The following is a 113,156-nucleotide window of genomic DNA, read 5'->3' as shown; positions in this document are numbered from 1 at the left end:
TTGGGGCAGGGCCTGATGAGGGTGTGGTGTGTTAGGTTCCAATCTGGGGCTCAGTCCCAGCTGTCTGAGCTCCCTGCCCTCCCCAAGACCAGGTTCCTAGGAGTTGAAGTAACACAGGCCTCCTCCCTAGTGTTCCAGGGTAGGGTGGGTTCTGTTTACTCAGAACCTCCTGCCCCTCCCACGGCCACATCCCAGCGTCATTCATGAGCCTGCAAGGCCCTCTGCCGGCTATTCGGCGTCTTTGAGAGTGAGCTGCCGGGTCAAGAGCCACTATAGGGCCCCAGAGCCCGCCCTAGCTCCTCCCACCTGTCCTCTGAGTAGGTGCTCCGAAAGTGGGGCCAGGCCGTTCTCTCCGTCTGGAGCTGGTCTAAGTACACGCAGTCCAACCAAAAGAGCTGCCGAGGAGGGGGAGCCAGCCCTCCATGCTCAGAAGTCTTCCGTGCCTTTGGGGCCCATCTACGTCGCCACCCCTCGCTCTCCAAATGGGGCGGTCCGTCCCTGGCCAAGCCCTTCATGGCCACGTGTGCCACTGTGGCTAATCAGAGCACGCCATTCCAAAGCCACCTTGCTTGGCGGGCAGCTTACCCAAATCACCCAATTGGAGTCTCCCCAGAGCCCCTGCAGTGCCCCAGCGACCAAGGAGCTGGGTAGGAGGTACTGCGGCTCCATGGCCCCACCTCCCAGATCTCCACCCGCGCCCCGCCCCTAGAGCCAGGCCCCTCCTCCGGGGCGGGTCGCCCCCAGCTCCACGCCTAAGCCCCTCTTGCAAGAGACCCATCTCCCAGATTTCAAGACTCTGTCCAAGCCCCTCCTCCGAGAGACCCGCCCCCAGGGCCCAGGTCCAGAGCCTCCGTGTTTCAGGCCCGCGGCTCTCGGTGGCCTCTCTTCCTGGTTACTTTGCTTTGTGGCTGTGCCCGCGCCTCCTCGTTTGCTGGCCCCATTCATCATTCAGTCATTCTCCCTCGCCCAGACCCTCCCTCTCTCTGCCTTTCCCGCGTACCCCGTTGCGGCGTCTCCTGTCCAGCTTTCCTGCCACCACCCAGACCTTCCGACTTGTCCACTCTTGGGCAAGGGACCTTCCTGGAGTTTCAATCGCACCCTGTTACTCTTTTCTTAAACCCCGGGGGCAGCCCAGACCTAGCCGAGCCCCGAGCCCCAGGCGGACGGGGGCCTTGCTTCTTAGGATCCCAGCTCCGCCTTCGCCGCTCTTCCCAGAGCCTGGGCCGCGCGGTCAGGGTGGGCCTGGGGGTGCCGGGGCGGAGGGGGATCCTTCCACGGCACTTGGTTGTGGAGACATCCGTCGGGGCCCGGACAAACTGGCCCTCTGCTTGTACAATACATGCCTCCCTTCCCATCTCTAGAACGGAACGAGTTCGGCGACCTGTCCGCGTTCCGAGGTAGGAGGAGGTAGAGCCATGACTGGAGCGGCGAGGGGGCGGGTCGGAAGAAGCCGGAAGCCAGAGTCTAGGAGGTGCTACCCTGTCGACCCCTGATTCGCTTCGACCCCTGGTTCGCTCCGACCCCGGCTCCAGCGTGGGGCCTCCATCCCGCCTGGGCTCTTTGTATTCCTGGTCTGGCTGGGTGCCCTCTTCCCCTGCTGTTGCCTAGGCATTACGCTGCTCCCTGGGGCTGCAAGGCGGGGACGGGTAGTGCACTTTCCTGCGACTGAGGACGTCTGGGTCCTCCCACTTACGGCTGGGTCATGAAGACCGCACTCGTGTACCACGAAGACATGACGGCCGCCAGGCTGCTCTGGGAGGAGTAAGTGTGACCTGGCAGAGGTAGGGGATGGGAAGGAGACTCTGGAGTCTGAGTTCTTTGTCTACTCAGCCCCGAGTGTGAGATCGAGTGTCCTGAGCGCCTGACCACCACCCTGGGACGTCTGCAGCAACGTGGCTTGCAGCAGAGGTGCCTCTGGATGGCAGCCCGAGAAGCCTCAGAGGCAGAGCTGGGCCTGGTGCACAGGTCAGACCCCAGGCAGCCTAGGACCTGAGCCCACCCCAGCCAGTCAGTGCCTCACAAACAGTGCATCTCCCCACCTGCCTCAGCTTTAACATTGGGTGGGTGAGTGAGGGAGCAATGAGGTGGGCAGTCCTACCCTGGTCCAGCCCCTTTTTCTCCTCCCCTCCCTATTCCTGCTGGTGACTCTGCCTTGCCTCCCTGCTCCTTTGCAGCCCAGAGTACCTGGCCCTGATGCGCAGGACCCAGGCGTTGGACACGGGGGAACTCCAGGCACTGTCTGGACAATATGATGCCATCTATTTTCATCCGGTGTGTTCCCTGGGGACATACCCACCCACTGATCCAGGTGTCCATGCCTGTTCATGGCAACGGTTGCCAACCCGGCCAAAGTCCATGTCCATAAACTTGCTAATGCCTTGCACACCCACTGCTGCTGGCACCTGGGACTGTCCTGGCCCATTCTTTTCAGCACTTGGTGCCCTACAACCTGGCACAGACCTGTGCAGAGTCTGTAAGGGGTAACTGGTGGGGGGCTCATCTGCCCCCCTGCCCCCACAGAGTACCTTCCATTGTGCCTGCCTGGCTGCAGGGGCTGGGCTACAGCTGGTGGATGCAGTGCTGACGGGAGCTGTGCACAATGGGCTTGCCCTGGTGAGGTGAGAGCTGTCCCTCTCCCCTGGCTGCCCCCACATGTGGTACAGGATGACCCTAATGTGCCCCATGCTCCACTCTCACCCCCAGGCCTCCTGGGCACCACAGCCAGAGAGCTGCTGCCAATGGATTCTGCGTGTTCAATAATGTGGCAATAGCGGCCAAACATGCCCAGCAGAAATACGGGCTGCGCAGGTATGTACAGGGCTGGCTACAGGTGGGGGGCAGGCCAGACAAAAGGGTGGAGCTGAGCAGGCTGCTGAGAGAACCGCCATAGGAGCCTCTTCCCATGCTGGGCTGGACTCTTGGCCTGGAGGTGGGAAGCCCTGTCTACCAAGGAGCTCAATGTTGTCTGTACCCACCCAGGATTCTCATTGTTGACTGGGATGTCCACCATGGCCAGGGCATCCAGTATATCTTTGAGGATGACCCCAGGTAAGCTGGCGGTGGGGATACAACCCTTTCCTGCGACCCCATTTTTTAGGACACACAGCCTGGCCTGGGAAAGTCCTAGCCAGATGGCATCGCTGTGTGCTCAAGGGTCAGGGTTCTGTGAGTATCCATAGTGCGGAGGGTCCTGATCTCTGACCTTTGGCCCTGGCCCCTTATATGCAGTGTCCTTTACTTCTCCTGGCACCGTTATGAGCATGGGCGCTTCTGGCCCTACCTGCGAGAGTCAGACGCAGATGCTGTTGGGAAGGGACGGGGCCGAGGATTCACTGTCAACCTGCCCTGGAACCAGGTGCTGCCTTTCACCCCAGGACCCTCACCCAGATCCCCCACCCTACAGCTCCAGACCTTTTGAGTAGGACATCCCTCCAGGGTCTAGGCTCCAAGGGTGAAGACCCCATAGCCTGCCCTGGAAAAGCCCAACACTGATACCCATGGCTGCAGGTCGGGATGGGAAATGCTGACTACATGGCTGCCTTCCTACATGTGCTGCTCCCCCTGGCTTTTGAGGTAACTGTGTAGAGGGGGCATCTCTATGCCCAGAATCCCCCCCCAACTCCATCAGCGCAGAATGAGTCCTGGGGATAGGGAAGGTCTCTCTGAGGGGCCTCCCTTTAACTCCTTTGCACCTGGCCCTGCCCACAGTTTGATCCTGAGCTAGTACTAGTCTCGGCAGGATTTGACTCAGCAATCGGGGATCCAGAGGTGAGGATCTGGCCTGGCCTGGAGGGCTTCTGGTGTCCAGCGGCCAAGCCTCCATCACATCTGGCTCTGGTTCCAGGGGCAGATGCTGGCCACACCAGAGTGCTTTGCCCACCTCACACAGCTGCTGCAGGTGCTGGCCGGTGGCAGGGTCTGCGCCATGCTAGAGGTGACTGTGGCAAGAAGGGTGGGTTATCGGGTTAGAGGCTGAGGTGAAATCAGAGGGCTCTCCTGCCCCAGGGACACCTCTGCCCTACTCTCTCCCTTCCTTCCTCCTCCCAGGGTGGCTACCACCTGGAATCACTCTCTGAATCTGTGTGCATGACGGTGCAAGCCCTGCTAGGTGACCCCGCCCCACCCCTGTCAGGGACCATGGTGCCACAACGCAGGTGTGAGGGGTTGGAGCCTGGGAAGGCCAAGGTGCAAGGCTAGGGTGCAAGGCCAGGCCTCACCACTCCTACCTCTCCCTGCAGTGCCCTGGAGTCCATCCAGCGTGTCCGGGCAGCCCAGGCCCCTTACTGGACAAGCTTCCAGCAGCAAGGTTAGTGTGGTCTAGGCCGGATGGAGGAATTGCACCTCTCAGCCTTCCATGAAGTGACTATGACTCTGAACCACCTCCTAGGCTCATCTCCCATCCTGAGTTCCAGCACCTGCTCCTCAGAGGGGAGGCCCTCACCTCTGCTGCCTGGAGGGCCTGAATTCAAGGCTGCAGCGGCCCAGGCCACAGCAGCACTGAGAGCCCTCCTAGACAAGCTGTACTTCCGCCCTATGCCCCCTGTCCGCATGGCTGTTGCTCTGACTGAGCTGGACGCTGCCCTGGTCCTGCCCCCTGATGTCCTCTGTCAGGATGGGTCAGCCCCGCAGGAGGAGACGCAGGCCTGGGCCAGGTGGGCAGAGTTGGCCTGGGGAGAGGGGTGGGGCTATGTCCACCATGTGCCCTTGAGTGACTCACCTGTGCTCTGTGTGTCACCCTGTGTCCATGTGTTCCTCTGGTTTGCCCACCACAGGCTACACAAGGCTCTGGCCAAGGACAAGGCTTTCACTACACTTGGGAAGGTCCTGTACCTCTTGGATGGGATCTTGAATGAGCAGGTGGGGATACCTGGAGGGACTGGAGGTGGCTGTGGAGCTGAGTACAGGGTATAGGACCTGCCCATGATGTATATATAGCCTGTCGAGGGGAGGGCTGGGGGGGTGCAGAACCATGTAGACATGAGTGTTGCCTTGTGCCTGGGACCCTTCTCAGAAGAGCCCCTAGGGACAGGGTCAAGAGCACTCTCTCAGTCTCCAAGTAAATGCCCTCTGGCAGAGAGGGAAAGGCGGCGATTTAAAGTGTAGTTTTAGCCCTGGCTGGGTAGCTCAGTTAGAGCGTCATCATCTCGATATTCCAAGGTTGTGGGTTTGATCCCCAGTCAGGACACATACAAGAAGCAACCAATGAATGTGCAAATAAGTGAAATAATAAGTTAATGTTTCTTACTCTCTTCATTAAAATCAATCAATAAAATAAATAAATAAATAAATAAAATAAAGTGTAGCCCTGGCCAGATAGCTCACTTGGTTAGAGCATCATCCTGATGTGCAGAGGTTGCCAGTTTGATCCCCCGTCATGGCACATACAGAGGCAGATCGATGTTTCTGTCTTTATCTCTCACTCAGTTCTCTCTCTAAAATCAATTAAAAAATCAAGTGTAGTTGGCCTTGGCCAGCTTAATTGAGTCGGTTTGAGTGTCATCCCAAAATGAAAAGGTTGTGGGTTTGATCCCTGATCAGGGCACAAATGGGAAGCAACCAGTGAATGCACAACTGGGTGGAACAACAAATGAATGCTTCCCTTCTCCCTCCCCTCTCTCTCTCTAAAAAAAAAAAAAAATCAATCAATAAATAAAAAATTAAGCCCTGGCTGGGTAGCTCGGTTGGTTGGAGCATTGCCCAGAAGTGCAGGTCAGGAAGTGTATGGTCAGGGCACATACAGGAACAGGTTCATGTTCCTGTCTCTCCCTGGCTCTTTAAAAAATAGTGTAGTTTCAAGCATCTTATTTTTAGAAATGGAGCAATTTGACCTCAGAGTGTACAGATGACAGCCATGTAGACAGGGACCAAGAGAATGAACTGATGGGTCTGTTTACCTGGTTTGGGAGTTGCCCTCCATTGCTGTTATTCACCCTCCAGGTGAGCAGCGGCATCGCAGCCACCCTGGCCCCTGCTGCAGCTGCCATCCTGGATGTGGCCATTCGGTACAGCCTTTCCCGGGGAGCCCAGAGGTGAGCCTCAGCTGACTGGCCTGAGTCTCTGAGGGCATGACTCATGGGCATCCTTGCCCTGGCTGGCCACAGGGGGTAGGGGTGCTCTGGGAATGGACTGCTAGTGGGGTGAGTACCATCTGTCCTGGGACCAAATCTTCTAGGGTTCTCTGTGTGGCTGTGGGACAGTTGGATCATCCATTGGACCTTGCTGATGATGGGTATGCCCCTTAGGTCATGTGTAGATACAGCCCTGCATATGGGTGGGTACATCACTCTGGGTTCCCAGGAATGATGGGTGGGTGGGCCCAAGGGGATCCTGGGAGCAGTGCTAGGTGGGTCTCTAGCACAGAGGGTCAGTACTCCAGCACCTCAACCCGCAAACTCGCCTGTACTTCCCCTTCTGTTGTCCCAACTCTGGAGGTGAATGGTGTCTCACCCACATGCACACATGTCCATGAGCCCATTCTCCCCTGGAAGGAGGAATCTGTGGCTGACCATCAGGGGCAAGGAGGCAGCTGCTCTGTCCATGTTCCACATCTCCATGCCACTGCCAGGGGTGAGTGGTGGTGGTGCAGGGGCAGGTACTGCTCACTGGCCTCATCATGAGGTCACGAGGGTGGCTGCTCACTGGCATCATGAAGGCCAGGCCTCTGGCCTTCACCTACTCTTTCAAGCTTCCTGATGGGATTCTTGGTATGGATGCCCACCTGAGGCTTAGAGGTGGGGTGACCTGAGCTGATAGGAGGGGTGTCCCTTGGATGAGGGAATGGTGCTATGCTGTTGTCTCTCCCACAGACAACTGGTGGGTTCCTGAACTTCATCCTGGCCCTGGTGCTGCCCCTAGCCTATGGCTTCCAGCCTGACCTGGTGCTACTGGCACTAGGGCCAGCCCATGGCCTCCAGGACTCCCAAGCTGCACTCCTGGCTGCACTGTTGCAGGCACCAGCAGGGGGCCGAGTCTTGGCCCTGGTGGATGAGGTGAGTTGAGCAGGGCAGATGTGCTGTGGAGGGGGGAGGTGGGAGAGACCAACGACTCACTTTTTTTTTTTTTTTGTATTTTTCTGAAGTGAGAAGCAGGGAGGCAGAGAGACAGACTCCTGCAGGCGCCTGGGGGGATCCACCCGGCATGCCCACCAGGGGGCAATGCTCATCCATCTGGGGCATCGCTCCATTGCAACTGGAGCCATTCTAGTGCCTGAGGCAGAGGCTATGGAGCCATCCTCAGCACCCGGGCCAACTTTGCTCCAATGGAGCCTTGGCTGCAGGAGGGGAAGAGAGAGAGAGAGAGAAAGGAGAGGGGGAAGGGTGGAGAAGCAGATGGGCACTTCTGTTTGCCCTGGGCCAGGAATCAAACCTGAGACTTCCACACACTGGGCCAACCCTCTACTGCTGAGCCAATAGGCCAAGGCCTGACTCACTGTTTTCATCTCTGCCCCTGGTTCAGGAATCTACACCACAGCTTGCAGGCGTCCTGGCCCAGGTGCTGCAGGGAGAGGAACCCCCCAACCTGGGCCCCTTCTGTGTGGCCTCCCCAGAGGACATGCAGGCCCTGATGCACCTGAGAGGGCAGCTGGAGTCACAGTGGAAGATGCTACAGGTGGCCGGTGAGACTGGGGGACCAGGCTCAGGCTGAATGCTTGGGGTGCTGGAGGACAGTCTTGCTTTAGAGCTCCGTAGAAAGAGGGGCTCATGTCTTGGGAGTGGGGGTCTGTAAGGTGACCAAATTTTTTACAATGATAATGAGGACAAAAATAAATTGAAGAAAACAATATCATAAATAAAAGAAACATTTTATTCATTGCAACAATAATACACTATAATATGATAAATGCATAATAAAAATATTTGTAATATTTTATATTGTAATTATGCTTATATGCCTATTAACTTTTAATAATTGTAAGAAAAAAGTATTCATTTAGTAAAACTAAATATCAAAACCACTAATTTGGGCCCTGGCCGGTTGGCTTAGTGGTAGAGCATTGGCCTGGCGTGCAGGAGTCCCAGGTTCGATTCCTGGCCAGGGCACACAGGAGAAGCGCCCATCTGCTTCTCCACCCCTCCCCCTCTCCTTCCTCTCTGTTTCTCTCTTCCCCTCCCGCAGCCAAGGCTCCATTGGAGCGGGGTTGGCCCAGGCGCTGAGGATGGCTCCGTGGCCTCTGCCTCAGGCGCTAGAATGGCTCTGGTTGCAACGGGGGACGCCCCGGATGGGTGTGCCAGGTGGATCCCGGTTGGGTGCATGCGGGAGTCTGTCTGACTGCCTCCCCATTTCCAACTTCGAAAAAATACCAAACAAAACAAAACAAAAAAACCCCCAGAAAAACAAACAAACAAACAAAAAAAAAACCCCCCCACTAATTTGGAGTGGTATTTGGGTGTATTTATAATTTTCTAATTTAGAAAAGTCTGTTTTATGCAACTGTTTAATCAAAATGCGTTATTAATAGATACAGTTTGAGGTTAGATTTCCACTTTAAAACTCAAATTTTGGGAAAATACTTGTAAGTAAAATTATACATACTTGGAAATTATTAAATAGATAAGGAATTAATAAAACGTGAATTGTGCTTACCTGCCTATGATTGAATATTCACTGAGAAAGAAATAATCGTGATTCTACAATGTCCTATGTGCCATGTCGTGTTTCAGTAAGAAGTATACAAAGCCATTTGCACGCTCTCACCTGCTCTCTCAAGGTCTCCCAAGCCCAGCGCAAGTGTCTCATAATCGCCTCTGGCAGCACTGTACTGATCCTTGACAAATCGTCATGTCAAATACAAATACCTCACGTCACATGCAATGGATCTAATACGGACATTTACAGATTAATCTTCCAATATCAAAAGGAGGACATGTAGGAGGACACTTTTCCAGTGAGGACAGTACTTACAAAAGAGGGAGGACGATTGGTCACCTTAGTCTGCCTTGAACCAACGCATAGCAGTGCCATGCTTGATTGGGTGCCTCTTCCCAGCTCCCGCTTGAAATCGGCCACGGTGGGAGTATTTACACCCTGGGAATGACACCACAACCCAGTCCCTAAGAGCAGGTTGTTAAACAGCCAGAACACCGCTGCCTGAGACGTCTGTCCTGATGTCCTGGGGTGCTGGGTCAGGGGCCCTGTGTCCACAGCAGCGACCTGGAGCTCCTCCGTACCTGCCTCTGCACAGAAGGCCCGGCCCAGGCTCCCTCCACTGCAATCAGTAAACGGTTAAAAGAAAGTCTGGCCCTGGCCGGTTGGCTCAGTGGTAGAGCGTCGGCCTGGCGTGCAGGCGTCCCGGGTTCGATTCCCGGCCAGGGCACATAGGAGAAGCGCCCATCTGCTTCTCCACCCCTCCCCCTCTCCTTCCTCTCTGTCTCTCTCTTCCCCTCCCGCAGCCAAGGCTCCATTGAAGCAAAGATGGCCCGGGCGCTGAGGATGGCTCCATGGCCTCTGCCTCAGGCGCTAGAATGGCTCTGATTGCGGCAGAGCGACGCCCCAGATGGGCAGAGCATCGCCCCCCGGTGGGCGTGCCGGGTGGATCCCGGTCGGGCGCATGCGGGAGTCTGACTGCTTCCCCGTTTCCAACTTAAGAAAACTACAAAAAAAAAAAAAAAAAAAAAAAAAAAAAAGAAAAGAAAAGCAAGTCTGACTCTGCCAACGTTACTGAACCCTCAGCGTTCAGCCTCTGTTTTCCCACCCAAGCCGGAAGTGCTCCACGGCCGGCTGCCACCAAGGCCACGCCCCCTCCACACGGCCGCCGGCCCCCCGCATGACGCAATTACGGCGCGATAGCTCCCGCGGGTTTGTGGGTCGCTTGGTAGTGACGCGCGGCGGCGGGAGTTGCAGTGGCGCTCTCTTCCCCGGGTGAACGGGCGGCCGTGCAGGCCTGACCCCGCGGGGCCCTCTGCGGGCGGTGTCTCTCCCAGCCGCCCTTTCTCAGGGCCCCGACAGAGCGTGCAAAGCCTCCGTGTTCGCTGTGTGCGGCCTGCGCGCGTCTCCTTCGGTTTGTCACGGTTCTGTGACCGCTGCCAGTTGCGGGGTACGGGCTGGCAGGTGCCGCGCTGGCGCCCTGCAGGCTGCTGCGGGCCGGCTGGGGAGGGCAGGGCCACCGCAGACGCGGGACAATCCCATTCTGAGCCTCCGGCCGAAGTTAATGGAGGCCGCCTGTCAGTCAGGCCGAACCGAGCTGGGAGGGGTGGGCATGACCAGCATCACCCAGCTGTTCGATGACCTGTGCGAGGCCCTCCTGCCAGCCTCGAAGGCTCATCTGGGCCAGGGCAGCCTGAACCGCAGGAGGGCAAAGCAGAGCCTCAAGAGGGTGGCCTATAATGCTCTCTTCACGAATCTTTTCCAAGATGAGACTCCTAAGGTGCAGCCCGTCGTCTCAAGACTCCCGGTGAAAAACAAAATCCTCATGCTGTCCTTTGACTTGAGAGTGAGTGGCCTGGGCCCGGAGGCTGACCGTCTGGAGGAGCTTGTGGAGAAACTTGAAGCAGCCCCTTGCTGTCCAGTGGTAGAGGTGGGGTCGGTTTTGGACCTGCTGGTTCAGCTGGCCGGCAGTGGGCCCCCTCAAGTATTACCCCGGAAACGAGACTACTTTTTAAATAACAAGCATGTTGGGAGAAATGTTCCCTACAGTGGCTATGACTGCTATGACCTGAGTGTGTTTGAGATGGACATTCAATCTCTAATCTCCAGAGAGGAGTATTTATGTCAGGATATGATCCAGAAAGCGCTTCGGGTGATGGAGGCCGCGCCGGGCACTGGCCTGTCCACTTCCCATCTCTTCTCATATGGTGAGCCTTGTGGTGACAGGTTTGAGAGAGACACCCGAGTCTCACTCTTCGGAGCTCTTGTGCACAGTCGCACATATGACATGGATGTACGGCTGGACTTGCCCCCGGTGCCAGACAGCGCAGACCTCTCTGGACTGGCCATCAAGGTAGAGTTCTGCTTTCCTGCCTCTGGCTCCCTGGCCTTTGGAAATGTCTCCACTGACCTTTCTTTTGTCGCGGGAAGGGTAGAATAGCTCTTAAATCCAGGCCATTTGGTGGCTGAACTGTGGCAAGGCTGGGCTGCTGGCAAGCACCCACCTTCCTTGGCTAGGAAAGCGCTGCCTACCTACAGGCCTAAGCAACATGCTGCTTTTCATGTTTACCTGACAAGGCATGTTGTTATGTTATTCTGCCTTCTACAGGTGCTACTTAAACCTAAGTCAATTAAAATGAAATACAAAGTTCAGTTTCTCAGTCATATAAGCCACATTTCAAGTGTTCAGTAGCCACATGTGGCATAAAATGTGTGTCCGTACCATACATGGAGGTTTTTGTTTTGTTTTGTTTTTGTGACAGAGACAGAGAGAGGGACAGACATGAAGGGAGAGAGATGAGAAGTATCAATTTTTCGTTGTGGCATCTTAGTTGTTCATTGATTGCTTTTTCATATGTGCCTTGACTGGGGGACTACAGCAGAGCGAGCGACCCCTTGCTCAAGCCAGCGACTTTGGGCTCAAGCTGGTGAGCCTTGCTCAAACCAGATGAGCCCGAGCTCAAGCCGGCGACCTTGGAGTTTCGAACCTGGATCCTATGCCTCCCAGTCTGACGCTCTATCCACTGCGCCACTGCCTATTCAGGCCTATACATGGAGTTTTATATACTTTTTCCCACCTGTAAAATGGAATTTTTCCTATAGCATTAAGTAAATCATGATTGAACTTGGTATTTTGTGGTTTGATCAATGTTGCCGAAGGATGCACTGTCATTGCTCATTCATTCCTGCACTACAAGACACTTAGGTTTCTTGCAAACAAACCATGCTGTAGTGAACATCTTGGTCTATGTAAATTTTTCTGTCTGTAGTATGATTTTTATGCTGGGTTCTTCAAAATGAAATTTCCATTTTGGACACATTTCATTTTAAGTGAAATTTCATTTTAAGTTATTGATGCTTAGGTGTTGTGTGAAATTAAAAATTGATAACCTTGGCCCTGGCCGGTTGGCTCAGTGGTAGAGCGTCGGCCTGGTGTGCAGAAGTCCCGGGTTCGATTCCCGGCCAGGGCACACAGGAGAAGCGCCCATCTGCTTCTCCACCCCTCCCCCTCTCCTTCCTCTCTGTCTCTCTCTTCCCCTCCCGCAGCCGAGGCTCCACTGGAGCAAAGATGGCCCGGGCGCTGGGAATGGCTCCTTGGCCTCTGCCCCAGGCGCTAGAGTGGCTCTGGTCGCAACAGAGTGACGCCCCGAAGGGGCAGAGCATCGCCCCCTGGTGGGCGTGCCAGGCGGATCCGGGTCAGGCTCATGCGGGAGTCTGTCTGACTGTCTCTCCCTGTTTCTGGCTTCAGAAAAATACAGGAAAAAAAAAAATTGATAACCTTAGTAAATTAACGTAATTCCTTAATTCCTAATTTAATGGAGGCAAAAATACTTCATAGTACATATCTGCTCAAGAGAAACAGGAAATATTCTGCTAGGTCTTTCCGGTATGAGTAAATGTGGAGAGAAGTCCGGAATTCCCATCATGTGGGTGAAACAGTCCCAAAGGCACACATGATGTTTCTTCTTTCCCCTTGGTCTCCAGGTGCCTCAGAGTGTGGATCCATCCGAAGATGAAGGGTTCCAATCAGCATCCAATTTGACTCCTGACTCCCAGTCTGAGCCGGGCACAACCCCTGAGATTGACCTGTGGGACGCCGTGCTCACCTACGAGGTCAGCAAGCGGAGATGCTGGGAACAAATCGGCTGGTATGTGCCCCTTTGCCATTACAGGCACTGCCTTCCTCTGGCACATGAGCATGCCTTTACCCAGAGAGCCCAGGTGGCTCTTGTAGAAGCTGCTGTGACTGGATGGGGGACCTGCAAGTTTCAGTCAAGCTAGTGCACAGAATTGTCTTTGTTCCAGGAGTTGAGAGAAATGCTTGGGGGCGAGGACTTCAGGCTTCACAGAGGTTCCCACTGGGCCACCAACTCTGCAGGTCACACTTTCTAGTTAAAGCCGTCGAAGGCACCTGAGTTAACGTCCTTACCATGAAGGCTCCCAGTTGAGGTGTCTGCGGTGGGGTGGCAAGTGAATGGTCAGGGCTGGAATATATGCTCCCATGCTTGGGTGCTGATAAGGAAACTCTCCATGCCCACTGTTGATCACATCCAGAAGGATGAGAGTGGTTCTCTCCAGCTGGTCAGTTGCGGTCGTAGCAGTGTTACCCTGATCGCTGCTCATCCGGGTCCAGGGGCCTCTGAGACTGCAGCGTGCTTGTCTCTCCAGACTTCCCTGAATGGGGATGGAGGCTTTTCACTCAGGTTTATTTGCTGAATCGCTAGAACTCATTTTCATTTAATCCCCAGCCTGCTCATTTCCTGCTATGGGAAGCTGCGTTCCCACCATAAGCAGAACTCCGTGTCCATGCACAACCCCAGGACTGTAAACTCTGCCCCTGCCTTGGTCCTCTGGAGGACCTTCCCCCACTGTGCTGGCCCTGAGAGCCAGTTGTTCTGCAGGATGCCCTCTGCTGTTGCTCTGTGCCTGCCATCCATTCTAGGGAAGCCTTTTCTTTTTGTTAGGGGCTGAGTTCTCTGTGAGGACGAGTTGATTTTGGTGGTTTCCTGCATGGGTTTTTCTCCCTTGGCTCTGAGTCATGGGGGTGTGTGGTGGTGCTGGGGTGACCCTGGAAGAGTGGGGGCAGGAGCCACGTGTTTTCCCTGCACTTGGCTGCATTTGGATAATTGTGAGGGAAGAGCACAGTATGGTGTATTGTCGGCTGAAAAGTATTGTGATTTTAACGAGTTCAGAAATGTATTTTTTTTTTGTATTTTTCTGAAGTTAGAAGCAGGAAGGCAGTCAGATGGACTACCGCATGCGCCCGACCAGGATCTACTCGGCATGCCCACCAGGGGGCGATACTTGCTCATCTGGGCTGTCATTCCGTTGCAACCAGAGCCATTTTAGCACCTGAGGCAGAGGCCATAGAGCCATCCTCAGTGCCTGGGCCAACTTTTACTCCAATGGAGTGTTGGCTGCGGGAGGGGAAGAGAGAGATAGAGAGGAAGGAGAGGGGGAAGGGTAGAGAAGCAGATGGGCACTTCTCCTGTGTGCCCTGACCTGGAATCAAACCTGGGACTTCCACACGCCAGGCCAATGTTCTGTTGCTGAGCCAACCAGCCAGGGCCTGAGACGTATTGTTCTTGTATCTAGTGTACTGTGCCTGTGGTGGAGGTGCAGCATGCTGGGGGTCTGATACCCCTCAACATTACAATAGCTTGAAGCCTGTTACCCACCCTGTGGAAAATGACTTTTGTCTTTGAAAAATAAATACTTGTTGATTTTCTAGACCTAAAAAAAAAATTGGGGGAGGGTAGGACAAAAGAGCCAGTCAGCTGTTGAAAATGAGAAGGAAAGTTTTAGAAAGGCCTGTAATCCTGACCTCTGTTTATTAAGAAGTTACTTTTTCCAGTGGATTTTAAAAGACAGTTTTTTTCATACTTTTCAGTAGAGGTTGATGGTTTTCAAATGAATATGTAAAAGTACCGTGTTTTTGGCTAATTTTGAACGATGTGACTGTGCTGGGTGAACTCAGCACATGACCCTCCAGAGCAAAGCCTGTGGCCATTGCCCTATGTCCAGAGCACACTCTGCAAGACCTAGTGATATATTGTTTTGTGCTAAAAATTCATGAGACTTTTTGCTCTGTCTATCCATCTTGCTTTCCTTTGGAGGGGGTTGTAAAATATACATGATATAAACTTTAACACTGTAACCATTTTTAAGTATACAGTTCAGTGGTATTAAATACATTCACCTTGTGTAGCCATCACCACCATCATCTCCAGAACTTTCCATCTTCCCAAACAGAAACTCAGTCCCATTAAACTTTTAACTCCTCATCTCGCCCCCAGCCCCTGGGAACACCATCCTTTCTGAATCTGCCTGTTGCAGGGCCCTCCTATAAGTGGAATCTACAATACTTGTCCTTTTGTGTCTGGCTTATTTCACTGAGCACAATGCCCTCCAGCTTTGTCTCTGTTGTAGCAGGTCCCAGAATGTCCTTCCATTTGAAGGCTGGATAGTATTCCATTGTTTGGGTGGACCGTGTTTTTAATTCATCCATCCTTCGATGGACACTTGGGCTGCTTCCACCTTTGGGCTGTTGTGGATATGCTGCTGTGCACATGGGTGTGCAAACCTTGTGCTTGTTTTTAACATAAAGATATGTTGTGAGTGAGTAAGTTGTCGTCCTGAAGACCACCACATGCACTCAGTGGGTGCTGATGGGTGAGGGCTCTGCGAGTTATCTGGATAGGATCCCGTGCAGCTCGTGCTGAGCCTGCAGAGCTGACTGAGGCTGATGGTTGGTTAGATACACGCCCGCTCTATATTTCTTAGCCATTTTGTTGTATTGAGTCACTTTCTCCTGCCCTTTGTTCATGTAGTTGAGGTGTCTGTTACTCTGTCTCCACAGCCCCCCTGGCTACAGAGAGGAGCCCTATCTCACTGAGGCGGGAAGGGACACCTTTGACAGATTCTGCAGGCTGCACCAAGGGGAGCTGCAGGTGCTGGCCGGGGCCGTCCCGCAGGCAGCACAGCCTGTGCTGGTGAAGGAGTGCGAGCTGGTGAAGGATGTGCTGAATGTCCTGATTGGGGTCGTGTCCACCACATTTCCGCTCTGCCAGGTAAGGGGTGTTGGCATGTGGCTATCGCACCAGCGCAGGACTGCTGGCCAGCACAGCCCAACCACTCCACAGGGTAGGAGGAGGCCAGTGCAGTGAGTGGACGGCCTCAGACTGAGCCTGAGGGCCGGGCCTGGTGGGCCTGGAAGCCGGCTCTGCAGCAACTACCACAATGTGTTTCTCTGTTCAGTTCTAAAAACTGCTCATTTACTTATTTTTACAAATATTTTTTATTATTATTTTATAATTTATTGTGTTGACATGGTTTCTAAAATCTGTTCATTTATCACCTGACCAGGCAGTGGCGCAGTGGATAGACCATCGGACTAGGATGCAGAGGACCCAGGTTCGAGACCCCAAGGTTGCCAGCTTGAGCGTGGGCTCATCTGGTTCGAGCAAAAGCTCACCAGCTTGGACCCAAGGTCACTGGCTTGAGCAAGGGGTTACTTGGTCTGCTGTAGCCCCATGGTCAGGGCACATATGAGAAAGCAATCAATGAACAACTAAGGTGTCTCAATGAAAAACTAAAGATTGATGCTTCTCATCTTTGTCCATTCCTGTCTGTCTGTCCTTGTCTAACTCTGTCTCTGTAAAATAAATAAAAAACTGTTCATTTATTAATGTCCTTTTGCATATTGCACAAAAGTAATATGTTCATTGCTATTGGTGAGACAATAGAAACAGACCCAGCGTGTCCTTGTCCTTTCCCTTCAAGTGTCCTGTGTGAGGACAGCCCAGACTGGCCTTCAGGAAGGGCCACCTGGAATGGTGACTGTTGCTGGCTTTTTGCACTTTGTGGACATCTCTCCTGGCCAGTTGGCTGGGGGTCTTGCTCCCACTGGGCCTGGAGCTGCAGCTTACCCAGCCCTTTGCTCTTGCTGGGCCTCATAAGTGAGTGCAGTGATGGAAGTGAAGCCTTGTACAGGTTTCTGGGGCCCCCTCCTCCTGAGAGGGCACACTCGGGCCATGCTGCTGCTGAGGGCTGCCCTCTGGAGATGGTTCTAGAATCTCGTTTTTATAGCCTCATAATGTTTTGTTATATGACTTAAAACATACTATCATGACCACTTAAGAGTAGAGTGCAGGGCCACGGCATTAGTTACATTCACATTGTTGTGTGGCCATCACCACCATCATCTCCAGAACTTTCCATTTTCCCAAATGAAGCCAGTTCCTGTTAAACACTAACCCTATCCCCGTCCCCCGGCACCACCATCTGCTTTCTGTCTCTATGAATGTGATTCTTTGGGGTGCCTCATATCAGTAGACTATACTATGTGTCCTTCTGTGTCTGGCTCATGTCAGTGAGCACAGTGTCCTCAAGCATTACCCATGTCATTCTACGGGTTAGAAAATCTTTCCTTTTTAAGGCTGAGCAGGATTCAACATATGTATGCACTGTGTTTTGGTTTACCATCATCCCTTGATGGACACTTGTTTGCTCCCACCTCTTGGCTGTTCTGAGTCATACTGCTGTCAACATCGGTGTGCAGATCTCTGTTTGGGTCCTGCTTTCACTTCTTTTGAGTTTATGTAGATAGCCAGTGTTCCCAGCATCATTTGTTGAAAAGCATTCTTTTCCCATTGAATGGTCTTGGTACCCTTGTTGAAAATTAATTGATCCTGTATGTGGGGGTTTATTCCTGAGTTTTCTGTTTTGTTCCATTGGTCTGTATGTTTGTCTTTATCCCAGGACTACAGTGGTTGATTAGTGGTTAGTATAGCTCTGTAGTAAGTTTTGAACTTGGGAGGTGTGAGTCCTCCAGCTTTTTTCTTCGTTTTCAGGATTGCTTTAGCTATTAAGGGCCCCTTGCATTTCCATATGAATTTTAGATAGATTTTTCTTTCTTTTTTTTTCCCTACAGAGACAGAGAGAGAGTCAGAGAGAGGGATAGATAGGGGCAGACAGACAGGAACGGAGAGATGAGAAGCATCAATCACTAGGCTTTCGTTGCGTGTTGTAACACCTTAGTTGTTCATTGACCGCTTTCCCACATGTGCCCTGACTGCGGGCCTTCAGCAGACTGAGTAACCCCTTGCTAGAGCCAGTGACCTTGGGTCCAAGCTGGTGAACTTTTGCTTAAACCAGATGAGCCCACGCTCAAGCTGGCAACCTTGGGGTCTCGAACCTGGGCCCTCGGCATCCCAGTCCGATGCTCTATCCACTGCGCCACCACCTGGTCAGGCTAGAATAGGTTTTTCTATCTCTGCAAAAAACGCCATTGGATATTGATGGGGGGTTGCATTGAATTTATAGATTGCTTTGGGTATTACCGTCATCTTAACAATGCTAAATATTTTAGTCCATGAACATGGGATGTCTTTTCATTCATTTAGGCTTTAATTTGTTTCAGCAAAGTTTTACAGTTTTTACTGTAATAAGCCTTTTGCCTCCTTGGTTAAATTTATCTCTAAGTATTTTATTCTTTTTCTTTTTTATTATTCTTTTTTTTATTCAGTGAGAGGAGAGGAGGCAGAGAGACAGACTCCTGCATGCACCCTGACTGGGATTGACCTGGCAAGCCCACTAGAGGGCGATGCTCTGCCCATCTGGGGTATTGCTCCCTTGCTCAGCAACTGAGCTCTTCTTACTGCCTAAGGCTGAGGCCATGGAGCCATCCTCAGCGCCCAGGGCCAACTTGCTCCAATGGAGCTATGGCTGCAGGGAGGGAAGAAATATATATAGAGAGAAGCAAGAGGATAAGGGAAGAAGCAGATGGGCTCTTCTGTGTACCCTGACCGGTAATTGAGCCCGGGACATCCACATGCCAGATTGACGCTCTGCCACTGAGCCAGCTGGCCAGGGCCATGTGCACTTCTCATGTGGCATGGAGGGCACCCTGTCTCCCTGCATGCTTTCCACAAATGGGTTGACCTTTTACACATGTATTACAGTGTGGTCAGTGGGAAATGACACCTTGTTTCTGTATGTCTCCATTACTAGGGATGGGACAGCTGGGTGGGTATGATATGTGGCCATCTGCTTTTGCCTTTGGACCTTCCTGTTTGTCTGTCTTGGGTTGGAACACTCAGTCTTGGGCCCTTTGGGCAGAGTCGTGGCTGGTGCATGGTGGAAGGGGTCCTAGATGTCTGGCCTCAGGGAGCTCTCTTTTGCCCTCTCCAGCTGACTCAGGCCTTCATGGTGAAGCGGGGCATCCATGTATCTGGAACGTCCCCTGAGAGCATCAGCAGCCTCCTCTCAGAGGTGGCTGAGTGTGGGACCCACTACGCACGCCTGAGCAACTTCTCTCTGCAGCCTGTTCTGGACGCCTGGTGCAGCAAGGGCCTCGTGTTCCAGGTAGGCGCCGTCACAGCCTCTCCTGAGACCTGTGCACATGGTCTGGAAAAAACAGCCTCAGATCCTGTCCCAGCACCACTGCAACCATTCCCTTGTAATGGGAGTATGATGGTTACTCCTCAGGACCGGGAGGTTTCAACATTGTCACTTCACTGGAAACCTGGGCAGACACGTTTGGGCTACAGGATAGTGGGAGGCAGGTGTGGTCCACATTTGGGGGGCCTGGGGTAAGGACCAGGTAGTATGGGGTGGGCACACAGGGCTGTTTCCCACCAGGTTTTCAGCAAGTTGCATGGCAATTGACACAGTGGATTTTCCTTATTGGGCAAGTGGAGTTACAGGAGCTGGGGCTGAGCAGGTCTCCCTGAAAGCCTTTCAGCTGTCCCTGTGCAGGGTACAGTCTCCCAGGACAGGAGTACAGCTTCATGGGAGGGATAGGCAGCTAGCTGAGCAGGGCATTCTGGGAGCACTGACAGAGCCTTCAGGGAGAGGGGCGGAGGAGGCAGGGCAGCACAGCCTGTGGGGGCGAGGCTGCATGGCCCCTTCACATTTTGGCACTGCAGACGGCCAGTTGAGGGGACATGATGAGGCTCAGGTGTAGACTAGGCTTATGGAGGACAGGGAATGACACTGACACAGGCAGGACTGCTCTGCCATCTAGGACCTGAGGGCAGGACAGTGGTCTTCTTGCTGGTTCTGGAGCGTTTCCTGCAGATGTCCTGTGAAGGTGTGAGTTGAGCTGGGGCTATGCTGCTGTGATGTCGCCTGGTGCGCATGTGTCACTGAGCCCTGTGCTTTGACAGCTAGAGGCCCTCTCAGTCAGCTTCTGTGTGCAGTGCCTGGCCACCCTTGCCAGAATCCCCCCAAGGCCCACTGCTTCCAGTTTCCTGCTGTGGCTGTTCCTGGCTGCAGGGACAGGATTTGCAGAGGGCTCAGGTCCTTCCAGCTGGGCTGGGGGGTCTGGGCATGACCCACAGGTGCCAGTTCCTTGGGGAATGGAGCCCAGGGTTAGGTGATGGCAGCCAGGCCCTCTCTCTCCTCAGCACCAGTGTATCCTTCAAGTCCTGAGCTGGGTGACTGTGTCTGTGTGCCCAGTCGCCCTCCTCTCAGTCCCCTTGCCCCACAGGCCTTCACCAGCGGCCTGAGGAGGTACCTGCAGTATTACCGGGCTTGCGTCCTCTCCACGCCTCCCACTCTGAGCCTCCTCACCATTGGCTTTCTCTTCAAGAAGCTGGGCCGGCAGCTCAGGTGAGCCACAGCACAGCAGCTGAGCATGGGGGCTGGCTGGGGGCCTGGAGATAGCCTTCCTGGTAGGCGTCTGAACAGTCTTTGCACCAGCTGAGTTCTCCAGGTGCTGGGTACTGTGTGTGTGCCTGACTGCGGCCTACCATGGCAGGGACTCCCACCTGAAGGGCACATGGGGTCCTCATAGACCTGGCTCTGGCACTCAGGAACCAGTTAGCCCACACAGGTGCCTGTTGGCAAGTGCCATGTGGAGAATAGAGTGAGGGCTAGGGCCTGGGGAGGAGAGTGCAGAGGGAAAGGAGAGGTGTGTGGAGGCCCCAAGGGATGGAGGTGGGGCACAGTAAAGGAGGTGAGGGCCTGGGGATGCTGTGGAGCTGTGTGGACTACAGTGGGTAGACAGGATGAGGGGCCTGAGAGGGGGCTTAGTGTCATCTGGGCCAGAGGTGGCAACCTGGGTGATGTAGGGGGAATAGAGCCCAGGTGCGAGGGAAGGTCAGTACTGAGTGACCGAGCCCTGGCTGAGCCTGGGAAGGAGGTGAAGGTGCATGGGTACCTGGAGAGGGACCTAGCAGGAAGCTGAAATCTGAGATCCTGAAATGCAGCTGGTTTTAAAACCAGAGTGTGAAGATGGGGAGGGAAGGGCCTGCGACACATTCTGCTCACCTGTTCTCACCTGGTCTAGGGAATCTGAGTACCTGCTCTAACCTGGCCTCTGTGTCTAGGTACCTGGCTGAGCTCTGTGGTGTCGGCACCTGTGGAGGAGAGTCCAGGATGGCGTTCCCCACTGTGAGTTGTGGAGGCTCCAAGAAAAGGGATGTGGCTGAGCGTGGCCACCTGGGTGGGGCTTCAGGGTCCCATGCATCCATCGAGCCCCCTTCCTTTTCTGTCTTTAGGGGGTAAAGCTGCTCTCCTACCTCTACCAGGAGGCCCTGGATAACTGTAGCAATGAACACTACCCGGTGCTGCTGTCCCTGCTTAAGATCAGCTGCGAGCCCTACACACGGTGGGCAGTGGAGCCTGGGGTGGGGTGGGGCTACACTCAGTCTTACCAGATATTTGAGCTGCATTCCCTTGTCAGACACCTGCTGACAGCAGGGATGTGAGATGGGGAGGGGGAGGACCCAGTGGGGGAGGTGCTTGGATTGGGCACCCTAGGTAGACCCCTCGACCCATGGCTGTCATGCCCATCGTGGTGCCAGCCATGCCCACCTCACTGCTGGCCCTCCCACCCTGGCAGATTCATCCATGACTGGGTGTACAGTGGGGTCTTCAGAGATGTTTATGGCGAGTTCATGATCCAGGTGAACCATGAGTACCTGGGCTTCAGAGGTAGGTGGTGGCTAGCTGGTAGGCTGGGCCTCAGTGCCATCAGGTGAGTTGGTGGTCACAGTCACAGGCCAGCTATGTCTTGTCCCATTCTCAGACAAGTCTTACTGGACCCATGGCTACGTGCTCATTTCCAAGGAGGTGGAGGACTGCGTGCCCGCATTCTTGAAGCACATTGCTCATGACGTGTACGTGTGTGGGAAGACCATTAACCTGCTGAAGCTCTGCTGCCCTCGGGTGAGGCTGGTCCCCCACATGAGCCCCGCAGCATACTGTCTCCTACCCTGCCCCTCATCCCTCTGGCCCCTGGGAGCTGAGGTCAAGATCTGTCATGCCCTGTATCCCTAGACCTGGCCATCTGTCCTCAGCTCTGGGTCAGCGCATTGGTACTGGGATCATGGTGACTTCTTCCTCAGTGTTTCATGACACAAATGTCTCCCGTCTCTGGGCACTTGTTCAAAGATGGGAGGAAAAGCGAAGATGGTTTCCGGGGCCGAGGGATGGGGTGGGGGCTCTTCTCTCTTTCTTCTTTATGGAGATGTCCCAGCGGGTGGGGATGTGCTACAGGAAGATGGAATGGGCTGGTTTAGGGAGTTGTGTCTCCCTGGACTGGGGGTTGGCAGTGCTCTGGAGCAGAAGCCTGGATGGAGGCCTGGGCCAGTGTCCACATGGCCAAGGCCCAGGTGGCAGCAGTGGGGTATGGATGGACTGGCAGCTTCTGAGAGGAGGTGCTGTCTGCTATCTGAGCAGAGAGGCTGGTGGGCCGGCCATGTGGACCTGGGGTTTCCAGACAGCAGAAACAGCGAGTAGAGACCAGACCAGGGGCCGCTGTGGGCCTGGGCAGGGTCAGGGCAGAGGAGGAGCCAGGTTCAGGGACTGTGCAGGTTAGCTCGTAGCAGGGAGTGCCCAGGAGCTCCCTGGAGATGGGCTCTGGGGAGGCATGGAGTAGGGCCCGGTCTATCCTGTGTGGGCTGACCTCAGTGCCTGGTCCTCTGATGAGAGAGGCTCAGGACCTCCAGGTCCTCGCAGCTGCTTCTGAAGGTTGTCCCTGGGTTCAGACCTGCCTCTGCTGCAGGGAGCCTGGGCCTGGGCAGAGACCCCACACAGCCTGTTTGGTGTCTTTGAAGCTGTGGAGGATTCATTCCCCTTGGTTGAGAAGTGAACTCTGCATGGTGACCAGAAGCACAGAAATAGAGCTGGGTATGGGGCCACGTGTCACAGAGCTCATGGTGGTTTCTCCCTCTTTGACAGCATTACCTCTGCTGGTCTGATGTTCCTGTACCCCGGATCTCAGTGATTTTCTCCCTCGAGGAGTTGAAGGAGATTGAGAAGGACTGTGCCATCTACGTGGGGCGGATGGAGAGGGTGGCACGCCATAGCTCCATCAGCAAGGAGGAGAAGGTGTGAGGATCATGGCCCTGGGGGCTTCCCTCACACCCTCCTCCCCTCCAAGGGGTGCTGGATGTGGGGTGTGGGAGACAGTGCTGCCCCTGGTGTTCTCTGTCCTGGGGGTGTGTCTGGGTGGGGAATGCCCAGGGCAGGAGTTCTGTCCTCTTTCTCTTCCCAGAGCTGACTGGGAGCTGGAGAAGGAACTGGTCCTCCATCCCCACAGGGAAGTCACTCCCTGTGCTCCTTGGTTCCCTCCAGGGCTAGCACACTCAGCCCTGGGGTCTCAGTCCCAGATCACTGTGCAACACCATGGCAGCTGCCCTAGGATCTAGCCTTGTCACTGCTTAGGATGGAGCACCTTGCCCTCAGCTGGACACTGTCCCTGGAGGAGCCCTTCTGGGGTCTGAGCAACCCCCTTGTGGCCATCCAGCCCAGAGGAAGGGACAGAGAGTCAAGATATGTTCACTGATGGTCTTTTCCAGGAATTACGAATGGAAATTGCTAAACAAGAGTTAATTGTCCACGCCCGAGAAGCAGCGTCCAGGGTCCTGAGTGCATTGAGTGGTGCGTGTGTCTCAGGTTCTCCTTCCGATTTTGGGGGCTGCCTGCTGGGGGCTCCTCACAATGGTGCCTTCTCTGTCTCCATGCAGATCGGCAGATCTCTGAACGGATGGCCTTGGATGCCCGGAAGCGAGAGCAGTTTCAGAGGCTGAAAGAGCAGTTTGTGAAGGACCAGGAGGTAGGTAGTCTGGCTTCAGGGGTCAGGGGTCGGCTCACGGGGTCAGGTTTAACAAGTGAGGCTACATGAAGGCATGTTGTACAGCGACGCCGGGCAGCCAGGCAGGAGGAGCTGGAGGATGACTTCAGCTATGCCCGTGAACTCCGCGATAAGGAGAAGAGGCTGAAGGCTCTGGAGGAGCAGCTGGAGAGGAAGACGAGGTAGGGCAGCAATGGGCGGGACAGTCACTCTGGGCTGACCCTCCTTGGCTGAGGGCACGGCAGGGGCCCCATAACTGCTTTGATCTTAGTGACGGTCATTTTACTTTTTATTTTGAAAAATTTCAAGTAGTTTTCTTGACTCCCAGCATTCACTTGGCCTCAGTGCTTCTGGATGTGGACGTTGGCATGTTCAGGTGTCCTTAGCTGCCCCAGAATGTCTGCTTGTGGTTGGTCTGTGTTGATTGGAGTCCAGGCAGGTCTGTATACTATGCTTGCTTGTCCCTCCTCTTTGTCTCTAAGTTAAACAGCTCCTGTTCATTTAATTATTTTGAGAATATGTTTATTAAGGTTGGGGACAGGCCTGACCTGTGGTGGCGCAGTGGATAAAGCGTCGACCTGGAACGCTGAGATCGCCAGTTCAAAACCCTGGGCTTACCCATTCAAGGCACATATGAGAGTTGATGCTTCCTGCTCTTCCCTTCTTTCTCTTTCTTTTTTCTCTAAAATGAATTTTAAAAAAATTAAAAAAAAAGTTGGGGACAGTGACAAAGGAAGGGTTTCGGTTAGAAGAAGCAACAGGAAAAAGCCTAGGTGGCATTCTACTTTGGCTCCCTAGAAAGGTTATAGGAAAGAAGTGAGTATGCTGGGCTGTGTGGACTCACCAAAAAGTAAAAGTCACAGTAACAGAAGTAAGCAAAGGAAGAGCTGCTGTTAGCTCACTGAAAAGTCAAAGAAAGGGGGCCTTAGAGTCAGGTTCAGGTGGTGAGCCTATGATGAGCTACTGCTGCCTGCTGCTCCCCTGATTGCAAATCTCACCAGGACTGTTAGAGCTGGGAAAAAGAGAGCAGAGTTACTCACCTGAGAAAGTTGGAAGAAAGGCAGGGCTGTGCTCCAGAGCACATGGGTGTGCCTGTTCATTTAATTTAAACCTGTTATCAGCCTGACAGAGATGGGGAGCTTGTCCAGACCAGCATCCCAGAGTTGTTCTCTTATGATGTCAAGCTTGTGCCACCCTCTCTTGCATTTCCTATAAGCTGGGAGCAGAGCTGGCCTCTTGAGGGGGGTCTTTGTGAGAGGGGCTGTCCCTTTCAGCTCATAGCCTTGGTGTCCTGACCTCAGATACTGTTTATAGAACGGTGACCTGGAGCCAGAGTGATATGTGCACATGTGTCTGTGTACACACGTCTGCTGCATATGTATATGTCTCTGTGTGTATATGTACACATGTACATGCATGTGCGTGTGGGTAGATGCTGTTCTTTCAATAAAGCTGAGGAAGGGAGGCCTTGGGTTCTTTGCCTCAGGCTGTGTAGTGGCTCATTCTGGTGTTCAGCCAAGCTCTGGTTGGGCACCTGTTCCCCAGGGGCTCCAAGTATGGTGGGTGGAACAACAAGGCAAGGCCCTGATAGGATCTGTGGGGCACAGAGGGACCAGTTGGTGGCCTGGGGAAGGTGCCAGGCTGTGCATACAGACCACCCATCAGGGCGTTTCTGCCATGGACAGCCATCCCTGTGAGGAGCCAACTGTCTAGTGTGGGGTGACTGGTGACCAGTTCTCTCTGGATGTGGCTTCAGGCAGGCGCTGGTTGACCATTATAGCAAGTTGTCTGCAGAGGCAGCTCGTCGAGAGCAGAAGGCGCTGTGGAAAATCCAGAGGCACAAACTGGCGAGCGCACGGGTTCACTTTCTCTTAGAAGATCAGGAGCACATTCAGGTATGTTTCAGGGGGTAGCTCTTCCCCTGGGCTTTGGGGGACTTGGAACCCCCTCAAACTTCATGCAGACTTGTGCACCCTTCTAGGGGAGACGTGGCTAGGAAGGGGCTCTGAGCACTCTCTAGGCCAGGGGTCCCCAAACTACGGCCCGCGGGCCGCATGTGGCCCCCTGAGGCCATTTATCCGGCCCCCGCCGCACTTCCGGAAGGGGCACCTCTTTCATTGGTGGTCAGTGAGAGGCCCATAGTTCCCATTGAAATACTGTTCAGTTTGTTGATTTAAATTTACTTGTTCTTTATTTTAAATATTGTATTTGTTCCCGTTTTGTTTTTTTACTTTAAAATAAGATATGTGCAGTGTGTATAGGGATTTGTTCATAGTTTTTTTTATAGTCCGGCCCTCCAACGGTCTGAGGGGCAGTGAACTGGCCCCCTGTGTAAAAAGTTTGGGGACCCCTGCTCTAGGCAGTTGTGGCCCATGGGTGTAGAGGCTCTGGGCAAGGGCTCAATGTTGGTTCTACTGCCTCACTTCCTGCTAATTACATTTCAGGCTATGCTGAAAGACTTGTCTGAGGGGAAGCCCCAGGAACCACTGACTTCTCTCCCAAGTGCATGCTCCCAGGTGAGGGGCTGAGGCAGGATCCAGGGCAGGTAGCGTGTTGCTCAGGGAGCCCAGCAGGTGTCTGTCTTGTGTCCCCACAGCCCCCCACTTGATAGGTTTTGGTGCTGGTTGTAGAACTGAACTTGGAGACAGCCAGATAACTGGAGAGACCAATGTGTACTTATGTTTCAGGCCTTGTCTCCAGGTCCCGAGCACCCTGATGGAGGTGACAGCTGTCATTCTGGGTCTTCAGAGCAGCATGTGGCTGCCTTGGATGGCCCGAGCAGGCTGAGCGAGCTGATGCCACAGGTCCTCGAGCCTCTAGCAGTGGGGGCCTGCAGCTCAGAGCTGGGAGCAGGCTCACAGCCAGGGCAGATGGAAGTGATGGGCCCATTCTCTGCAAGCTTCAGCATCCAAGATTTCCTGCCCACAGGCCAGGGTGCTGAACAGCCTATGGATACTGTGGCCCCTGTCCTGGAGGAGGCACTGCAGACCATTGGCTCAGACCTGCCCCCCTTGGCTCCGTCTACAACGGCAGGCACAGGGTCCTCTCAGCCACAGGAGTATGATTTCAGAACTATCCTGAGGCCAGCAGTGGTCACCTCGGCCTCCCCAGAGTCCCTCCAGATGGTAGGAGGCAGCTTGGGCTGTGAGGGGCTACAGCTGTGGGGGGACACTCACCTGCAGCTGGATACTTGTGCATCTGGGGATGGACAGTTGGGTCTGCCTTACCCACTCCTGCCCAGCAGCAATCCCCCACAGGAAGGGAGCAGCCAGGCCCTGGGGCAGCCCTCTGGGCATATGTCAGAGGGTGGTATTCTCACAGCTGGTTATACCTCTAGAGCAGCCCCCTCCCGGCCACGGTGGAACGTCCATGGACACGTGTCTGACGCCAGCATCAGGGTGGGGGAGAACGTGTGGGATGTGGTGCCCTCCCGGCCACGGTGGAACGTCCATGGACACGTGTCTGACGCCAGCATCAGGGTGGGGGAGAACGTGTGGGATGTGGTGCCCTCCCGGCCACGGTGGAACGTCCATGGACACGTGTCTGACGCCAGCATCAGGGTAGGGGAGAACGTGTGGGATGTTGTGCCCTCCCGGCCACGGTGGAACGTCCATGGACATGTGTCTGATGCCAGCATCAGGGTGGGGGAGAACGTGTGGGATGTGGTGCCCTCCCGGCCACGGTGGAACATCCATGGGCACGTGTCTCAGTCCCAGGTGACACTGGGGGTGCACCCGGAGGAAGCCCCACCCAATATACCCAGGCCCCTTCAGAGCCCCCCTGACCACATGTCCCAGTCAAGCCTCAGCTTGGGAGCACAGAACCCTGCCTGGGAACATGAGCCACGGCTGCTGGCAGAACTGGCCTCAGACAGCACTCCAGTGGCTGGCTCTGGCCCCAGAGAAGAAAGTGGCCTCCAGGCTTTGCCATCTGCTGTGGCCACACCTGATGCTCTGAGAGACAGCATCCCTGAAGAGCCAGGTCAGTGGGACCACAGTGCTGTCCTGTCACTGGTGGAGTCTTTGGGTCCAGGAGGGGTAGGGAGAAAGGGTGAAGACTTCTCATGGGGACTGGAGTTCTGCCTACAGCAGGCACTTGGCTTAGACACCACCTCCCATTCCATTTGTGTCACTCAGGCCCAGGGAGGAGTGGGGACTCTGATGACTGCTCTCCAAGCCAGCCTTCAAGCTCACAGGTCAGGGCAGATGAGGTTGGGGGTTCAGGGTGGGGGAGCACACTGTGTAGGCCACCCTTGCCTGGCCTTGCATGGGCAGGGAGTCACCTGTCCTTCCTCTTTTGGATAAGGGGAAGAGGCAGGTGTCTTGAAGCTGGGTTGTCTTAGGAAGGTGCAGCTCCACAGAACAGCCCTAGCTCTGGTGAGGAGGCAGAGGAGTTGGAGGAGAGGGCAGTGGCTGTGCACCAGGACAGCGAGCAGGCCTACCTGGCAGGCCTGGTGGGGAAGTACCACTTGGAGCAGTACCCGGACAGCTACGAAGCCATGTGTGAGTGGGTTGGCCATGGTGGGCAGGTGGGTGCCCAGCGGCATGTCCCTGGGGTGGACCGCAGTCTTTGTCACCCCCACAGCAGAGCCTACTGTTGCCCGCCTTTTACACCATGGGCTTCCCCGGGCCTTTGCCCTCCCCGAAGATACCCAGGGCCCATCAGGCATCGACGAAATCACGGATGAGACTGCAGTGCAGCTGAGTGAGCTGCTCCCACTGCCAGTGCTCATGAAGCACTCGGTCACCGCACCACTGGCAGCCCAGTGAGTATCTGCCCATGCAGCCCTGCCCACTGTTTGGCCCCACCCACCTCCTGGCTGGTGCTGATCACCGCTGACCGATTGCTCTGCTAGCATCTCCCTGGTGAACAAGGCTGCGGTGGACTACTTCTTCGTGGAGCTCCAGCTAGAGGCACACTTTGAGGCACTGAGGCACTTTTTGCTAATGGAGGATGGGGAGTTTGCACAGTCCCTAAGCGACCTGCTCTTTGAAAAGGTGAGCCCTGTGTTGGGGTACAAGGGTGATGCTTGAGGGTGGTGGCTGGACTGCATTAGGACCCTGTGTCCTCTCCCACAGCTAGGTGCGGGGCAGACGCCTGGGGAGCTCCTCAACCCACTGGTGCTCAACGCGGTGCTGCGCAAGGCACTGCAGTACAGCTTGCATGGTGACTCCCCACTCGCGGCCAACCTCTCCTTTGCCCTCAAGTTTCTGCCCGAGGCCTTCATCCCCAATGCCCCGGACGTGCTGAGCTGCCTGGAGCTCAGGTACAAGGTCAGCAGAGCTTGAGGTATGGGCAGGACAGGCTGGCACGTTGGGGCTGTCCTGCCAGGTATGCTGAGGCCCTTCTCACACAGGTTGACTGGCCCCTCAACATCATCATCACCGAGAGCTGCTTGAGCCGATATAGTGGCATCTTCTCCTTCCTGCTACAGTTGAAGCTCATGATGTGGACACTCAAGGACGTCTGCTTCCACCTCAAGCGCACAGGTGAGGTTTAGCCCCAGCTGTGCCTCTGGGCTTCCAGTGGCTAGGGCAGCAGCTACTTATCCCCGTCCTCTGTGCAGCCCTGGTGAGTCCAGTGGCAGGTTCTGTGCAGTTCCGCCAGCTGCAGCTCTTCAAACACGAGATGCAGCACTTCGTGAAGGTCATCCAGGGCTACATCGCCAACCAGATCCTGCACGTCACCTGGTGTGAGTTCCGGGCCAGGCTGGCCACAGTGGGTGACCTCGAGGAGATACAACGTGCCCATGCAGAGTACCTGCACAAGGCCGTCTTCAGGTGAGGCATGGACGCAGGGGAGGATGGGCACCAGGGTTGTCCTGAGGCTGGGCCACCCATAAGTGGCACTGGCCCTTGCTCCCCAGGGGCCTGCTGACGGAGAAGGCGGCGCCAGTCATGAACATCATCCACAGTGTCTTCAGCCTGGTTCTCAAGTTCCGCAGCCAGCTCATCTCCCAGCCCTGGGGCCCGGCTGGCCCCTGTGGTGCTGAGCACCCCAACTTTGCCCTCATGCAGCAGTCTTACAATACCTTCAAGTACTATTCCCACTTCCTCTTCAAAGGTGAGCTGTCCCCCACTGGCCCGTGGGCTTTGGGGCAGCAGGGCAGGGTCCCACCCAGCTACTTACTGCCCTTCCCACAGTGGTGACCAAGCTGGTGAACCGAGGCTACCAGCCCCACCTGGAGGACTTCCTGTTGCGCATCAACTTCAACAACTACTACCAGGATGCCTGACGCTTGCTACAAGTGCCTGGATGCATGCCACATAAAGGTGCCTCTCTTGGCAGGTCCCAGGACCAGGCTGGGGGCAGAATGACCACACACAGATGGGCCTCAGAAGCTGCTGGTTTATTTAGGGGTTGGCTCCTTGACAAGCAGGAGCCATGCAGTGCAGTCCCTCCCAGGCTGCCACATAGGTGTGGCTGCTGTGTCCTCCTGGGTCTATTCCCCTCTGCTGAGCTGTCCTTGTGCGGAGCAGTATATTGGTTGTGGGACAGTGCTGGGTGGCTGAGTCATGGTCAGACAGAGACAGGTCAGGTACTGACTGGACATCTCTGCCATCATGGAGAGACAGGTGTGCAGGGTTGCTCCACTGCTAGGCACTGCCTCACAGACTCAGCATGACTTGGGGCCTTGGGGGCCTCCTAGGATGGAGACCTCCAAGGCAGTTATGAAGATCACGTCACACACAGTTCCACCGCCCAGAGCGGGGGCTTGCCACTGTAGGCGTGTCGCAGGTCTGCTGTTCCACTGGCCCCCTCAGGCTCAGTGGCTTCTAGGACCTCGGCAGCCTCCCCCTCCCTGTGGTATGGGGCCTCTAGCAGCTTCAGCACCCGCCGCACCTGGGGAGGAGCAAGGAGGAGGTTGTTGGGGATGCCCTTCCCTCCCTGGCCCATCCCCTGCTGAGTGACCCAGGGGTAAAGGAGGGACAGGGATGTCCTTGCCTCTGAAAAGTCTCCATTCTCAGCAGCCTCAATGGCGTTCTGTGCGATGTAGTTCCGCAGGACATACTTTGGGTTGTTGGCATGCATGACATGTTGGCGCTCAGCCTGCCAGACGCTGTCATCACTGGCACCTTCTCTGTCCTTCTCCAGCCTGGCTCTAGAACCACATCCAAGCCCAACTTTGTAGCAGCTACAGCTTCCACCCCTCCTCTATTGGGTTCCCGGAGAGGTGGTGCTGGGCAGTCAGTGTGGGGCTGGCCTCACCTGTATTCCTGCAGCCAGTTGTCCCAGTGGCCCCTGTTCCTGCTCAGCAGCTCGGTGGGGCTCAGCTGCTCCAGCCGTGACTGCTGCTCCACACGCTCCAGCTCCTTTGTGATGTTGGCGTGGGTGCCAATGAGTGCAAAAAGCTGTGGGTTTGACTGCGCCAGCATCAGCATCATGGAGAGCTGCCTGGGGGGGGGGGGGGTAGTAATGAGGCTGCACCACCCCTACTACAGGCTGTGGGCTGGGACCACAGGACACCTTGGTGATGACTATTCCGGAGAAGGAAATGGCCTCAGCTGCCCTGCTGCACCCTTGCTACAGCCCAATCAAAGGGGAAGCCCAGGCTTGATGAGGCAGACACAGGCACCTAGGAGCTATCCATCCTTGTTCAGCAGCCCCTCCAAGTGATGAGACACAGCTGAACCTAAGGAGCAGAGGCCATGGACTGACTCAAGTGGACCTCTGGGGTGGGTAGGGGAGGGTGTGAGACCACATAGGCCCCAGAAAAATCAGGGGTAGGGCATCATTTCCCTGCTGCTTGGCACCTGCTCCATCTCAATTCAGCATGGAATCCTCTGGGAGAAGGTCACTGCTGTCAGGGACTGCTTCTGCCAGCAGGTTCCTCCAAACCTTGTATCCCTGTCCCAAGAGCCCTCAGCCCACTCCCAACACTGCTACATTAAATTCCTCTTTGACCACAGTCTGTTGGTTTATCAGAATCCCCAACCACACCTCCTAGGTTTTGTCCTGAGTGTAGGCTACACTCAAGACATGCATGTTCTTCCCACCTGGCCTGGTAGAAGCCTAAGGGCTCACAGGCTCTTCCAGGTCAGGCCCAAGAGCTGAACTGGGAAGCCTCCCCTAAACAGAGGCCACCATCTCCCAGCCTGTGCCACCTGGCCTCCCCATATCTGTCAGCACTGCTGTCCTTCCCTCTGACCAGCCTCCATTCCTGGGAGTGAAGCAGCTGCCTGGGACCCCAGGTGTCCAGCTAACTGTCCAGCATCCCCTGATGTGCATGTCCCCCAACATGCCTTGTTTTAAATGTTTCTCCCTTTCCAGAACAAATTCTAAGGCAGCAAAACCCAAGTACTCACCTGGGATCCATCTGGGGTCGGAAGGCAAGCCTCAACTCCTCCAGGGAGGCACACTGTTCAGTCAGTGTGGTCAGGAATTCAGCCAGGTCCAAAGACTCCGGCCCCACTGGGAAGGAGCTGAGCAGGTAGAAGGTGTTTGTGAAGTCTGCTCCTGGAATACACAGATGCTCAAGGTGTTAGGAGGCAGAAGCCAGGTCCTGCACGTCCCCCCTGTAGCACTATGGACTCACAGACTGATCCATACTCACCCATCCAACACGTGGGAGCCCTACTCCAGGTCAAGTCCAGGGACTCCTGACCCCTCCTCCAGCCTCTTCCTCAGCTCCCACCCATCTGCTACCCAGCTCAACCACCACTCTGGACCTGGCAAATCCTTAAGGCCTCCAGCCCCAGTTTCTTCATCTGTAAATGGGTACAATGGCGAAGGCACTGGGGTTGGCCCCTGGCCCTCAGGAACTACAGTGCTCACAAGCCACTGAAACACGCCTAGCAGAGGGTTCAGCGTGACAGACACTGTGAGTCCTTTGACTTGTTAGAACACACTCATCATAATCCCTAAGAGGACATCCAAAAAACAAGAGGAAACAAGAAGGGAATGATTAATTACAGTGTGCTACTAAGAAAACCAAACACTAAAGTAGTAATGGAGAAAATGAGGGGCAGCATACTGTAAGACACAGAAAACAGAATGGCTAAAGCCCTTCCTCATTAGTAGTTACTTTTAATTTTTTTTTTTAATTTTATTTATTCATTTTAGAGAGGAGAGAGAGAGGGAGACAGGGAGGAGGAGCTGGAAGCATCAACTCCGAAATGTGCCTTGACCAGGCAAGCCCAGGGTTTTGAACCGGTGACCTCAGCATTTCCAGGTCGACGCTTTATCCACTGTGCCACCACAAGTCAGGCTCATTAGTAGTTACTTTAAAAGTAAATGAATTAAACTCCCATGAAAAAGCAGGCAGAATGGATTACAAAAGATCCAACTATAACCTGTCTCTAAGACTCACTTTAGACTCAAAAAAGAAAGTTGGAAGTGAAAGGATGGAAAACATGTCCTGTGTAAATAGCTTGAAAAAGCTGGGTGGCTCTCGGACAAAATAGGCTTTAAGTAAAATATGTATAAAAGACAAATAAGGCCTGACCAGGTGGTGGCGCAGTGGATAGAGTGTTGGGCTGGAATACTGAGGACCCACGTTCGAAACCTTGCAGTTACCAGCTTGAGCGCAAGCTCATCAGGCTTGAGTGCGTGCGGGATCACAGATACAACTCCATGGTCAATGGCTTGAAGCCCAAGGTTGCTGCCTTAATTAAACAAGGGGTCACTGGCTCAGTTGCAGCCTGGGTTAAAGCACATATGAGAAAGCAATCAATGAACAACTAAAGTACCACAACTATGAGTTGATGCTTCTCATCCCTTCCTGTCTGTCTGTCCCTCTCTCTGTCTCGCAAAAAAAAGGGACAAAGAGTATTATATATATAATGTACTCAAACACTTGATGCGAACACATATTCACCAAACAAGAGCTCCAAGATATGCAAGGCGAACATCCATGGAGCTGAAGGGAGAAACAAGTCACAGCCCATGTTCAACAATGGGTATGACGTCTACACAGGAGGTCAAGGACATAGAGAACCTGAACAACAGTAAACTAACTAGAGCTCAACCTTTTGTCCATTGGAGGCCACACACCACCTTCTCAAGACACATGCACCTTGATGGACCACGTTAGGCCACAAGACAAGCTTTAATATGTTTGAAAGGGCTGGTATCTCCTCCAGCTGCAGTGGAATAAAGCTAGAAATCACTGAAATAGAAGAAAACCTGGGAAATTCACACAGATAACGTGAAAACCACAACTAACGGATCCAACAAAGAAATCACACAGGAAATTATAAAATACTCAGACAACGCATGACGCAGAGTGCACAGGGTGCCACAGAACGCTCAAAGGGGACGTGTAGCTGTAAACACCGTTATAAAAGCACATCATTTGTCACCAAAACTGCCACTACATGGTAACCAATGTTAACTAGAGTTATTGTGATTATTTTGCAATATATACAAATAGCAAATTACGTTGTACACCTGAAGTGATTACATGTCAATTATATCGATTAAAAAGATCTCAAATCAATAACCTAATATTATACCCCATGAACCAGAAAACAAAAAACCAAAATAAGACCAAAGTAAGCAGAAGGGAAGGAAATAAAGATTAGAGGAGATATAAATGAAAGAGATAAAAAGAAAAAATCGATGAAACAAAGTTGGTTCTTTGAAAAGATTAGCAAAATTGACAAACTTAGTTACAGTGACAAAAAGGACACAGATCAGAAATCAAAGTGGGGACATAATTATTGATCATACAGAAATAATAGACTGTAAGAGAATATGATGAGCAATCATATGCCAATAAATTAGATAACTTAGGTGAAATGGAGAAATTCCTAGAAACATACAAATTGCCAAACTGACTGAAGAAAAAATAGAAAATCTAAATAGTTCTGTAACGAGCAAGGATATTGAATTACCCAAAACCTCCCAAAAGAGAAAAGCTAAGGACCTGACAGCTTCACTGGTGAATTTTAGCAAACATTTAAAGAATTAACACGAATCCTCAAACTATTCCAAGAAAGAGGAAACACTTTTTAATTTATTCTGAGACCAGTGTTGCCCTCATACCAAAGCCAAAGACAGACACTATGAGGAAAGAAAACTATAGACCAATGTGCCTAATGAATATAGATGTAAAAATTCTCAACAGAGTACCAGCAGACCAAAGTCAGTATATTAAAAGTACCAGACACCACAACCGGGCAGGATTTGTCCCAAGAATGCGAGGGCCAGTCCATGGACTGTCTGTGTCCCCCACATTCGTATGTGAAACCTCTACCTCATGTGTGACAATGTTAGGAGGCCAGTCTGGGAGGCAGTCAGGTAGTGAGGGTGGGGCCTCATGATGGGACCCGTGTCCTTGTAAGAAGAGAAAGAGATCCACTCCTCCTGCCTCTGCCCTGTGAAGACCCCACATGAGCTGGCTGGCTGTAAGTGAAGAAGTGGCCTCACCAATAACCCACCACTCTGGCACTTGGATCTCAGACTTCCAGTCTCCAGACAGATAAATGTCTGTCTGAGGCCCTGTTGGTGGACAATTATTACAGCCATTTAAATGAAGTGATAGGGCATGAATGAAAGAGTAAGACCCATGATCCTCTTAACAGATGCAAAATGGTAAAAACAGAGTAGAAACAAGGAAACGCAGCATTACTCAACCTTAATTAACAGGGTGGCCTGGATGACCTGCTCAGTGACATCCACTGGACACAAAAGGACTACTGCTGTGGGATTTCACTTCCATGAGGGCCCAAAGCAGTCAACTTCACAGGGACAGCAAGGAGTAAGGTGGGTGCCAGCGGGGTATGTGGAGTCGCTGTTTAACGGGGACGAAGTTTCAGTTAGGGAAGGTGGTAAGTTCTGGACATTGATGTGAGGACTGCTGCACTACAATGTGAATGTACCTAATGCCACTAAAACACCCACTTGAGGAATGGTTCAAGGACACACTTCACTTTCTATTTTACACAGTGCGGACACTGAGCCCCCACACTCACCGGTCAGGTGCATGGTCTCCAGGAGCTTGGCCACCAGCGCAGCATCCTCCTCCCTCTCAGCCCGCACAAGCCCCAGCTTCCTGCGCATCTTGTGCAGATAGTGCCTGTGAAACTCGGTGTCGTACTCTTCAGCCAGGATGGCCTCGCCCAGCTCAAGGGGCAGCTCAGGTGCCAAGGCCTCAGCCAGCTTCTCCAGATTCCACTTACACACCTCCGGCTGCTTGCTGTACGCGTAGCGCCCAGCATTGTCAGAGGCGTTGCACACATGGTCAGGATCATACCTGCCACATGGGGTGAGAACCAAAGTGCTGCCCAAGGGAACCTGTCAGGGGACTGCGGTCCCACCAGGGGCGCCCAAAGTGCACTGCTCTACTGCCCTGTCCGACAGGGGTCCTGGCCTTACGGGCTCAGCTAAGGACCCTGCAGCTGTCTTCGACTCTCCTACCCACTCAGTCAGCCACCAGCCCTGATGGTTCCACCTCAAGAGCAGGGAAGCCGCAGTCCTCAGCGCTGCCCCGGTGCCCTGCCCCTGACAGGCACCGCCTTCATCCTGCTCACCATCTGCTTCTGTCCCTGCCCCGTCAGTCCATTTCTGACCTGGGAGGGCATAGAGCACCCATTTTAAAGTGCTTTTTCCTTCTTGAAACCTGCAGGGGACTCTACTGCTGGGAACACCAACAGGTGGTGATAAAAGCAGCTGCACGTGCCTGACAGTCCCACCCCCTCCCAGTGACACGGGCACTGTGGGGTTGTGCCCACCTGTCCAGGAAGCCGAACGGCCCGTAGTCGATGGTGAGCCCCACAATGCTCATGTTGTCTGTGTTGAGCACGCCGTGGCAGAATCCGACACACTGCCACTCAGCCACCATCCGGGCCGTGCGACGTGTCACCTGGGGCAGGATGGGCCTGGTTGCTCCTTCAGCCCCCCTTCCCACCCATCTTTCCCTTCTAGGGGTGAGCTGTGCTCCTTTGAGGGGCCCTGTCCCAGACCATGCTGGGGAATGCTTGAGAATACTTAAGAAGAAAGTATTTTAGATGGGTTGACATATGTGGGCTCTGCTCCCACATATACTGTCTACCTCTCATATGCTCACTGATTTAGTATTTTACCATAAGAATCATGAAACATGACATTCCCATGACTCAAGCCCAGTGGGATGACCATGTGGAAACAAGGAAGTCGCCACACTGTCAGGCAAAACCTGCCCTGGGTCCAGGCCCCTGTGTTGGACCCCACCTCGCCCCCACACTCTGCCTGGGAAGGAGGTTCAAATGGTCTACCTGTCCTGGCCAGGGTCTGGCCGCCAGCCCTGGGGCTTATCCTACCAGGCTTCACTGCCCGGCACCCCTGCAGCTTTGAGGATGTGCTGGCCACAGGGAGATCAGGGTTCCCAGCAAGATGCTCCCAGATGCCCAGTGCCCAGACACTGGCCTGCATATGCCACGTCTCACATGAGGCGTGGACATTTCAGGCACTGGGCAGCACCATCCTCTCAGCTGCACTAACAAAGAGACAGATGCTCAGAAAGGTAGAGCGACCTGCCCAGATCACCCCTGGAAAGTGTGAGCTGAGCTCACCTCTGGCCCAGGCACTTGTCTCAGCAAAAATGGGAAGGAAGAGTGCAGTAAGCAGGTGGGCTCCCAAACACCTGCTTGGTACCCACTTCTGGTGAAAAGACCGATGACCCAGAACCCCCATCCCCCAAGCAGGTAGAACTAGCACCTGCCCGAACCCACCTCACGATAGAAAGCAGCGTTCCTCTGCACAGTGTCATTGGCATGAGCAGCCTGGATTTCAGGGTAGAAAGTGCTGATCACATAGTCCAGCATCTGCACTCTAATGTCATTTCTCCCCACGCTGGGGCCTGCACGCCCTGTGTGCTCATCCTCAGGCTTAAAAATCTCAAAGGACCCGAACCTGGAGGGAGACCCGAGTTTTCAACAGGTTAACCGTGACCCAACGCCCAAAAGAAAGAAGGAAGAGGGAGAATTCTAGCCAATGTACCTGTGGCTGACAGCGGGAAAAACATCTTGATCCAAACAAAACCAACAAACAGAACTGGTCTCTCAGCGATATGAAGACAACACGGCTCACTTTTGGTCAAGTGCCATGCAGCTTGTGTGCACATGGGAGAGGCCCAGGAGTGCCATAGCCAGCTCTGCCCCAACTCTACCAGGACAAGGAGGGCTCTGTGTGCACCCAAACGTAAAGACAGATCAGTCACTGGCATCCTGCAGTGTAGTGACAAGCAGGACACCGTCCAGTTCTCCACTGGAGTCACTGTGTCCCCTGGGAACACATGAAGCAATGCCTGGAGACATTTTTGGTTGTCACAATGGTTACCACCAATGACTAGTGGGTGGAAGCAGGGATGTTGCCAAACACCCTACAAGGCTCAAGACAGCCCCACAGCAGAGTGGTGGGTCAAAATGTCAGTGGTGCCACTGTAGGGAGAAACCCAGGGTTTCCCAGGATGAGGCTGACCACTGCCCTGACTCCTGCCATCCCCAGAGGACAAAAGGGAATGCCAGGGACTGGCCTGGTGACAGCTGAGACACCCTAGGTGCACAGACACACACGTACTGGGTCAGCTTGGTCCCACAGCTACTTCCTGACAACGCTGGGTTTGATGTCAAACACTGCGGTGCCATCTGGACAAAGGCTCACATCAGAGACAGAACCATAAGAAACCCAGGTAATGAACAAGTGTGGGACACAGGTGCACCAGGCGGGTAAGAGTCCCTTATTCATAGTGACACTAAGTGAGGTCACTTTCTTGGTGAATTTTATGCAACTTCTGTCAGACTCCTGTTTGGAGAGCCCGTCCCCAGGCTACCCAAGGCTCTGCACCCCTCACTGGTACTTCATGGTGCCTGTCAGACCAGCTGCACTTGGCTGCCACTGCCTCTCATCACCCCATCTCTTATAGTGGCAACAAGGGTCCAAAGGAGTGTGGGTGGATAGGGCACCAATGTTCACACACAGGACTGTAGTCCTGACCTGAGAAATGCCCAGTGCCTTCTGTCCATAAGTCCTTCCCTGTGGATCAAAGTGTCTACTTCATGGACAGTCTGCTACGGCTGTTCTCGGGACTGGGTTCTGAATGGGTCACCCAGCTGCATAAGTACATCTCCTATGACCTGATAACCAAGCACATACAGACAGGCCCAGAGGAGCCACATTACCTGAGGAAGGTGGAAGCTATTCGTAACACGACCGCACACGGCTCATGCTTGGGATTGCCATCATAGAACATGTCGCGCACAACGGTGGACTGTGACGTGACACAGGCACCAGCTCGAGTGGTGGGAATCCCCAGGTGGAACATGGCCTCGCTGCACAGGAACTCCCGGATGCTGGACCGCAGGACCTTGCGGCCGTCAGCCTGTCTGCAATCAAACGCAGAGTCACTGTGCTGCTTGGGCAGGTGATCCCCCAACTCTGAGGTTCCCCGGCAAACGGGAGAGACTGAGAGAAAGGACACTTAAAGTGGTTATAAAACAACACACCTCACTGTAAAAAGCCCACTTTCCAGGATACCAGATAATGACAAACCCAACGTAGTCTAAGGTGTAGAGTCATAGTGCCAGCGCCTGGCCAGACGCCAGGAAAGTGAAGGTTCTATCAGGCCCCTGACACGTGGCAGCCTGTTTCTCATCACACACACACACACGCACACACACCCTGAACCTGCAACTGCTCATCTCTCTCACACACACAACCTGAACCTGCAACTGCTCATCTCTCTCTCACACACACAACCTGAACCTGCAACTGCTCATCTCTCTCACACACACACACACAACCTGAACCTGCTCATCTCTCTCACACACACACACACAACCTGAACCTGCTCATCTCTCTCACACACACAACCTGAACCTGCTCATCTCTCTCACACACACACAACCTGAACCTGCAACTGCTCATCTCTCTCTCTCACACACACACAACCTGAACCTGCAACTGCTCATCTCTCTCACACACACACAAACCTGAACCTGCTCATCTCTCTCTCTCACACACACACACAAACCTGAACCTGCAACTGCTCATCTCTCTCACACACACACACAAACCTGAACCTGCTCATCTCTCTCTCTCTCTCTCTCACACACACACACACACAAACCTGAACCTGCAACTGCTCATCTCTCTCTCACACACAACCTGAACCTGCACCTGCTCATCTCTCTCTCTCTCACACACACACACCCTGAACCTGCAACTGCTCATCTCTCTCTCTCTCACACACACACACCCTGAACCTGCACCTGCTCATCTCTCTCACACACACACACACACACACACACACACACACACCTGAACCTGCAACTGCTCATCTCTCTCTCTCTCACACACACACACCTCTGAACCTGCAACTGCTTCTTTTATGTATTTACTTTATGAAAACATTTACAACAATATACACACAACATTATTTGTATAATGACCTCAGACCACCTTGGACAGCCTTATATGCTTTCAACATTTTTTTTACATTAAGCCTCTATTTTTATTATTTTTAATAGACCACTTTTCAGAGCAGTTTCAGGTTCACAGTAAACTGAGTGGAAGGTGCAGAGATTTCCCATACACTCCCTGTGGTCTCACACACACTGCATCCCTACCATCAACATCCCCACTGGTGGGACATTTGTCATGATTGATGAATCTAGACACGCCATGCCTGCCAGAGTACAGTTTATATCCGTGTTGTACATTCCTTGGGTTTGGACAAACGTATAATGACATGCACCCACCAATACAGTGTCACACAGAGTAGGTCCATGGCCCTGAAAGTTCTCTGCGCTCTATTCATCCTGCCCTGGAACCCCTCATCTTTTCACTGTCTCCATTGTTTTGCCTTTTCCAGAACATCATAGATTTAGAATCACACAGCATGCAGCCTTTTCAGGCTGACTTCTTTCACTCAGTCATATGCACTTAAGGTTCTGTGTGTCTTTTCATAGCCTGAAAGCCCATCTCTAAGTGCTAAATGATATTCCACCGTCTAGATGAATCAGTTTCTTTATCCATCCCCTGCTGAAGGGCACTTTGGTTGCTTCCAAGTTTTGGCAATTATGAATAAGCTGCCACAAATACCCATGCATATGTTTTTATGTGCTAGCATTGTTTTATTTCAAGTTCCAATTGCTTATTGCTGGTATACAGTAACTGACTTTTGTATAGTGACTCTGAATTCTGTAACTTCACTGTAATTACTTGTTATCTCAATTTTCGTCTGTTGAGATTTTCTACATAATCATCTGCAAAGGCAATTCCTTCCATCTTAGTCTGTATACCTCAGACTTCTTTTTTTTTATCTCACTGCTTTAACTAGGCCTTCCAGTATAATGCTGAAAAGCAGGGCTGGCAGGACACCTTGCCATGTTCCTCATCTTAGAGAAATCTCCGTGTCTCATCACTAAGTAGATGTTAACTATAGATTTTTGTAGATGCTCTTTATTGAGTTGAGGACAATCGCCTCTATTCCTTTGTTGAAATTTGTCAAATGCTTTCTCTGCCTCCATTGAGATGATCATGTAATCTTGGTTCTGCAGCCTGATGTGATTACATGATTGATTTAAAAAATTTTTTAAACACTAGACATTTTAGAGAGGGAAGAGAAAGAGAGAGAATGGGAGAGGAGCAGGAAGCATCAACTTTCATATGTGCCTTTATCAGGTAAACCCAGGGTTTTGAACCCGGGACCTCAGTGTTCTAGGTCGATGCTTTATCCACTGTGCCACCACAGGTCAGACTTTTCATGATTGATTTTTGAATGTTGAACCACCCTTGTATACCTGAGACAGGTCTCATTTGGCCATTGTGTATAATTCTTTTCATACACTGTTTGCTTTAATTTACAAAAATTCTATTGAAGATTTTTGCATCTATATTCACGAGAGATGTTGGTGTGTAGGTTTTTTGTATTGTCTTTGGTTTTAATAATAGGGTAATGCTGGCCTCACAGAGTAGTTAGGAAGTATTCCCTCTGCTTCTATATCCTGAAAGAGGTTGTAGAGAATTGGTACAATTTCTCCTAAAATGTTTGAATTCACCAGGGCACCCCTCTGGACCTGGTGCTTTCTGCTTTGAAAGGTTATTGATTACTGATTCAATTTCTTTTTTTGTGTGTGTGTGACAGAGACAGAGGGACAAATAGAAAGGGAGAGAGATGAGAAGCATCAATTATTTGTTGTGGCTCCTTAGTTGTTTATTGATTGCTTTCTCCTATGTGCCTTGACCAGGGAGCTACAGCAGAGGGAGTGACCCCTTGCTCAAGCCAGCAACCTTGGGCTTCAAGTCAGCGACCTTTGGACTCAAGCCAGCGACCTCAGGGGTTCAAATATATATATAGTTTTTACCTATTTTAAGTCATTGCCCTAGATTTTCTGTACATTTATAAGTAATCCAAGTCCACTTTCAAATGACACTAAACTTCTTCCCAGTAGAGTACTTTATAATAACAAAATAATCCCAATTGCTCCCTCCCATCCCTTATACCAGTGGTCCCCAACCTTTTTTGGGCCACGGACCGGTTTAATGTCAGAAAATATTTTCACAGACCGGCCTTTAGGGTGGGACGGATAAATGTATCACGTGACCAAGACAAGCGTCAAGAGTGAGTCTTAGACGGATGTAACAGAGGGAATCTGGTCATTTTTAAAAAATAAAACACCATTCAGACTTAAATATAAATAAAGCAGAAATAATTTATTTATTCTTTCTCTGCAGACTGGTACCAAATGGCCCATGGACTGGTACCGGTCCGCGGCCCGCGGGTTGGGGACCACTGCCTTATACCATTAATATCACTTACACAGAAGCACATGCAAGTGTATATATAAATATAAGTATAATTATATATATATATAAGCAACTACAGTGTTGCAAGTAGTATTTGAAACAAACTGTTATCTATTACAGTGGCTTTCAACCTTTTTACACTTGGGGACTAGTGAAAATAAGAATTATTTCAGGGGCTGTCAAGGGAGAAATCACCCTAAGCATAATAAGTGAATTCAACTAAGATCATTGAGGCTTTAATCTTCATACCGCATCAGGGTGGTTAACTCTTTCACGGATCATTATGAAGTTTCTGGTGGACTGGCCTGTGGATCAAAAGTTGAAAAACACTGATTTATTAGATAAGGAATAAAAAAATACAAGTATTTATTTTACCTTCACTTCTTTCTTCTATGCTCTTCCTTCCTTTATGTGAATCCAAATTTCTGACCTACATCACTGCCCTTCTCTGTAAAGAACTTCTTTTGTTGGGTGATGGGCACACAATACAATAAACAGTTCAAATGCTATAGAAATGTTTACCTGAAATTTACATACTCTTATTGATTAATGTCACCCATTAAATTTCTAAAAACAAAAACCCCAAAACGTAAAAAACTTCTTTTGACTTTTCTGGCAAGGCAGGGATACTTGCAACAAATTCCCTCAATTTTTGTCTGAAAAAGTCTTTATTTCTCCTTCAATTTTGAAGGGTATTTTACAGGGTATAAAATTCCAGGTCAGCTGGGTTTTTTCCTAACACTTTTAGTATTTTACTCCGCTTTTCTCTTGCTTGCACAGCTTCTGAGAAGTTGGATGGAATTCTTAGCTTTGCTCCTTTAAGGTGTTTTCTTCCTCTGACTTGTGTTTTATCTTTGCTTTTCTGTAGTTTGAAAATGTGCCAACAAAAAGTGTTTTGGGGGCATTTATCCTGCTAAGTGTTCTCTGAACGTCCTGGATCCGTTTGGCTCTGACATTAATGTGGGAAAATTCTCAGTCTTTCTGTTTCAAATATTTCTTCCTGTTCCGGTTTTTTTTCCCCCCTTTCCCCAGGCATATTTCTCTTTGCTCTTCATTCTTGGAAGTTCCTATTGAGATTCCATCAAGTTCAAAGACTCTTTCCTCTTCTGGGTCCAGTCTTCTAATGAGCCTATCAGAGGCATTCTTCATTTCTGTTAGTGTTTCTGCTAGAAACCTCTAATGTTTCCTTTGGTTCTTTGAGTTTCCTTCTCCCTGCTGGCAAGGCCCATCGTTCCTGCATGCTGCCTACTTTATCCATTACAGCCCTAGCACATTAGTCACAGTTGTTTCAAAGTCCTCGTTGATTATTTCAATATCTCTGCTACACGAGTCTGGTTCTGATGCTGGCTCTATCTCTTGCTCTATCTCTTCTGCCTATGTATTTTGCCTTTTGGTATGCTTTGCAATTTTTTGATAGCCAGGCGTGATGTCTTGGGTAAAAGGAACTGTGGTGAATAGACCTTTAGTGGTGCAGTGGTGAGGTGTGTCGAGGGGTGTTCTATGGTCCTATGATTAGGTTGGTCTTTCAGTGAACTTCCTCCGGCCTGTGACCTTCCATTCGTGCTCCTCCATCCCCTCACCCCTCTTTAGGTGGGACAGGAAGGCTGGAGTGACTGGAGTTGAGTGCTCCCTTCACCCAGTGAGTCAGGCTCTGATTACACAGTACCCTGAGGTGAGGCCTTGTTAACACCTCAGTGCCCTTGTGTTTCAAATAGTTCCTTTTCCTCGCCCCTACCAGAAGTAGGGGGAATTGCTCTCTGAAATTTACTGAAATAACAGCATTCCAGGAGACAAAATTCACAAAAGTGTAGGGCCCTCTTATGACTGTGTCCTCCTGGAGTTTTTAAATGAGCTGTCCACACTGAGCCTCCATCACTTATAGGGCAAGGATACTGCCAAGGTTCCTGCTCTGGTGAACTGTGACTTTCTGTCAGTTTCTCTGATTTGGGAGTGGAGGTGTGCCCTATGACCTCTCTTCTCTTACAGAACTCAGAAGAGCTGTTGAGTTTTCAGTTGTTCAGCTTTTTACTTGTTGTTAGAACAAAACTGGCAACGTCCAGGCTTCCTACATATTGGACTGGAAACTTTTTTTTTTATTAAAAAAGGAAAATGGTAGCAGGCCAAGAACAGCTGGCTTGTGTGAGCTATGGCTTCAGCCCCTCCTTATATGATTAGGGGGCTGGATACTCTGCTCTCCAAGAGCCCCCACCCCACAAATAAACACAACAAAGTGAGTTTGGATCTGTACACTTGGGAGCCAGGCCTGGCCCAGGACAGTCCCAAGCAAGAAGATAACTGCAATGACTTAGAAATTTCTCTAAGAACAAAAATACAAATGTGTGGTAAGACAATGAGCATAACTTTCATCTAACCTGGCAGGGCACCAAGGCAAAGTGAGGCGCCTGGGGGGTACCAGCTGCCCATATCCTCTGCTGGGAAGGGGGTAGACCTAGGCCCAGCATAAGGATGGGGGGAGCTGGGGCCCATGCCTGCAGAGGCCAGGAGTTAAGTAGGTATCAAGCCCATGACCAGTGCTCAGGGTGCTGGGACACACCTAGACCTCCTGCCTTGCCCTCCCTGGGAGTGTGAGTGTAACTCCTCCCAGATGTGAGCGACACCCCTCTGGAACCAGGCCTGGCAGTCACCCCAAGGCTCTCTTTATCCCACTCAACTTCTGGTCAGTGCAAGGAACTATGCCACGGTAATCCGTCCTCAAATATCACTCCACCCGGTCCCTGGCCTGGGAATTAGCTCTCAGCACAGCCTGATCTCATGTTGTCCTAAAGGAGCCAGCACAGTTTAGGCTCCTGTCAAATCTGGTAAAAGTAATCTGAAAACAGCCTTTTTGCCTAGAAAGAGCTCTCCAAAGTAGATGCTAGAACTGAGCAACAGTCACACAGCAGGGTGAAGAGCTTCAGAAGGCACCCTGCCCCCCCCCCCCCAGCTGACAGAACCATTGTCAAGTCCCTTCTCCTGCATGTGCGTATCTGTGCTCAGCTGAGCTGCTAGGAAGGACCCATCTGAGCCCAAACTGCACGGGCCAGGAGAGGCCTGTCCTGAAATCCTGACCCCCACAGCAAGAAGCTACCTGCGCACTCTCCAAAACCCACACCCAGGGACTCTCAAAGCAGCTGGCCTCAAGCCATCCATAGGCACTTTAGACTTCAGCCTCTGGTGTTACTGAGGCAGAAGACCCCAAAACACATGGGGGTGGTGGATGCAAACCTAAGTAAGTCAGATGACCCCTTTCTTTTAAAGGAAAAACTATTCAAACTTCAGGCCTGGAAACACTGACTTAAAACTCAAGTGTTCAAGAACAAAATGTGACTTCAATAGCTGATGACTCACATAAAAAGGTCTGTCTTTATAACTAGCAAAAATAAACTATCAAAATGTACACATAAAGTTTAAAGATACTGAGATGAGTAGGTGCCCTGGTGAGAAGCATTTACATATCATTGCAAGGGCAAAGCTTTTCTGTCAGTCACTGGTGCAGACAACTCTGAGAAGCAAGTTCAAGATGGGTGGTGGGGGTGCCAGGCTGAACAAGGGAAACGAACTTCAGAGACAGCCAGTTTGGAGACGGAGGAATGAAGAACCAGCTATTCTGAGGATCTGAGATAAAGTTGCTTGGGGTAGGGATAAAGGGTGAGTGATATGTTTGGGCCCTGGAAGTGGGGGAGAATGCAGAGTGGCCAGAAGAGAGACATGCCCTCAGGTTCTTTTGATGATAAAATACCAACTTAAGTATAATTTTCTTAGCCATTTAACAAATGGTTTATGAATAGGGACTAAATATACCAACTGTTAAGTGGAAAAGAGCAAAACAGACTGTTAGCACTGTCTGTCTCTGAGGCACAAGGCAGCGTGTGCGTGTGTGTGTGTGTGGGGGGGGCGCCCACGTGCTCAGAACAGGGCTGGCCTGGGAGATGACCCCTGGGAGCGTGGATCTGAGGGATCCTGTTATTATGCTGGGCACAGCAGGCACCTGTGAGTGGACAGACAGATGCTCAGCAGTGGAGGAAAGCAGACTGCCCAACAAGCATGTAGAGGAAGCCTCAGAATGAGTTTGCCTGTCGAGCCACCCAGGCTCCCTTGCACACATGGTGAACAGTGTGTCCCAAGCACAAAGTCCTTGGGCAGTCTGTGAGCACAGAGCATGGGCAGCTGCCAGTGCTGTGTGGTCGGACGCTACACCTGGCTCAGAGTCCAGAGGAGGCAGGGGCTCTGGGCAAGTAGCAGGGCGGAAGGCTGGGGCCCAGCACTTCCTTTCTGCCCGCAGGACCTCCCTCCAAGTTGTTCCCTGGGCCAGGAACCCACAGGTTCTCTGTCCCTAGGTCGAAATTTCCAGAGTGACATATCACCCCAATGGAGGTGGAGGGAGCTCTGTGGGCATGCGTCCACTCCATGTCCACTCCATCCCTACTCCATCTACACCTGGAGGAGGCGCCCACCTGGAGAAGGGCGTGGGGCCGGCGCCCTTGAGCTGCAGCTCCCAGCGCTCGTCGGCCTCCGTGCACACCTCGCCTAGGTACATGGCGGCGCCGTCGCCTAGCTGCCCCGCGAACTGGCCGAACTGGTGGCCGCAGTAGCAGTGCGCGGCAGGCTCGGTGCCCGGCAGCAGAGCGTTGCCACTGAAGAAGAGCGCGGCCTCTGCCTCGCGCGCCTCGCGGCCGGCGTCATCGGCTGGGGGCGCACCCAGGCCCAGCAGCGACAGCGCGGGCTCCGACAAAGCCACGAGGCGCGGCTGCTGCAGGGGCGTGGGCCGCACGCGGCTGAAGCAAGCCCCGGGCACGGGCCGTGGCACGGACGCGGCGTCCTCGGGGCCCGGTGGCGGCGTCTCCACCGGCAGCGCGCGCAGGGCGCGGTTGTCGAAGCGCAGCCCCGCCAGCCAGTGGGGCGCCGGATCCATGGCGGCGCCGCGGGAGGCTGTAGTGGCGGAGCCGAGCGCAGGCGCCGGGCGGTATCCGGGAAGCCGTGACAGGGTACGGGCGGCCGCGAGCGACAGCCCGAGCACGCCTTTGAGCGAGGCCATAAGCAGCACCGCTGCAGTGGAAACCCTTCCGCCCCGACAGGAAGTCCCGTCTCACGTGCCTCGCTGCCCAATCGCCGGGGGGGGGGGGCAGTGTCTGACACTGCGCCTGCGCGGCCGCGCCCACAAAACTTGGATTCTGATTGGTAATGATGTCCGTCTGTTTGTTTCTGTGATTTGGAACGGTGGTTGTGTTGCAAGGCGTTGCGCCTGGTCCGGTCTCCGCTACAGCGAGCTTCTGCTCACGTCCTCAGAGCTGCGGCTAGTGGCTGGATCGGGCAGAATGACTGCGCTGTGTAACAGCCAGCAAGTCCCTGGAGATCCTACCTGGGAGACACCTGACAGTCCCAACTGAATGCTCTGAGTGGAGTGACGCAGAGGGTCCTCTTGTCCTCTTCTGCGCGTGCACCGGGACAGGAGGGAGAGCGTTTCTCCAAATCTGGCCGAGGAGTGGTGAGGGAGAGTGGGCTGGGGCCTCCCTAGAGCAGAGCCTTTGCTCCTGCTCTTCCTCCGCTTGGAGCATGATTCCCTACATGTGGGCAGGATTCCATGCCCGCCTGTTGCATGCACCACGTCATCCCGTATTTTCCTCGCACAACACTTCTTTGGAATGGGTGCATTCCGGGTTTCCTGTTTCTTGGGCTGCGGGGAAGCAACGCTTGTCCAGAGAACTCCCCATAGGTGCTCAGGATGTAGGGTAGGCGCAGGGCAGGCTGGCCACACCTGGCCTTGAAGGGCCCACCTCCAAGAAAGGAGTTGGGATCACGTTGCAGAATGACTCAGGTTGGATTCAGAGGAGCCTCACTGAGCTGACCCCGCTGATTAGTGCGAGTGGTCCGAGGAGGAGTTTTTCAGTCTTCTCACCCACTGGCCCCAAAGTAAAACCTATGACAGGAGCTGGGCCAGGGACCCTGGGCGAACTCAAAAAGTCCCTCCTGGCTGGATTCTACACTTAACTTGAAGAGCCACATCCCGGGGCCACAACATGGGCTTCCAAGACGTCCTGTGAACCAGCTCTGTCCCTGTGACTTACTGTGAACCACCTCCAGGATCCCCTCACCAGCTCAGGGCCCTCTCCCATGACGTGGACAATGACACTACCTTCTGTGTGGGGTAGAGGGGTCATGCAGATGAGGGATACAGGGAGAGGTCCCTGTAGGTGTTAGGCATCCCAGAAACCCTGACAGCTTCCTGCCCACCCGGCCTGCTGGTAAGAGCCCTGTTCCCAGCCTCCTTCATAAATCTTTTATTTTTTTTTTTAAAAAAGAGAAACATCAATTTGTTGTTCCACTTAATTTATGCATTCATTGGTTGATTCTTGTTTGTGCCCTGACTGGGGATCGAACCCACAACCTTAGTGTATCAGGACAATGCTCTAACCAACCGAGCTCTCCAGCTTGGGCCCAGCCTCCTTCATAATAGCCTAGGAGACCTGACCTGAGCCTGGTGTTGCCCTTCCCCTTCAACATTCCTCTTGACTTATCTCCTCCCCCTCACCATACTATCTTAATCAAACTGAATCTGGTGAGAATGAATTACTGAGGGCCAGTGAGTGTCAGGTTCTGTGCCCCATTGGCTGCTCTCAATGAGCTCACAGCTAGAGGGCACACTTGCTGGCTGCCAAGGGTTCCAGCAGGTCAGCATGGATCTCCTAGTCCTGGTAACCTGGTCTCTGGCCTCACAGTTGTGCTGCATGGCCTCCTGGTCTTCTCCAGGCTTGTCCTTCACAGGCAGGTGCTGCTGGCAGCACAGGGTCCAGCCAGGCTGGGTGGGAGCTGACTGGGTTCCTCCCCTATCCTGACCCACAAGGGGGACCTGCAAGGAGCATGAGGACAGTCAGGCTTGAACATTTAATGTGGCTGGTTGATGACGTGGTGTGGGCCTAGGCCTTGCGAGACACTGTTGCGTGCACACGTAGCATACTGGAGTGCAGGGACCGCATGTGGCTCCCCACATCCCAGCATGTACCAAAGGCATCCCCCATGCCCCTGTGGCCCATTGAGGTCAGCCTGGCCACAGTCATTGTATCACCAACCAGCGCTGGAATGATGGCAGCTGCTTACAGGCAGCTGTGTCCCCACTCCACCGTCCTTACCTGTGTTCCTGGTGGGGATCTAAACTGCAGGCTCAGGGAAAGGGACCTGAGGCACCTGGCAACACCCGTACCCACAGGCAAGCACCGCCTTCCTACCTCCCACATCTCCAAAGCCCTGTCTGTACTCCTGCCTGCATCTCTCAAAGTCCAGAGGCCTCTTTCTGCCCTAGTCTTGACTCTGAATCACAGTCTAGCCACCATTTGTATGCATGCCAGAGAGAACATGGGTAGCCATGCTTCCTGGGGGACAGACATCATGGTGGGGGAAGAGGCCACCTCACAACCCACCAGTCAAGCTCTGTGCCCCAGCTCCCTCCATGCCTGCCCATGGACAGCCCAATGCAGTGGTTTTTCTTATTATTTTTTTAGATTTTAGAGAGAGAAAGGCAGGGTAAAGGGGAGGAGCAGGAACCGTCAATTCATAGTTGCTTCTCCTATGTGCCTTGACCTGGCAAGCCCAGGGCTTCAAACCAGCAACCTCTGCATTCCAGGTTGACGCTTTCTCCACCTCACCACAGGTTAGGCTGCTGTGGTCTTTCTAGGCAGATCTGAGCTATAGGCCACTGTGAACCTTCTGTTCCCCTCCCATGTGCCAGGATGGGGGATGCTGAGCAGGGTGGGGGAGCTCAAAGGTATGGACTGGGGGGTGAGTGTCCTTTGAGTACACTTCCCTCGACTGGTGCCCTCGCTGGTCTGGGGTCCAGCTTGGGATGGTCTGGTGCCAGGGACCTGGCAGCTGTATCCTCTAAGTGGTGACAATAAGTCCTCCAGGGCCCAAGGTAGTGCTACCAGCATCCCGCCACCCAGCCCAGGTCCCTGATACCTCTCCCCACTGTGGCTGAGGGGAGTACACCTCCCTGGTCACTTGAGTGCCATTTTCACACATTTCACAAAACAACAGCTTCAAAAATTAGCTTTTATTTCAGTTTCTAAGGAACATGTACACAGCGTGTGAATGACAGGAAGGACATGGTCCAGCCCAAGGCTCCCAGGCCCAGCTTGTGGCTGTGGGTTTCACCTGATTTGGTTAGACACTGAGTCAACACAATCAAATACGGCCCAGATAGGCTACACGGATGCCGCGTCGTAAACAGACGACCAGGATCAATCAACTACACACATGAATAACAACCGAGGTGGAAGTGCTGTGTGGGGCCCACCCAACCTTGAGCCTCCATCTGGACCATCCCAAGGTGGGCACACAGGAGGGTGGTGGGCGCCTGCTGGCACACATGTAAACTGGTGGGCCCTGGTGAACACATGCCACATGTCCACGGAGGGTTGGGAGACCCATGGGTCCCCTCACCAGATGCACAGGAAGCAGTTCAACCCCCACGGCCTGGGCAAGCTCACACTCCTGGCACCGTAGACTGAAGGCAATGGTGGGGCGGCAGCTACAGGGGCCATGTCCTGGCTTCCTTTGCCGAGGCTGAACCTGCCTGCACTCACCCTCTCAGGATTGAGACCCCAAGAAAAAGATCTTCTCTATCCCAACCAGATTTAAGGCTAGTATTTCCTGACATTTGCTTCAGTTTAAGTTAAAATTACCTGAGTAAAAAATTTCAGAAATTTTAAAAAGCCTAAAACACACAATCTCTGCAAGCAGAGCGGTGCTGGCACATGTCTGGGGCCACCAAACTCGGCCAAGTCGCTCTCCTAGGGAGATGATCCCAGGAGCCAAGCCAGGGCTGTGGCCACTCCTCCCCTTCCCAAACCTGCAGAAGGCAGAACCCACCTGACTGCTCCTGCGCTGGCACCCAGCTTGAAGGCACAGTGAGGGAGGGGCTTGCCTGCAGTGGCCCACTGCGCTTCTCCACCTGGGGGCCAAGGTGGCAGTGTGCACCTCCTCCGCCCCACCCTTGTCCTTATCCCATGAACACTGATTGGCTCTGGGGAAGGGGGCTGGGAAGCCTGAGCTCAGAGCAGTTAAATAATTCTTTATTTGGGTGGGTCAGGGGAGGGCAGGCGAAGCTGGGCCTGGATCCCCATGAGGGGATCCGTATATGCCCAGGAGCTCCTCAGGGGGCTGGCCCTGTGCCCCTCAGCTGGTAAGAGGGAGCAGCCACATGTGGCCTCTCAGATGTGTTGGCCCTTTGGTCTCGCCTAGTTGTTCGGTCGAGCTGAGGAAGCCTTTTGCAGGCAGTACTGTGTTGCAGGCAGCGACAGGACCAGGCTGGCGGTGCGGCGCCCCATCCAGTACAGACCATAGCCCAGCAGGCCCAAGAAGGTGACCTTCACAGCCAGCCGGGACACTCTCCCGGAGATGGACGGTGGGGGCACGCTGCAGGAGGAAGGGCTGGCTGGGCCTGGCTTGGGGTATGTGTGTCCCAGCCCAAGCACTGCTGTGAACCACCCCCCCACTCCCAAGGCCTAGTTTGGTGCTTAGGGAGGGTGAGAGGAAGTAGGCAGCACTCACGTCATGATCTCCTGGATGTTCAGGTCAGTGGTCCAGTTCTTCTCGATGCCGGGGACGTGGCCCATGCCCACAACACCCACCACCACAGAGGGGATGCACTTCCTGGGCTCAGCTGTGGGGGGAGCAACCCGTCAGCACCCACTTGTCAGTGACAGGTTCCCAGGGAGCCCCCGCCAGGCCGGCTGTCACCGTCAGAGGAGCGTGGCAGTTCGAGGCGCCGGGCGGCCTGCCTCAGCATGTAGGTCAGGTAGATGTCGCGCTCTGAGACGATGGTGCGGTGCAAATCGGGGAACTCGCCGATCATCTCTGCCATCATTTGCTCCAGCAGGTCCTTCTGCTTGCACCGCTCCACATCATCCTTGCTAGGGGCAGAAGGGCATGCTGCCAGCCCCTTGTGGATAGGGCAGCCTGCAGGAGGCTGGTGCCATTTACCCAGGGCAGGCGCCACGGCACCCTTTGGGATCCCAGTGGAAGGAGGGACCGGAAGGGCCTGTTTGAGGCTCAGCCCAAGGACAAGAAGGTGAGCTACATGGTGGTGTTTGGCTGTGTGGGAGCGAGTAATCTGCAAACTCCACCGTCATTTTGCAGGTCACCCCCTGGCCACTGGTCACTATTTCTGGGCTGGCTGGGATTGCAAGCCAAGAGACTGAGGGAACCCTACCTGATAGGGTCTGATAGAAAACACAGGCCCCAGGCCAGCTTGACCTTCTGCCAGAAGGAGAGTGCTGCGATGGCTCTCTTGAAGGTGACGGGGATGGGCCGGTCACCCAGGTGGAACTTGCAGAAGGGTACCTTGCTGGCCTAGGGCAGAGACAAATTGGTTGGGAAAGCTGCAGGCCCCAGGGTGGTCCTTGAGCCATAAGATACCCTCAGTGGCCAAGCCCAGACCCACCTCCTTGAAGGCTTCCCGGAACTCGCCGCCAGGGGCCATGCCTAGCTGCTCAGTGATGTGGGCTGATACCTTCAAAAGCAGCATCTGCATCAGTCCAGACATGACCCCGTTCTGCAGCGAGAAGGCCAAGTCAGCCAGCTGTGAGGAAGGGCCCGAGCAGGGGTGCCCACACCCATAGTAGGTACCCCAAAGCCCCTCTGGGCCATTTGGAAAACCCTCACAGGGCAAGTCCATTTCAGGGCTATACTGTGAACTGCCTGACTGGCTTCTGCCCTGGATGCCCCTATCCCCTCCAGCCCATACTGGATTCCTCTCCCCACTACTGGTATAGTGGACTCAGGCCCTGTGCCTAGGACCTACGTGTGGGAGATGCACTAGGGGTACTGCTTTGGGCTAGCAGTTGGGCCAGATGGCACTGAGACCACCCCCACCTCCTGTGACCTGCTCAGCAAGCCCAGGCCCGTGAGTCACCCATTTCTTCCTCCTCTATGTGAAACCTAGTGAAAGTCTCCTCTCTCCCTCAGGCCAGGGCAAAGGGTCCTCCACAGACAGAGCCCCAGGGTGATCTGGGCACCTCTGCACTGACCAGAAGGCCAGGCCCACCCTAGTCTCGTGACCAGGGGGCCTCAGGCTCACAGGTGGACAGAGCAGGGAGCACGACCCATCCCCGGGGTCAGCAGTGCAGCTGACCGGGAGGTGGCCGCTGGCTGTACGCACCTGCCTCACGGCCTGCTGCAGCTTCTCCAGGCTGATCTCCTTGGCCTCCCGCAGCAGTGTGCGCTCATCCATCTTCAGCATGGACACACGGTACTGGCACAGCTCTACCACCACCACGTCTGGCTGCACTGCCCGGATCGTCTGCAACGACAGGCTGTCACATGGGGCCTATTCCCCACGACCCTGACCCTGTGGGCAGAGCCCTTTAGGGCAACCCCAGCATGACTTGGCAACTGTGGCGACAACTGAGTTTTTTAAGCAACTAAAGAGAAAGTTCCAGAATAGGCTTGCCTGTCTGGAAGAGAGTGCACAAGGAGGCTGGGCAGGGAACATGGTGGTAGAAACCTAAGCAGTACCAGTGTTGGGAGGCCATGGCCCTGGGCTCATGATAAGCGTGACAGCTGTCACCTTCACAACATCCTTCTTGCTGTCGTCACTGAAGTGGGCTGTGCCCACTACATACACCCTGCTCCCGTCCTCAGCCACCAGCTCAGTCACAGTGCGCGGCAGGTTGGGCCGTTCTCGCCGCCTCTTCAGTTTCATCTCCAGAAGCAGGTTGAAAGCATCCACATCGGCTGCAAGGACACAAAGCCCAGCTTGGGGATGCAAAGCCACCAGGTCCTCAGGGCTGCAAGGGTGCCAGCTGGGGCCACGCTGCCCTGTGGAACCCCGACATATGGGGGCACCATCTACAGTAGGTCCCTCCGGGCCTCAATGCACTGCGGCTCTCACTCAAAGCCACCAGTCCTCGCTCACCACACTGTGTGGCTGACCAGCCCCCTCCCTCAGGGGAGCGCCCAGGACAGCTCTGAAGCTCCTGGCTCTCCACCTCTCCACCTGCAGCTCTGCTTGCCCCATGTGTGTGCACAAGCCCCTCCCAATGCCCCAGGGTGGCCAGGGCCCATCACCACAAACTCAGGAGAGCCCACCCATGCTGCCCAGCACAGAGTGTTCTTGGGGACACGAACACAGGTTCTGGGGTTCTCCAGAAGGCACCCTGGACACCACCTCCGAAGCTCCTGAGGCCACAACGGGCCCTGCCTGCAGAGGGAAGGCGCATGTTTGAGTCAGGGTACCCACCGCCCTGGGCGCTGCCTGAACTCTGGACATCCACTTGGCCCAACAGGCCCACCCCATTCGTGTGCTGCCTGTGAACTCTCGGGCCTGTGGGCCACCTGCCCCCCAGGACTAGAAGCACCTATGTGACAACCACCTGTAGGCAGCTCACCCAGGGGCACCATGTGAAACTCTTCTCTACACAGCAACAGCCAGAGAGACCCTAGGCCACACTGAGGGGGGCAACTTCTGGGGCTACACACTCCACTGAGAAGCTGGCCTGGCCCTGAACCCGAGGTGTTTAGGAAGCAGGTCCCTGTGCACCTGCCATTGCTCCCTACTCCAGCCAGGCCTCTCACCTCCCGAGGTGGCTGCTCCTCTTCCTCCTCCATGGCTGAACGGAGGCTCGGGCACCAATAAGTGAAGCCTGAGGAGACACAGGTACAGGTCCTTACCTCGAGCCCCAGGCTGTGCCCAGTGCTCAGTGCTGCAGGGGCTTTGTCAGGGGACTGGTTTCAGTTTGTCATCTTTTTAAAAAAACTTTTATTTACTTATTATTTTAGGGAGAAAGGAAGGGAGGGGAGAGAGAAATATTGACTTGTTGTTCTACTTATTTATGCATTCATTGGTTGATTCTTGTGTATGCCCTGACTAGGGATCAAACCTGCACTCTTGGCATATCGAAATAATGCTCTAACCAACTGAGCATACTCAGCCAGGGCATGGTTAGTCATCTTTAATGGTCCCTGGGTGGGACTGAAGCCTCCCTGCCCCAACATCACTAGCCACCAGGGTCCCCAGGGCCAGGCATGGCAGGTATAAGGCTCTGCCATGAGTGACAGGTCAGCCCTATAGCTTGGGGCTCTGGCCAGTGAGCCTGGGTTGTCCAAGATTGGGACTCACCATCCCTACCCCCTGTTTACCCAACAGAGGAAGAGGGCGGCTGGGCAGACCAGGCTCCTTCCTGACTTTGGCACAAAACACAATTTACAGAACTACCTAAAAGGAGAAAAGTAAGTGGAACAAATGAGACTGCACATCTTGTTAGTGCTGGACCCCTAAGGGCTGTCTCAGGTGTCTGTAGACACAGAGCCGTGGCTGCTGTCCACTCTGAGTCAGTGTGGGTGACATGATGCAACCTCATCAGCATGTACACACAGATGTCACCACACTCGGGAGGCTCATGGGGTAACCACATCATTAGGAGTTCAGGCTTACTTTCTGGCTTATGGGAAGAGACATGAATGTGGAGAAGCCTAGAAACCACGACAAGGCCTAGGTGTGTGCCAGCCTCCCATGCTGCCCCTTGGAAAGGAGCCAGGCACTCGGAAGATGCAGGTTGGGGCAGGACAAAGAAAACAGGCAGAGGCCACAGGTCGTCGAGGCCACCAGAGCTCCTGGGCTGGGAACGCGGGGCCGGGGTATGTGTTGGGATGTGGTATTCTGGACACCAGACCTTTCCACATGGACCCTGGTGTGAGGGGCGAAGGAGCAGTGGACAGCATTTGGCCACATGGTCATCACATCATTGCATCTCCCCAAAGCCGCTGAGAGCCCTACCAGTACCTGACAGAGCCAGGGTCCTGCTGCCCCAGGACAGGCGGCCGGCACACAGCCATAGGAAGGGTGGGTGAGAATGCTGAATAGAACCATGAGCCCCCACAGAAACCAAACAAGCAGGGACTATTCTCGTTTGGTTGTAGTCGTGTGTAGTATCATGATTTGTTTCACAATTAGTCAGAAGTGACCTTACAAATGGGCTGACATGACCTCTGGGAGGTGCTTCAGCAGCTGGGAGGCACGTAGGACTGCCAACAGGGGCTGCAGTATGTGCCCAGGGTCCACTATTGCTATACTTTTCAAAACTTTCATGACAAAAAGGAGAAAACAACAGAACAAGCATGATACCACGTCCGGCTCTGTCCACAACCCTGCTGCCAACCTGGCGGCTCAAAGCCTCTCTGAGCATCTATTTTCTCGCCTACCGCTGGGAGGAAGCGTCTGGGGCAGTTGGTGCAGAGCAGGGGCAGGGCTGCCTCCTGGTGTAACTGCCTTGTCTGCTGCCCAGGGAGACTCAGATGGGCCTGAGCTGACCAAGAAGGAGGTGGCCCATCCCAAAGAAGGGTCAGGAAAAGGAACAGGCTTAGGGCCTAAGGGAGCCCTGGGCTCTGGGCAGTGGGGCAGCCAGCGAGGAGGTGGCAGTCAGACCTGGTGGAACAGGAAGGGGAACCCAGCCAAGTGCCTGAGCCTGGCCTGGCCTCCTGCCGAGTGTCCCCCGCCCAGGAAGTAGCAGCAGCACCACTGGCACCTGGTCAAGGGCAGTGGCTCACCTGGGCCTCGCCCCTCCCAGTGCCTCCTTCCAGCTTCACAGAGCAAAGCTCTCCCCTGATGCAAGTCACCAACCGGAACAGAAACAGGAAGCTGTGCCTGAGCTGGAGGGGGCCCAGAAGTCAGAGATGGGGGCTTCCACCTCTCGGGCTCCTGGGCCCAGAAGGCAGAGCTGGACAGAATCATCCTTAGCCTACTTTACACAGGGAAGCAAACCATTCTTCTGAGCAGCAGAAGGTTGCCAAAGGTCTAAAACAACTTAGAAAGCACACTGAGCTGACAACCATCGAACATGAGGCTACCATGTTGCCTCAGCCTGCCTACCCAAGTGTTGAGTGGTCACAGGGCTTGGCCATTCTCTGTGCTCATATTCTCTGTACTCAGCCTGGCCAGATCTACCCTTTGAAGCCGATGCCCACAGGGGCCAGGCAGGCAAGCCCACCTGGCCACAGCCAAGCTTTGAGCACTGTGATGGCTGGGCCATCCAACTGCAGTACCAGGACCCAGGTTCCCTCCAGTTCCCTGCAGCCGCTCCCAAGAGGCAGGGTCAGGCAGGAAGGCCACCAAGTTCCCTTCAGCACCGAGTCCCTGATCCTGAAAAGCATCTTTCTCTGACATTAGCACATCCACGTACTACTACCTTCCAATACTGCCTGGTTCCCTCAACCTTGACAGGGCCCTGGCGATATCCACCCAGTATGTGACTTAGGTGGGTTCTTAACCCATCCTCCCTTCTTGCTCACCATTATGCATTTTCAAATGTTTATGGCTGGGCCCTAGCCTCTCCCAGCTGCCTTCAGGGAGTAAAGGGCCTAGCCTCCCAGGCTGCAGGGCCCAGCCTCCACTTTCCCATACTGTAGCTGCCGATGGGGCATCTGTGTCCTTCCTGGTTTCCTGCCCTGAAATCACTGGACTGACAGGTGCCAGCAGCTCCTCACACGACTGCACGCTGCAGTGACCAGCAGACCCTAGCTGATACCCTCAAGGGGGCATAAATGTGCCCCCTCCCTAATCCAGGCTCCAGAGCCCAGCCCCCATTAGCCCACACAGCTCCAGGCAGCCTGCAGAGCCCAGCACACAACAGGAGGACGCTTCTGCCAGATCCCAGTCCTCACTCCCCTGTCCACAGAGCACCTGCTCAGCACAACTGTTAGAAGGGTGCCTCCTGATCAAGGCCGCCCGAAGCCTGAAGCCTGTCCATCTAGCAAACAGATCAGGTGGTTTGCCACCTGCCAGCAACTGTGGTGCAGGCAACAGCCATTGGGTTGGCGAGATCTCAAAAAAGGCTCATAATGCTGTGTGGCCTCAGGCAAGACGCCTGTCCCTGCTAAGACTCTTAGCTCCTGTCTCCAGGGCCAAAGCAGTTAGAGCAGCCACTCGGCTGTCTTCCCTGTCCACACACAGTAGGACCTCTCCAGGCTGCAAAATGCATGCCACACTCAGATGTCGCTTTGGCCCATGAACTCTGGGCCTCTGTGGGCTTTCCTTGCTGGGGCAAACCCTGCAGGCACAGAAAGAGCACTGACACAAGAACCCTTCAAGCCTCTGCTCCTCTGCAGAGCAATGGCACCATCATCTGCTTTAGAAATTACAACCCTCCACACAGATGACAGCAGCAGAATCACCCACATGCTTCTGGGAAAACAAACTTCAAATCTGAGGAAATTCCCGACAGTCCAAGATGACCTCTCTTGTCAAGGATGCCTTGGAAGGAGCTGGCTTAAAAGGCAGAAGAGTGCCACTTGCGTTAGGGATCCAGTCATACATTAAGTTGTCTTATGTGGGATGAAGTTATTCTGTTACAGGACAAAACCTGAGGGCATCAGATAGCTCACAGTGTGAGTGGCAGGCCACAGGTTCCCACCTGTCCAACCCAGACAGCTGTCCCCCCTCCTACGTTTCACTGCTACGGACTGAATGCTGTCTCCTCAAATTCACGTACCGAAATCCTAACCCCCAATGTCATGGTGTTAGGAGTTGGGGCCCATAAATGGGATTGGTGCTCATGAGAAGAGACGCCAGAGTTGACCATGTGAGGACACAGAGAAAAGGCAGGCAGCCATCTGCAGCCAGAAAGAGGGTTCTCACTAGTAACCAAAGCAGCCGGCACCTCAATCTTGGACTTCCAGCCTCCAGAACTGTGAGAAAAGTTTGTTTAAACTGCCCTGACCAGGGTATTCTGTTATGGCCTTATGCCAACTGAAACACTCATCTTCTTCCCTTCACCTCTCTAAAAACTGGGAATCCAGAAACTGCCTCCCAGATGCCAGCCTAACTTCCCAGTGCTGGCCAAAGGTTGACCAGTGCTAAATAGAGATTCCAGAAAACCCCCGTCTCACAAACAACTCACTAGGCCTACTCAGAAAGCCATGGGTCCCAAACTGGACAGACCAGAAGAAAGAAAAGACTGGCTGGGAAGTAGCAGGGTGTCCTGTCCTCCCTTATGCCCCCACTTCTGAAATCTGGGCACCATTGGCCACTGGAGACCCCCTGGGTCTGGCAAGACCTACTTCTGGGAGGTGGGGCAAAGTTTGGGATCATGGTGGACACGGCCAACTCTAGTCTAAGCTAAAGGCCTGAATGGCTCCTTGTCCAGCACACCTGGCCAACCTCCTTGGAACGTGCCCAATGGTGGTGCCCACACCAACCACAACTGCAGGGCACTATGCGAGAGCCTGCTTGTCCACCCTGCCAGGCCCTCTCCTGGCAGTTTTGCCCAGAAGAATCAGACACACAGCACTGCAGACATCTGCAAGGCTGACGGTGACCAGGGTCAGAGCTCCCTCTCTGTCACATCGCAAGGGGGGCATCAGTAGCAAAAGCCACGGAGAACCCAGAGGGCAGAGCGCACTGGAGCGCACTGAGCCTGGGGCCTAAGTCCCCAGGAGGATCCCATCTGGAACCCACCCAGTACCTAAAGAGCCTGTCTTGACGCCAAAGTGAGCAGAGGACTTCCCCGCGAGTTCCCAGCATTTGTGACGGGGTGGTTTCTGCAAAGACGCAGTCGCAAACTTTGTGGCACATGTTACCTCTCGACAAGCCTGCTTCCTAGAAACGGGGTAACCCAGACTGTCATCGGGTCCTCGGGCTCCTCCGCCATATGGCAGCCCTGCTTCCCTCCGCCCGCGAGCGAGACGGTGACCGAGCGGCCACGTCCCCGCGAGACATCGTTCCCGCCGCCCGGGGACCCGCCCCTCCCGGATGCGCCGCTCGGGCCCTCAAGACCCCCGCCGCCGGCCCCCGCTCCCGCCTGCGCGCCCTTCCGGCCCGAGGCCCGCGCTGGGGCTGGAGGGTCGGGCCGGACCGCGACCCGGGCGCGCGCGCCGCTCCTGCCCCAGGCCCGCGCCGCGCGGCATACCGAGGCGGGCAGCGATCCTCAGCCGGCCTCCATGCGGCTCGTCGGCCCACCGGACGGGGCGGACCGGGGCCGCGGGACTGGGCGATGAGGCCAGACCCGCAGGGGGCCGGGCCCGGAGCGCGAGGCATGCCGGGAAGCGCAGTTCCGTGCGCCGCCTACGCGGCCCGGCGGCGCACCCGCGGACTACACTTTCCAGGAGACCACACGCCAACGCCTGCGGACTACAATTTCCAGAGAGCCGAGCGCCGGAAAGCACCGCCCTGGCCCCAGAGACTTCGGCCCTAGGACTACGGGGCCGCGAGTTCGAGTTCCAGGCCTACCACCGCAGCGGGGAGGCTTTGCGAAGCGCTCTTAAATTCTATAACGAGCACTGGCCGGATGGTTTGGTTGGTTAGAGCTTTGCCCTGAAGCGCAGAAGTTGCCAGTTTGATTCCTGGTCAGGGCAGATACAGGAACAGCTTGATGTTCCTGTCTTTCCCTCCTTCCTCTCTCGCTGAAATCAATAAATAAAAATTAAAAGAAAAAAATCTCTGATGACAGCTGCCAGTCTATAATATGGGGATGATGTTCGCTCGGCGTCCACAAGGTGGCTTTGCGTCCAATGGTACAGAACGAAAACGGATAACGCTGAGTGGGATGAGAAGAGCAGAGAAATCGGCTGTGCATCACGCCCAAGGGGGCTGGAACGGCCCTCTCCCGGCGCGGAGGGCTGCGCGGGAACAGGCGCCGAGACTCCGCCTCCTAAGGACCTTGGGCCTGAGGACCCAGCGGGCTGGAGCTCTCAGCCCGCTGCCAGCGGAGTGGCCCTTCTACCCCTTCCTCCAAGGCCCGAGCTGGCGCGGCTACCCCACAACGCTGGGCCATTGTCCCGTTGGGCCGAGCGGGCGGCCTCGGGGAGCGGGGATGGGAGTGGGAGAGGGACGCGCAGTGCCCTCCGGCAACCCCTGCCCAGGGTCTGGAGGCCGCCCGGCCATCCCCGCCCCTCCCGGTCGACCCTGCCCCTCTCCGTTGGACCGTCCCAGGCGCTGAGACCCGGCGCTGTGCAGGTAGACGGTAAAGTGATGGCTTCCTGCCGGTCGCACGCATGGACCTCCAGCCCACCGCCTGGTCCTCCAGTTAGCTTCCCTGAAGCTCCTCCCCAGCTCCTGGTACTGCTTGCGGCCCAGCTGCCCTCTTGACTCCTACCTGGATTGGCTCTGGGCCAGGACTCCAGACTCTGCAGAATAGCTGCCCTGTCTTCCCGCCGAGGCACTGATCAGTGGAAGGGGCTCCCTTTATTTTATTTACTTTAAAGATTTTATTTATTGATTACATAGAGGAAAGGGGTTGGAAGGGCCCCCCTCATCTCGCAGTAGTTGCTTTTCATATGTGCCTTGGGGTTTTGAACCAGCAACCTCAGCATTCCAGGTGGATGCTTTATCCACTGGTGCACCACAGGTCAGGCAGGAGGGGCTCCCTTTAAAAAAAGGAAGAGGGAAGGGCTCTCTACTTATGTGCCCTAGGACAAGCCACTCTGGGGCCACTGGCATGACTGTTCCAGCAGGCTGTCCTCTCCTCAGCCTGAAGCTAGAGGACCACCTACCTTGCCCGGGAGGGAGGGGACAGTAAAGCCCACCAGCAGTAAGAGCTGGGAGCTGGGCTTCCCCTTAGGTTCCTGGAAGACATCCCCAGGCTTCTGAGGAGCTGCCCTGGGCCCTGTGCCTTGGAGGGGTCACAGGTTCCCACATCTGAGTCTGCAGGTGGCTCCCTGTGCTCTCACTGATGTGGGCGATAATTCCTTCAGACCAGCAGCAGCACAGGCTGTCTGTCTGCCAGGCTGTCACTGTCTCCCTGGTTCAGCTTCCTGGTCCCCAAGGGGGCTGGCTGGGCTCCAGGTGGCTTCTGTTCTCCTTGGCAAAGGACAGGCACTCTGGTCTATAGGTCTCTGGTCCGTGCCCTCTCTGTCCTGTTCTCACTGTTGACTCCCTTTGTGGTACAAGCTCAGATAATTTCTGTCCCCCTGACTGCCTTGGCCACCTAAACACAGGAGAGCAGCAATGTTTACCAGGTGGTGTGCCATGGTTCATTCTGGAGCACTTGCCTGGGGCCTTGAGCAAGTTGAGCGGCCCACCCACACTGAGCTGGTGTGGTGGGCAGAGGCCTGGCTGTGGGATAGGTTGCAAGGTTTTTCCCAAGTCTCAGAGAGGGACAGTAGCTCCCACTCACCCTGCTGGGCTAGAGGGGGAAAGAGGAGATGGAACAGGAAGCTTCAAAGGACCCTGGAGCCTAAGGATGCCCTCTTGTACTTGCAGGGGCAAGGCAGCATCCCCCCCTCCCCCCGCCCTGCACCTGCAGTGAGATGTTTGCTTCTGTGGGATGCTGATTCAGCAAGGGTCAACAGACACCAAGGGCATTGCATTTACTTGAAAGGACATGCTTATTCTGGATAGGACTTGGCCTGAGATGTCCTGCCTGGCTTTGGCCCAGGGGACAGGTGGGTGGCAGCCTGGCAGAGTGATCTCACTGAAGGGATCCCAGGGAGTCTGTGGCAGGTATGCCCTGGCCCTGCCTGGACCCGTGTGTGTGTGTGAATGTTCTGTGGCCCAGCAGCACTGTGTGCTTGCTGACTGGAGACATGCAGGAGATGGACTGGCCACAGTGCCCAGTGGTACACACCCCTGCAGGACTCTGAGATCTGCAGGGTCTCCACTTTGACTGGACCCACTAGGGTAGGTAGGATGAGTGGAGGCCCAGTGGGGTAGGGATGACCATGCAGGGCTTGACTCTAGTCCCACACAGGGAGGGGTGGAAGGCCCGTGGCAAATGATGCTTCTTGAAACCAGCATGACTTGGGTTCCATGGGTGGGTCACTGAGGCCTCCATCATCTCAATGGAGACAGATGCCAGTGTGGGACCAGTCCTGGCTCCTGCTCGACTCTCCTGTGGGCACAAAGGGTCCCTTCCCATGGATGTGTAGAGATGCCAAGTGCCAACTTGAGAGGCAGCGGGCTGTATGGCCTGGGAGACTGGACCAGGAATGTTCTGGCTTATGTGAATGAGCGCTTTCTGGGGACAGAGTGTATTCATTATGCACTTTTCATTTTCTGATGCTCTGAGATCTGGAGCCTTACCAACCAGGAGAGAGTGCCCCTCCCAGGCTAGTCAGTTCCTAGAGTCAAGAAACAACTTCAAATGCAAACCAGCCAGTCCAAAGCCTGCCTATCCTTCCTCTGTGGGGCTCCTATTTGGGGGCCACCCCCCATTTTTCCTCATCACCTGGTGCCAGGCACCCAACAACCAGGGGCAGCCCCTGTGTTGGAAGCCCCTATTATTCACACAGCCCATTCTCAGCCTGCTCCCTTGTCCTTTCTTCCCTGTGAAACCACAGTAAAGCCTTCTGCACCCACTGTCCCTGCTCCCTCTGCCTCCCAACCCACCTGGTGCCTCCCCTGTGGCACCAAATACAAACTATCATTGCAGTGGTTGGTATCCCCTGATCTGCTGGTCTCACCACACCTGAATAATAGTAAAATCTACATTTCAAATACATGGTGGGATGCAGCCCCTGAGCATGTCCCTGTACAATTGATTGTCTGACTCCTGGGAAGGTCAGCCTGCCTTGCTCATGGTTGCTGGGGGTGGGTGCGGAGGGATAGCCGGGCAGTCAGGTCTGCACATGGCAGGGCTCCCTGCAGGACCCTCCATGCAATGTGAGGCCTATACCTGCCTGCTTTCGCCCATGCAGGTGACTGGCCCCACTGCTTCAGCCATCTGCCTGCGTGGAGGTGTCCCTTCAGGCCCTGAGGGTCACTGACTATGGCTTACAGGGCAGGGCATGTGGTTCCATAGTCATAGTGCACCCACAGGACCAGCTTTGTCCCCACCTGAATCCTGCGTCTGGTGATGAAGACCCCTGTCATGGACCCCTATGATATCAGCAGGACCTCCAGACCACATCAAGGTTGCCTCCTTTGGGAAGCCGTCCTGGCTCCTGCCAGCATTCACTGTTCTTCTGCTCAGTGTACCTGATAGCTCTCTGTCCCCATGCATTGATAGAGAGGCTGACTTTCTGGGGGAAGTGTGTCCTGTCTCTGTTGAGCCTGTGAGCCCTAGAGGGCTCACCTGATCCCTTGTGGCCCAGAGTGTACATGTTAGCCAGAGGCTATTACATGTCAACCTTATGCTTCTGCCTTGCTGTGGGCCAGCTGCAACCCTAAGGGCAAACTGGTAGGCAGCAGGGTACCTCCCATCACCTGTGATGATGGTGGGTCAAAGATGGATGTGCAGTTGAGTGGAAGTACTCGGACACAGGAAGCCTTGGCCAGAGTGCATGCTCCCTGCAGGATGGACCACGTGGGACACAGGTGGTATCAGAATAATATTTATTGATATGCTCGGTGCTACCTTGTTAATACTGTGTCACGTTGTCGCCGTGGCTGAGGTAATAGGGACAGACCTGCCATGCCAGCCCTGGGCTCCCACAGAATGCAGCGTGGGCCCTGGGCCGGAGGGCTGTGGCCTGGACGGGGACGTGGTTATTGCGTTGAACTCCTTTCCTTGCTCACATGCCGGCGCCCACACTTGGTCTCACACACGCTCGCTCACCCGGGCCTGCTCATATACACTTTCTTACACGCTAGTGTCCATTCACGCATGCATGCTCATGTACATGTCCACTTGCACATGGGCACCCTCTCCCTCTGGCCACACTCACTCTCACACCCACACCCACACACACACACATCCTTTGTTTTAAATGCACCCTAAGTCTCCTGATAGTAAAGATACTTGCTAGTTACAGTAACCATAGTAAAGTACAGGTAGTCAGGGTACAAGGAGAAAGTGCATGTTGACCTTAAACCCGAGGGCTCCCAGTCCCTGCAGGGGTGAGCCATGGGCATGGCCCCTTGGGGGTGCCCAGGCCTGTGGTGCCACTGTCCTAGCTTCCTTCCACACCATGGACCCAAGCAGTCCCCCCACAGACCATTTCCTCATGGCCGGCATCCCAGGCCCAAGACAAAATTGACTAAAAAAATAAACTCTTCGTCTCACAGCCGAGCGCCTGATGCAGGGGTGGCCTTTCTGGCTGAGGCTCCACTGGGGTCACAGCCAGCCCCTGGCCCAGCCAGCACCCCAACAATGCCATGGGGGTTGGGAGGGACCGGTGCTGAGCCCCAAGGCATGCGGACGGGAGACTGGGGAGGGCAGTGCTGGGTGAAGCAGAGGCCGCTTCTACATGGGGCTGGGGTCAGCGGCATACCCGTCATGCAGAGGGTCCTGTGGCAGCCCGGGCAGCCCTGTCCCCTCAGAATTCCACAGTACTCACTACTGTCCTTGGCTCATCGAAGGTGGCAATGAGGATTTGCTGGGGCGGGGGTATGGCAATAAGGCTGCCCACATCCGAGGGTGCTCGGGGGCCTCCGTCTTCCTCCTCCCGGGCCTCGTATAGCGTGCTGATATGCAGCAGCGGGTGGGTAGCATTGCGACTCAGGATGGTGAGGGGGTCAGCCTTGCCCAGGCCGGCTGGTGACAGAGGGGCTGTGGCCGGGACAGTGGGGGGTGAGCAGACATGAAATGGGCCCCCAGTGGGAAGTGCAGGCAGGGCAGGCTCTGCTGGGTACAGGATTTCCTTCTCAGGGAGCGGCGCATCTGCAAATGGAAGAGGACAGAAGTGTGTCACATCCATGCAGGTCCACCTATCCACTACTGCTGCCTGCTCCTCATTCCCAGTCCCACCAGGGGCTAGCTAGGGCTCCTGGCTCTGAAGCCTCCTGTCCTCAGAGGGTTTGATCGTCCCTCCCTCAACTTCCTCAGGCCTGCAAGGGGCCAGGTCAGGCCTTTTGCACACAGCTGTCCCCAGGGGCAGTAGTACCCATTCCCAGCACCTTCTCAAGGGCCTGAACAACCTTCCTATCGTGTCTCCTCCAGCCTTCTGGCCCAAGCCTCATCCTGTCCACCTCACAGTGCACTCCAAGCCCCGCCCACACTCACCCCTGAAGTTAGCTGCTTTCGCCCATGCCTGCTTTGCCCCAGCAGGTTCACTCCTTAACCTTCTTTCATATGGTTACTAGGTGCCCGGTCTAGGGAGGGCAGTGGGTGGGGTAGTCCCTTTCTTGGTACAGCATGCAGGGCCTGCTCCTTTCCTCCACCCCTGCCCAGCTGCCTACCTTTGGTGGGTGCTGCAGCCAGGCCCAGCCCACACTCCTCTGCCTGGGACAGGAAGCCCCCTTCCTGGCTGCGGGAGGTGGGCAGGGCGGTGGGCACGGCCTCCGTCTTAGCCTTCTTGGTGCCCAGAATGTAGGGGTGTACGTCCAAGGAAAAGTGGCGGGCGTGCTTCTTGTCAGGGGCGGGGGGCGGGCCGGTGGCAGGGCCCGCATCGCTGCCACCCTTGTAGTGGTGCGCAGCCCGCGCGCCCGCGTCTAGCAGCGGCGCGATGAGCGTGTCGGTGGCTGTTTTGCGGCGCACGGGCTTGGGTTTATCGGCCTTGCTGTTCTCCACACGCATGATGGCCAGCTGCTCCTTGAAGGGCTGAGGCAGCGGGTTGCTGGTGGGGATCCACTTCATCTTCTTGCGGGGCCGCTTGACCACAGGTGGCTCAGCAGCGCCCTCTGGCTCCGCCGGGTCTGCGCTGGGGTCCACGGTCTGGACGCCAGCATTGCGCACGGTGGGCGTGGCGTCGTGGTTGGACTGCGCCAGCGCGGCCAGTAGCTGCCGCACCACGTTGTCATACATGAGGTCGCTCTCATTGGTGATGAAGTCCAGCCGATTGAGGGACTTGATGTGGTCGCGGTTCTCATTGCAAAACATGGCCAGGATGTTGATGTCACAGAACTGGGAGCCATGCCACTGCCTGCGCGTCTTGATGCCCACCTTGTGCAGCTTGTCGAAGATGAAGTTGCTCTTGCGGAAGATGAAGAGGTGGATGAGGTTGACGAGGATGATGAGGTTCATGGAGCAGAGCAGCACTATGTCCACGCCCGCCACGATGCGCTGCAGCTGTACTGACGGCAGTTTGCAGCTCACACGCACTGCTGGGCCCCCGTCGCCTGTGGGCCCGTCCGGGGACGCGCCCAACGCGCAGGTGAACTCATTTTGTTTCTGGGTGGCATAGTAGGTGCACAGGTATGAGATGGGTGCCACGCTGAGCAGCAGGATGAGCAAGTGCCGGGCCAGGTACAGCTTGGCCAGGAAGTTGCTGCGGCCGCGGCGCTCCAGGTATTTCTCGAACAGGTTCTGTTCGGGGCTCTTCTCCTTCTCGGCATTCTCGATGATCTCACGCTTCTCACGCTCCGTAATGCCGGGCCCCTTGGACTGGATCTGCTTCTCGATCTTGGGGGCACGGCCTTCAGCCGCCCGGTGGTAGCAATTGTCGATCTCCTGCAGCAAGAAGTTGAGCTCGGAGGTGAGGCGGGTGGAGGCCAGGAACTCCCAGCCCAGTGCTGGCACGTACATGATGGCTGCAAAGGCCAGCAGTGAGTAGGGCAGCAGCTTGTGCTCAAACAGTGATGGCCATAGGCTGGCATCCACTCCGGGCAGTGCATCCCGCAGCTCCGTCCAGCAGTAGCCGCGGGCATACAGCGCTTGGTCACGGGTGAAGTTGTGTGGGGTGTAGCAGTAAATGGGTTCCTCTGGGGGCAGAGAGGAGATGGGGGCTAGGACTTCAGACCCCTCCCCTGCCGCACGCTCCTTGCCCCCTCCAACACAGGAGCCTGTGCAGACTGCTGTTCCTCAAACATACTCCTCCCCAGCCTGGTAGCTTCCCTCCCCCATGTCCCTGCTGTGTGAGTGGGGGTCATACCCTGGGCACCCCCACATATAGCAGTAGACTGCCCCACAGGTGAGGGTTACAGCTGTGCCCACCTGGACTTGGGGGACCAACCTGCACTGCCAACATTAAACTCCTCTCCCAAGGCCATACGATCTCTGTGTGTACATAGGGAAACTGAGTCCCAGAAAGGAGCAGGACATGCCATGCCCCTCTTCTAGTGGCACAGCTGGACCAGCCCCTATGCCTTGTCCTACCCCTGGTGCCCCTGGCTATCCCCTGAGAGAAGACACCGTGGTTTATGGGTCCTCAGAGCCCTGGGTGCTTGTGGAACCCCATCACTGAGTGCCCAGGGCCAATGGCAGCACCACGGAAAAGTCCTGTTGGAGGAGAAGGGGCACTGGAGGTGCAGCTTTAGGGAGGAACCACTCTGCACCTGTATCTGAGCACACATCTGTACACCGCTGTTCTGAATGCTCCTTGTCCCCAGGCCCTGCCATCCCGTGCACGTCTGAGTGCCCTTACATAGGTGAAGCCCAGTTGATCCATGCTACTCGTGGCATCCTGCCAGCATCTGCCCCTCCTGGCCCCTGGCTCAATAAAGGCTGCTCTTCTAGCTGGCGGGACCCTACCCCAGCCACTCCCCCCGATACCTGGCTCATGGCCCCCACCTTCTTATCTCAGCCCCTCACCCCAGGGGAGGTCCAGACCCTTCCCAGACCCCACAGCCCTAACAGGCCTTTGCATGGGGTGCTGCGGCCCAGATCCTGTGATTAGGTTACTTTACAGCAGGGGTCCCCAAACTTTTACATAGGGGGCCAGTTCACTGTCCTTCAGACCGTTGGAGGGCCACCACATACAGTGCTCCTCTCAGTGACCACCAATGAAAGAGGTGCCCCTTCTGGAAGTGCAGCGGGGGGCCACATGCGGCCCGCGGGCCGTAGTTTGGGGACACCTGCTTTATAGACTGCAGGTGGGTTAGGTTAGGGATCTCAGAGCAATGGGCCCAGTGTGATCACAGGGGTCCTTGTAAGAGGAAGGCCGGGAGGGTCAGAATCAGAGAGAGGTGTTAGAAAGGAGACAGAGGTTGGGCAAGGGCCAGAAGCCAAGCGATGCGGAATCTCCAGAGCTGGAAAAACCTCAGAAGATTCTCCCGGAGCCTTCAGAGGGAATGTTGCCCTGCTGACACCTTAATTTTAGCCTCATAGTTTGATTTCAGATTTCTGAGCTGCAGAACTGTTAGATAGTAAGTTCATGTTATTGTCAGCAACTAAGTTGATGCTTACAGGTGGTAGCTGGCTGCTCCCCCCCACCAGACACCTCTTCCTCAAGCCTCCCCCAGTGGCCTGAATGAACATGTTCCCAGGGCTCTGGGGTCCACATAGGAGGGGGGAGTCCCTCAGAGCTGGGTGAGGTGGGGGCCTCACTTCTCACAGGCTCACCCTGGAGGCACAGGGCCTGTAGCTCCTGGTCCTCAGAGGGCAAAATCCTTGTCTCCTATCCTTTCTGAAAAAGGAAGCAGAGGGACAAATGGCCCTGGGGACACCTGCCCTACGGCAGTTGGAGAGGCACACTGGGTAATACTGGGACCTGATTATTTGGCTGTTTTAGGAGATGGTGATCCCTCACCCCGGCCTGCATAATGTCCAAAGGCCCTGGTAACCCTTCAGTTCTGGCCTCTGCCCTGTCATGGCCACACATGTATGGTTTCTCCATCCATCAATGAGTGATCCATGCGGTGGGGGGTCACTCACAGCAGCAGCCCTGGCCAAGAGCAATGGGGTCCACCTCTCTCTAAGCCTGGGCACACAAGGCTCTGACATTTGGGGAGGTTCTTGGCTAAGTGGCCAGCAATACCTGGTCAGCACCTCACCACACCTCATGGTGCCAGCACATGTTTCCCTCATGTCCCTAACAAGCAAGCCAGGGCACAGAGAGGTCAACTTCCCTGTTCCAGGGCATCCACCCAGGGAGGATCAGTGGGCTGAATCCCAGAGCCCTTGCTCAGGCTGGGCTCCCTGTGGAGGAGGTGTGGGTCTTTTGGGCAGCTGAATGAAGCCTGGGCCTGAGGGCTGGGCTCAGGCCTTTGTAGATGAACTGTGGCCAGTGTCATCAGAATGGGGCCCCAGGGTTCCTGTCCAGAGAGAATAGTGCTGAGAGGCCTCTCCCTCAAGGGCCAGAGCTTCATACCTCACCTCCCTCTTGATCCCCTGTCCCATTTAACCAGTTTCCACATGTTGGCAGGGCAGCCCCTGGAAGTTCACCCTGTGGATATGTGGTTCCCACCTGCAAGGCCCCCTTTCCCTGCACCTCTGTTGTCCTCATGTCTGGGGAAGGGACTACAGGATGCTTTTAAGTTCTGCATGAGGCCCGTGAGACTGCGGGGCACTAGATAGGTGGACCCTGACGTAGCCATTGTCGTTCCCTGGATCCCAATCCAGGTGAGCAAGAGAAGCAGCTAATATTCCCCAAAACCATAGAGGACAAGAATGACAGCCACACAGTGACTCAGAGAGGTATTGAACAACCACTGCCCCCATTTGTTCAGTGACCTGGACCCTAAAGGTCAGACACGGTCCACAGGGAGGGTTTTGTGTCCCAGACCCTGAGCAACAACACTCACGAGCCACTGCTCAGGCCTTACCTTGTCCATGCTCTGAAGGCACCGGGTCCCCTCCCCATACCAGCAGTGGACCCAGGTGGGCATGCATGTTTCCATGTGCAAATACAGGTGGATATCAAGGGGCAGGCGTGCCAGGAACAGGATGCACTTGGGAAGACCCTGGTAGCCCAGCCCTGGCTTGATGCGGAGAGGTGTTGAGGCCCCCAGCTGGCTAAGCTGGACTCGTAGCTGAGAGTGACAGAGTCCTGAGCCTGCCCCTCTGCGCATCTTTAGTGAGAAGACGCTCAAGTCCTAAACCCCGGTAACTGTGAAAGTCACCTTGTTTGGAAACAGGGTTTCTGCAGATTTAATAAAGTTAAGACAAGGTTACACTATAGCGGCCCCAATCCAGTGACTGATGTCCTCCTAAAACAAGGGAACTGTGATCTGGAAGGGCAGGAAGAAGGTGCCCACAGAGAGAGAAGCAAAAAATTAAGTGATATAGCCTCAGTGAAGCCAAGGACTACTGGGCCACCAGAAGCTAGGAGGCAGGAGGGACCTTCCCCTGCAGCCTCTCGGAACTCAGCCCTGCCCACACCTTGATTTTAGACTCCCAACTGTGAGAGAATATAAAGTTCTGCCTTTCTGAGTACCAAGTTTGAGCTAATCTGCTCAGCAGCCCTGGGAACCAAATACATCTGTACCCACCTTGAGTGACATTCCATGCATGGGTAGCACCCACACCTGACGTGGCTGACCTGACACCTGTGCAGGTGTCTCAACCCCAGAAGTGTCTGAGTGGGTGGGCGCTGGTATACCCCTCTCACCCTGGGGTGTGATTCTAGACAATGTCCACCCTCACCTTAGGTATCCCCAGGTCACAGGGACCCCTAAAAGGTAAAGCCTTTGGGAAAGAACAAATGCAGAGGGCACAAACATTGCCAATGTCACTCAGGGGACAGAGCCGCATGTCCTTTCTCTAAGAACCCAACCCCTCTGCCACAGACCGGCACCTCTGGTCCTCAAATATGGTGGATAGATTGGGAGGGGCCTCCGTATACCTGGGCCCTGAGACCCCTTGCCAGCCAAACCCTGGGGGCGCATTTCCGGTCTCCAGCTGCCCACCTCGGGGGAAGCCTCATCCAGTAGCTGACCAGAACCGGCTTCCTTCTCAGGGACCCTCATCGCAGGCCCCATGCCCCCGCCCAACAGCCTGCTCTGCTAGCCTTCTCATCCACCACCTGTAACGCTGGATTTGGGTGTGTTTTTTTTTTTCCCTGCTTACCTGGCCACTCCTCCTTCCCTCAGACCCTGCCCACTCCCCCTCCCTCGTTTCCCCTTCCCACCCCAGACCTGGGTCTTATCTATGCCTGGACAGCCAGGTCCAGGACACGGTCCACCCACGCTCCAGGTCAGCGACTGGAAGGTAAAAAAACAAAACCAACACTTGGAGGAGAGGGATCTGACAGCAGCCGAACGACCCGCGACACATGGAAGGATGGGTGGTATTGAGGGTTTGCTGGGAGACCCTCCTGCCCGTCACCCCGGGTGCCGCCAACACTGGCAGGCCCCGGCGAGGTGGATCAGCGAGGACACCTGCAGACACGCCCCACCCGCCCGCGAGTCCCTCCTGCCAGCCTCACCTGCGAAGTTCTTGGTGAAGACCAGGGTGACCAGCAGGATGGGGACGAGCACGGTGCCGATGGTGACCACGCGGTCGAACGGCAGCTCTAGCTTGAGCTGCAGCAGTAGCGCGGCCAGCGCGCCCGCCTTGTCGTCCTGCGTACCGGGCAGGATGAGCTCGCGCAGCTTCTCGCCGGCCAGTAGCGCCGTCGCCATGTCCGCGGGCTGCTCCAGGAGGTGGTGCATGGGGGGTGGGCGCGGGGCGGGGTGCGGGGGGCGCGGGGACGCTGGGCGCGGGAGGGGCGCTGGGGGGGGTCACGGGGGCGCCGGGGAAGGGGCGCCGGGGGCGGCGGGGGAGGGGCGTACCGCGGGCGCGGGACGGACGGCAGGGTGGGGGGCGCTCCGCCGCCGCCCCCGCGGGCAGAGGTTGGGCCGCCGGGCCCCGCCGCCCCCGCTGGGCTGCAGCCCGGCTGGCCTGGCGCGTCCTCCGGCGGGGGCGGCGGTGTCCCAGGCTGGGGCCGTGGCCCCGCTCCCGCCGCGGGGAGGGGGCTGTTTACCGGCGGCGACTCGCGTCGTGGCTCCGCCCCTCCACCCCTACCCTCCCCGCCACGCAGATGCGGCGCTGGCGATGACTTTGCAGAAAATGTTTAAATTCAATAAAATGAATTAACGAGGAATGATGCCTCCTCACCCCCTAGGCGAGGCTGAGTCGGGGGCTACCCGCTGGGGTGCAGGGCGTCCACGGCGCAGGGGGGAAGGGTAGGCTGAGGCTGGACCCGCGGCATCCCCGACCCCGGTCGCCTCTTGATCTTGTCTTCAAGCATCCTTTTCTCTGCTCGTTAAGAAGACGGGGTTCCTCGTCCCTTGTCCTGCAGTGTCTTCTCCTCGCTATCCAAAGCCTAGTCGCCACTGCGGGCGCCGAGCCGTGGCTCACTCGGGGGTGTTGCGGACACGGACAGAGAACTGGGCACCCCTTCCCCAGTCGGGGCGTCTTCTCTCACCGCCCCCACCGGCGCCCACCGCGCACTCCAGGGTCCCCACATCACCTGCCCGCCCGTTCTCCCGCCCTGACCTCCTGCCGGTCACCCTCCTGCCCGTTACCCCAGCCGTCACTCCCGCCGTGCAGCCCATGCCAACCGTTGGGGTGGGCGCTGGGTGCCTGGTGCTTCTGGCCCCGGCACCCTGTCGCCTTCCTGCCTTTAATCTATCCCCCGATTCCGACACCCCATGCCACCCATTCCCGCCGTTGCCCACAGAACGATTGCGACATTTCTGGGTTGGTCTCAGGAGAGCGCAGCTGCCTGCCAGCAAGACCCGCTGTGGTTTCGCGTTTTTTCCCCTTTATTCTCTCCTGCGGGTCTCCTTTCTGCTGTAACAGGAAATGCCTGTGCTAGCTTTGTAAAATAGTGTGGCTGGGGTTTTAACTTCACCCAGTAATTTACCCAACAAACATGTCTGAACACCAACCAATATTTGCTTTGCAGCCCTGGATCACTGCAGCAAGTCAGCCTCACCTCTGCCCTTTGGGCTCAGAGTGGGGTTGGGTGGTGGAAGCCTGTGTCAGGGGCCAGCACTTCAGACCTGTATTGTTAGTTCTTAAGGGTCTAAATGCTTTTAAGATTTGTGCATGTTTCTCCATCAAGCCTACCCCTGGCTGGCACATTTCATTTGTACTTACTAAGGCAGTGGCGCTGCCTCCTCCGTTTGCAACAATACACAACAGATACCCCCAGACAACCAGACAACTGCCCCCAGATAACCTAGCTGGCCCAGGTAACATGGCTCAGATATCTTAAGGCCACTGAGAACCAAGTGACATTGCTGGAGTGCTTCCTTGTTGCTTTCCAGAAAGGCCCGGCCAACCTTTCTCCATGAAAAAGAGGTTCTGTTCGGCCTGACCAGGCGGTGGTGCAGTGGATAGAGCGTCAGACTGGGATGCAGAAGAACCCAGGTTTGAGACCCTGAGGTTGCCAGTTTGAGCGTGGGCTCATCTGGTTTGAGCAAGGCTCACCAGCTTGGACCCAAGGTCGCTGGCTCGAGCAAGGGGTTACTCGGTCTGCTGAAGGCCCGCGGTCAAGGCACATATGAGAAAGCAATCAATGAACAACTAAGGTGTTGCAAAGAGAAACTGATGATTGATGCTTCTCATCTCTCTCCGTTCCTGTCTGTCTGTCCCTATTCCCTATCTCTCTCTGTCTCTGTAAAAAAAAAAAAGGCATATGTGGGAGTTGATGCTTCCTGCTCCTCCTCCCTCTTCTCTTTCTCTCCCCACCCCCTAGAAGAAAAAGAGAAAAAGAGGTTCTGTCCGGTAACAGTCCCCGCTGTCCACATGACCCGCTCTCTGGTATCTGCTGCCCCGAGGTTGGAGTGGGTCCATCTGTGGTTTCAAGTGGCTTGTGTGCTCGTGTCTGGCCTTCTGCCTCTCAAAGACTGTCTCTAGTTCTTGGACTGTCCCTTTGTCAATCAGCTGTCAATCCTCCTCAGAGGAGTCTGTCTGGTTTATCCATGGGGTCTGAGGGGCTGAATAGAAATCCTTAATTTTGATATTAGAAATAATTCTTTAAGTAGTTTTGGATTTTCTTTACGAGGTGACAGGCACTCCACTGTTCCTCTGAGAGAGAAACAGTGTTCCTTTTGTTACCACACAGGGGGTCCGATGCTTTGGGTCTGCCTAACGCCTGCCTGGGTTCTTGACTTCATGCAGGAAAATTTCACAAATCCAGGTGATCTTAAGAGCAAGTTCATCAAAGCTGGGGACAGTGAAACAAGGAAGGCATAGAAGGAGCAACAGGGAAGCATAGGCAGGGCTCCTTGGCCCTATGGAAACCTTATGGTAAAGAAATGAGCAGAGAAAAGGATGCTTGAAGACAGGATCAAGGGGCTGGCTGAGGATGAGCTGTTGCTGCCCACTGCTCCCCTGGCTCTATGTTGCATAAGGACCCCTAGAATTTAGGACATGCACATGTGTAGGGGGTAGAGAGAAGGCCAAAGGGAGGAAGAGGAGAAGGGAAAGGCATGGGTGTGCCCCTAACGGGAAGAGCAGTCACTGGATCCTTTGCTTTGAGGTGCCTTTTTTAAAAAAAAAGACTGGGAGTTTAGGGGTCGTCCTTGAGGAAGATTCCAGTAGAATATTCATCAGCTTTTCCAGTTGTGACACCCCCCCCCCCCCGACATACACAAGGGCTGTAGTGATCGCCAGCCTCAGAGAGGGGTGCTATTGGCCAAGCCAGAGGTGGGGGGGCTGGGTTAGGTAGATCGTGTGCACCTGAGCCTGGGGCCAAAATACAATTGAGGTCCACGTTCCTTCTAAGCAAGGTGACAGTCTGCATCTGGCTGTGGATTGCTTGGCCAGTTTACTCAGCCATCTGCCTCAGTTTCCCCTTTCTATTTTCCTAGGTTGTTTTTTTTTTTTTTTTTGACAAGAGTTAGAGAGAGGGATGGATAGGGAGAGAGATGAGAAGAATCAATTCTTTCTTGCAGCACCTTAATTGTTCATTGATTGCTTTCTCATATGTGCCTTGACCCGGGGGGACTATAGCAGAGTGAGTGACCCCTTGCTCAAACCAGTGACCTTGGACTTCAAGCCAGCAGCCATGGGGTCATGTCTATGATCTCACACTCAAGCCAATGACCCCATGCTCAAGCTGGTGATCCTGTGCTCAAGCCAGCGACCTTGGGGTTTTGAACCTAGGTCCTCCATGTCCCAGTCCGATGCTCTATCCACTGCACCACCGCCTGGTCAGGCTTTCCTAGCTTCTTACTGTCCTGTCTCATCTTTCACACTCGTTTTTCCGTGGCCTCCCAGTTGGATCGTAGCCTCCAACCTTCTCTGTTGAGGTAAACCAGTATAGTTTAAGTAACTGTGATGGGGAGTTTCTGATCACCGCACTAGGTCCAACCCCAACAAGCCCTGGGCATGGTTGCTGTTGGCAGAGGCCCTTCATGGAGACAAGGATGCAGCTCAGTATTCTCCAGAAAGCCAGTAGTTTTCCAGTCCTAAGCTAAGGACACATCCTCTCCTTGGCCACCAGGTGTCCTCACCCCCTCTATAAAGGTCTGTCACTTTGCCTGGTCTCTGTAGTCATGGCTTTGCCGGATTCCAAACATGTGCCTTGACTGGGGATTGGGCTGGTGACCCTGCGTTCAAGCTGGAGACCTATGGCTCAGGTTGGCAACCTTGGGCTCAAGCCAGCAATCTCAGGATCGTATTGGCAACCCCATGCTCAAGCCGGTGACTCTGAGCCCAAACTGGGGATTTGTTTTGAACCAGCCACTTGGCATTCCAGTCATTCTGGGTATACACTCTCTCACTGTACCACCACTAGGCAGGCTCCCTGCTCAGTTCTTCTGGAATGCAAATATGTCTATCATGTGGCTGAATACTCATACTAGTCATAACAACCCAGATGAAATTCTCGTGACCAGGTCCAGCCATGTGGTTTTACCAACTAGAACAAACAACACTCCATGACCCAAGGTGAGCAGTAGGCAGGTGGTGCTGCAAGAAACCAACGCAACGTTTCAGTGGCTTAAAAAGGAAGGGGTCATTTCACCCCACACCTAGGCTGTCTGGGAGCTCTGTCCCATGTCCTCTCACCTTGTCGAACAGCCAGGCACTGGCCAGCTGGTACAGCTGCTGGGGGGGAGCGCCACTACTGTGTGTTCTGCCTGGAACAGCTCTGCAATGCCCTCAACTCTCAACCCCTCGCTCTGCAGTGGGACGTGGTTCCAGATGCTCCAAGGGAGGAGGAGCCACCACCATTTTCAGCTGTGAGGGCCACTGGCTGGCTCCTCTCTGAGTGGACCAGGGTGAGTGTCACATTATGGTGGCATTTTGATTTCACTGGACACACTGGCAAGACTGCTGTCACTGTTCTATGTGGCAATGAGCCACTTCCAACAGCAACAAGGGATGTTTCAGGGAACTTATTTTCTCTGAGGGGATGTGTAATCATGAGAGTTCCCCTGTGCAGGCCACATCTGCAAGCAGGAACCTCTGGGTGGCCTGGCCTCCCGCAGTCTGTGTTTTCCTATGGTTGTCAGAGCCCTTCCCTCCCTTTGCCCCCCTCTCACCCATTAAGCACTAGTGGCTCTGAAGGTGGCTCAGGTGTACCCAGAGTCCTCTACAGAAGGACTCCACCTAGTCTTCCACTACCCCAGACACAATTGTCCTGGGACACCCATGCCCCTGTATCCTGTACACTGTCCCAGTGCTGGGCAAGCTGGACTATGCAGTACTGAGCATGGGCAGCCACTTCTGGTATGGTAGCAGACCCCTGACATCCAGGGAGTGGGTGAGGGGAGGGCACTGGCCAGTCTCAGGACTGACCCCAGTTCTGGAGGGTAGCTGTCTCTCCAAGGGGGGCTTCCTTCCAGGAAATGGGTCATGGAGGTATCAGGTTGGGAGCCCACATGGGACATCTCTGGAGAATCCTCTGGAGATGTGGTAAGACCAGGGGGCTGGCCCAGGAACATCACACCAGCCTCTCCCACTGAATGCCACAGGGGCCTGGACCACTGCAGCAATAGGAGCTGCCAGTGCCTGCATCCCACCCCAGCCTGGGTGTAAATGGTCAAGTGCCTCTGCCCCTCGACTCTGGACATAAGTCCAGGGCCTGATTCCACTGCCGGAGAGCTCCTGCCTGTGCACTTGGTACTGTTCACAAGGGAACACACCCACCGTGTAAATGATCCCAGCTTTTCCTAGAAACGGGTCCCTGAGGGTCTATAACAAAGGGCCAGCTCTTGGCTAGAGGGGAAGGTAGGGGCTGTGGCACAGATAGGCAGAGCCCCACAAAGAACCTGGGCTTTGCATGGCCAGTGGGGGATGTGAACACAGGCTCACGGTCCCGGAGAGGAAAGTTGGATCTTGCTGGGGTCAGACGTTAAACAAACGCATAACTGTGTCCCCATAACAGGCACATTCTGAGGTGGAAAGCCATGCCAAGTATCCACTTGAGTGTTTATTTTGGTGAAGGGTTGCAGTACGGTAACTGCAGTGGCGGGAGGAGCTGGCAGCAGGGCTGACGGCCGTGAGTGCACACCTCCCAGCCCAGCGGCCCCCATGTTCATGGCCAAGGCAGCGGGAAAAGGCCTAGTAGCCACAGCAGACAGTGGCTCTCACCACCCTTTATCAACAGGGGCTCTAGATGAGATCTCCCTGGGCTCCTGGTCCACACCTCTGGCCACAGCTGCATCTGGGGGAAGCGGGGGCCAGTAAGCCTGGCTCCCTGCAGGGCCCAGGCTCTGGACAATGCAGCAAGCTGGCCAGATGTCCTCTCTATGGTGTGGGTTTTACAAAGGGCACATATCTTCCCATAAAAGCTGTGCAGGGAGGGATAGCACCAACCATAAACATTACTTGGAACTGGACGGAGTGGCTACAGCAGCCTAGGAGTGGCACTGAGGCCCATTCGGGAGGGAGGTGGGAGCCTCAGTTCTGCAGGCGCTGCAGCTCAGGTGGCAGGTCACACCCCGTGTACACACCATTGGTGATGCTGTACTCCAGCAGGGCACCGAAGCAGGGGTCCTGGAGGACACAAAGGGGCTGGGCCTTAGAGCAGGGAGGGGACTGCTTCCCAACCACCTACACCCTCAGGTGACACCTGCGAGTGGCAACTCACTCTGACGAGAACGTGAGGGTTTCCCAGCACAATCAGCAAGGCTTTGGGTCTGGTGATGGCAACATTAAATCTTTTTGAGTTGGACAGGAAACCCAAAAAATATCTATCATCTTCAAATTGATCTTCATTTGACCGTACCTAAAACACACAAAGATGATGAAAAATGGAGAAAAGGTATTTCAAGTTTTTCTTAGCATGGAAAGGAACCTTTGAAATGTAAGAGCACTGAGAAATGTTAAACATAAGGAGAACCTCATCAGTAGAAGATGGGGGTGGGGGGAAGAGCCTCACGACTCTCTGCATAACGGGCTCAAACTCCCCCAGCAGTTTGAGGTGCAGGGTTTTAGGTGATTTTTGTTTCTCCTGACTGAAGATTCTAACTTACCTGCAACAAACACTCTGTTCAATACGGTAATTTAGGGACGAAAGTGAAGTCCTGAGAGTTAACCCTGGTCTCCCTGGGTGGCCATGTGGAAGCTGTAGGCCTGCATAAGGGTGGGCCCCCAGCCCGATCCACACTGCACCTCCATCTCCTTTTCTCCTTCGACCTCTGTCCCTGCTTCCCCTACAGTCCTGCCACTCCTTCCTGGCCCTTCTCTGTACTTCTGTCTGCTGACCTTTGGGTTACGTAAGAACTCCCTGCAGGCACGAGAGATGAGCCAAGTGCAGGCCCATCCCCATCCAGCCCTGTTCTCTGCATCTCCCATTAGCCTGTGTCACTTTCTACCTGAACATGCCACGTACCCGCTAAAGTCCTGCTGGCCCCACACTGCTGTCCCACCAGGAACAGGCCCACCTACAGTGGAGATAATGATCACCAGGTGCTCCTGTCCCTGGAACTCCTCCACCGATCCCACCTTTATGTCCATCAGGTCCACGTTTCTCAAAAGGATTTTTATTTTCTCCACCTGTGAAGCAGATAAAAGAATAAAGATAAAATTGTATAAATCTGACCACTTCTTTACATATTACAGCATAAGTGATTAAGCAATGTTGTAATACTGCTTTTCAACTCCAAATCGTGTTTCATCAAACCTAAGTTGATCAGAACCCAGCACTGACTCCAGAGGGAGCCCAGCTGGGCAGAGGGCTCAGCACCTGTCAGGACACAGCAGGACCAGGGTGAACGCTCTGTAGAGAAGTGAGGACAGCACCTGCTGGTAGGCTCCAGACCACCTCCCTTGTGGGGATCCTCCCCAGGAGCCTGAGCCTTTCCACACCAGAGGTTTGGAGACCTGTGGCCTGGAGACAGGCTGTGTGCTCTCCTCTGTGCAGCTGTCACAAGCAGCCAGGAGGAGGACAAACTTTGTGACAAGTGGCCATGGAGCCAACAGAAGGCAAGCTGGCCCTGAGGAGTGGGAATAACCGAGTCATGAAGTGAGGACACGGACAAAATGGGTTTAAGGTGTCTGGAGACAAAGACCTCCAATGGGTGCTGATAAAAAAAGACTCAATTTTAAATCTTGGGAAAGACCCTGGCCAGGTAGTTCAGTTGGTTCAAGTGCTGTCCCGACACACCGAGGTTGCAGGTTCCATCCCAGGTCAGGGCACATACAAGAAGGAATCAACCAATGACAGCATAAATAAGTGGAACAAGTTGATGTTTCTCTCTCCTTCTGAAGATCAACAAGATAAATCTTGGAAAAAAGAACAATATTTGAGCTAGACCTGTGGTGGCAGAGTGGATAAAGCATCAACCTAGAATGCTGAGGTCACCAGATTAAAACCCCAGCCAAGGCACAGATGAGAAGCAACTAGACTGCTCACAAAAATTAGGGGATATTTTATGGCTTCATATTCATTTTGAAAATCCCAATTTTTGTGAGCAGTATACAAGTTGATGCTTCCCACCCCTCCCTCCCCCCTTTCTCTTTCTCTTGAAATCAATAAATAAAATCTTCTAAAAATTTATTAATTTTAGAGAGAGGCAGGAACATTAATTTGTCTCTGTATCTGCCCTGACCGGGGATTGAACCAGCAACCTTTCCACATCAGGACGGTGCTCCAACCAACTGAGCTGTCTGGCCAGGGCAAAAAATAAAATCGTAAAAAAAAAAAAAGAGCGGTATTTGAAAAAAAACTTAACAGTAGGAGACTGCTCACTGCTCAACTCCTCCCAAGGACACTGAGGGGCAGTGTTCACAGACATGAAGTTCAGAGACCAGAATCTGGACACACGTCTACCAGCAGGTCCAGAGCAGGATCGGACTCTCACACTTTCACAGGCCAGACATGAGGTCCTAGCAGGGGTGAGAAGTCACACCCAGACACTTTATGGTGAAACTACACAACATCAAGAATAAAGGGAAGATGTTACAACCATATGAGAAGGGATTATATGTAAAGTCAGGCAGGCCTGGCCGGGTGGCTCAGTGGATAGAGTGTCATCTGGGATGCTGAGGTTGTGGTCTGACTCCTGGTCAGGACACGTATGAGAAACAACCAATGAGTGCACAACTAAATGGCACAACTAAGTGGAACAGTGAGTTGATGCTTCTCGTTCTCTCTCGCTCCCTTCCTCTCAAATAAATGGAAACAAATGTCAGAGAGCAGATTTCTCAGCACAACCCCTGCCACAAGATAATGAAGGTCAGATCTTCATACACTGACCAACAGGTGACCCGAAGGTCAAGTGTGAGGGAGGTAAATAAACGTATTTAACTCATGACTTCCAGGCCTTTATTGTAATAAGTTCTAGAGGATGAACCAGAGCAGCACAGCCCAGGAAGACTAGGTGGTGTAAGCAGCACAGGGAAGCAGAAACCCCTCCACAGCACATGCAGGGCGAGTTGGTGAGCTATTGCCAAGGGGAAAATGTGAAAAGGAGGCATTCCTGGAATTCACAGAAAAAGCACAAAGTTAAGAAGTGGGGGCAGGTGTGGACTCCCTGGGAGGGACTCAGTCCCACGTCACCTCAGCCCCGAACTTGAGAGGCCAAGCTGAAGATCCTGCCGGAAGAGCTGGGTGAGCACCGCGCAGAGGCCAAACCCATGTGTGCATGCGGCACCCTGTGTAGCAGGGGACACACACCACACAGTTGGAGGTTGGACGGACTAGTCACTGAAGGGGCCACCACAATGGACATAGTGAGGTCAGATGCCTGCCTCGACCCATCCCACACAAACTGGCAGATCACAACTTCATAAAGTGGGAAAACACTGTATGATGTCATGGTGGGAAAGGCTTTCTTAGGTAAAAAAGCACAAACTGTAACGGACACAATCTGAATGTTATGTGTACATCCAATTACACTGATGTGAAACACATAGAGGGAACCGCGAACAAAGCCCAGCAGAGACGAGTTCATACCACTGATCGCCATGGCCTGAGGGCAGAAAGAATGCTGACCCAGCACAAGCTGTGGACAAACACCTGAAAGCAACTAAGAGTGGGTGCTAGATCAAAATAAGAGTTTTGCTGAAACACAAAGGGATGGCCAGTAGCACATGAAAAGATTCTCGTATCCCTAACAATTCCAGGGGACCCAGGATATGGGCGGCCTGCAAGGTATGGGCATTGGCAGGTGTGTGCAGACACAGGAGAGAGTGGACAGGCCAGCACAGGAGCAGAGGCAGGACATGCCACAGTGAGGGCTTAGTGAGCACATGCAGGGGACAGATGAGCAAACTGAAGTGGGGCTCACCCATGTGCCCGGGGTTCCCTGCCCCAGGACTCCAGGGTGGGAGTCCCATGAGGAATGGGCACAGGAGGAGTGGCTGGCAAGGAGAGAAATGGGGACACGAGGGACATGGTGCCACGTGATGAGGTTGTTCCATTCCTTCAGTGACATCTGTGGATAAGCACAAAAAAGCTTGCTGGAGCAGGGCCGCACCTGCTTGCGGTAGGGTGTGATCACGCCAATGTCTTGCGCAGACACCTGGCTGGAGAGGCTCCTGGCCAGGAGGCAGCTGTAGCGCATGACCTGGACAGCTTCAGCTGGGTTGAACCATGACGGGCTTCTCCCTTCACGAGCTTCGCTGCCCTGTGACGGTCAAGAGACAAGAGGTAGGCAGGTCATCACAAGGCCTTATCAGCAGAGCAGGTGCTGGGAACACAGCAGAGGTGACACGTGTGGTAGAGAGCCATCACAACTGCACCAAGATGACAAGGACAGGGGAGGCAATGTCCTGTGGGGGGCGACACGGGAGAAGATGCACATACTAAGAAGGAACAGGAGCCCAGCAGCCACGTGGGAGCAGTGTGCACAGCCAACAAAGTGGCCAGCTGTGGTCAGTGCAGGAGGCTCCTTGGGCCAGGCCCACACATAACTCAGGCTGCCCCGCCCTCGCTGTCCGATCTACAGAGAAGACAAGTGGACAGCCCACCAGCATGTAACTGGGCATCAGGGAAATGCAAACCCAAACTCTGAGAGCCCCCCATAGCCGCCAGGTTGGCTACCAAGACAGAAAGAGCAAGCATAGGGAAGATGTGGAGAAACTACACCCTGCCCACGCTGATAGGTGTGTGAAGGCTGAGCCACTGCACAGACCATGTATGTGCACAGGACCTTTGGAACATTAAACAGAATCACCACGTGACCTAGCACTTTACTTCTGGGTATCTGCCTGGAAGAACTGAGTGCAGGGACCCAAACACGTGGTCCAGGGCAGTGGTATCGCAGTAACCACAGGGTGGGAGCTGCCCGAGTGTTCATGACAAATAATGGGTGAGCCCACATGGTCCATCCACATGGAGGCCCACCATGCAGCCTTAGACAGGGAGGAGAGTCTGACACGAGACGACATTGTGCTCAGTGATGTGAGGACAGAGGACAGGCCTGTGCCACATGCACACGAGGCCCCAGAGGAGTCAGTCACAGAGACAAAGGCAAACGGTGGCACCAGGGGCTGGGGGATAGGTGGGGTGAGTGTTGAATGGGACAGTTTGGGAAGATGGAACGCTCTAAAGACTGGCTGTAAAACAAAGTGGCTATGTTTAACACCACTGACTGCGCCTAAAATGGCTAATGCAATAAATTTACATCGTGTGCATTTCACCATAACAAAGAAAAAAGTGCACATTGAACAAAGCAGCAAGGACACATCAGTTTTCAGGAGGTGTTCTGCATTGTTGTTGTTGTTTTTTAAAATTTATATATTTTTTTACAGAGACAGAGAGTGAGTCAGAGAGAGGGCTAGACAGGGACAGACAGAAACGGAGAGAGATGAGAAGCATCAATCATTAGTTTTCGTTTTTCTATCTTTTGTTTTTATTTGGTTTTATTCCATACATCTTTCCTCTCTTGCTATCTTTTTTATCTCATGTGCTTCTGTGGTGGTTTTTTCAATGGTGGTTACCTTTAAGTAATGAAAAGGGTTTCTACCCTGTTCATTGTAGTGAACTATTTTGTGAGTACTTTTGCACTCCATCGTCCTTTGCTACTGTTAATCTCCATCCTCTCCCCCCCTTTCTTTTTGTTGTTGTCACAGTTTAAATTTGGTTTTATTGTGTTCTTCTTGGAGCTTTTACTTGTGGCTTTTTTTTTGTTCTTTGTATCTGATTGGAAAACCCCCTTTAGTAATTCCTGGAGTGGGGTTTTTCTGATAATAAATTCCCTCATCTTTTCTGTATCTGTGAATGTTTTTATTTCTCCTTCATATTTGAAGGATAGCTTTCATGGGTATAGTATTCATGGCTGAAAGTTCCTCTCTTTCAGGACTTTAAATATTGGGGTCCACTCTCTTCTAGCTTGTAGAGTTTCTGCTGAGAAATCTGATGATAATCTAATGGGCCTTCCTTTATATGTTGTGTTCTTTTCCCTGGCTGCCTTGAGAATTTTTTCTTTGCCGTTGGTTTGTGCCAGTTTCATTATGATGTGCCTTGGAGTAGGTTTGTTGGGGTTAATAAAACTCAGAGTTCTGTTTGCTTCTTGAATTTGAGGCTTTAGTTCTTTCCACAGGCTTGGGAAGTTCTCATCTATTATTTGTTTGAGTATGTTCTCCATTCCATTTTCTCTCTCTTCTCCCTCTGATATACCTATTATTCTTATGTTATTCTTTTTGATGGAGTCAGATAATTCTTGTAGGGCTATCTCATTTTTTAAAATTTTTGAGTCTCTTTCTTCTTCTCTCTGTTTTGCCTCAAGTTGCTTGTCTTCTATTTCACTAATCCTCTCTTCTATCTGGCCTGTTCTATTAGCTAAGCTTGTTACCTCATTTTTCAGCTCGTGAATTGAGTTTTTCATCTCTGTTTGATTTGTTTTTATAGTTTCAATTTCCTTGGAAATATATTCTTTGTGTTCATTGAGTTGTTTTCTGAGCTCCCTAAATTGCCTTTCCGTGTTTTCTTGTATATCTCGGAGGATTTTTAGGATTTCTATCTTGAATTCTTTGTCATTTAGCTCCAAGGTTTCCAATATATTAAATTTTTTCTCCATAGATTTTTCCTCATCTAGCTGTGTTACCTCTCTTTCTTTTGTATCCATGATATTCGATTTTATCTTCCTTAATGGCATCTGAGGGTGGTTTTGTTGATAGTATTGAGATTTAATAAAGAATAAAAAGTTAAAAAAATAAAAAATCGAAGTTTTTTTTAATTAATAATGAAATAAAGAAAAATAAAATAAAAATAAAAAAAAAAGGAAATTATTCCCCCCCTCCTTTTTTCCTCTCCTCTCCTCTCCCCTCTTTCTTGAGAAAATCTTGTGGTGAACTGTGAATTATAACAAAAAATGCCTGTAATGGAGGGCCTGAATTGGGGAAAAGTAATAAAGGGGCAAAAAAAAAAAAAAAAAGAAGGGGGTATGGACCCACAAAAAGCAAATATGGAAAAAATTTGGGTCAAGAATAAAATGATTTGCTTTTAGGTGTTGGTTGACTAAGAGTTATGATGAGAGGAATAAAAGGGAAACAGGAAAATGGGGAGACAAATTAAAAAATTACTATTGTATTTAGTGGAACAAGAACTAGATAAAATGGAGAGCCAGGGATGGGAGCACTGCTAGTGAGTTAAAAAGGTGAAGTAAACCCCCCCCAAAATGCCACAAACATAAGTTTGAGTCCCAGATAAGATAATTTGTTCGTTATTGAGGTTTGAATGAGAGGAGATGTAAAGGGGAAAGGAAGAAACTAATATAGAAGGAGAAAAGAGAGAGAGAGAGAGAGAGAGAGAGAGAGAGAGAAAGAAGGAACCACTAAAAGAAGAAAAAAGAAAAAAGAGGAGAGAGAGAGAGAGTTAAGGGTTTTGGAGTGCAACCCTCATAGAGAGAAAGGAAGAGGAGAGAAAAGATAATGGGAGATGTAACACTTATGGGTAGTGTAGTTCAAGGAGAGGAGAGAGTAAGACCGGCAGAGTTAATCGACCAAATTGGAGGAGGAAAAAAAAATATCAAGAATGAAGATAAGAGAAACAAACAAACAAATATAATAAAATGGGATAGGTTATAAAGTCTGCGGATTATTCTTGATTTTGAGAGGTTATCTTCTTGCTTTTTCTTTTCTCTCCCTCTTCCTGGTCGGTGACTCTGTACCCGGGTTCTGCCCCTTTGGCACGCTCAGGTAGAGGTTTGCAGTTGATAAGTCTCTATGGCGATATCATGTATTGTGCTTTAGTCTCGTTGGCAGTCGAGGCTCATTAGCATTTATAGGCTCTGACAGTGAGAGAGTCCGTGTTCCTGGAGCCTTTCTCCTAGTCTTTCCTTCCTCAATTAGTAGCCTGATAATCCAGCTATGGGGTTGCTGCTGCCTCTGCCTGGATAGTAAGAGGCTCAAAGAGCTGGCAACTCCCCACTCTATTTCCACTCAGCACAGGGCTCTGGGTAAGGCTCAGTCAGTCAGAGCTGCTAGCATAATCAGGCGGGGCTTCCACCCACTCAAAGACCTCTGGCTCTGCCACTCTGTCCGGTAACATGGGCAGGCGTCCACTCCCGGGGTGCTTGGAGGAAACTCTCGCTCACTATCTGCACGCGCAGACCAGGATATCAGGCCGGCAGTCTCACACTCTTGAGTGAAACCCCCACCCGCATGGAAAAGTTCCAGTGTTGGAATTGGCTCTCGCTCCGTCCCCGTGCGCGGCTTTTGCAAGGCGCTGGGGAGGCCCGGAGATTCCGCTTTTGGCCCACACAAAGGCCCCTGACTCTGCCCCTCTGTGGGATAACATGGGCGTGCACTGCCGAGGCACTTGGAGGAATCTCTCGCTCACTATCTGTGCACGCAGACCAGGATATCAGGCTGACCGCCTCACCCTCTGAGTGAAACTCCCACCAGCACGGAAAAGTTTCAGCGTTGGAATTGGCTCTCGCTCCCTCCCCGTGCGCGGCTTTTTCAGGGCGCTGGGGCGGCCCGGAGATTCCGCTTTCGGCCCACACAAAGGCCTCTGACTCTGCCTCTCTGTGGGATAACATGGGCGCCCACTCCCGGGGCTTTGAAAGGAATCTCTCGCCCACTATCTGCGCGTGCTGACCAGGGGATCGGGGAAAATGGCTGCCCCACTTGTCTTTCTTTGTCTGGGTTTGGCACGAGTGTTAGCTTGTATTGCCCGGGTTGCCACAGGAACAGTTTTTCCTCGGCTTGGATCTCCGTGCCACAGCCTGGTTTGGCCGTTTGTGCCGCGGCCTGGATCTATTCACCCCCTTTGCCTGCCTCAGTTTCTATATTCTCAGTTCCCAGTGAAAGCCACCCTGTTTAGGTTAGTGAGGAAGGCGGAGCATTTCTTACTCCCTATTTCCTTCAGGGTTTGGTTATATATTTAGCCAATTTTTCGCTCAACCATACCTTCGGGTGTATTGCGAAACATCTGGAGGCTCCAAGGATAGGTTTTTCTGTTTCTGGTTGAAGATCTTGTTGAGTTTTGGGGGAGATTTATCAGTATCGCTTCCTACGCCGCCATTACTCTGACGTCATCTCCGGAGTCTCAATCATTAGTTTTTCATTGCGCGTTGCAACACCTTAATTGTTCATTGATTGCTTTCTCATATGTGCCTTGACCGCGGGCCTTCAGCAGACCGAGTAAACCCTTCCTGGAGCCAGTGACCTTGGGTTCAAGCTTGTGGGCTTTTGCTCAAACCAGATGAGCCCGTGCTCAAGCTGGCAACCTCAGGGTCTTGAACCTGGGTCCTCTGCATCCCAGTCTGACGCTCTATCCACTGCACCACTGCCTGGTCAGGCGTATTCTGCATTGTATAATATACAATTTATCCCTTGGGTTTGCAATAAGAGGTTCAGATAACTAAGATTAATGCAACAAACTTATACCTGGAGCAGGACTTGTACACAGAAGAGAAAGACCATCAGAAACTCCCACCAGACAGGACAAACACAGGGAGAGGAGGGAATAATAAAGGTGAAAGTCAAGGTCTAGTCAGAAAACTGGAGGTCTGACTGACCTGTCTCATTAAAAAGACTCTTAAATTGTAGTAAATATGAAAACTAGCTACTTCTTCAAAATGCACCCACAGAAAAATCATAAAGAAAAACGGCGGGCAGGAGACACCAGATAGGAAGAAAGAGGGAGGAGACTCAATGGTTTCGGCATGAGAATCGAATGATGTGATGGTCAGTGGCATAGGAAACAACAGGAGGCACAGAAAGCAAAGCCGGAAGACGAAGGAGAACCTGGTGAGCCCAATGGCTGATGGCTGCGCCCCGGCAGGAATGCCGCAGACAAATCCAGGATAGGCACAAGCCACACAACAGCTCTAGAGATGAATTTAAACATGTGTGTGAGACTTACATTCCTCTACAAAGAATGTAACTTCTTTGGTACATCCTTAGAACATTTACTAAAACTCAGACCTATCTGGTCAGATTAAAATTTTCGTTTTTGCCCTGGCCGGTTGGCTCAGCGGTAGAGTGTCGGCCTAGCGTGTGGAGGACCCGGGTTCGATTCCTGGCCAGGGCACACAGGAGAAGCGCCCATTTGCTTCTCCACCCCTCCGCTGTGCTTTCCTCTCTGTCTCTCTCTTCCCCTCCTGCAGCCAAGGCTCCATTGGAGCAAAGATGGCCTGGGCGTTGGGGATGGCTCTGTGGCCTCTGCCTCAGGCGCTAGAGTGGCTATGGTCGCAACATGGCGACGCCCAGGATGGGCAGAGCATCACCCCCTGGTGGGCGTGCCGGGTGGATCCCGGTCGGGCGCATGCAGGAGTCTGTCTGACTGTCTCTCCCTGTTTCCAGCTTCAAAAAAAAGAAAAAAAAAAAAAGAAAAAAAAATGAAAAAAATTTTTTTTTTCGTTTTTCAAGCTTTTATTTGAGGGTAGTGATCTAGGATGGATTTTGGATCTATCTGGAAGCAGCCATGTCTGGGCTGCACATGTCCCCAAGAGCCTGGACCTGGGCCCCCAGCCTGTCTGCTTCAACGTCACCATCTTCTACAGCAGACTGCGGGTTACGCTGTTCTTCCCCCCATGGAGCCATCTGCTCAGATGAGCCTGACACACCCCTCTCAGTCTGCCATGTCTGCCTCCGCCTCCCAGGTCTCAGCCTCCTAGACGGTAGACTTGGCAACAACCGCAGGCTTTTTGGGCCACAAATTTTTAAAAGCTGAGAGGTTTCAGGCCATAGTTCTTCATCAGAACCTAATAAAATTAGGGATAAAAAGAGAGAACAAAACGTTCTAAGCGCCCTGGCAGGTTGGCTCAGCGGTAGAGCGTCGGCCTAGCGTGCGGAGGACCCGGGTTCGATTCCCGGCCAGGGCACACAGGAGAAGCGCCCATTTGCTTCTCCACCCCTCCGCCGCACTTTCCTCTCTGTCTCTCTCTTCCCCTCCCGCAGCCAAGGCTCCATTGGAGCAAAGATGGCCCGGGCGCTGGGGATGGCTCTGTGGCCTCTGCCCCAGGCGCTAGAGTGGCTCTGGTCGCAATATGGCGACGCCCAGGATGGGCAGAGCATCGCCCCCTGGTGGGCAGAGCATCACCCCCTGGTGGGCGTGCCGGGTGGATCCCGGTCGGGCGCATGCGGGAGTCTGTCTAACTGTCTCTCCCCGTTTCCAGCTTCAGAAAAATGGAAGAAAAAAAAAAAGAAAAAACAAACAAACAAACAAAAAAAACGTTCTAAGCTACTTGGAAGTTAAGAGAAATACACCTCTGTAGCCCCTGCATCAGAAAAGAGAAAACCACAAGTCTAGTGAGCTTGAGGGTGGGCTCAGAGATGCGCATGGAGTAGGGTTGCGCTGCCCATGAGAGGATGCACACAGAGCTGAGTCCACCATATAGGAATGGAAACAATAAATAAAGATGATGGGCTAGGAAGGGGGCACGATGGACGGTGAAGTTAAAGTCAATGAATCAGAAAACTAGTGGCAGAAAAGAGAAACAAGCCCAAAGCTGGTTCCCACGTACACCAGAGAGCAGCATATCCTAGGCCCAGGGGGCGCACCAGATAAACCCCTGTGGGTGCTCCTTCAGGGGATGCACTGTAGCACCTCTGACCTCCTGCACTCCTACAGCACTGAGGGTCACTCAGTCACCCAAGGCCACTTGCCCACACTGAGCCACTTCCTCCTGTTTGCCTCGAGTCAGTGTCCAAATCAGCAACTCGGCCACAACTCACCCTCACGCCATGGAAGACAAGGGGGAAGCCTTTCTTTGGTAACTTCTCCCAGCCCAGCAAGGAGGTTACCACCTTGGGGTCCGCACAGACCTCGAGCTCCTTGTGGTAGAACAGTTTGGAGGGCAGGGCCAACAGAGCCGCGTGGGACCTGTAGTTCTTCACAAGCTTTGTCACCTGTAGGGACAGAGCAGTAGCAGGTGCAAGGCCACTCGGCATGTGTGCCTGGTGTCCTTGTTGAAGGGGAAACTGATGAGACACTCAGCCCAGGCCTCCTTCCTGGCCCTCCCTCGGCCATGTGGTGGGTAGGGTGCCTGGGGAGAAGGGTATGCTGTGGGCAGGGGCTGGCAGAAGCTTCAGGCCTTGTCCTACTGTCCCAGTGGAGCCCAGGCCCCAGGCTCAGGGTCGCGGAGAGCGGACACACCTCTCTCAGGGCAGGAGGCCCAAGTCTATAGCTGGCCCATTTGTCTTGGGTCAGTGTCATGGCTTCCTAGGACCCCTCTTGAGGCGGTCTTTCACCCAGACCCCACACCATGTCCTCCCTACTTTCCAGGGGGTAATCTGCCTTTCATCCTCTATTCAAGGTTCAAGTGCAGCTATATCTGCACCCAGCTCACCTTCACCAGGGATCCCACGGAACCCAGGCTCTGGGCTCCAGTGCGCTGAGCTCTCAAGTGCAGGTTCCCGAGAGGTGGTCAGTAATGGCTGGGAACCCAGTCTGTACCTGGCCACCCCCATGGGTACCCTCTGCTGCCCCTCACCAGTAGCAGGTTGTGGCCACCCTCATGAGCACCCTCTGTGGCCCCTCACCAGCAGCGGGTTATAGGCACCACAAGCACCAAAAGCGTCCTCGTCTCTCAGGTACACTGGTCGGGACATCAGTCTCTCCAACATGGACACGTTCAGCCCATAGGCCATGGCAAGTCTGGACTTGATGACTGGCCCGAGCTGCATGGGGTCTCCAGCAAGGATGACCTGTGACACAAACAGGTACCACTGTGCAGGGAGACAGATGGCTGCAGTCCATTCACAGCATCGCCCCTGTGTGTGAGCATGGGGGAAGGGCTGCCAGGAGGCAGGAGCACAGCCCCCTGGGCCTGGACCTGGCCACTTGGCACAGCCACAGCTCAGCTGGACTAGGCCTGACCCTCTCTGTCTCTGTGACTTTCCACACCTGGGGACCAAGGTGGGGGGAAGTGGGACTTTAATGTCCCCTCCTTCAGCAAGTGTGTGTGTAAGGGGAGGGATGAGGGGAGTTCAAGCTAAGTCCAGGTCCCTACTACAGACCAGTGCCCAGCCTAGGACAGACAGACGGGGTGGGAGGGTGAGAGGGAGCTCTGGGGCTGAGAGCCTCCACACCCACAGCACGTCTCAGCAGCTGTAAGAGACAGGCAGAGAAAGAGACAGAAACCAGAGAGAGAAAGAGACAGAGAGGAGGAGAAGGAGCAGTCCTTTCCTTCAATGCCACTTTTGGGAAGCCAGAATGACGATGACATGAGGATGGGGCACATGAGGGCCTTACCTGGCCATTGATGTCTGAAACCAGCCCCAGAGGAATGAGGCACTCCGGCTCACTGGCCTGTCCGGCTTCATCCACAAACACATGTGTGAAATGTCCAACGCTAGAGCCAAAGATGTAAATGGTTACTGCGTCAGTGTCCCTGGGGCCCAGTGGGCCAACCCTGCAGGCACCCTACAGCCTGTCAGGAGACTGAGTGAATTCCTGTCACCACCAGCTTCTGTACCCAACACACCCGTTGTTTAAAAAGACTGATTTAGAGGGAAACAGGTAAGGAGAGTGAATGTGTGGAGCTGCTGGGCTGTTTGTGTACCAGCCGGGGGACTGGATACCTGCCCACCTGCAGGCAGAGGCTTTGCCACTCTGGGTGACCTTGGGAAGATCCTATCACCTCTCTGTGCCCTGTTTTCCCCACTGTGGCAGAAGTGAGATGGGTGAGTGCTCAACGTGGGCACTGGGCAACACCCCCACGTGGGGGAGGCTGCCCCTACCTGCTTCCGCCTCTCACTCACGCCCTTGGCTGATTACCACCCTCCCCACCTTCCCTCAAGGATGCCCAAGGAGACCTGTACCCAAACAGCCCTGGACCAAGGGTCTCGAGTCCCCAGCCTGTGAGGCAGAGGCCCTGGCGTGGGGTCCCTGCTCTGTGGAGCCGGCAGCAGTGCTGGGCCTGTGCTGCTTCAGACGTGGTCAGCTAGTTCTCTGAATGCAAATGTGGGTCCCAACAGTGGACATCTCCAGCTCTCTCTGCACTGGTGACACCTGCCCCGCCCGCCCCACACAGGAGACCAACCAATCGTCAGCAATTTCATTTTTTCCCTTGTGTCCCAATTTCTGCTCAAAAACTTAGTATCATGTTTCTTTCTTATGATATAAGCACTGCAGCTTTAGATTCTGTACTAACCACAGTTACTCAGTTATTCCTGCCCACTGTGTGCTGGTCCTGTCCCTGTCCTCTCGGCACCTCCCATCTCTCCACCAAGCTCCTCCCTGCCTCTGGTCTTGGCATCCCCTCCACTGCCATTCTCTCTTCTTCCTTGTCCTCCGCCACCACCCTCCTGAAAGCATTGTGTCCTGTCACCCCTGGGGTCTCAGCACTCCCTGGGAAAGCCAGAAGTGTCTCCTCTGCCCCGCCTATCACATGGGCGCTCACCGCACTCCGATCTGGTAGAAGAGCCCAGCACTGCTGCATGTAGAGATTATTATCCGGAAGCGCGAGGCCTTCCAAATGTCCTCTCCGTCTTTGCAGTATGCCTTGATGGCCTCGATGATTGTCTGGGGGATGGTTTGTTTTCGAGTTACTAAAAGTCTTCAAGTTGGACATAATCACAAAGCTGGATTCTAAAAGGTAACCTTGTCCTGTTCCACTTCTTTGTTATGTCTAAGTAATGATTTAAAATTTGGTTATTATATCAAATATATTTCTATAACGACTCAGTTCCTCTTATATGGACTCTGGAGCCATGAATAGAACATACAATTTTGCCGATCCTTCCCCAAAACAACAGTTTTCATTTTCTAGACTTGATTTCTTTGGTGAAGCAATACTTCATCCTGTACGCAAATCAGCCAAACCAGCATGATGAGACCAGCAGGGGATAGCATATCTGGGAGAAAGACAGCTGCTCAGGAACAAGTCAGACTGCTCATGACACTCACCTCCTCAAACCTGCAAGTGGCGTTCACGCGGACCATGGCGCCTGGCCAGAGCATCCTGCTCTCATGCAGCCGCAAACACACAAGGTCGGCTGCGCTGTTGGAGGGTGCACACACCAAAATCCGACTGTCTGGCAAGGCGTGGTACACCTTCATCAGGGCATAGGAGACACAGAGTGAGTCAACCATAGGGCAAGCTCGGGGCAGTGAGGCCCACATGCTGCAAGGGCTGGTGGCCCATGCCCGAGGACCCAAACCCACTGCCACCCGCCTATAGGACGGTAATGTAGAAATGCTAAGCACACACCATGTCCACACACTCAGCAGATGCAGCTGACGGTTTCCTCTTCTGAGGACCAAGAGATTCCCTTCTAAACCCATGACGAAGCCCTTACACCCTACATGTGCTACCAACAACACAGGCAGGCTGAGCAGGAGGGGACTGGGGTTGTCACACTGTCTGACTGCATACTGCCCAATAACATTAGACACCGCCCAGACAGGTGTGCTGTTACCTGCAACACAGCCTCTATAATCGTCACTGTCTTCCCAGTTCCAGGGGGTCCAAAGAGAATATATGGGAGCGGGCGGCAGTCGCCACTCAGAATTCTCCTCACGGCCAGCTTCTGGTTCTCATTGAGCAGTGGATTGAAGAACTCCTCTCTGGCCCCTGGGGTCTGCACCTCGCTTCCTGGATTGGAAGTGGGACAGGGTGAGCCAGATGCCAAACAACAGAGCAGTGGGGCACAAGCAGAGAAGCAGTGGCATCCTGAAGCCCAGACATCACTGGGGAAGCCAGAGCTGCCTGTGCAGCATCTGGACAGCCAGCAGCCTGTGGGCAGGCACAGGATGCCCGTCTCGCAGTGTTGCCTGAGGTACTGCAGACCACACCACACAACATGACAAGCACGGTCACCTCAGGTCTTCAGTTGTGACAAGAACATTCATTCACCTTCCTGGTTACACAACTGTCACCACACTTGTCCCCCGACCGTGTCACTTTGGCAAGACATTGCTCCTCGTGAGGGCTAGTTCCCAGTCCCACAATACACACCCTGGTGGCTTGTCCCTGTAGCAAAGGCCGCTGGCCCCCACGTATCCTGGGCACCTGCCTGCCTCGTCTTGCTGGCATGTTTAGGTTGGTCCTTTACAGCTTTCCTATCCTAGAAATAATCATGCAAAACAAACAAACAAACAAACGAACAAAAAAAAACAGCTTAAGAAAAAGCTTTGTGTTTACTGGGACTCAGTTTAAAGAGAAAACATAAACATCTACCCATGTAATACTGGCTTTATTTATTGAACAGTTCCTTGCACAGATCAGAAGTCTAACCCCCTTTCAAACATGATGAGGCCCTAGGTGGGTAGCTCAGTTGGTTAGAGCGTTGTCCCAAAACACCAAGGTTGTGGATTTGATCTTCGGTTAAGGCACATATAGGAAGGACCAACGAGTGCACAACTAACTAGAACAACAGATGACTACTCTTCTCTTTCCCCGCTTCCTCAATAAAAGAAAAAAACCATGATGAAAACACAGAGTATTTGATTAAAAGTTGCTCAAAAGTTTCTTCTTTGAATTACCTTTTACAAATAAACAAACTGTGAAAATAACACCTAAAGAAAAGATTTTACTTTGAGCATGCACGCACCTCCTGTTGACCCTGCTCGCGATAAGGAAGAGCCTGTAGAGGTTGCGGGCAGTCCCAGCACCTGAGAGTCCCTAAGAACCGAGCAGGACCCTCTCCTCAGCAGAAGGGTGCCAGGATGGTAGCTTGGCCCTTTCAGGTAAGGCCAGTGCCAGCTCCTTTTTCAACTGAGCTCATGAGCCCAAGGACGCCACCTGCTGGGCTGTGGGACCATAGGGTCCCCTCTGATCTCCAGGTCCTTTCCCCTGAGAGCCAGCAATGCCAAGTCCTCAGCTAAAAACAAGGGGGGCCTTGCAGACTCCAAAAGTGCTCTCTGCTCTGTGACCCCCACCCACCTCTCCTGCTTGGACAACTGTGGTCTCTTGTTCCCCGGCCTGCAGCCTCTGTGGAGGCTGTTACTACGGTTCATCAAGGGTTCCCTCATCCCCCCACCCCAAAACCCCGAAACCACTGTCCTGTGCTGATGCTTAGGGTCTGGGACTCTTTTTTTTTTTTTTTTTTTTTTTTTTATAGAGACAGAGAGAGAGTCAGAGAGAGGAATAGATAGGGACAAACAGGAAGGGAGAGATGAGAAGCATCAATCATCAGTTTTTCGTTGTGACATCTTAGTTGTTCATTGATTGCTTTCTCATATGTGTCTTGACCATGGGCCTTCAGCAGAAGGAGTAACCCCTTGCTTGAGCCAGTGACCTTGGGTCCAAGCTGGTGAGCTTTGCTCAAACCAGATAAGCCCATACTCAAACTGGCAACCTCAGGGTCTCAAACCTGGGTCCTCCGCATCCGAGTCCAATGCTCTATCCACTATGCCACCGCCTGGTCAGGCGGGTCTGGGACTCTTGATGTGTATGTTTTGCCTGGAAGGTGCCTCAAGTCCCTGTGACTCCACCTTACTTAATGTGTGCAGTGCCCTGAGTTTACCAAAAATCTAGCCAATCCATAAAAATATTCTGCTTTAAAAATATTAAGATGTAGCCCAGGGGTCTCAAACTCGCGGCCCGCGGGCCGCATGCGGCCCGCCAAACAATTTTGTGCGGCCCGCAGACTAATCCACGAAGTTCAAAATATTTTGGATAAAATTAAGTAAGCCTAGGGGCCTACTTGTATTACTTCGTGGATTAGTCTGCGGGCCGCACAAAATTGTTCGGCAAGCCACATGCGGCCCGCGGGCTGCGAGTTTGAGACCCCTGATATAGTACATCTGGATGTGACCTACCTAAACAGCAGCAGAATCAAAGATCCTCCCTAGAACATGGCAGTAGGACGGGTAAGGACAGGGTGACCATACTATGTCTGTGTCCAATGAACAAAACTGATCAGATACGAACCACAAAGCACATGACTGAATGGAAGCCTTGCTGTTCCCCTTTTAGAACTTTCGATGGTGTGCAGGTGCTCTGAACTATTATTTTTGCATTTATGAAGAGGGGCTAAAAAATGGTAAAAGGGTTTCTAAATATTATATACAATTAAAAATCTGTACTTACGTTTAAAACATGCTCCTGAAAGTAAATTCCACCAGCACAGGATCACAGGTGACAAGCCCCCCCCCCCACACGTCACTGGATACACAATGGTGAACACATGTCTGTTTCACTCAGGAAAACATAGCCTCGGAACAGGCACTCAGTTACTATTTATAGGGACTGAACTGTGCAGGGTGGGTAAGTCAGTTTACATTGTGGGTATATGAATCAGAGTTTGTTCTTAAGTTTATTTTTTTTTAAATTTACTGATTTTCAAGAGAGGCATGGAGAGAGACAGAAATATCAATCTGTTTCTATAAGTGCCCTGACCAGGGATTGAACCCACAACTTCTGTGCATTGGGAGGATACTTTAACCAACTGAGCCATCCAGCCAGGGCCTGTATTACTTTTCATACGAACAACTGTAAACCTACTTTTGCCCATCCTGTGTAAATGAAACAGTGTCTTCACAACACTCACAGAGATTAGTCGCTGACCACCACCGGGCACATGTGACACTCAGATATCAGAGTTACTGACCACTGCCGGGTGCGTGTGACACTCACTGAGATCACAGTTGCTGACTACCGCCGGGCACGTGTGATACTCAAGAGATCACAGTTGCTGACCACTGCCGGGTACGTGTGACACTCACTGAGATCACAGTTGCTGACTACCGCCAGGCATGTGTGACACTCAGAGATCACAATAACTGACCACCGCCAGGCATGTGTCCTCCAGACACTAAGCATAAAGTGATCACTCCCACAGACCATCTGAATGTACACACAACCATGTGTCCACTTTTAAAATTAAGCCATGAGCTCATACGTTGTCTTACAGGTTTTTAGCTCCATTCTGACCATGAGTCTGGGCTGTCCGTGAACACACAGCTCAGCACTCACTCAGAGTCTGACACGACGTCGTGCAGCATACCTTGGGGGTGGGCAGTCCGTTGTTCCTGGTGTCTGGCACATGGTTCCAGCTGCCTGTTACTTGGGGAGATTGTAAAATGATTTCTTCTGGAAACAACACTTTGAAAGCAAGAAAAAAAAAGCAGGCAGATATATATTACTGAAGAGCCTGAAAAGATGAATATAAACAACTACCTGCAGCAACAGCCCCACCGGCCCTGCACACGGCAGCCACAGCTGCACCCCCTTCGTGGGCTTTGGCACAAAAGCCATTATCTGTCTACTTGTAAGTACACGAGTACGTCTCCTAAGGGGAGAGGCAGAGTGCAATGGCTTTGTTTTCAGTAATTTAAGTGTGCTATTTTTACCTCGTTGAAATAGTGAGAAAACACGGAAACTTCCCAATAGAGAGAAAAATACTGAACAGCAGTTTTACTTCTAATACATGATTGAGAACGAGACTGTTTTATGCAAAACTTTACAGGGAGCTTATAAAAATACTCTGGGAAGTGCAGCACTATCATCCTACAACAATACCTTTTACTCCTAAGTTGACAATCTGTTCAAGTGCAAAGTGACATCGCCTGCTTGTGGTCCTGTGAAGAGAAAACATAAAATAACTCGTTTCACAGTGAGAAATGTGAAGGCTGCTATAGGCTGTGGGATCCGATTATATGCTCTGAGTCAACAATGCGAATGCAACCTTCACAAATATGGACTCTGCCCTGCTGGGGCGGGCTCTCAAGGGCCTCATGGCACCAGTGGCAGCAGTCCGCAGGATGAAGGGGGCACCATGGTCCATTTCTACACAATGCATTACAGCATCAGGAGCCGACAGGAAGCTTCTAACAGTGCGCCTGTCAGGACAGTGAAGCTCCTCCCTCTCCAGGGTTATTTGTTGTCATGTATAAAGTAAGCAAGGAAAAAAATTCAGTGCAGGAACTGTTAGGAAAATACCGATAACTACCGTATCAATAAGAAAGTAATTTTGATTACAAAGAATCACTCCCTTGAAATGAACTAAAAACAACTGTTAAAAGAAACTGAGGCACATTAAAAATTTCAAGACTCCATGCGAACAAAAACTGACCCGCCCGGGGAGCACACAGCCCAGCAGAGAGGCAGGAGCTCCATAGATGTACACAGAATGAGGGGCTCTAGGCAGAGGGAGCGGGAGTGGGGACGTTGTCCTGGGCAGAGAAGCTGGTGGTCATTGCAGCATCACTTCCTTGAGGGGACACGACATGTGTGGCCCATCAGGCGGCACCCTCACTCGGGCTAGCCCCGGTCGCTGACTGAATGGGGAGAGCCCACTGCAAGAGGAGTTTGTCATTAACTTAGGTCTTGGTTTTGTGACATGTGGCTCAACACTGACTCCTTTGGGGGCCTGTTCTACTTTTTTAATTTTTTATTTATTTATTCTTTTTTTTTTTTTTTTTTTAGAGGAGAGGGAGAGACAAAGAGAGAGAGGAGAGACAGAGAGAGAGAAGTGGGGCAGGAGCTGGAAGCATCAACTCCCATATGTGCCTTGACCAGGCAAGCCCAGGGTTTCGAACCAGCGACCTCAGCATTTCCAGGTTGACACTTTATCCACTGCGCCACCACAGGTCAGGCACCTGTTCTACTTTTTAACACAACAGAAAGTATAAAAAGTAAAACTGAATCTTCAATGAAACAAGATGACCAAAGCTCCAAAGCACAAAAGAAAAATCTCCAACAAAGATCATCTGGATTCAAACAAGCAAGAACCCCAGAGCTCAGTCTGAGCACCTCAGATCCTGGGCCACACCCACGCTCCTGGGAACACAGACCTGGGCACCTGGGCACCCAATGACTGCTTCTCAGCTGGGTGCTGACAGGGTACAGGGTGTATGCTCCAAGGGCAGAGAGGATTATCACGACCCAGCATAGCACAAAATCTTGGGAGAGGGTCTGTGTGAGGCCAGAAGAAACGGAGTGCACGGCCCACCCTCCAGAAGCCACACCTAAGGGCTCTAGCATGAGGCTCCAGGCAACCCCACTCTGTTTTTGTTTTTGTTTTTTTTTTCATGACAGAGAATCGGAGAGAGGGACAGATAGGGATAGACAGGAAGGGAGAGAGATGAGGAGCATCAATTCCTCACTGCAGCTCCTTAGTTGTTCAGTGATTGCTTTTCCATATGTGCCTTGACCGAGGGGTACAGCAGAGCAAGTGACCCCTTGCTCAAGCCAGCAACCTTGGGCTTCAAGACAGCAACCTTTGGGCTCAAGTCAGTGACCATGGGGTCATGTTTAAGTTCCCACGCTCAAGCCAGCAACCCTGAACTCAAGCTGGTGAGCCCATGCCCAAGACAGATGAGCCAGTGCTCAAGGTGGCTACCTCGGGGTTTCGAATCTGGGTCCTCTGGGTCTCAGTTCGACACTCTATGCACTGCGCCACCACCTGGTTTTTAAGTGAGAGACAGATGGAGAGAGATGAGAAGCATCAACATGTAGTTATAGCACTGTAGTTGTTCATTCAGCTTCTTGTATGTGCCTTGACCAGGGGGCTCCAGCCAAGCCAGTGACCTTGGGCTCAAGCCAGCAACCTTGGGCTTCAAGGCAGCGACCGCAGGGTCATATCTATGATCCAATGCTCAAGCTGATGACACTGCACTCAAGCTGGATGAGCCTGCGCTGCAGCCAGCAACCTTGGGGTTTAGAACCTGGGTCCTCAGTGTCCCAGGATAATGCTCTATCCACTGCGCTGCCACCTGGTCAGGCAAGGCAGATTTCTTAAGTGTTTCACCAAAAGCATGAATTATGGGGAAAAAACCTGATAAACTGAACTTCAATAAAATTAAGAATTTCTGCTCTTCAAAAGGCATTATTAAAACAATAAAAACACAAGCCACAATCTGAGAAAACATCTGCAAAAAGCACACTGGATAAGTGTTCTACTGTGCCCAGCTATTTTGACGAAGGATTAGTTTGAGAACATATGCTCTACAAACTCAACAAAACAAGCAACTGAAAAATGAACCCAAACTCAACATGAACTTCTGTCACAAGTATGTATTGCCAAGCATGCACACGCATGGACATTGAGCACCAGCTGACGAGAGCACAGGAGATGCCACCCACATACCTCGGCACCAGATGAGTAGACTGCCCACCGTGAGCAGAGCAGTGGAATCTCAGCGCACTGCCGGGAGCAGTGTGTGGAGCCCACTCACGGCCTCACAGCACAAATGCTCCAACTGTTTCTCCTGCAACACTGCTCCCAGGGGCCACGCTACTCCCAGGGGCCACGTCCTTCCAGAGGCCAACACAGGAGGAGACACCCACCAAGAATGGAGACATCTGCAGGAGTGGCAATAGCTTTACCTGTTATATGTGAACTCCACATCCATAGGTTCAAAGTTATATGCTTGTTCAAATTCTGGGTTCAGTTTAAGAGTTACATCTTCTTCATGAATCTAAAAAAGAAATAAACGGTTAATTTTCATTTTTCATATTTGATTTCTTGAAACGATCTCCTGTCTGCATCTGTGGCATGTGGTGACATACTCACCCACGAACCTGAGCGGTGATCGGGTTTAACAACAAAAGATGGAGTCCCTTTGCTGTTGCCAGGCACCCGCTCACACACACTCCCTGATTCCCCTGGGTGGGCTCTGAGCAGGGGAAGCATACAGGCCACTGTGCCCAGTTGTCTTGGGACTGCCCCTCCCTGTGAGACCCAGAACTGGACATTCTGAGACTCTCCAGCCAAAGTGAGATCCTGCAGAAAAATGATTCCTGGACCTGCAGTGAGAAGAGGCATATACAAGAAAGTGTGGGAAAGAGTAGGGAGGACCCTTGACTGGCTGGACTCCAGACACGCGGCCCTGGCTGCAACATGGCAAGGCCAGGCCTGCAGGGCCAGCATCACCGGTAGGAGCCCCAGTCTCAGCAGAAGTTCAGAGGCTCTTAGAAGGCAGCAGGCTCTACACAGACCCAGGGTCCTCAGACTAAGGTGAGGAAAATGGATTCGTGATGAGAGACAGCCAAGACACAGGGAGCACATCTCCCAGAGTGAGGTCAGCAAAAAGAGCAGTGGATTCAGGCCCTGAGGACATCATACCCTGATCATCACTCACGGGAACACAAAAAACTAGGTATGAAATTAAAAATGATGGAAAGACATGCTTGACCAGTGGTGGCACAGTGAACAGAGCACTGACCTAGGACGCTGAGGTCCCAGGTTTAAAACCCTGGTGTAGCCAGCTTGACCAGGGGATCATCAATATAATCCCAAGGTCACTGGCTTAGCAAGGGGTCTCTGACTTGGCTGGAGCCCTCCAGTCAAGGCACATATGAGAAAGCAATCTATGAACTAAAGTGCCGTAACTATGAGTTGATGCTTCTCATCTCCCTTCCAATCGGATTGTCTATCGCTATAAAAGAAAAGACGGGAAGACAAACATAAGTTAGCCTGAGGTCACACAAACAACAGGCAGCTTTAATGAAGCAGACAGATGTTTCTGAAGTGAAGACTGCACTTCTGGAGAGGGTAAAACAGAAAGGGAGGAAATGTGATGTCGCTCTTGCCTCTCAGAAACGCCTCTGTGCTGTCGGCTAGAGGCTTCCTGCCGCTTGGGCCCGTGCATGTCCTGCAGGCATTCTGAAACGACCTTCCACGCTGGTGGCCCCCTCAGATGTCACTTGCTCGTATCCTCACTCAGCACTGGTTTCCACTGGGAATCGCCCACTGCCTGGAGTACCTGCCACCTTCTTCACACCTGACATCCACCCGCTATGTCTTTAAAGGAAGGTCACATGCTGAGCTGAGCTGGGTGAAATGGCCCCTATTTCAGTACAGCATGCAGCAAACAGGGCAGTGAGATGCAGTGTGGCCTCTCCTGGGACCCCCGACGCCCTGACCCCTCATGGCACAGCGTTGCAGTCAGGCCTGGCTATGTTCAGAGTTCCACACTGGGTACCCCTCACCGACCCCTGCACCATCCAGGGCAGGAGTGCCCGGCACACCGATGCCACTCCCATGGCTGCACTAGTGCCATAGTCAGCTTGGTGTGTTTGCTCGGAGGCTCTCTCCTTGGGAACAGACTCAGAATGCCCAAATCTGCCCAAATGCAAACGTCCTGACTCACATGCAATCAATGGTCAAAAACAACAGGATTTCTATAGAAACCACCTTCTCTTTATGCATTAAATTTACTTAAATTTGCACTTTATCCTCAAATTTTCCAGAACATGGTCCACACCCAGGAAGTCAACACCTAGGAAGCCCCTGCCGGCAACCTCTCACCTTTACCACATAGGCGATGTACTCGACGACGTGCCCGTTATACTCCTGCGTTTTCAGAACCAGTTTATCACCTGGTGAGAAACACATGCTGAGTGACCCTGGCAGCCCAGCATGGCCCAACATCAGGGTGGGGGGATAGATGCTAGGTAACTGATCACCCTTTCACCCAGACTGAGAAATGGGCTAGTGTGACTATGGTGTTGCCCGTTAAAACTATTCCTTCCCAACTGGCCACACCCACCTGCATACAGAGAAGGCCGGCTCTCAGCCAGCCCAGGGACCTCGAGCACCAGCAGGTCCCCGTTCCTCTTCAGGATGACTCCACTCATGTTGTACTCCCTCAGCTCGGTTTCCGCGTGGATCTCCTCCAGCCAGAGCAGTGTGGAGAACTTCTCCTTGTAGTTGGACATGTTCAAAAGCTGAAACACACCCAGGTTAGTGAGCACACAGGACACATGTGCACGCCCACACCCAGACACCATGCTCAGGAGGGCGGCCAAGTCCAAGCTGCTGACACTCAACACAGGAAATGATGTTGCAACCAGGGACCATAGGCCACACAGGACAGTGGTCCGGAGGTCGGGACACCATCCCTGTGAGCCTTACAACTGCTCCACAATGCTGGACAGTTTGCAGACTCCGGCACAGGGACAGAACCAGGGGCCATGTAGCCTGGGTATGAGGAGGTAGAGCTGGGTTTCACAGAGGCCGAGGGGGCTGAACGCCAGTACAGAGAGCGGTGCTCGGCCAGTGCTCTTGTGTAAACAACCTCGTCAGGTTGGGGCTGTTCCTCAGCCTCAGCGGTGCTGCTGGCAGCGGGCTGCCCTGCCCTCAAGGTGGGGCCATCCTGGGTACCATAGAATATTTAGGAACATCCCTAACCTCTACCCTCTAGATGTTATTAGCGCCCTAGTTATGACAACCAAAAATGCCTCCTGGGGGCAAACCTGAACCAGTGGATTCAAGGGGCAATTGCCAGAGCTCAGCAGGGCTGGGGACAGTGACCCCAGCTTGAATGCAGTGTCAGCAGCCCACCAGTGCTCTCCGTTCCCACCTAACAAGCTTTAAAGCGTAAAAGTATCCAACTGTTTCCAAGGAACTCAACTGTGTCCCACAACGAAGCTCAACGAAATAAAACCCAGGATTGTCAGCAGCTGCACAAGACCCACAATGAGGAGAAAACCAAGCACCAGAGACAGTGTGCTAGCTCGGGAGACAAGAGAACATCAAGCTTTTGTTAGAACTGGGCCGCTGATACCCAGCAAGGTGAGGAAAAATGGAGCTCCTGAAACACAGACACAGAGACGTAAAAAGACCCAAACTGAACTGCAGGAAAAAAAAAGTCTCAGAAAAAATAAAGTCTCACAAAAAATACAGTGAACAGGACTACACACTGCAAAAGAAAAAAAATAGTGACCTTGAAGATGCAGTAACAGAAACCGTCCAAAACACAACACAGCGAGAAGGAATGCGCGCAGTGAGAAGGGATGAGCTCAACAATAGGAGACTGGAAAACAAGCAGAGAACCAGGGGTGTGGGGGGACGGCAGGAAGGGTATCTGAGGACAATGCACAAAAATCTACATCAGAGGAAAGCAATCAGCCCACATAGCCAAGAAGCTCAAAGAACCCCAAGAAATGTGAAAAAAACTGCCCCAAGACATGTATAAAACAAATATCTTAAAACTAGTGATAAAGAGACCATCTTAAAAGCATCAGGAGAAGCCCAATTGTGTGCGGAAGGGCAGAGGTAGGAAGCAGAGCAGGTGTGCCAGGGCGGGTGCTCAGCATCCTGGGACTTCTGCAGACATGAATGCCACTGAGCACTCGAAGGCAGTCCAGTCTGTTTGCATGAGCACCCGTGGAAGCAGGGTCAACCGGGCACAGGGCACCAGGACTGGTAACTACACAAGCAGCATAGGATCCATCTTCAAAATGCTTATACAGGCAGTGGCGGGATTCAGCTGGTTCACACCAGCTCAGCAGAACCGATACCTAATTTTTTGTTGAGTTTGGCAAACTAGTTGTTAAAATGGCACTCATAACCAGAGTTCTAAGATGGGTGCTTGGGTAGCTGTGCAATGTGGAAATTACAAATTTACATTTCTTACTTTTTTTTTTCTTTTTCACTTTTAATTTTCTAAAAGCTGGAAATGGGGAGAGACAGTCAGACAGACTCCCGCACGCGCCCAACCGGGATCCACCCGGCACGCCCACCAGGGGCGACGCTCTGCCCCTCTGGGGGCCGCCCTGCCGCGACCAGAGCCACTCCAGCGCCTGGGGCAGAGGCCAAGGAGCCATCCCCAGCGCCCGGGCCATCCTCGCTCCAATGGAGCCCCGGCTATGGGAGGGGAAGAGAGAGACAGAGAGGAAGGAGGGGGGGGGTGGAGAAGCAAATGGGCGCCTCTCCCATATGCCGTGGCCAGGAATCGAACCCGGGTCCCCCGCACGCCAGGCCGACGCTCCACCTCCGAGCCAACCGTCCAGGGCCTACATTTCTTACTTTTTTAATGTTCATCTGCGCAACAGCCTATTCTAAGCACCCGTAGTGATGTTCATTCCATCCATAGGTGAAAAAATAGCAAGTGAGGATGCCAATCAAGAAGCAATATGGAGCCTGACCAGGCCATGGCACAGTGGATAGAGCATTGGACTTAGGACGCGGAGGACCCAGGTTCGAAACCCAGCTTGAGCATGGGGTCGCTGGCTTGAGTGTGGGATCATAGACCTGACCCCATGGTTGCTGGCTTGAGCCTAAATGTCACTGGCTTGAAGCCCATGGTTGCTGGCTTGAGCCCAAGGTCACTGGCTTGAGCAAGGGATCACTCGCTCTGCTGTAGCCCCTGTTAAAGCACATATGAGAAAGCAATCAATGAACAACTAAGATGCCGCAACAAAGAATTGATGCTTCTCATCTCTCTCCCTTCCTGTCTGTCTGTCCCTATCTGTCCGTCTACTCTCCGTCTGTCTCTGTCAAAAAAGAAAAAAAAGAAAAAAAAGAAGCAATATGGAAATATCTTAAATAACAATTTTACTCTTTTTTTGGTCAGGTATTTAATATTTTTTCATTAATATTTTTAAACTTTTTCTTATAGCAACCTAGTTTGGTGTACCTTTTTATTGTTCTTATTTAAGTATTAAATGCATGAAATAATAAACAAACTTTTGGTATATTGTTTTTTTTTATACTTAAAACAGTCATACTTTTGTACTTAAAAGGGCAGAGAACCGGTTGTTAAATTACTTGAATCCCACGCAGGTTGACTAGCACTGCAAAAGTGGGCGGTTTTTATAAAAAGTTTGGACGACCCCTGGAACCTCACAACATTAAAAAAAAAGCCAAGGAGAGAAAAGTGGAGCCTCCTTCCCCACCAAAGCTTGAAGGCCTGAGGCAACTGTGCAAACTACAAAGGAAAACACATCAGTCCAGACAGGAAGTCAGCAATCATAAAAATAAGTGGAAAACGTGAATAAAAAACAAACAGGGCCCTGGCCAGTTGGCTCAGTGGTAGAGCGTCAGCCTGGCGTGCGGGGGACCTGGGTTCGATTCCCAGCCAGGGCACATAGGAGAAGTGCCCATTTGCTTCTCCACACCCCCCACCTCCTTCCTCTCTGTCTCTCTCTTCCCCTCCCGCAGCCAAGGCTCCATTGGAGCAAAGATGGCCCGGGCGCTGGGGATGGCCCCTTGGTCTCTGCCCCAGGCGCTAGAGTGGCTCTGGTAGCGGAAGAGCGACGCCCCGGAGGGGCAGAGCATCGCCCCCTGGTGGGCAGAGCGTCGCCCCTGGTGGGCATGCCGGGTGGATCCCGGTCGGGCGCATGCGGGAGTCTGTCTGACTGTCTCTCCCCGTTTCCAGCTTCAGAAAAATACAAAAACAAACAAACAAACAAAAAAAACAAACAGTAAGATGGCAGGTTTAAACCAAATCGTATCAATGATCACACACAGTGTAAGTTGTCTCAACAGGACACTCGGAGGGCAGAGACAACCACAGGGTTCCCAGCTGCCCCTGGCAAAAGTGGAGCAGGCTGAGGGCTGCACCTGACAGGGTCTGTCCGGATTTTGCCAGAATGCTTGGGGTAGTGACACGTTGGTGCCTCTCATCAGGCACTTCCCTTACCTCTGCAAGTAAGGGCTGGAAAGTCAGTATGTCAATTTTTTGCTCCACGCATTTCTTCAGTCGTTCAGGTATTGGATACTGGGGAAGGAAACTTGGAAGCTGGCGTCTTGAGTTCCTTAAAAAAGAAATTCACAGTTGGAAATGATTCTTAGTCACACAGCACCTGATACAAACATTTTACTCTCACACCCAAACTCATTAGTCACAAGTCAGGAGGAGAGCTGCTGGTGGCATCAGCAGGGTGACAACGTCTACTTCAGCTCTGGGCTATCCTCCCCATCAGGTCCCACTAGGTCCTCTCGAGTCCAAATGGAGGGGCAGCGTGGCCTCACCTACAACAGAGGTGGGCCAGCGCACAAGGACCCTGTTTCAGACCAGCAGGTCTGAAACAACTATTTCTAAGCTTCCAGTGACCTGAACACTGACAGCAATGCCCAATGAGATGTGACCACAGGGACCCTCAGCACGACTGCAAGCACACTGGTGGCAGCAGCCCTGTCAGGCTCCCGTGCTCAGCTTCCTAGTCCTCTGGGCAGGTCAGCGTAGCCCCCGCGCTCCGCCTTCCCTGGGAAGTAACTGAGTCAGCCACCGGCATGAAGAACATCATCACCACTACTATGGGCAAGTCCAATATGCCAACATGCGGCAGGGAGCATGTTGCTTCAGAGGAGCATCTGACCTAAGTAAGGGCTGCCACTGGCATGGCCCTGTTCTAACTTGCTCACACTTTTGCCTGAGTGGATGAGGCTAGTGCCTCCTTCCTTGTTCCCTAGCAGTCACCACATATGTGGGTTCTTTCAGGTCAGCTTCTTGGCAGGGACGCCCTGGAGGCCATTACAGGGACCCCTTTCCCCCAGTGGTGTGCAAGGGCTAGATGGGCACACATGTGCAGTGTGTGTAGAAAGCAGGAGGCAGTCAGTAAGTGACAGCAAAGTACTCATTTCTGACGTGAACCTGAGATGGGGACAGATCATCCCCCTCACACATTCAGCTAAGTGGCCTGAATGGCCCCTCTGATCACACGGCCTCAAGGGGCGAGTGGACAGATCGTGCTGCTTGCAGCCTGGAGCGCCTGCAGGCTCAGCCAAGAGTGTCCTCAGTGTGAACACACGAACACACTGCTCTGGATGCGCAGGGCCGCCAGGGCGTGGCAGTGGGGGGGCAGTGCAGACACTGGGTGCCAAGGATGCCTTGGGACACCTGATCCAACAGGACAGGCACTCTGGGTCACTAAGTTGAGGACAGGAATGTCTCTTGTCTCAGAGAAACTCATGCACAATGACAATCATTAATATTCCAAAGGAAGTGACTGACCAGGGGATTAAACACCTGTCCTGGTCAATTTCACTCCTAGGTTAAGCAATTTCCACTCGGAAGGTGCCTGGTGAAACTCTAACAATAGCCAGGGTTCTGAGAAGCTTCTGGGACTTTCCTGAATGCCATGGGAACTTCTCGTCCCCAGGTTCTAGGTCCTGCCCCCGAGCATACCCTGACTGACCAATGACCATCATTACTGGTCATGCCAGATCCTGCACACTTGACAGACCTCAGCACCACACCAAGGAGGACTATGACTTTCCAAATGTGACTGAATCTCAGGCTAAGAGGCTGACCCAGGTCACATACCTCCCTTGTTCAACCCCGGAGGTCAACAGCCTCACAACACTCTCTGCTAATAGATTTTTCTTCTGCTGTAAAACTAGTCAAAACCCAAGACAGCTTATCTGAAACTGCTATTGGGCAAGATGTATCTGAAATTCAGGACTTCCCCATCCTGGAGAAGTAGGTAGTACATGTCCCCTGTGGGTTCTGGGTGGTTCCTGAGATAACCCATCGCGATCACAGCTGCGGGCAAGTGTTCACAGCGCACAGGACAAGGCTTGAAATACCATCACATCCACAGAGGTCAGATTTTTTGGCACCAAACTTTCCAGAGGTTTTGGACCTGTAGCGCCCTTGAGATGATATAGTTGACATCTGGGTGACCCCACAGCCCCAGCAAACAACAGTGTTGTTCTGAGTTTCATTCTTCAAGAAGCCAACCAGCCCTGCTGCCCCAAATACAAGTGACACTTGGGTGCTATGACAACTTACAAAGGCCACACCAGTCATTTGCCTCTGGGCTCCCACACGGGACATGGGCTGTCTCGGATGATGGCTGGGCTGCCAGGAAGATAACAGGTGGTGGGAGCAAAGGAAAAGGTCACCATCTGGGAGGGTCACCCTGAGACCAGCTGGGGTGTTGAAGGCCCACCTCTCATCCTCACACACCCTGTGGGCTGCACCCTGACACCCCTCAGGCATGGTTTTGTGCAAACACTTTGTCCCCCAAATGCAAGAGTTGAAAGAGCCCCCACATTCACTCTGCAAGCGAGAGTGCACACCCGGCCGTGCTGTCTTTCCTGTCCCAGTACCTTTTCTGCGTGGTCACGACAACTGTGGTTTTCATGGGAGGTGGCGCCTGGGGACTTTTAGACTTCTTCCACAAGAACGGCTCTCGCACGGAGATCAGGGACTCCTCCACACTCACCACATTCACCTCAAGGAAGCGCCCGATCAGGAAACTGGAGAAGCAGAGCAGGAGGAGCTCCCTGCAGCGGCCGGAAGCTCTAGGAGACACAAGACACAGATCAGCACTGGTTCCAGATGTGAGCGGTAGGCTCAGCACAGCTCTCCACGCATGCACGAGGAAAGCCAGAGCTCCTAGACCGTGTCCTGCGCTTTGAACAATTCTTTTCATAGAGAAAAAAGGGACTTTCTACAAGCAATGTAATACTTTCCCAAGACAAAGTCAAGCATCCAAGTCTTTTTTGTAATTCTCAAACTGAAGAACAGTAGGAAATGTTTTCATTTTCCCAAGTTTCAATCAGAATCGTCCAACACAATCAGAAACTGATCTTCACTTTGCTTCCTAACCACTCTCCTGCTGTCATACTGACCAGGCTGATGGACACCTGTGTCCCCAATGCCACTCCTGGTCCTGCATCATCATGTGTCAAAGGTCATGAAGAGCGGCCGCCTCACATGGCACTGGTTGAAGAAGCCTTAGGTGTCACTGGGGTTGGGCAGTGCTGGCTTGAACCAAGGCCGGGAATACTCAGGTCCCCGTTTTAAAAAGATTTATATAATTAGCAAGTGTAGATGGCAGACAAGGGAAGACCTGCAGCCAAAATGGCCAGTTGACAGGCGACCAGCAGGCAGCAGCAGGAGCTCAGGACAAGGGGAAGGAGGCAGGAGAGGAGGAGATGGCCCAGCTCCCACAGGCTGAGGGTGTCCAGCCTGTCCTCTATCACTCAGAAGCCAGGGGACGAGTGGGGGCCACTGCCAGGCTGGGCAGGGGCACTGCCTCGTGCGGCTGAACTCGCTCAAGCTACCACCTCCACCAACACTTGTTCTTATGAGTCCCATTGAAAGAGCTGCAGATACTGTTTATAATATCGAACCCAGAAGGACCATACATGGGACCTAAAAGATAGACATGCCCATGTCCCCGAGGCACACTCACTGCAAACCCTCCAGCCACGTACTTTGCCTCACAAATGACCAAAATCAGGGTTTTTTCGCCAGGAGGGATGAGCCCGCTGGGTTCTGTCTGTATTGGCTCCTTCCTCGAGACACTCGGCTCTTTTTCTCCATCTTCTTTACAGGGATGGTCGTTGGGGAGATGAAATTAGAACAAAGATAAATTATTATTATTATTTTTTATTCATTTTAGAGAGGAGAGAGAAAGGGAGAGAGAGAGAGACAGAGAGGGAGAAGGTGAGGAGGAGCTGGAAGCATCAACTCCCATATGTGCCTTGACCAGGCAAGCCCAGGGTTTTGAACCGGCGACCTCAGCATTTCCAGGTTGACGCTTTATCCACTGTGCCACCACAGGTCAGGCTAAGGTAAATTATTTTTATTTATTTATTTTTTTGTATTTTTCTGAAGCTGGAAACGGGAAGAGACAGTCAGACAGACTCCCGCATGCGCCCGACCGGGATCCACCCAGCACGCCCACCAGGGGGCGACTGCTCTGCCCACCAGGGGGCGATGCTCTGCCCCTCCGGGGCGTCGCTCTGCCGCGTGACCAGAGCCACTCTAGTGCCTGGGGCAGAGGCCAAGGAGCCATCCCCAGCACCCGGGCCATCTTTGCTCCAATGGAGCCTTGGCTGCGGGAGGGGAAGAGAGAGACAGAGAGGAAGGAGGGCGGGGGGCGGGGGTGGAGAAGCAAATGGGCGCTTCTCCTATGTGCCCTGGCCGGGAATCGAACCCGGGTCCCCTGCACGCCAGGCCGACGCTCTACCGCTGAGCCAACGGGCCAGGGCCGGTAAATTATTTTTGACAGTGGTGGTACACCTGTAGACCAAGGTACATCTTGGACACACAGCCAAGCACCAGATTGGGATGACACAAAGCAAGCTGAAAGTAGTCAGCTTTTCCACAATTTAGAATGTCTGACACACGTCCAGGTATTGTTGAGCGACTTTTGTCCCTGTCCCCAACCCCAAAACATCAGAGAAGGTCTAGAACTGAAGAACTGGCAGCATCTAGGGACCCTAGGCCTAGCCTGGCCGGGGCTCAGGAGGCTGACGGAGTGTCTACCTGGAGAGACTGGTGTGCTGTGGGCCAGGCTGCGCTCTGATGTCTGTTCGACTCTGGGGTCTCGGCAGCTGTCTACTGAGCCAACACTCTCATCTGAGAAGTCTTCTCCCTTCTTAGGGCCAGAGCCAGAAGGTGCTGGTGTGCAGCACTTGGTTCTCCTCAGGATGTGGAGCCGGAACTGTCTGCTTTTGTCCCAGCCAGCCAGCTTGCAGCTGACCAGGTTTTGAGGAACATCTCCTTTATTCCTGCACAAAGGGAACTAGCCATGAACAGAACTTCTGATGCTAAAATATTTAGTTACACTAGAGTACAGAACTCAAAGTAACTACTGAACTGGCAGCTGCAAATACCTTTATAAGTAAAAAGAAGGTTTTGGGTTGGACATTTTCATAAAGGAAAAAATGAGCAAAGTACAGTTGGTTCTATAGAATTTCTTTTTTTTTTTAAATCATTTTATTTTATTTTATTCATTTTTAGAGAAGAGAGAGAAATGGAGAGAGAGAGAGAGAGAGAGAGAGAGAGAGAGAGACAGGGGGGAGGGGCTGAAAGCATCAACTCCCATATGTGCCTTGACCAGGCAAGGCCAGGGTTTCGAACCGGCGACCTCAGCATTTTCAGGTCGATGCTTTATCCACTGCGCCACAACAGGTCAGGCTCTATAGAATTTCTTAACTCACAGCTTGAGACCCATTCCCATAACTTCACATGAGTGCACTTACTCTATGCAGATCACCATGTTCTTACTCTCGCCCTCTGTCAGCGCTCCAAAGTTCGTCATTCTCGTGACTTCAATGTTGCCTTTGTTTTTTAGTAACAGGGCCTCACAGGCCTCTTCAGCAGCCTCGACCTTGGTGGAGGTGGAATTGTCTCTGGAGAAAGACCCAGCAACCATGTCACCATCCTGTGCGGCTGCCTCGAGGCACCACACCCTCCCCCTACCTGCCTCTCCTCCAGACCTAAAGCACCAGTGGAAGGACAAGCTGCCCTGCTGGATAAGGGACAAAGTGCACCCCAGAGAGGTGACCAGACATTGACCCTCCAATTCTGAAGGTCTGCAAGGAGGATAGCAGTCATCCTCAGGGACAAGAATGGCAGTCCTACAAACTCCAGAGAGGAGGAGGCAACCAGTGGTGACACCTCAAAAGAGGTCCTGGGCCTCGGGAGGGGTAGGGAAGGGTGTTGCTTATCAGGGACTCAGCAGGCTTACATTTGGGAAGAGTTTTGTTGCTTCCCAGTATTTGAAAACAATTAAATGAGAAGTTTTTCTCCTCCCTGAGCCTGGACCTGATTCCCTTTGGTTCAGACACTGTTCACCTGAGCGCTGCCCCCAGGAGGCCTACCTGGCATGCTCCCCACCTTACTCACCTGCAGCTACATTCAGAGCCTATGCATTCCTAGCCTCTGTCCACATGCAGTGACATTCTCACCACACTCATGACCCCCCCTCAGCTAGATGCTGCCCCTCAAATTCCCTGTCTTCCTAGGCCACCCCTTCCCTTCCTCTTCTCCAGCACAAGTACCGGCAGGCCGGGTGGCTGAGAGTGCAGCAGTGGACACGGTCAAGCCTCAGGGGCCGCACAGCTGACAAATCTGCTATGGAGGAGTGGGGTTGTAAGGGATAGACAAC

At 53.2% G+C, this 113,156-nt stretch overlaps 6 protein-coding genes across 9 annotated transcripts in view; 2 read left to right on the top strand and 4 right to left on the bottom strand.

The window, feature by feature from the left end:
* Positions 1-707: 707 nt before the first annotated feature.
* HDAC10 (histone deacetylase 10) lies at positions 708-8,057 on the top strand. Of its 2 annotated transcripts, XM_066358743.1 has the most exons (19): positions 708-1,761; positions 1,831-1,965; positions 2,175-2,271; positions 2,521-2,618; positions 2,704-2,808; positions 2,980-3,048; positions 3,229-3,355; positions 3,508-3,573; positions 3,709-3,768; positions 3,845-3,934; positions 4,048-4,154; positions 4,239-4,306; positions 4,388-4,652; positions 4,773-4,857; positions 5,938-6,029; positions 6,173-6,229; positions 6,489-6,567; positions 6,807-6,989; positions 7,456-8,056. In XM_066358743.1, the coding sequence occupies exons 1-19, from the start codon at positions 1,703-1,705 to the stop codon at positions 7,642-7,644; spliced, it is 2,031 nt and encodes a 676-aa protein (XP_066214840.1). In that variant the 5' UTR covers positions 708-1,702; the 3' UTR covers positions 7,645-8,056. The 2 variants fall into 2 exon arrangements, with proteins under 2 accessions (XP_066214840.1, XP_066214841.1); XM_066358744.1 differs by lacking the exon at positions 3,845-3,934 and having other exon boundaries at positions 7,456-8,057.
* A 1,760-nt stretch (positions 8,058-9,817) lies between these two features.
* On the top strand, positions 9,818-29,945 carry TUBGCP6 (tubulin gamma complex component 6). The gene is made up of 25 exons (XM_066358741.1): positions 9,818-10,936; positions 12,568-12,731; positions 15,443-15,653; positions 18,775-18,948; positions 20,075-20,196; positions 20,916-20,979; positions 21,087-21,196; positions 21,431-21,522; positions 21,617-21,756; positions 22,771-22,920; positions 23,391-23,472; positions 23,559-23,647; positions 23,732-23,847; positions 25,422-25,560; positions 26,110-26,181; positions 26,353-27,646; positions 27,802-27,860; positions 28,008-28,167; positions 28,250-28,430; positions 28,521-28,662; positions 28,744-28,938; positions 29,022-29,154; positions 29,232-29,445; positions 29,532-29,728; positions 29,809-29,945. Exons 1-25 carry the CDS (start codon positions 10,148-10,150, stop codon positions 29,898-29,900), a joined length of 5,181 nt encoding a protein of 1,726 aa, XP_066214838.1. The 5' UTR covers positions 9,818-10,147; the 3' UTR covers positions 29,901-29,945.
* Positions 29,946-29,995: 50 nt separating this feature from the next.
* SELENOO (selenoprotein O) lies at positions 29,996-47,487 on the bottom strand. The gene is made up of 9 exons (XM_066358742.1): positions 46,849-47,487; positions 38,767-38,970; positions 37,318-37,498; positions 36,340-36,470; positions 35,581-35,861; positions 31,972-32,122; positions 30,875-31,060; positions 30,611-30,767; positions 29,996-30,508 (listed from the first exon to the last, which is right to left on the bottom strand). Exons 1-9 carry the CDS (start codon positions 47,427-47,429, stop codon positions 30,335-30,337), a joined length of 2,046 nt encoding a protein of 681 aa, XP_066214839.1. The 5' UTR covers positions 47,430-47,487; the 3' UTR covers positions 29,996-30,334.
* A 2,933-nt stretch (positions 47,488-50,420) lies between these two features.
* Positions 50,421-60,440, bottom strand: TRABD (TraB domain containing). 2 transcript variants are annotated; one of them, XM_066358739.1, is made up of 10 exons: positions 60,289-60,440; positions 54,962-55,029; positions 54,476-54,587; positions 53,955-54,121; positions 53,547-53,687; positions 52,830-52,940; positions 52,599-52,738; positions 52,127-52,299; positions 51,938-52,049; positions 50,421-51,802 (listed from the first exon to the last, which is right to left on the bottom strand). In XM_066358739.1, exons 2-10 carry the CDS (start codon positions 54,992-54,994, stop codon positions 51,625-51,627), a joined length of 1,167 nt encoding a protein of 388 aa, XP_066214836.1. In that variant the 5' UTR covers positions 54,995-55,029; positions 60,289-60,440; the 3' UTR covers positions 50,421-51,624. The 2 variants fall into 2 exon arrangements, with proteins under 2 accessions (XP_066214836.1, XP_066214837.1); XM_066358740.1 differs by having other exon boundaries at positions 54,515-54,587.
* Positions 60,441-64,635: 4,195 nt separating this feature from the next.
* PANX2 (pannexin 2) lies at positions 64,636-73,240 on the bottom strand. 2 transcript variants are annotated; one of them, XM_066358738.1, is made up of 4 exons: positions 72,624-73,240; positions 72,278-72,482; positions 66,435-67,895; positions 64,636-65,916 (listed from the first exon to the last, which is right to left on the bottom strand). In XM_066358738.1, exons 2-4 carry the CDS (start codon positions 72,471-72,473, stop codon positions 65,573-65,575), a joined length of 2,001 nt encoding a protein of 666 aa, XP_066214835.1. In that variant the 5' UTR covers positions 72,474-72,482; positions 72,624-73,240; the 3' UTR covers positions 64,636-65,572. The 2 variants fall into 2 exon arrangements, with proteins under 2 accessions (XP_066214835.1, XP_066214834.1); XM_066358737.1 differs by lacking the exon at positions 72,624-73,240 and having other exon boundaries at positions 72,278-72,517.
* Positions 73,241-78,224: 4,984 nt separating this feature from the next.
* The window catches only part of MOV10L1 (Mov10 like RNA helicase 1), a 57,811-nt gene continuing 22,879 nt past the window's right edge, over positions 78,225-113,156 (bottom strand). Inside the window, exons 6-26 of the mRNA XM_066361302.1 lie at positions 112,249-112,398; positions 111,530-111,774; positions 110,473-110,584; positions 109,360-109,554; positions 106,946-107,060; positions 103,070-103,247; positions 102,829-102,899; positions 100,905-100,996; positions 98,097-98,155; positions 97,582-97,679; positions 94,590-94,698; positions 94,051-94,226; positions 93,539-93,685; positions 93,033-93,154; positions 91,883-91,982; positions 91,171-91,335; positions 90,364-90,537; positions 82,713-82,862; positions 79,681-79,788; positions 78,881-79,018; positions 78,225-78,786 (exon numbers count right to left, since the gene is read on the bottom strand). Coding sequence (XP_066217399.1) covers positions 78,691-78,786; positions 78,881-79,018; positions 79,681-79,788; positions 82,713-82,862; positions 90,364-90,537; positions 91,171-91,335; positions 91,883-91,982; positions 93,033-93,154; positions 93,539-93,685; positions 94,051-94,226; positions 94,590-94,698; positions 97,582-97,679; positions 98,097-98,155; positions 100,905-100,996; positions 102,829-102,899; positions 103,070-103,247; positions 106,946-107,060; positions 109,360-109,554; positions 110,473-110,584; positions 111,530-111,774; positions 112,249-112,398 — 2,800 coding nt within the window. The 3' untranslated portion in view covers positions 78,225-78,690. The remainder of the gene's footprint in view (positions 78,787-78,880; positions 79,019-79,680; positions 79,789-82,712; positions 82,863-90,363; positions 90,538-91,170; positions 91,336-91,882; positions 91,983-93,032; positions 93,155-93,538; positions 93,686-94,050; positions 94,227-94,589; positions 94,699-97,581; positions 97,680-98,096; positions 98,156-100,904; positions 100,997-102,828; positions 102,900-103,069; positions 103,248-106,945; positions 107,061-109,359; positions 109,555-110,472; positions 110,585-111,529; positions 111,775-112,248; positions 112,399-113,156) is intronic.

Source organism: Saccopteryx leptura, chromosome 1 (assembly GCF_036850995.1).
Source record: "Saccopteryx leptura isolate mSacLep1 chromosome 1, mSacLep1_pri_phased_curated, whole genome shotgun sequence".
Classification (NCBI taxonomy): Eukaryota; Metazoa; Chordata; class Mammalia; order Chiroptera; family Emballonuridae; genus Saccopteryx; species Saccopteryx leptura.
This window is presented reverse-complemented; position numbering and strand designations above follow the sequence as displayed.

Coding starts and splice junctions, on each gene's coding strand:
- HDAC10 (XM_066358743.1), top strand. CDS start 1,703: ATGAAGACCGCACTCGTGTACCACGAAGACATGACGGCCGCCAGGCTG. Junction 3,935..4,047: donor GGGTCTGCGCCATGCTAGAG/GTGACTGTGGCA, acceptor TCCTCCTCCCAG/GGTGGCTACCACCTGGAATC. Junction 6,568..6,806: donor TCTCCATGCCACTGCCAGGG/GTGAGTGGTGGT, acceptor TCTCTCCCACAG/ACAACTGGTGGGTTCCTGAA.
- TUBGCP6 (XM_066358741.1), top strand. CDS start 10,148: ATGGAGGCCGCCTGTCAGTCAGGCCGAACCGAGCTGGGAGGGGTGGGC. Junction 18,949..20,074: donor GCAAGGGCCTCGTGTTCCAG/GTAGGCGCCGTC, acceptor CTTGCCCCACAG/GCCTTCACCAGCGGCCTGAG. Junction 22,921..23,390: donor CCATCAGCAAGGAGGAGAAG/GTGTGAGGATCA, acceptor GGTCTTTTCCAG/GAATTACGAATGGAAATTGC.
- TRABD (XM_066358739.1), bottom strand. CDS start 54,994: ATGGAGGAGGAAGAGGAGCAGCCACCTCGGGAG. Junction 53,688..53,954: donor GCAAGAAGGATGTTGTGAAG/GTGACAGCTGTC, acceptor CTGTCGTTGCAG/ACGATCCGGGCAGTGCAGCC. Junction 52,739..52,829: donor TCCGGGAAGCCTTCAAGGAG/GTGGGTCTGGGC, acceptor TCTCTGCCCTAG/GCCAGCAAGGTACCCTTCTG.
- PANX2 (XM_066358737.1), bottom strand. CDS start 72,503: ATGCACCACCTCCTGGAGCAGCCCGCGGACATGGCGACGGCGCTACTG. Junction 67,896..72,277: donor CTTCACCAAGAACTTCGCAG/GTGAGGCTGGCA, acceptor CTCTGCCCCCAG/AGGAACCCATTTACTGCTAC. Junction 65,917..66,434: donor GGCTGCAGCACCCACCAAAG/GTAGGCAGCTGG, acceptor TTCCATTTGCAG/ATGCGCCGCTCCCTGAGAAG.